The sequence below is a fragment of the Rhamphochromis sp. 'chilingali' genome, assembly GCF_963969265.1.
Source record: "Rhamphochromis sp. 'chilingali' genome assembly, chromosome: 4".
In the NCBI taxonomy this organism is placed as follows: domain Eukaryota; kingdom Metazoa; phylum Chordata; class Actinopteri; order Cichliformes; family Cichlidae; genus Rhamphochromis; species Rhamphochromis sp. 'chilingali'.
In genome coordinates this window covers 11,714,466-11,857,760 of record NC_137948.1, presented here as the reverse complement: position 1 = coordinate 11,857,760, position 143,295 = coordinate 11,714,466, and the positions used below count along the sequence as shown (strand labels likewise).

The window sequence follows — 143,295 nt, the reverse complement described above, 5'->3', positions numbered from 1 at the left end:
TCAGATGAAGAAATCGTGCCTATGCATGCACTCAGTAAATAATTTTCCTCATGAAATCACACATTTCTGATTTTATAAATAGGACCGGCAGCACTTTGATTCAGGAGTAATGAATCACACTGGCTCTGCAGTGACGCAGGAACTGCATGGGTTGTAACTTGTGCAACTCTCTGCTGCGTGCTGCCTCTTATCAGGCACTTCACCTCTGGCTTTGGAAACATCTGACAGCTCTGTGAGCTGCTTCTGGTGCTGTTACTCAACTTAACAGTGAAGCTGACATTTAACTCGTCACAGCACACTGTTGCTGCTGAATCCATTTTTTTCTCTTGGACTATCATAATTAAGAATCTTTAAGAGGTAAGCCTCATCTCATGAGATTTCAGTTGAGTGTATTTTCATGATTTTTGTGCCTGAAGTCATTGTTTGTATTCTCAGAGATAAGATCATGGAGCGAAAGATCGGTGTCATATTGAGCTTCATTGGTTTGGGCACTGTGTGGCTGCGCTCCTTCCCCTGGCTCTGCAGTCTGCTGGTGGGGCTAGGGCTGTGCTTGGTCCATATGGGATCTTGGAAGAACATTCATATAGCTTTGCATACTGTTAAAAGAGACCTCATGTAAGTAGGTAGTTTGCATGGGCTTGTCCCACATTTGCTTCTATGCTGGTCCGTTCCTGTTTGCAAATGCCCTTCACCGTTCTCCTTTCCTCTTCTTTGTGTCTAAAAGGTGTTTGGCTGTTATAATTAAAGTGAGAATTTCCATGTATCACCATCGTCGAAACCGAAGAACCATCCCTGCCCTGTTTGCCCAGGTAGTGACACAACACCCAGACAAGCCCGCCTTGATATATGAGGCCACAGGAGAGGTGAGGTCTCATCAAGAATAACAAATAGAAAGAAAACATAGCACCTTAATTAAAACAGCGGATAAACTGAATTAAGATGACTGATTTTGCATTTTCATTTCATTTCAGGTTTGGAGTTTTAGAGAGCTACAGGAGAGATGCCACGCTGTGGCCCACTGGGCCTTGGCTCAGGGCTGGACTGAGGGTGATGTGGTGGCTTTGTACATGGAAAGTCAGCCTTTAATGGCAGCTTTATGGCTGGGTTTTGCTATAATAGGTGTTGAGGCTGCTCTTATCAACTACAACCTTAGACAGCAGTCATTGCTACACTGTCTCAGTGTTTCTGGAGCTCGAGCGATGGTGTTTGGATCGGAGATGACTGGAGGTGGGAACTAAATATACTTTATTTATAAGATAAATACAGAGCTTATTTGGCCAGAGGTGGAATAAAACAGCTAATAAAACATGTGCTGGTTTGCCTGCTTTACATTTTTCACACTTTTGATTGTCTTCCAGCTGTAACAGAGGTGAGTAGCATGTTACAGCCCAGCATGGTTTTGTTCAGCACTGGTAAGCAGGAAGACAAGGATGAGCTTCAGGTTCAGAGTTTGGACTCTCTGCTGGCCCGTTCACCCACACACCCACCACCCTACAAGATAAGGAAAGAGTTTAATGGTGAGGCTCTGTAGAATTTGTGCACGTGGGTAGGGGTATGCTGCATTTGACATTTTACAAGATTTGATTGCAACACATTCTTGTCCTTAGCAAGTCTTTGCCTGCTAGAGTGCATGGCTGACTGCCAAAATTGGCTGTCTTGCGTATTTTTTCTTTTCTAATTTAGCTCACATGTGTGTCAAAAAAATGGAAAAAAAATGGAAAGAATCATCATCAAGTTACTACAAAGTTCAAGACTATGAACAATGTTTATCTTTTATTTTATATAATGCATGCAAATACAACTCTGGCCATGTTCAATTCAATCGTTTATATTGTTGTGCATTTGTTCTCTTATTTTTAACAAAGGTATTGTTTTTGTCTTTGTTATTGCTTAGCATTCCTCTGTTGACACGCTTCAAGTCTTTACTTGATTAGCCTGTATGGGACGGAGAGAAAACAGAGTAACAAAAAAATATGTAAAGAATGACGGGAGCGTCACGGTGCATGCCACCCATGTGAAACACCGTCAAAAGGTTTTGAGAATGCAATATGGAAATTTCTTCTTCTCTTTGTATTTGCAGACAGGCTTTTCTACATCTACACTTCTGGTACAACAGGAATGCCAAAGGCAGCTGTAGTGGTGCACAGTCGGTAAGTTTATCTGTGGAAACATCTGCAAAGGTGATGCAGTCCACTGAGGGACCTAAACAGTTTTATCAACAGTTAATAAAACTTTTTGAATTTTGTTGTAAGACATGTCTACGACATTTCAGTCATAAAATTGCACTTTTAAGAGAATCCTTTAAATAATGACATAAGTAATGATGATGACTTCTGTCACTTAGTTTGTTGTTCTTTTTTGTCAGGTATTACCGCATCGCAGCTTTTGGTTTTCATTCTTTTGGCTTACGTCCTGATGACATCATCTACAACTGCCTTCCTCTCTATCATTCTGCAGGTAGGCCTTGTTTCTTCTCATCCATGTTTTCAAAATACATTTAAAATCAATATAAAGTAAGATTTCCCACTCTTACACATCTGTACAAGCATGATGTCATTATAATAACAATCAGAATCATTCTTCATAGCTCTTATGTTATTATGTCTATTTTAACATAATATATTACCCCATTTTTAAAAAGTACTTATTTTTACTTCCATTGGCTTTGATAAATGGTAAAATCTATTTGAGGTTTACAAATCTTATCGTTATACTAAAAATACATTTTTTCCTGAAGTCAGACATTCATCTCACTGGACTTTTAGTGATGTTATTTTCTGGGCTAAATGCAGCATGTGGAGGAAGGCAAAAATAAACAAAAAGTTTATTTATTGGCCGATACAAAAATCCCCAAACATACCAAAATTCAAAAGAGAAAACAACATGAATCCATACCAAAAAGGGCAGAAGAAGAAGAACCCTAAAGTCACATTCAGGACAACAGTGTTTGGAGACTGGAGCGTGACTAAAGTTATTGCAACTGTGTGCAATGAACTTGCAATTTCACTGCCTCTGGAAAGGCTGCCTTGCAGTCAGGGACGAACTCTGGCAGCTTTGGAGCATCACATTGGCGACAAAGTCATGTGAACAACTTATTCAGAATCCAGCAGAACCTCAAAGATTTCAAACAGAAATTCAGAAATTCCTCGAGAAATAGTGATTCAGTTGCTACAGAACGATTAGCTGCAAAATGACATAGATGCTTGAAAACCTTGATCAAAAGCAGCCAGCAGTCAGTTGAATGAGATGTGCTGCAGACAAGCTCCGCTTATCAGCTGAGACTGACTCACTGTTAGCAATCTGTTTGTGTTTGTTAATGAGACTGATTATTGGCAACATTTCCCAATTTGTCTGCAAGTGACTGCAGATGGACGGCAGTTTTTCAGAGGCAGGTTGCCCCACCAATTGACCTGTGGAATTGTCTTGCAATCAGAAGTGGTTGTCCAAAGTTGAGGGTGTTGCATGCTCAATCTCTGGGCAACCAGTTGGCTCAACTATTTGCAATCAGTCTCCGACATCATAACAAAACCTCCAACAACAGCTGCCTCAACACGCTTTATATAGGATAAAAAAAAACATTGAACAAATAGACAATGTGACAATAAACTGACATAGGACAGACACGCACACCAAGAGAAGACAGGAAGCAGGCAGAGGTACAGGTGGTACAGGCTAGCAACAAAAAGCAGAAAGTGAAATAAGAAACACGAAAAAATTAATCTTCAGTGTGAAAAAGAAAGTAAACAAAATAGGCTACATATGACTGAAACATGAAGGTGAGCAGTAAACATGATGACAGGGGAGCATAGAATGCATCATGGGTTAAAAAAAAACTACAAACAAGAATAACTTTAAATTTAAATTCTTTAAACTTGGTTCAAAAGTAACAGTAAAAAAGGGCAAATGTTATCATCTTTAGGTTATTACAAAGTTTTTCACTTCAACATAATTCGAAATCAAGGACTTAGGTTTACCCACTGAGCAATTTTCTTTTAATGAGAGGTCTAAAAGAGGTCTACTGGTAACTGTCAAGGCAAAATCAAGCTATATTCATAAGTGAAATTTTAATAAATGTCTAAATGTCTTTTGAAAAGCTTTTCACCTTTCATGCTTTCAAGTGTTAACACTGTTCAAATGGCTGGCATGGTTGACTAGGAGGGATACTGTTTCTGCCAATATGTAAAAGAAAGAACAAGTTTACAAGTATATATTTGCTTCACAGAAATCCTTGTTGTATGTGCTCATGTGTTCATGTGGATATTTACAGGGAACATCATGGGTTTAGGCCAGTGTTTGCTCTTTGGTTTGACTGCTGTAATCAGGAGGAAATTCTCAGCCAGTCACTTTTGGGATGACTGTGTCAAACACAACTGCACTGTGAGTACACACTGGTGCAATAACTGTGCCTAGCCACAGGCCAAATGTCCTATTGATTTTCTTGAGCCAGTTCTATAAACAAGACTTGCGATTCGGTTTTAGTGTGTAATTGTACCTCTATGTCTGTGCGCACACATAGGTAATCCAATATATAGGAGAGATCTGCCGTTATCTGTTGGCCCAGCCTGTTGGAAAATCAGAGGCTCGTCACAGGGTCCGTGTTGCCATCGGTAATGGACTCCGTCCCTCGGTGTGGGAAGAGTTTGTCAAGAGATTTAGAATCCAAAGAATTGGGGAATTTTATGGCGCCACAGAGTGCAACTGCAGCCTGCTCAACATAGATGGAAAGGTATGCTTACCTGGATGTTGTTTTACTGATTTCTTAGGAAGCTAAAGAATTTAAAACACAACATCTTTTTTATGTACCTGCTATACTGTATGTTTGCACATCCAGGTCGGGGCGTGTGGCTTCAATAGTCGCATCCTACCAAATTTTTATCCCATCAGACTGGTCAGGGTGCAGCAGGATAGCAAGGAACTACTGAGGGATTCACAAGGCCTCTGTATACCCTGTGAGCCAGGTAACACCATGCACACACACACATACATGCAAAGCTACAATACAGAGAAACAAATGCAAAAATAATCTTTCATCTTTGCAGGAGAGCCAGGCATGTTAGTGGGACACATCAACCACACCGATCCGCTCAGAAGATTCGACGGTTACGCTGATCAGGATGCCACCAAAAAGAAAGTCGCTCGCAATGTGTTCAAGATGGGAGACTCTGCTTATATTTCAGGCATGTTTTATTTTGTCTCTTTAATGTTAGTTAGAATAATAATGATGGACTGTCTGTTTCTTGATTTCCAGTTTTATAATATCGAACATGCTTCATCTCACAGGTATCCAGAAAAAGAAAGCTGCAGATGCTAAATTGCCATATGAACTTTTACCTTTGTTTATAGTTTTTACATGCAGTACACATTTTAATTGGCTTCTGTTTTCATAAGAAAACTGAAAATAATTTATGATCATGACACGACTGGACTGCTTCCAGTACTGCCACTATTTTCAGCAGTGAAAGTCTCATTCGGAACACTTTCGCTGCTGCATCTGTAATTTCACCACAGACATCGTTTTTTTTCACAGAGCAAACATCAACTTTAGTGTCAAGGATCATTGATTGCAATGAAAGTTTGCTCCCTGGCTATGACAGTTTCCAAGCCAGATGATGGTGCATTGTGAGGAGCAAGCTTGTCATTTTTTTCATTCAAGCAGTTTGTGAATCGTGAATTCAACCCTCACTGAAAGTAGTCATTTTCTGGCTTTGTGAGTTGTCATTCTCTCACATTGTTCTGGATGAATTTTAACTCTTCTTTACAAAGTTGCTTCAGTTCATTGGTTTGTTTACAGCTCTCCTATCATCCACAATGGAATTTCAATCAGGTTGAGGTCTAGATTTTGACTGGGCCATTACAACACCTTGATTTCTTTTTTTGTGGATTTTTTCAGACTTAATAATGTGCTTGGAATGGTGGCCCTTTGGCCAAGCTTTAGTTGTCAGACAGATGGCCTTAAAGAGCAGTGATTTTGCTCGGTGATTGCAAAACAAACCCAAATCACCCCTCCACCATGGTACTTGACAGCTGATTGTAGTTAAAACTGGTGCTGTGCATTACGGCCAAACATCTCTACTTTGATCTCATCTATTTAAAGGACATTATTCCAGAAGTATTGAGGTTTGTTCAGATGCAGCTTTGCAAACCTAAGCTGTGTCATATTGTTTTTAGAGAGAAGAGGGGTTTTTTCTGTTTGGTAACCTTTACAAATTAGCCATACTTGCTCTTAATTGATCTAATTAACATGCTAACTAAAGCCTGTAGAGTCTTTGGCTTTTTCAAAATTAAAAAGCATCTGGCTGCTGCTTATTTCTTTATATGGAAGCAGTAAAGGTATACTTAGTATTTCCCAGTCCTGTGAATACGTTCTTTTTCACGACTATCATTCATTTTCAGCGATCAGAATGATGATTATTTTATTGCTCTGTCACTGTCTGTGCTTTAGGTGATATACTGGTGATGGATGATTATGGCTACATGTATTTCATGGACCGCAGCGGCGACACTTTTCGCTGGCGAGGGGAGAACGTTTCCACGACAGAGGTGGAGGGAGTCCTCAGCAAACTACTGGGACACACCGATGTTGCCGTCTATGGAGTGTCTGTTCCAGGTATGGATGAAATGAATTATTTCATCGGCACATTTCAGGCAAATAAACAGACTCAAAAGCTGATGAATACTCTGTGTTTTATTGTGTTCAGGTGTGGAAGGGAAGGCCGGTATGGCAGCAATAGCTCAGGAGGGAAACCAGTTGGACCTTGATGCATTCTTGATCGGTGTACAAAAAGCTTTGCCCTCCTACGCACGCCCTGTCTTCCTTCGGTTCATGCCGTCTGTTGACACTACAGGTGAACATCAGTGAAAAAAACATTCAAACGGCAATGCGATTTTATAAAATTACATAAAAACTATATATATATATTTTTTTATCTTGTTCACAGGTACTTTCAAAATTCAGAAGACACGGCTGCAGAAGGAAGGATACAAGCCACAAAACTCGAGTGAAAAGATTTATTTTCTGAACAGTCGTGCTGGACATTATCAGCCTGTCACTGATGAATTATATGATGCCATCAATGAAGGGAAAGTGTCTCTTTGAAAGAAGAAGGAGCTAACAAGGCTACTGCGTTAACACAACTTACTCTGACTGTGTTTTTGATATAGTTATTTTGTGTTTGTTGTTTTTTTAAGATGAACATTAAGCTCACCTACCTGAATAGATTTGATGCATCATATACATATATATATATATATATATATATATATATATATATATATATATATATATATATATATATATATATATATATATATATATATATATATATATGTATATGTATGTATATGTATATATATACATATATATATATATATATATATATATATATAATAAAATATGTTACTTCTTACAAGAAAAAGAATGACTGAAAACTCAGTAATTTATGGAAATTAAGTAATAGCTATTATTTGAAAATTCATTTTTTAACATGACCAATACTCCATAGCTGCCTAAAGACTTGTTTCAAACAGAGCAGCACAGAAAGACTCAGGACAGCACCGCACGGCAAACTTCAATTATCAGCTTGTGAACGCCTGTGCCAGCCAGTCCCGGTGCAAGTTACATTTTATCCTTTTAAGCATTTTTCTCAAGTGTCAAAAGTAGTAGCCTTGAATCATGGCACAAAATATGTGGGTTCTTTTTGTGAAAGCAAAGTGACTTTTAACTTTCATCACCTAATACCAGTCACGTTGAGTCCAAGCACCAGTGAGTTATATTACAGTACATGCTGGGCATTGATTGGCTTTTAAGGCAGACACTGACACTGAATTGTATTTTAAAGTTAAAAATGATGTCTGGGTTAATATCAATCATTCTCCCAAAAACTTGCGACACATGGTTGCTGTCTGCAACTGATGTGCTGAGAATTGGATGTGGATGAAGCAGATTCAACAACAGAAAAGCGTCTTTGTTAGGCTGCGAACAAGAGGAGCAAAGAGCAGGTTCCAAGGAAAACAGAGCACCAAGGTAGCACATGAGAAAAGTGACAACAAAGACTAAAGGAATGTATGAGCATATATTGACACTGAGAACTAACTGGGGTTACATGTATGAAGATAATCAAACAGGCAGAACGTTACAGACTTATATAAACAAAACTAAAGCTCAATAAATAAATATAGGCCAATCAGACGAAAGTGGACAGTTTTTTTCTCTCATCTGACTGAAACTATCAGGACAAACAAACAAGGCTGACACTGTATCCTAACAGCATATTCAAGTTTTAAAGACCCCTCCTGCAGCATGCATAAGACTAGGGATGGCTGTGGAAGTGGCAAACTTACCCATATTTTGTTCTGTTCCTGTCTGTGTGATGTAGAAACTGTTGACCCCAGGAGACTCCCTCAGATGCTGTCCATCTTTTATGAGTTCATGAAGCGACCAGAAAGTTGCATGCATGCATGCAAACTAACTCTAGAGGGCAATGTGTTTCATCTTATCAGACATACTAGCAGCTACCCTAGTGTTTTTCCACAGGTACTAATATAAAACGTATCATATCATCAGGCACAATCATGCTTGTCTGTTAAAATAAACAGCAAAGCCACAAACTAATTAATTCCAATCTTGCAGTTGTGTGAAAAAGAGTTTGTCATTTTAAATACCCGTTCTCATTCATTTACTAGTTGTGAAACATTTAATTGAATCAAGCTTCTCTTTATTCAGTGACAATTTTCTTTCTGTCAGGGATTTCACTGCATGACTGATTCACTTTTTCCATTCCAGTGTTCAGTGTTACTCTGGCTGTTTCACAAAAGTCTTTCACATAAATCCCTCTCCATGTGGTCTTCTGTGAGTTTCTTGTCAGCCTAAAACACAACGAAAACTGTTTGTAAAGTAAGAAGACGGTAAAATAAATAAAACATCAGCTCCAATCATTTGAATGCATGTTTACAGGTCTGTGGGACATTTTTGCAGTGAAGCATCTTTTCGCTCATCCCATTTGTGATGTTCAGAGCTCCCCTTAAAGGCAAAAAGACTTAAAAACTAATCATCTATCACACTTTCTGCAATAAGTGCCCTTCTGATTAGCTGCTAGTTATCTAGTATGTAACATATGTTAGTACTTTACCAAATCAAGTAGTGAAAAGCAAGTACATTTACTCAATTGCTCAAGTACTTGAGGAGTCTCCAAATATTTATTCACAGTTGCAGAAGTCCTTATTTATCTTATACTTGATTTTGGTGTAGCCCCACAGTTCATTCTTTGTCTGAAGCTCGTTTGGCTCCTCTACTATAACTAAGCCTTCTTCTGATTGGCTACCCCTTACACTCAGAAGGGTTGAACAGTCACAAATGTGTGTCCAAGATGCCCATATAAAGGACACTTCCTCATATAGACATCATACATAGGTTGAACACTCTAGCCTGAGCTTTTGTCAGATACCAAATCACCGTGAGTGGTATACACCAAATGTTTGTTATTTAAATTGCTTATTTATTCGTTTTTTTCATATTTGTTAGTCTCATATGTTTCGAATCATCAAAAAAATTAATATTAGACAAAAATAGCCAAAATAAAACTAAAATTAGTTTTTAAAAGATGTTTTCATTTACTAAGAGGAAAAAAGCAATCCAAACCTACTTGACCCAGTGTTAAAAAAGACACCGGTTTGTGATGTTAAACTGACCCCAGTGTGGCTGAATTAAAATAATTCAGAGAAGAAGAATCGGCCAAAATTTCTCCACGATGATGCCAAAGACTCATTGCCAGTTATTTAAAATATTTGATTGCAGTTTTTGCTGCCAAGTATAGCAGAACCAATTATTACTTTTCATGTAAGTCCAGGTAGGTTTGGATAGATTTTTTCCCTTAATATTTTTTCCCTATTAAGTCTGGTTATTTTCATTTATTTATTTATTAACATTAATTTGATATCAGAAACATTTTAGCGTGACAAAGATGCACAAAAAAAGGAAATCAGGAAAGGGCAAAGAGTTTTTCACAACACTATATAACAAAAACTAAGAGGAAGCACAACTGATGCTCTGATCAAGTGCCACAACAGGAGAGCAATGACGAGATCATTCTGCACAAAAAGTACTTTTACTTCATTTTTGGCATGTTTCTGTACATCTTTTTAAATAAGTAAAAAGCAGAAACACTACTACCACTACTTTTTCGTAAGTTATATTTTGAATATGAGAATACATCTTTTACCTAAAATAAAGTACGTCTTTTCTCGTATTTGTACAGACTTGACAGAAACACAACCCACCTCTCCAGGTCTTCAGTTTTTCTTGGCATTGTGGTCTGCATGTGTGCGTGTATGTGCAGCTCAAATTTCATGTCTTGACTCTTGTGAGACAGCACATATGTAAGACAATGATAGACACAGTTATTACCAGCTCAGTTTTCAGCTCGATGCTGCTTTGAAATTCACTCTAAATTCAGCTTGAATCAACTAATCTTGGATTAACACAAGGCGGCATCTGTTTGGGAAGGAAAATGAATATTTACAGGAGATTTTTTTAAAGCCCGACTGCTGCCTTGTTTAAATATCCGCTTGCTGCGGTTGCAGGAAGCATGCAAATGAAAAAGTATGAAACAGTCTTGAGAGGCCCCCCTTAGTCTTTGCAAAGAATAGGGTTCAGATCTTGTAAGGCTGCGAGCGCTCTGCTGTTATTTGATGTCTTCGTGCTAATGTTTGGTTTGGCTTCGTGACATCGGTGCAACTGCAACTAGAACACCAGCATTCAAGCACTCTTGCTGGCAATCATCTACCCCGCTGAAGTGTCCTTGAGGAAAAAAGTAAATTCCTGCCAGCTGCTCTGCATCTGATCCTTCAGGAAGTTGCTTTATTGCTTTCAGTGAAATAAACAGATCTCTTCTAGGTCTTTCACTTTTGTGATCCTGTCAAGAGAAATCTGAAATACATCCTTGAAAAGAAAAACATGTGAAATAACTTTTTTTTTTCCATAAAATACTAGCTAAGTTTAGTTGGTGGGGCCTCTGATCGTATTCACGTGAAGGAATCAGTTGGGAAAATAGTTTTGGTTAAGGTTAATCTTCTGTTCATAACTCACAAGGGATGCCAAATAAAGAGGTTTCTTTGCTTTGGTAAAACTTGGAAAACAACATTGTGAAATTTGAGGTTAAATTCCTGCATGCCAAAGTAAAAGGAGTGAAGAATTAAGAATACCTCAGTGAGTGGTAAATGTTTATACGAGCTCCCTCTTTTCATGTAACCTCAACTTATAAAGTCTGTAATAGGAAAACAGCATTGATTATTTTCTATTCTTTCTTTAAATGTAAAGTCTTATGCTCATTACCTAACACTTTTCAGCGTATAGCTGCCCATGTTAAAATGTAAACCATGTGCCGTGCATGGCTTCCAGCTGCAAATAGTTTACTTAAGGGGTCCTAGTCATCCAAACAGAACGCTGACAAGTGCTCTTCGCATTTCTCATAACACTCTGGAGAGTCAAGTAACAAGAGAGGAAAGATAAGGCTTTTTGCCTTAAATCCAGGAAGAGGTCTATGGAGAGGGACTTGGTGGTGACAGTTGAAGCCTTCAAACGTGATGCCAGCTTGGTTTCACGAATGCAGAAGCTGGATGTTTGTATGAAACAGATGACAAATAATGAAAACAGCTTAGTGGAAGTGCGCTACATGTGCCCATGTGTCTTGGTATTAGAGCTGCGTGTGCAACATGTCGAGAAGTGAGGCTTACTTTTTTCTGTGACCTGCATGAAACGATACCTCCACCTCAAACGTAAAGCTCAGGAAATGTGTGTCCACCAGATGTAGCCATATATCACCCTGCAGTGTCAACTTGACTTTATGACCCTGTAATTTATGGTATATATTTTCATATCCAAGGGCTAACTTCATTCCTTTCTTAGTTTTTTTTTTTACTACCTCAGTCGTCTCCCTCCCATTGAACTGTAGCAGTAATTAAGTTCTGGTAATGTTTGGTACTTGCGTGTGTTTGTCGGAACGTGCACAGTCACAGTTCAGGGGTTCTTTTAGTTTTCAAATTAACACATGCAGCATCAAGTTTTAAATTATTCAGTGTTTGCGCTACCAGGATTCAGGTTTTTATTAAAATAACAAGACATTTTTGCAAGTTGAATATGTGCTCGTGAAGCGCTTCACAGTTTAGTCTTTCCTTTATCCATTAGGAGTCATGCTTAAGTGAACCCTGAAGGCAAAATACATTTGTTAAAAATGGTTTTATTTTGGTGAGTGAGTAAATATAAATATTAATGTCATTAAATAACTTTTGCCGCTTTGCACACATAGATTGCTGTGAATGGGCAAACTTCAATCAGGCATGTTTTGGCCAAAACTCTGCGCAGCAAGTTCGGAGACAGTGGCAGGGACAAGATGAAACACATCAACCTAAAAAAGCTGCCTCTGCCTGCATCTCTTCATGTGTTTACCATACAGGTTTTATAGAGTTCATGTTTTTCCTCTGTCAGCTCTCTCTTATCATCTTCAGATTAGAGATGGCACGATACCACTTTTTTATGTCCGATACCGATACCGATATCATAAATTTGGATATCTGCCGATACCGATATGAATCCGATATAGTGTTTTTTAATCAACAAAACTGGGTTTTTTTTAAATATCTTGCTGCATTTTGTATAAGTTCATACTCAAGTTTAAAACAACAACTACACTAAAGCTATTCTGTTATACCTGTATGCAAAAAAAAGAAATTTCATAGTTCAGCAATACTGATCAATCTAATAAACTTAAACCTACACCATCCTCCCTATTCTGGTATTTTAAAGAGTACTTAGCGTAAATATTAAGCAACCTAACTAATAGGGTTCCAACTCCCAGCAACAACAAAAATAAATAAATAAAAAATAGGGAACCACCCCTCACGCTCCACCTCATGATGCTTAATCAACGTAATCAACCTTAATTTGATGCAGTGTGAAAAAAAATGCACAGAAATCAATTATTTTTCAAGAAATATTAAATAGATTCAACATCTTTCTTCAACAAAATTGCAGACTGCACAGATGGTACCTTCCCAAAGTAAAAAGTACTATAGCTTACTAGGGTATATTAGACTTAATAGTCACTATATACAGTAATTGACTTCTATTCATTTTACATCAGATTAAAACTTTGGGTGTAAGATTCGGATAATTATTTATTAAAAGCTAGACATTTTAAATGAGAATAAGAAAGAAAAGTCTGTCTTTGTGCCCCCTTTTCCCTGTTAATGCCCTATCGGCCCCCCTGGCTAAACTTTGCTAGATCCGCCCCTGCACAGTTACCAGCTGTCAGCTACGTAGAAAAAGATCCTCGAGTAGAAAGTAATATTAAATAAATTCTAACAACAGCTGATCAAGCTTAAACGTGCTGCTGTTGTTCAGCCGCTGGTTTCCTCTTTCTGGTGCAAAGTGGGCCAAAAACAAACCAGAGACACGGACTCTCGACAGAAAAGCCGATCAGCTGATCATTAAGCAGTTTCATGATTGAAGTAGCAGCAGGAGAGGCAGTCGCTCCATATATCGTTTGGTAAGCTTAACGCAGGAATGCTTTACAAACATTCAGAGATGGACTTACACACTTGCTTTACTTCTCTCGGGGATAACTTTGTCGGAGATGAAATGCCGGGTTGCTAGCGAAGCTCCACATGCTATCCAGACCACCGACAGGTCCCGCATGCCACAGCCGCTCTATCACGTGATGCATACTGCTCCGACGTGCTAACGTTCTGAGGTGAGTTAGGGCATGTTGCAAGTTTTGTGAGGTGCTTTCGTGATATTTAATGGATCGGATTACATTTTTTATTTTTCTCCGATATCCGATCCAGTAATTTAGGTCAGTATCGGACCGATACCGATACGTAATATCGGATCGGTCCATCTCTACTTCAGATGTCCTCCCACTCAGCCCCAGTAATCCTGACAGCTGACTGTTACCTCTCTCTCTCCAAACGTTATCAGTTTCAAGGACAGGGAAAATTGGGTCTCTGAAGTAAAATTGTTCAATGTCTTAGTCATTCTCTGTGTGCTGCACACAATTACCCCTCTCAGCTGTACAGCTCTATCATCAGTTTGCTCAATTACAACAGCTGATTCTGTGTTGTGCCACTTCACCTCCGTCGCACCATTTTCAGAGAATGGATTTTGTGGCTTGATTCCAAGTTGATGAGGGTGATGAACAAGAGGCAGGGCAGCATCTAGCTAGAACTTCCCTTTGTCATTCACCATACTCAGTTTCAGTCAGGTCAGTGACAGCTCATCCAGCCCTTATGTTCTGTTAATACTTCAGACGTGCCAATGTAATGGCAGCTGGGTGACAGCAGGAGATGAAAACTCCTTTGTTTAGTAAAAGCTTTAATGTCAGTTTGCATAACGTGTCATCAGATAAAGATAATAAATGAAGATAGCTTGATAAATGGGCCGAATATTAGTTTTTCCTTGCTGAATAATTTCAGCATAGCAACAAATAAGATTAAAAATAAGCATTTATCAGTGTCAGTGATTGTGTGACATGAATTTTGTGCTAGCTAAATGTTTAACATTCATACAGATCTGTGATTTTTTTTGTGAATAAAAATGGGGAAACAGTAAATCTGCCAAATTCTCATTTAGTAACACCTCAGAGTTTCACAATTGCTGCACCTGTAATAAAGAAAAAGGCAAAGGTGGAAGCGTGAAGGTGGAAATGACAAACATTATGAAAGCCAAAATGAAAGAGACAACTGATTTCTGAAGCTTGAAAATAGGAAAGCAAAGGTCTTTCTGAGGGTTTACCAACAAAAATACCACGACTGACCTTCAATAAATGGAGATCCATCCTTTACCAACAAACTGAGGGTTTTAAGGCTTCTTCACAACTGCCTATATTTATTCTACATCAGAAGCAGAAGATGTGACTATAATCACGATCCATTCTTTAAAACTGCTAAATAAACTGCCAAATGAATGGGAGTGCACAAGCACTGACATGCTTTTATTTGGCATCTTTGTCCAGAGTGTTGACTGCTAACATACGATTTATGGACTCTACCGCAGTGAAAAGTCTGATGAAGATAAGGTAAGGATAAACAGTGTGAACGGATTAGGACGAGAGCTAACGTAGATCCAAAGCGATGAACTAATGTCAAAATCTGTCATTATGATTTTTAAATGTCACTGGATTATGCTCACAAATCAAACCAGTGTAAAGAATTTTGCAGATTTTGTCTTACATTAACAAAGAAAACAACAAAAGCACGAATCTTATTTTCTTTAGGTGACGAAAGAGGTGATTCCTCAGTTTCTTTACCCGACTTCACAGCCATGCAAAGGTATAAACACAGTATGGAATGTGAAGTATCGTGCATGCCCTTAGATGCATAGAGTATTTTAATGGAAGTTGATGTATGCTTTTCTTTTTAAACCATGTTAATGCCATGTTTTATAAAGCCTATAGGTAGTTTTTATGCTATTTAAACCAACTGCATAGCTCTGATATGAGCTGATAGAATTGGTGGCTTACTCACAGTGCAGTTTGCTGAATTATTGAAGGGTAAAATTTAAGTGTTGTTATCTGAAATGCTGACACCTTTGACTTGGAGCAGATGGATCTTGCATGCGGCAGTGTAGGTTGGATTTGTCAGCAGAAGGCTAAGAGACACTACTGGACACACAGGAAGCCCACTCAGAATGCTCTCCCCAAAGCGAATTAATGAAACATTTTGTATACCCAGTAAAGTAATGCAAATAAAAGCATTTTTAAAATGCCATCACATTGGTTTTCCTATCCCGTCACTCTTCTTTCTTTCCACGGGGTTAATATGTGTGCTGCGATATTTTGGAGCTCGGTCTCTGATCACAGCAGTGCTGTGCAGGATCAAAGCCAGAGTGATTAAGGTGTGTAATAAGGTGAGATTAATTGTGAGTTTTATGCCCCAGAGTTTGTTCAGATTGTGCTGTCACAGAGTAAAATGCAAAGCTCTTGCACATTTCCCTGTATGTGTCTGTTTCTGTCTGGGCATGTTCATTTTACCCTGCACCTGGGAACAGAACTGTTGACTCTGTCATCTCAATTAATTCTGCAAATGATCCTGTAGATCTCGCTGCCAGTACTTGCACAAGGTGTGACTGAGCAGGCATTTCTTTACATTTTTATGTGTGTAAGCTGCTTAATTCCCTTCTCACATCAAAATTATTAATATTCTTGTAATAAATTAATATGGTTTTATTATCTGACCTGCTATGATTCCAGGTATCAGCTTGAAAAAGCTCTCTTTATCCCTGTACTATCTTTGAATTCATCCTAAGAGACATCCTGACTTCTCATATCCAAAAAAGGTATATGTAATTTTTAGTCTAAGTCAGACTTAAGGAGTTGTTTCTGGTTTAAGAATAAGTGTGCCGTGCTTATCTTGAACCGATTACTTGTTACGCTGTCAGTTACATGCTACATTTTGTTTTCATGCTGAGATGAGACAGTCCCACAGCAGTTTGTGCATCTCCATGTCAATCCCAACATCCCCCACAGCTCCAGCTCTGGTGTCTCTGAACCAGTACATGACAAGCTGCTCCGTCATTGTGACTGCCAGCAGAAGCCCAGCCAAACCTCTGAAGGCTCTTAATCAGAATCTGAAAAACTCATGCCAAGCATCATGTTTGACAGAGGAGACAAGGAGCCCGCTCTAAAAACTCAGAAAAACATATGCTCTCAGTCCTTGATGAAGGCAATGAGCCATGAAGGAACTACATGGCGGCACAGTAGAGGCTTTGACCTCTAAAATTATATCCTTTGCATGTTTCTATTCAATTTCCCTAGAAAAAGAAAAACATAAATATGTAAAGTCTTGTACATAAAGGTCATGTACATTTATTTAGGTTGTAAAATGCACATTAATTACACTACCAGAAGAAAAGAGACTATAATACACGCATCAGGCATAACATTATGACCACTGATGGGTGAATAACACTGATTATCTCTTCATCATGGCACCTGTTAATGGGTGGGTTATATTAGGGATCAAATCGACGTTTTTTTCTTCTTCTCAAAGCTGATGCATTAAAAGCAGGAAAAAATTGTCAAGTGTAAGGATTTGAATGAGTCTGAAAAGGGCCACTCAGTGTTAGACAGGTGGTCATAATCTTATGCCTGATCTGTGCATGTTCTTAGCACAATGGTGCAAACGTTGCCTCAGAGCTAGAAGGTTCCTGATTCAAATCCCAGTTGGGATTCTCCGAGCATGCTCTCCGTGTGCCTGAAGGTTGACTCCGGCTTCCTCCTAAAAACAGGCATATTAGGTTAACTGGTGATTCAAACTTAGGGTCGAATTAAAAATATGTGCTTTTGTTTTATATTATAATGCAATAAAATATATGGGTAAAAAGACTGGTTGTCTAAAGGGGTTTGAGTGATTGATAAGAAAGAAAATGCTACATAAATAAGCGCAGCAGTAGGCGTTAATAGTTTAAGATGCTATAATAAAGCAAAACCGTAGCTGTGAGAACACGTTTCATGTGGGGGTGTTGTGAGGATGATACAATATGTGTGACTTTAGGATGACACCATATGAAAAATATCAGAATAAATACGTTGAAAAATACAGTTCATATAAATTTAAAGCTCATATTTGTCTGTGAAGGGAAAACCATGTAAGAAAATATATTAAAGGTTGCACAGACATATTGCAGCTGGACACCATATAAAAGGCAGATTTCCACAAATGCTGATAAAACAGTTACCAAATAAGCTGTTATTTAATATGGATACTGATCATAAGACAACATATATAGGCAAAGTAAACAACAACGGTTATAACTTATGAAAGGCAGTTTCATTGTGTGTGTGTGTATAAATATATATATATATATATATATATATATATATATATATATATATATATATATATATATATATATATATATATATATATATTTTTTTTTTATACAATTATTATTTGTACAATTTTAAAGAGCTTGAAAGTCAGTATTTGTTATGACCGCCATTATTCTTCAGCACAGTCTGAACTCTCTTAGGCAAACTTGTAATTTTTTAAAGTAGTCTTCAGGAATTGTTCTACAGGCTTCTTGAATGGTATTTCAAAGTTCTTCTTGAATTTTGGCTTCCTTTGGTTCCATGCTCTCAAGATGATCCCACACTGCTTCTGTAACGTTGAGGTCCGGGCTCTGGGGAGACCAATCCATAAATAATGGTTTCACTGTGTGGTTTTATATTAATTTATGCTTTTTATGCATTGTGAATGCATTTGGAATTATTTTCAGGCTGAAACATGAATCTGTTGCCAAACAGCTGATATAATATGGTAGATTAAAATGTATCTATTCATAGTTCCAGAGTTCTTTTCACAAGATCCCCAACATCACTGGATGAAATGCAGCACCAAACCATTTCAGAGCCTCCGGTGTGTTTTACAGATGGCTGCAGACAGTCACTGTCCGTGATAGGCTGCTATTAACAAAGTGCCTAAAGACACAATTTAAAATTGCTCCTTTCCTAAGCTGTCTGTATGTGTAGACACAACACATCCATTTAGTTAGATGCCTTTTTATGTTTGAATGGGTCATAAGTGAGTTGCTTAACAAACAAAACAAAAACAAAACTTTGTAATGCTCAGGTACAAGGAGCAGACTGTGTGATGTATTCTTAAAAGGGAGGACAGCATATGTCAAAGGGAAAGTATAGATGGCTTTATTAAAAAGACAAGGTTGTTTGAATACATAAGGAGGATTTGTCTTATCATAACCTAACCTCTCAGTACCTCACTCACAGTTCAATGTTACTGTAGCTGTGGTGCATACAAGCTGGCATGCAATGGCCTTTTGACAACAATGAGTTCCCCTGAAACCAGTTCAGACCTGCCTTTTAATTCAGCCAGCGCCAATCCAATCTCATGTCAGTATAATACAACAGTGACACCCTTGTCTGCTGTGTCTTCTGGTCTAAAAATTAGTTAAAGCACAACCCATGTCCAAAAAAAACAACCTTTAAAAGACCTTCAGAAATCACGGAAGACTATAGCTCAAGACCACTTAAACAATAAAGTCCGTCTTTTTTAAAGCAAATTATAAATAAATGAGGAATGCTTCAAGACTTTTGCGAGTGCTGTGTGTTTATAAATGCATTTATCAGTGATTATTATTAACAGGTAGTTAATAATATGCTTAATAACAGAAATGGATTGCTGTATCAAACCATTAAAAAGTGGCCATACTGAATGCTTTCAAAAGCGCACTTCTACTTTGGATTCACAGTGATTAAAATCTTATTATGTATGTATGCATGTATATGGGGACAAGCCAGTGCACTGTATATTAAAGAGCACCAGAAAGGAGGGTCCCATTCCGCACTGGTCGGAGATTAACAATGATTGCCTCTGGTGCTGTTGGCCAACAAGGAGCCTGTGGAAACTACGGTACTGTTGGCCGAAGACAAAGGAAGAGGAGAGGGGGAGGCGACAAGAGAGAAGGGAAGTTAGAAGTGAAGAGCTGAGAGTAGGTGTAAGCTATAGCTGGCAAACAGAGAGTACTAGCTGATATGATGGCAAAGACAAAGGTAGTTATACTGATACTTCTTGTAGAAATGCCATGCAGGAGGAAAAGTGGAAGAGCACAGATAAATGGATGTAGTGAGGGAGGACATGCAGAGGATTGGTGTGACAGAGGAGGCTAAGAATAGGAGGAGATGGAGCCAGATGATCCACTATGGCAACCACTAAAGCAAGCAGCCAAGAAAAAAAATATAAGGAAAAATAAAAGTAGCTTATGGAGTCTGAGTTGTACTTTATGTTTTCATTTGTAATTGTAGACATGTAGGTCATCTCTATCCACTAGGGGGTACTGCAGTACCTTCAGCGCCACCACTTTCCAGCAAAAGGACTCAACACTGGCCAATTACACAATCTTATACCTGCGGATTTCTTCTCACGTTGAGATCCGGGAATCATTTCTCACTAATATCTTTCATTTTAATCATTCAAGTTTAGCGTTAATCACTAAAATGCCTGGTAGTGCTTAGGTTTGCTGTACACCATGATTTTAATTATTTGCTCTGTAATTAATATTTCTGTATACAAAAATCACCATTATTGTCATTATCATGATTATATTGTCACTTGGGTATAACAAGTGCATGATTATGGGACACGGCATGAGATGAAAGGTTTTACTCAAACAGTAGCTCCAAAGTAGAGCGTAAATCCCCTTAGTTTAGAGTTTCTGGACGATATTTTGCAGAGGTATGACAGGCCTGCAGTGTGCTCAACACATCCGACACGCCCAAATGGCTTTCCATCTGCTACAGCTGGATCTATTCTTAAAGGGGAGGGCAGCATATGGCAAAGTGTGAGTCCAGTCGGCCTTATAGGAAAGATAAGGTTGTTTTATTTATATATATATATATATATATATATATATATATATATATATATATATATATATATATAGGTAGGATTCATTCTAGCTTAACCTGTCAGTAGCTCACGGTTAATTTTCTCTGTAACGGTGGTGCATAGCGGCTGCGAAGCAACGGCCTTTGGACAGCAGAGAGTTCCCCTTAAAGCAGTCAAGACCTGCCCTTTAATTCAGCCAGCTCGTCTGCCATGTACACACTGTCGGCATAATACAACAGCGGGACCCTCGGCTACTACATCCCCCAGTCTCCTTCTCTGTCCGCCCTGGCTTCTAGGAGTTACTCGCCCCTGCCATGCACCGGGTCACCTCGCTACTGCTTACCTTGCTGTTCGTTCTCCTGCCGGGCCGGAGCTGGGGCTATTTCCCCGAGGAGCGCTGGAGCCCCGAGTCTCCGATCCTCGCTCCCCGGGTCGTTATCGCGCTGGTCTGTCGCAACTCGGCGCACTCTCTGCCGCTGTTCCTCGGAACCATCGAGCGCCTGAACTACCCGAAGGACCGCATTGCGCTGTGGTGAGTGTCATCAGTGTGTCGTGTCAACATATTAAAGGAACTAGCTGACTAAAGTACAACAAAATGGGATTCACTGTAAGATCTCAGTGGCGCACGAGAGACACGTCGAGCCCGGGTTTAAATTATAGAGGAAAACTCTGCGTGCGTTTGCGAGATTCGATCAGATGGGGGCGCTGTGTTCTAAAGCTGTGGGAACACATATGCAGCGTGGGCTTTATCTTTGTAAATGACACCAGTGATGAAATGAGTGCAACTGGGAGCAGCGTGGCTTCCCCTACTGTGTGGACCTGAGCTGGCAGAGCAGGGAGGGCGAACTCCGCCTGCAGAGTCAAGCCCAGGAAAAGTTCCATTCAGTCACGGAGCTTCTCTTACATAGTCCCGCTCTTTCTCCCCTATCCCTCCCCTTTCTTTCCCCTCCCTCTTCCCCTTCCTCATCGTCGTCTCCCAAAGTCGTCTGGAAACAAAACTAGTATTTAAAACAATTTTGAATACATCTTTTACAATGCGACCAGACACAATAGACTGTGAATGTGAGCCCGTGTATTAAAACGCCTCCGCAGGACTTATCTTCTTTTACCTTAAGGCTGTTTTTTTTTCTGTTGCTACCCAGCCCCCCTCCTTCTAGATTTTTCCTGTCTCCAGCTCTGCTAACTTCCTGTGATCCCCTGCTAGTATATCTGTTCTTGAAAATTGAGAGATTCTTTTAAATTTTTCATCAGCATTCACACCTGACAGGTTAGATTATATCCTAGTTGGCAATCCAGTGGTCTAATGAAGGAAAATGAGGGGCTAAACGCCTCTAGCAGAGTTGCGTTTAATGTGACAGCAGGAAGGGGAATTAAAACTAAACATCAGTCACTCCTGTGAAATGGCTGTTTGATCAGAGGATGCCGTGCTTCATTTAAATGCTGAATTGAAACTTTTTCCATCAGACCCAGAACGAGGGATTCAAGTGTCCGTGTGCCTCTTCAAACAAACCAACCTGGATGTTGAGCTTCTTTCCTTGTGTCTGAGCCAGATATTTGTGCCTGATTTTAACCATGCCCATGTGGCAGCCAGTTTTCAGCGGGCTCTCTTTGATATACAACATAGCTCATCTCTCCGTGGAAGAGCTGATATAAAAAGTTTTGAAATGCAGTGTGAAAGATATATTCTGAGCTGCTGGCTTGCCACCTGTCGATGTCTGCAGTTATCAACGTGACAGGTTAAGATGAAATACTTGGCAAACGGCCACACACACACACACACACACACACAACCACACACACACACACACTGGTGAGTGTGTGTGCTCTGCAGGGACATGCAGTGGGGATGTTATCATCAAGCCATAAATCATCTTCCTCCTCCTGCCTTTTTCCCCCTAGCTCTCTCATATCCGTTAGGCATGGCTGCAATCGCACATATTTATTTTTCACAAACCCTTTTTAATTCACTACCTCTGGCCATTCAGAACTTCACAGCTGTCAGAAATTTGTGTCCAACAGAGAGAAAAGAAGTAGACACATGCAGAGAGAGAGAGCGTGGGAGAAGAAGATAGATTGGTTAGCTGGTCACATGTAGGTGCTGAGATGACACTGCTGTGTTAAAAACGCCACAGACAGATGGGAAGGCTAACATCAGCAGCACGTTGACTGACGCTCATTACATGACAGGGTTGGAGTTAAATCCATTTCTGCCGTGTTACACATTTTTTCCTTCTTTCACGCTCCGTCTGTGTTTCTGTCTTTGTCTCTGCCCCTCCCTGACACACTTAGATTTGTTATGATAGCACAGAGAGCAGCTGAATGCCACCCTCCCCTTCTGTGGCTCTATTGTCTGCCTTTCTTTCCCCGTCCACACCTGATACTAGTGATGTGACGCTTTGAACCTCAAATGACAGCAAGGCCATAAAAAGGATTATGAGAGCATTCAAGAAGTTCAGCAACTGAGCGTATGAAAATCAAAAGCTGATTTACATTTGCTTGTTATCTTCTTCAAGGTCACATCCTTTTGTAGCCCTGCACTGCTTCCAGCAGCGCTGGGAGTCTCATTTTGAGCACTAGTAGGAGTGTAGCTGTTAATTCACTGTGGAGCTTGAACTTGGATATAGAGAAAATGTCAACTTTGATGTCAAAGATTTTATCAGTCAGCATCATCGCTGGTGATGAGAGTTCTGTCTCTTGCTAAGACCCAAAAGTGTTCAGCAGAGGATCCTGCTGTTTCCAATCCCCCAAAATGTCCATTAGACGAGCAGCACAGCCAGGAGCATGTTTGTTTTCTTTAGGGTTAGTTTTTTTTGCACTGTGAATTTGTCCTCCAGGTTCAGACTATCAATGTCCTAAAATGTCTTAGGTTGCCATTAAACTGCACTCTTTAAATATCAACATATTCATTGCCAAGTTTTTCTTTGAACATTTCACTCATGTTCAGCTTAGTCTTTGTGTCATTTTCATTTTGTTTATTGAGCCACTTAACACTGACCCATTAATAAAACAGACACCCAACTCAAGTGTTGAACCAGCGTCGTGTCTAAACATAACAGACAATTTAGCAACTATTTCATTTAAATTTAGACATTTTGTTACTAGTAGCCTGTCACAAAAAACACGTCATTTCTTTAGTTGAATGTATGAAAAATAACATTTTTTTTTATCAAGAAGGTCAAAACAGTGTCTTAAAGACATAACCTTAACAAATGTGAACAAATCCAGGAAAGACCTAACACAGGACCTGAGACACATCTGAAAATTAGTGGCAACAGGTGTTATTAACTGATGAATCCAAACTTGAAAAATTTAGTCAACAGACAGGTACAACAGTCCCTTTCAACATGTAAATTAATCAGAATGGTTTTTTGTATGTAATTTGTATAGTATTTTTTTCTCTCTCTTATTTCTTTTCTAAATGTACTTGTATATTGTTCACATGTTGAAATAAATTACCAACCAACCAACCAACAGTGACTGTCTACATCCATTTGTAAAACACGATTTAGTGCAGCATTTCACCCAGTGCTAGCGGACAGTTTCATTTTCAGTCTGACAGTGATCTTAAAAACACTGCCAGTGCAGTAAAAGCTTACTTAGATAAAAAAACACACACAATAAAAAACTTTGAGTCATGGATTGGCCTCCCCAGAGTCCAAACCTCAAAGTTATTAATGCGGTGTGGGATCACTTTGATAGAGAATGGAATAAAAGGCAGCACGTTCGGGGCATTCAAAGAAGATCAGAGTGTCCTTTAAGAAGCCTGAAGAAATATTTCTAAAGCCTACTTACAGAAATCACAAGGCAGTCACATAAAGGCAGTCAGGTACAGGACAGAATAAGCAGTAAGGGACCATTCTAATTATGCTAAAGACATGCAATCCAACCTTTTAACTTCGACTGTAACTGAAATCTGCATTGGTGAATACATGTCAGGGATGAGAATGTGTAGAGTATCCCCGTGTCATCAGCTGAAAGAATGCCAGGCTGCAGCACATGAAAAATGACCTTGCTTTATATTAACATGTATTACTAATATTTATTATATACATTACTTATACATTAATTTTAGGTTCCAGCCTCTGAAGGTTTGTGACCATGGATAAAAAACCTTCAGAGGCTTATGCAATGACTTTGAGCTCACCACCCAAATATTCTCATACATCTTAGCTCTGTGGGCTGTTTCAGCATTTTTCAGCTTGTTTCGTTTCCTTCAGAGTTCTAGTTGCTTTGTTTCGCAAGACAAAGTTTGTGATTAACCAGTACACAGCACAGACAGTACGAAACACGTGGCCATTGTATCAGCCCACTGGTTGTTGACTCTGTATTTTGAAGTCTCAGTGTTGGTGTTTCAGCCACTTACATGTTGTTATTGTTATCTTGAAACTGTCATATGTGAATAAAAAGGTTGAATCCCAATTTATCAGCTAAAGCTAGTTAGCAAGATGCATTAATAAACTGTAGGTGCAAAACACAGAAACAGGTATCAGCTAATTTAATGATGCTAAATCTTTCCTCACCAGGACTAGAACACCTAGTCCTTTATCTCTAGAATGAATGCTGAACTCGATCCAACTCTGTTGAATGTTTAACAAGGTTTAGTTTGCTAACACCATAATAGCATTATAAGGTTTGTTGGGGCTTTACCTTACAATAAAAAATTATTGTTGCCATATAAATAGATGGTGGATAATTAAATCTAAAATGACTTGAATTTTAAGGCTGAAATATTTTCTACAGTTGATTGATATTTGAAATTTTCACCTAGTTATTAAATGGCTTTATTCCAGTCAAGACATGTTGATCTACTGATGCTCATTTCTGTATGTTTTTGGAATATTAAAATGTTGAGTTTGTGCACCGGCAAGTGTTGCAAACTATTTGAACTTTATTACTTAATGCACAAAACATTTCCCACTTGATTTTTGGAAACAACTCACAATCCTGATTGGAAAACAACCGATAATCAATCTATAATCCTCTCTACCACCTCCATACTTCAGTGTATAAAACTGAACAGGATCATTCTTCTTCCAAAAGCAGAAGCTTTGTGTAACTATTTATGCAGAGACATTAGCTGACTGCAGTAAATGAGAAAGAACAGAAGAGAAAACAACAGGGCTCCTGCTGAGAAAATGCTGTTTGAGTGGCAGAATAATAAATGCTGGCGAATATTATTAAATAAAAGTACATCATGTACAGGGATTACTGTGGTTGTTTGAAATGTAGTCAGTGACCCAATAAAACAGAATTTTATAGCGACACCGACCAAAAATAGTTTTCCTAGGATTCACAGCCTTGTCTTATTAATGCTAGGACTGGGACCAATGCTATTCCAGCATGTCTCTAATATACTGTATATTGTAATAATAAATTTCACACATAATGATACATGTTCATCTCCCTTTAAGCCAAATTAAGTCTTAATACTTGTTGGTACCAGCAGAACTGTTCTTTACTCAGAGTTCGCTCTCTCCTGTCATCACTCCCACAGGGTGGCGACAGACCACAACATAGATAACACTACAGCCATCCTAAGAGAGTGGCTCATCAAGGTCCAGAGTTATTACCACTATGTGGAGTGGAGACCCGAAGATGAACCCAGGTACGTGCGTGCCCATGTGTGACAATGGGTCTCTGTGCGTGTTTGTGTGTGCGTGGTGTGCACATTACTTAATGCGTCTGTCTTTGCATGCCTCAGTGCCTTTGAAGATGAGGTGGGGCCCAAGCACTGGAATAATCTCCGTTATGAACATGTAATGAAGCTCCGTCAGGCAGCGCTGGACACTGCCCGTGAGATATGGGCAGACTATCTTCTGGTATGCTATCATCCACTCTGCAGCTCTACAACTATGTGCTCTCAGCTCGGTGAATAAGGCGATATCTGTGGAAATTACAATACGCTGATTCATGACACTCCACTCTCTTAACAGCCACTCATCCACATTATCTACAAATGCTTATATCTCTTCAGAGAACTGAGGTAAAAAATTCAAAATATGCAAATTTCAGGCTGACATTTTTACTAATGCTGTTGTGTCAAGTGTTAAATTCTTTATAGTTTTAAAACCCTAGTTCAGGGAAGAACAGTGCTTTTGCACTTGTAAACAACTACAGCTCCGTGTAGCTGGTAACTAAAGGCTGAATGGCACACTGCCAGAAATGAGCTTGTTTTGTTTTGTTTTTTTGCTGTTTTGTTAGAGCTGTTTCGATTCGACAATGCAAAAGGACACAAGAAGTTAGGTTTTCAGTGTATTATACAATTTTATTGTTTTAAACCATTATTATTTAGAACTCTTGCGTGCTAATACCTGTGTACAAGTAAACTTGTGGCCAGTTAGCCAGTACTTTGAGATAGGACTGTTTTACATCATTCCTTCATATATTAGGCAAACAGGTAGATATGCATTGATTTTTATTAATATTTGCGATGTAAGTAAGAAATAACAATTTAAAAGATTTTCCACTAATTCCTACCATGTAGTTTTACATACAGTCATGTGAAAAAGAGAGTTTTCATAGGACTCTGTGCAAAGTTGCATAAACCACAAGAGTTTTGGAACAATAAGTGGAGATGTTTGACCATAATGCATAGGTTGTCTAAAACCAAACACAGCATTAGCACAAACACCTCATACCAACTGCCAAGCACGGTGGTGGTGGGATGATTATTACGGCTTTTTTTGCACTGAGTTGAATGCTATGGTAAAAAGGGTAAATGGCCTGTATTTGTATAGCGCTTTACTAGTCCCTAAGGACTACCAGTAGGCAACGGGTGAAGTGTCTTGCCCAAGGACACAACGACGAGACTGTCCAAGCCGGGGCTCGAACCGGCAACCTTCCGATTACAAGGCGAACTCCCAACTCTTGAGCCACGATCACTATGCTAGAGGCTGTCTGACAGCTAAAGCTTGACCCAAATTGCATCTTGTTACATGACAGTAATGCAAAGCGCAGCAGCAAATCTATTACAAAACGAAAAGTGGCTGAAAAAGCCCAGACCTCAACCTAATTGAAATGCTGTGGCACGACCTTAAGCGAGGCGTGAATAAACAAATGTCCTCGAACCTGAAGCAACGTTGTAAAGAAGAGTGGGCCAGAATTTCTTTAAACAGAAAAACAATTACTCCAAGGCTGCTAAAGATGGTTCTGCAAGCTGTTGAATGAATCATGGGATGTACTGCATAGAGTCCTGAGAAAACTTTCTTTTTAAACTAACTACATTTATGCTACATTTCTAGCACAAGTTCCTGTGACTTATTGGGACAAACACTGGCCAAGGCCAAGGCACATATGGTTGGCAAATTATAGGAAAACGCTGAATGCTCTGTGGGGGTCTGGTGGTTCTGTTAAGCTGTGGTGTATATTCCTGCTTGCATGGATTGGGTCCAGCTGTCACAATAGAGGAAAGTGAAAATGGTCATCGGTACCATAGTAATCACCTTTATCTTGTTAATAAACACTTGGTCTCTCTCATAGCAAAAATACCCCCATTCACAAAGCACAAGGAGCCGTTGAATAGCTTGATGAGTATGAAAATGATGTGAACCATATGCACACAGTAATTAGAAGATTTTTAGACCCATATGTTCAACAGCACTCTTTGCTACCATCATCCGAAGACCAAACGAGGGAATATCCTTCAGAGGAATTACACTTTGTCCCTTCAGTAGAATTTTAGAGACTTGGAAAATCAATGCCTAATGTAAGTGTACTGAAGGTGCGTGTGCAAAAAGCCAATATCAGAGGATACATTTTATGCTGAAGACATACACACACACATAGTTGTCTGGGAGCACTTGTTGGAGCGCATCTGTTGTCGTTGTTGAGATGTAATGAGGCAAAGACTTTGCCACTGAACAAAAAACAGAAAACAACAAAAAATGTTCCCTGAAAATCAATTCAGAACAGAAACTCAGTAAAAATGAGCCTACAGCAAATACTAGTGCAGTCTGTTTGTAAGGGTTTTATAAAAATTACGTGCTTCGAGGTGAAAAGGTCTAAGAAGGAGCGGCCTATGCTTGCAGTGTCTAATGATCAAGCCATGTTGCCGTGGCTCAGTCAATTATTGTGAAGCAATGGCTGACATTTTGGGTGCTTACATGTGTACCTTTGTGTGCGATAGTCAATACTGTGCCCTTCTCGTCTGTCCGCAGGTGGCCGACTGTGACAATCTGCTCACCAATCAGGATGTGTTGTGGAAGCTGATGAGGGAAAACAAGACCATTGTAGCTCCCATGTTGGAGTCCAGAGCTGCATACTCCAGCTTCTGGTGCGGCATGACCTCACAGGTACTGCAGATTTCTTTTGAGCTGCTATCCATTTACACCCCATTTAAATTTTGGCTATGTGGTATCTCACATCCTATGCATTCTGTTAGCAGTTTGGATGTGTGAATAACGTATTAATTTGTGACAACCAGATGGCAAAGAACAGTCTAAAATGCAATAAGCACAATAGCACAATAAGAGTATTTAGAAAATGCTATTATCCACCGACTCGAAATGATAAACCGCAAGATGGTGCATCTCTTGGATGTTTTTTTTTTCCTTTTTCTGTGCATCGTTAAATTTATAACACTTAATTAAGTTTCTGCTAGCTTCAGGTTTTAATCACAGCGACACAAAGAAAAGAGACTGCAAAGATTATTCATCATCGGTTGTCTTCAGATCTTTAAAGCCTTAAATTGATGCAAAATTAAGATCTTAACTTTTTGAGAAATTGCTGCTACGTCTCTAAATCCATTTTTCAAATGTCTTCAGATGATGGATAAGATTTATGTGTCATTTTCCTATGCTTGGGAGGATGGAGAACCTAAGCCAGGGGGTCAGTTGCTTGAAAGGAAATAGTGTTTTATACTTTTCTTCTAATTTTCCGCTTAGTTTTTGTCCAACAAATTCTTTGCTTTTTAAAAAATGAATGCTGTACTTGCAGAATGTGTTTTTTAAGCCTTTTTGTAAATGCAAGAGCTTAAATTTAATCAAAGTGGCCTTAAAAAGCTATTAGATTTAGCGTCCTTCAATCGGAATATTCCTTGTTATCAAGGTTAGTCTCTTTATAACGTGTGTTAAAAACCTCTTTTTATATCCTGGATGAATAATGAAATCCACTATTTAGTTTGTTGGCTACTGATAGTCTGTAAAATTTTAATATTTCTGCTGTGGAAAAGAAAAACACATTTCCTGCCGTCCTCCAAACACTGAAAAATAATCTAGGAGAACATTTACAGAGTGTTTTTTTTCTTGTGCTTCAGGAAATTATATTTGTACAATACCTAACTTTAGAAACACTGTAAATTAACCAATTTGAAGGTGTGGTAGAGTCTTTATTATTACCAGCGTAGTGAATGGAGTGTGTTTGATGTGTAGGTGCTATATACTCTTTGTTAGGTACACCTGCAGCAGCTCGCTGGATAAAAATGCTTGTTGATGTCAAAGCTCAGAGGAGGATGGTCAGACTGCTTTAAGCTGATAGGAACGGACTCAAATAACAACCCGTTACAAAGAAACCAAAGTTTGCAGAAGAACATATTTGAACATACATCATGTTGAACTTTGAAGCTGTTGAAAGTGATGCTGCTGTCAGATAAGAACAGGAAACCGAGGCTACAATTTGCGCTGCGTCACCAAAAGTGGACAGTAGGTGACTGGAAAAGTGTTGGTCTGATGAGTCTTGATTCCTGCTGCAACGCTTGGATTGTGGGGTCAGAATTGGAAAAATACAACGTTAAAGCGTGGATCCATCTTGCCTTGTGTCGACTCTTCCGGGTGGTAACACTTTGGACCCATTTCCATGTTCATCCCTTTTTACCAGGGGTCTCAAACTCCAGTCCTCAAGGGCCGGTTTCCTGAAACTTTTCCATGTGTCCCTGTTGCAACACACCTGAATACAATTTATAGGTCATTAGTAAGACTATAGAACTTGATTGCATGCTGAGGTGGTATTTCAGCCATGAGTGAATGAACATCGTGCAATAAAATTACTTTTAGAAGTACATTTTTTCAAACACTTACATTTACTGAAATTTAAGGGTTAAGGGTTGCCACTTCAGCATGCAATCAAGTTCTATACTCTTGCTAATGACCTTCTAATTTTATTCAAGCGTGTTGCAACAGGGACAGTTTGAGGACACCGGCCCTCGAGGATTGGAGTTTGAGACCCCTGCTTTATATCCACAGTGGTCCATGAGCTCCAAATGAGCTCCACAGTCATCAGATCTCAATCATCTTTGGGAACAAGAGATTTGTACCAATGTGTGATGCTATTGTGTCAACATAGATCTGAGTCTTAGAGGAATGTTTCCCGCTCTGTGTTGAATTTATGCCATGGACAATTAAGGTGGCTGTGGAGGCAAAAGGGGGCCCAATCCTGCCCTAGCAAGGTGTACCTAACAAAGTGGCTGTCGACTGTATATGCCGTGGAATTCCTTTGGAAATTAAAAGTTTTGCTTTGTCTGGTGAAGTAATATTACCATATATAATATTTAACATAACATGCTGGTACACAGACAGCATAAACAGTCATTTTTTTAATTTGTTCTTTCGCCACTTGCTACCACTTGCTTCACCAGACGCCACTGCTGTCTCTGTTTATTCAAATGAGTAAATATATACCTCTATTTATTTATTTATTTATTTATTACCCAAAGTAAATTGTTCTGAATTGAATTGAAACATGTTTCCCTGAGTATGCAGACACTGCTGCCATGATTTTGACAGCATATCTGATTCATCACACAAGCTGTCAGTGATCTATTCCTGTCTTGGCAGGACGCCTTTCAGAACTCATCTTTGTTTCTTTTCAGATCAGAATAGACATGAGGACGCTGACTGTCCTCTAGACAAAATAAACCATCTTCAGCCAACAGTCTGATTCCTCTAAAGAACATTTCCTTCAGTACAGTTAATAGGCCTGTTGCCAGAAGGCAATCAGTCAATGTCTTTTCCATGTCAGCGCAACCCAGAATTTCAAGATTTGCTCTTAGAAAATGTATTTTGTCATAAATTAAAAAAATATGTCGATATTTCAACCTCCTACGAAGTGCTACAGGCATTCAGAAACTTCAAATCCCAGTCCTTCAGTTCAGGTTCTTGCTCACCTTATAAATTGGACACAGCTGAGAGCTGTTTGTAACTATAGCACACAGTGTTTCTGCACTTCCTGCAGGGTTACTACAGGCGCACACCAGCTTATATGCCCATCCGCAGGCAGGAGCGTCGTGGCTGTTTTCCTGTACCAATGGTCCACTCTACCTACTTGATGGACCTTAGAAAAGAGGCCTCCCGTCAGCTGGCCTTTTATCCACCACACCCAGAATACAGTTGGGCCCTGGATGATGTCATTGTCTTTGCCTATTCAGCGCGCATGGCAGGTGAGTTAAAGGCAATAGAGCTGGAGTTTTTATGTGGTAGGTCCATTAAAGTTCTCAAAAAAGAAAGTGTAAGCTTGTTTTTCATCTCTTGCCTACAGATGTGCAGATGTATATATGCAACAAAGAGACTTATGGGCATTTCCCGGTGCCAATGCGTTCTCATGCTACCTTGCAGGATGAGGCAGAGAGCTTTTTGCATACTCACCTTGAAGTCATGGGTGAGTCAAAAGATCAAAGCGCTCAGAAATGCAGAAGTGATTTGTTTGTGTTTACTCGTTGGGTGCAAGTTTTCTTGTGATTAAGGCAAATAAAGTTGTTTATGTCTCAGAAGTCTTTAAGCTAGTTATATTCAAACAGATTGAGCTGTTGGTACTCAAGACATCTTTCACTTGCCTCGTCTGGTCTGTAGCATTGAGTTGCATTTAAAATTTTTTCCATCAAAACCAAATCCTCACGCCAGCCAACTGTCGTCTTTTGCTGTTCCCTCAGTAACAAAATAAATGCACTGAGTTAGAGCGGTGTGACCTTCTACCAAAGCAGTGCCATATGCTGTATAACTCATGACAAATGAGCATGGTAGGCATGATGATATGGTCATCTCAGACACGCAGCTCAGAGTACAGTACCATCTGTTTGTGAGGGGTAGCCAAACAGGAAAGTTTAAAGGGAAGGATGGCTGTAAGGGAGAAGAGCTAAGAGGCATGTTTCAGAAAGAGAATGAAAGCACAGTATACGCTAGATATGAATTATTCTTAACTCATGAAAAGCTACTCCAGTGTGATCTCAGAGTAAAAATATAGAGTTGAGAATGAATAAAATATGTAAGTATCACTTTTTAGAAAAAGAAAGACAAACCACACAACAAATACTAATACAAGATAATAATAACCTGATTATAACACGGTTTTAATACTTACCAGTATCTTGCAAAATACTACATCAAAGGAAATCAAAGGAAAACATAAACTGTAGGTTTTTTCCAGCGTTCATAGGGGAATCCCTCACAACTATCTTGTGGACCCCTGCTGTTCCCTAAACCACATTATGGGAACTCCTGTTCTAACACATTACTCATTCTCTTTTTTCCCTCCCCTCCTTTTTTCTTTGACAGTAAAAAATCCACCATTGGAGCCCTCCAGCTTCCTGTCTCTTCCTCCCAAGCAGCCTAACAAGATAGGCTTTGATGAGGTATACATGCACACACTCATTCACTCTCTCACACACATAAATACGTGCACAGTAATCTAGACGTGTGTGTTTTGCATCTGCGTGCACCCAGGTGTTTATGATAAATCTGGTGCGGAGAGCTGACCGTCGTGAGCGAATGCTGAGAACTCTGTACGAGCAGGAGATCAGCTGTAAGGTTGTTGCTGCTGTGGATGGCAAGTACGTTTCTCATTTTCTTCCTCCCCCACCGATTGTGTCTTCCTGATTTGTGCCTCTGCAACATGCAGTGTAAATTGATGTAGTGAGCCCGGGCTGAGACAAACAACCAGGTGAAAAGCAGCTGGTCGCTTGCTCTTATTTCTAGATTCCCTGAGCCACATACTTTTTGCTTATTTATGTCTCTAACCTTCGCGTGGGCTGTCCAAAAGTTAGGCTGTTATTCAGTTATTCGTAATTGATTTGTTTCTGCAGTCAGTCCTGATACCTGTATGGCTTACGAATATATTTGTGTTGTACATGTTTATTCACTGTTTCATTTGAGTATCGATTCCATATTAAATCTCAATGTCCATCTCTTTCTCTCAGAGCTCTGAACAAGTCTGATATAGAGTCTATGGGGCTTAAGATGCTGCCAGGATACAAAGACCCTTATCACGGTCGACCTCTAACCAAGGGTGAACTGGGTTGTTTCTTGTCTCATTACAACATCTGGAAGGAGGTGAGACTCTTGAGCTGGCCTAAGGCAATTATGTCTACCTGCACATCTTAGATAAGGTTTATTGTTAAAAACACAATAATTGAGATTGCGTGAGGAAAGGTGGCTTGAGCGGCAAATAAACTTGTCTTCTATATGTTTCAATGAGAGCGCTGCTTTTTTTTGGACAAATTTGTACATCTTATTTGTACATTTGTACATCTTATTATTATTATTTTCATGATGAAAATATAAAAAGTGCAAGGAAAGAGAGAGGAATTACAAGCGAGGGTTAGGGTTAGGGGCAAAAACCCGGCATGCATCTACTCAAGGGCGTTGCAGTGCATGTAATCTCTATGAACTGCTATCTGCATGTGATTATGTAGGATGTATAAGCAAAGAAAAGGAGACTGGTAGCTTTCTCCAATTACAGTTCTCTTGTTGTCCAGCCTCTGTTTACCAATCATGTTTGAATAGACTTTGATTGCATGCATTTAAACAGTCCACATGAAGAGCAATTAAGGGACTGTATTCACCAAAATGCAGTTGCAAAACCAGTGACTTATTGCATTTTCATGAGCCTTTTTCATTGTATCTGTATTTGCAAACAATAACCGGGAAGTCAAAAAGCAGATATCCACTATCTGGATATCCTGGCTACACTGGAGGCCATCAAAAATAGTTAGGTTACAATTTGGGAACCAATGTCGTGTGTGCCCAGTCTACATGGTCAACTGGTAGTTTTCATAAAGAATCTTTATAAAAGACTTCATAGTTTAGCTGCACTGTTTGTCAGGAAAAAGCTCAGTCAGTATAGTAATTAAACCAGCTGTATTCAGCCTCTCCTGTTATTTTGGGAGAATGAACAAACACACAGGCTTTTATGTGTAATTATAGAAAATTAGCCATTTGTAATCATTTTGTACGAAGGACCCATAAAGGTCAAAAAGGATTTAACAAACGTTACACTAAATCCACCTAAGTACATGATGGATTTTATGCACAGGCTCACCAATATATTGGCAGCACTGTAATGCTCCATATCCATATGTCTTCGTTCAGATAGTAGACCGAGGTCTCCAGACTTCTCTGGTCATCGAGGACGACCTCCGCTTTGAAGTATTCTTCAAACGTCGCCTTCAGGCACTGCTGCAGGAAGTGACATCACACAAGCTGGACTGGGATCTCATGTGAGTGATGCTTCAGTGAACTGAGGAAATACACAGTGTAGTAAACAGAGAGGATTATCATCTCCATCATCCTCTTACAGTGAAATCCAACCATCTGTCACACGATATCTCAGACGCCACCAGTCAGATGCTGAGAACACTTGTGGGAATAATCCAGTGCAGCATCCCACTCCTGAGCACCATCCTACGGCATTTTCATTGAAACTATCCGAAATAAGAGCTGTTCGGGAGACTCATCTAGACATGACCTTCAAATATTGCAGCAAAGTCTGCTTGAGCTGAGCTGCAACTATATTTAGTATTTCTAAAAGCCCGATTGTATATTTTTATATTCGTATTTTTTTTCTTATGAATTCAACAGCTGAGGAGGAATTGATTGAATTTTCTTGATGCTGGGTTCTTTGTCATAGTGGCAGCAGAGACTCATTGATATCTCATTAAGAGTTTCCGCTATGCGAGTGTGAAAAAATGTTGTTAAAACACAAACATTTATTCCAATCACATTATTAAGTGGAAATTATCAATCGAACTCCAATATTGCTATGTGGAGTTATTTTTAAGCTATAATTGCACAAACGTTGTAATTGATGCATTTGCTACTGTCTGGCAAGAGAAAGGGATGTGGGTCCCATTCTGCCTACTTACTTGTGTCCATTTGCAATTTCACCGTGGATATCCAGTATCAGCTAACCAGTGCACATCTTCACTAGGTTTGGGCGACTGGACGAATATATCGACTATCGACGATAGGCTGAGCCCATCGGTGATCGTTTTTATAAGGGCGATTTATTTATTTATTTGCCCATAAGTAAGTTTGCTAATAATGATGGAGCTAATAGAAGCAGTCAACAGAAAAAAATAATAATAGCGCTGTTTTAACAGCATCCTCTTTCATCTGCGAGCAAATGCACCCTCCTCAGAATACGCCCAAATGCTTGTTGATGGAGCTGCAGAAGCTGGTGATAGCCTAGGATGGTGGACACGTACATGCTCATGCAAGTTAGTCGTGTTTGAGTACTTTGCTCGCACTATACGTCTGCACAAGCGGCACACCGCTTTGGTTAGATCCTTAGGTTTACCTCTTTCATCCCAAATGGGCAACTTTATATTTTATTTTAGTGTTGTCAGCATTAACGCACCGTCATCACAACTATCGCGATTAAGAATGAACCCATCTGGAGTCAAAATCCCTGAAATGTCTCTGTCAACGCATTTCGGGCAGTTTGTCCAAAGTCTGTTCATTCTGCGCTCTAGATGGGTTGAGCACATTAAAAATTTTGATCGTGATGACCGGGTTAACGCTGTCATCCCTTATTTTTTGGGCAAATTAGTTCGTCCATGTTTGGACTTCTTCTGTGTGGTAAACACGTGCATGACTACATTTCTCCGCCCATCAAAAAGTCTGCACATGCGCACATGTATCGCCCATCGCTGATTATTGGACTGACAATTGTCAGTTGGAAAATTTTTACATATTGCCCAACCCTAATCTTCACTGTTGATGAGAGTTTCCCAGCAAGTGTCCAAGCCCCAAGAAGGCGCATCAGGGCAGGAGTAGTTCTCAAGGTTTTGCGTTGTGTACTTTTCCTCCACAGTTAGACCATCACTGCAGAATTTTACATTAATGTTCTGAAGCATCACAGAGGGAAGTGTGCCTGCTCACAGTGGGTTTTAAAACAAATTGAAACAATATTCATCTGTGTGCTGATTCTTAGTTGCTAATTAAAATATAAGTTCACTTAGTTAATTCAAGAGGATAAAACTAAAAGGGTCATATTCAAATCTGATGCCTACCATCTCTTCCATCTGGATTCAGCATAGTTGTTAAGACAGTAGAGTAGATTTACTGTTATTAGCTGTCATTTCAAATCTGTGATCTGTGCCTCTTATATGTGAACAACTCTTGCAGTTATATTGGGCGGAAACGAATGCAGGTGGACCATCCAGAGAAGTCGTTACCAAACATCCACAATCTGGTGGAGGCCGACTATTCCTACTGGACTCTTGGCTACATGTTGTCGTTACAAGGAGCCAAGAAGCTCCTCGGTGCAGATCCTCTAAGGAAGATGCTGCCTGTTGACGAGTTCCTTCCTGTCATGTACAACAAACATCCAGTGTAAGTATAACCCATCTGCTCTCCACGTGTTCTCTTTGTTCCTGTTATCTGCCTCCTCTTTGTGATTCCTCTTCTGTGGCGCTCTTGTAAATCTAATCACATCCCCGCTTGTCTCGCTCATCAGATCAGAGTACATGGACCACTTTGAGCGTCGGGACCTGCGTGCATTTTCTGCTGAGCCGCTCCTGGTGTATCCGACCCATTACACAGGAGACCCGGGCTACATCAGTGACACGGAAACATCAGTAGTCTGGGACAACGAGTCAGTCAGGACCGACTGGGACCGAGCCAAGTCCAGGAAAACTCAGGAGCAAGAAGAGCTGAGTTTCGAAGCCCAAAACTCTGACGTATTGCAATCTGAACTGGAGAACTGGAGCGCACGGGACGAGCTGTGATGAAGGAGGGAAGATTTGAGGAGGAGTTAGAGAGAAAGAACTCTGGCATTCATTCAGAGATAAGACTGAGGGAAATAGAGCAAAGCTGTGATAGTGGGAGGAAATAGAAAATATGGAGGGAATCTAACAAAGTGGTGGAATAAAGGAGTCATAGTGGAACAGATGGACAATGGGCTGATGAGGAACAAATTATTTTTCTCTCTTCACTATTGAATCTTTCTCTTGAGAGAGGAGGTTAGATGTAGAGTTAACTCTTGAACAGTCAGCTGTCAGCTTTTGTTTTATTTATTACATCCCATAGACGTCCCTTGTCCACCGCTGGTCTCTTAATAGTTTTTAACATGAGAATTTCACATGCAGTTTTGCATGTCTCCAAAAGACACTCCAGTAATGTTTCAACTGTCCAGAGCAATTTCACCAATACTTTCCCTAAATCACACGTTAAAGCTGCAGTATGTTCTGAGTTAAAATGTGACCTCCTAAAGAATAACAAGGTTATATTACGTTTCTTCTTCTACTGTCTAAAATTCTCTCTCTGGAGAAAACAATCACCAAAACATTTCCCAACATGGTTCCCAGCATGTTTGGCCACTTATTAGGGCTGCACGATTAATCGTTAGAAAATCGCGATCTCAATCCATACTTATGTGCGATCTCATTTCCAAATGACAACGATTAAAAAACAAAAAAACAAAACAAAACACGACGACAATTGTACCGCATTTTGATCCGGGACGTAATCTGCATGAAAACAAGCGCTCACTCTTCCTGCTCAACAAATGACAAGGGCGGAGCCTTATACCACGTGATACAGAAGCTGTGCCGTGTGATGCTAAAATTAGCAGGGAAAAAACAACGGAGAGCACGTCAGGGATGACGAAAAAGTGACAGGAGAAAATCCGTCCCGGTCAACCACCCAAACATCAATAACGGGAACCTTATACAGCGCTTCCCTATACACGTCGAACTCCCGCAGGAACAAAGAATTTACGGAGGCTATTACTTAGCACCTGACGAAAGATATGGCTCCCATCAATACTGTGCAAAACGAGGGATTTAGGAAAATGATCAACACCCTAGACAAACGCTACACAGTGCCGTCCCGCAACTATTTTTCTATTGTTGCACTACCTGCTCTATACATGCAGTGTCGAGCAACGACCGAGACGGAATTTCAAGCAGTATAACATTTTGCGGCAACCACAAAACGTGAGACATTTGTTGTTTTTATGTTTATTTATTGGCTTTATGTTCAGTCTCAACTGTTACGAAGTTGATGTGCAGTTAATAAGTGCAATAAATATTTATATTGGAAAAGAGAATCGTGAGAGAATCGTGATCTCAATTCTAAGCAAAAAAATCGTGATTCTCATTTTATGCAAAATCGTGCAGCCCTACCACTTATCCCTCTTCACTGGATGGATCCGTTCCACCAAGACACTTTTGGTCATTCATTAGTTTCAGTTTAACAGCTTTAACAGTTTAGAAGGACTAAAATAAACCAGCAAATCTAAAAAATAAGAAAAACCATATTAACATATTGATAAATATCGATGATATCGATATATATAAATTTCCTGTAAATTCATGTCGTGAAACTTCATATTTCTATTGTGATCACATCCAGGTTGGGAACATAGACTGTACAGGGAAGATGGTGTGGGCCACTGTGACATCAGAAGAGCATTTTGAATGCTTGGATTTTTTACGGTTTTCATCCTTTATTGTCTGAATTACTCTAAAATTAACAATAATTACATAATGAAAATCATAAGAAATCAAACTGATTGAAACCAGTGAGAAGTAGAAGAACGAGTAGCTCTCTGCTGGCCATTGGGTGGAAAAAATGTCAGTTTAAGATCATTCTCACTGGTTTCCCTTTTCAAACCATGAGGCTACGTTCATCTTTCATATTCAGTCTGTTGCTGGGAATCACCTCTGTTCGCCTTTTCTGACTCTTAATACCTTGATCTTTAATTTAGGCCCAAGCAGCCATTGTTATTTACTACATGTTATGTTTTGGGAGATTAATTTTAGGCTTACTTATTTGTAACTGATGAATGTATCTGTTTTACCTGTTACCAAAGGATTTGTTCACACTTGAATAACAGCAGGATTGATTTTTGTATTTCCTTAGTTCGCAGCTCATATTGCAGTTTTAACCCAGACTTGCAGCTTTGGTTGTATTTTTGTTTGTTAAAACAAATGAATATAGATTTTTTTGTAATACCTCTAAAGTCTTGTCTGTTCTCTGTGTTTTCAAAGTGTGTCTTTTTTGCTTTGTTTTTACCAAAGGATGACTAACGCCTTTGATATGAAAGGATTGGTTGGTTGACATTTTTTCTCCACTGGATTTAAGTTAGGCTGAAACAGGGAAACGCTAGAGCATCAGCACCTCAAAGCTCAGTTAAATGTACATGGAAGCACTGACACGCTGCCGGCTGTGGTTAAAGCTGCAGTGGCTAAAATATCAAAGTATCTGCTTTGCCTCCTTTATTGGCACACTACAGTTTTATTTAAGCACAGACATGAATGTTATTTAATTAGTGCCCACTGGTGTTTGCCTGCCCTGTAACTACATAATGCTAAGCTCTGGTTACAGCAAGCCACCATTACCTCTCCCCATTCATTGTGTTTATACTCATTATGGCTTACTCATTGCTGACCAGTGAAGCGTGCTCGTTCTACACCGACTGCCCTACAGTTTCATGATATTTGCATCTGAGATCAAGAGTTTGTTGTTGGATTAGAACAAAAACATTTAATTAGTTAAAGAAATTATACTCAAGGGAGACATTTTTAGTCTTGACCTCTGCGAGAGTAGCTTTGCATGATTAACAGTTCACAATAATCCATGTTTATGTTACAGTAGGATTTGGTGTAGCACATCAGTTCATCCATTATTTCTTTTAAGAAAATATTTGTTTGATTGGCAGCCTCTTGCAATCAAAAGACTTGAACAGGTGGTGGGAGCTGTAGCTGCTGTGACCATATTAGGGTTATCCCCCCTTATTTACATCAAATGGAGCCAATTTTAGGAACGATTTGTTGTAATATGAGTGCTTGGAGCATTCTGAAGTCTGAGCTTTTGACTCACATAGATTACCTCAACATATCCTCACCTCTTTACTTGAATGTTTGGCTAAAAATCAGCATCCACCACTGTAACAGTGTACATCCACTTTGATATCACTTGCAATCACACTCAAACACACTGCCAGAGGGCCATTTCCACCAACTGCCAGACCGACTTCATGGATAACCTCAGGTATACTAATTTCTTAGATGATGCTTTCACCACATGTCTGAGATCGGTCTGAGATCTCTTGCACTCAAACATTACAGTTCATGATAAGAGAAGCATAACTGACTTACATCGACACCTGTACAGTACAGCCATGCTTCTAGGCTCACCTAAAAAAAAAAAAAAAAGCTTCAGCATGTGTTGTGTGCATTTGGTCACATATCCAAAGCATGTATTATTCAAAGGAGCGTATGCATGTGTGCGTGTTTTTGTGCATTCATGTGCAGTGACGCATGTCTGTGTGACTCAGACTAATCCTATTAGGGCTCTCTCCCTCTCTCTCTATATTTACCTCAACCCTCTCCCTGAGATTAACCCGGGTACTTTCTGCAAGTGCCTCTGCAGCTCGCTAAGCACTTTCCTACAGCACAGCTTGGAGTTCACCGGAACCAGGCTCAAAACTATTCACTCTCTCAGTTAATTCTGCACCCTGCCTGTTAAATCAGCCTTAAAAACAGGATACAAAAGAATCAGTATTATGCTTTGATGGCTTAATGGGTGATATCAGACTCGAGCCAGAAAATTAAGCTGCGAAGGGAAGATTGAAACAAGCCCATCCTACCTTTGCAATCCAATTTGTCTTCTTTTTCCATCCCTCCTTTACTCGCTCCCTTCTTGTCTTTAAGTAATAAGATTTCTAGTGTTTAGCTGGTGTTTTAGGGCACACTCACATACACACACATCCTCTGCCCCTCAATTACAGCACTGCCACACCTCCAGCTATCTGTAATCTCCCTTCGAGGACCACAGAGTGCAGGGTGAACAAATTACAGAGAAAGGGGTGAAGACACAGTGAAAGGTGCCACTAAAATAACAAGCTTCACAGGATTTAAGGGAAGAGGGGGGAAAAGGCATATGAAACAATATAATGTCTTGAAAGACAGGAGAAAATCTGGATTCCCTCTGTTTTTTTTTTTGTGAGAGCCGAGGAGTTTCAAGGTGAGGTAAATTACTTGTGTATATTTAGCTGCCACTGCACGTACAAAGATTGATGGCCTATTAAATTAGCTTCTAACAAGACACGGCAGTCTTGCTAGTGTATATCAGGAGCTATTGATCAGCTTCGAAAAGTGAAGCAGATTATTGTGAAATAACTTTTCCAAATGTAAGATTTAAGTTTTGACCTTTCTAAGCCTTACAGTAAATCCTCTTTTTTTTCCAGGTAAGGTCCAGTGCTGCTCAATTTCAGATGTATTTCTCCTACATTAGCCTCGGACGTTTCAGTGCAGAATGGTAGTCTCAAATAGATCTGGCACAGCTCAAAGCCACAGAGCCAAATCTAATTTGTGAGGTTATCGCTGTCAATTCACAGCCAGCAGCAACTTCTGCAACAGAAATACAGGCTGGGCAAGACAGATAAAGCATATTTCTTAGCTTTTTGGCCTGAACTGTATTTCTATATCTGAAATTTATCTCTTATGGGTCTTTTTTTTGTTTGTTCTGAACCATAAGTTGTCTCTTGGAAAACACCATTTCATAAAAGCTTTATTCATACTGACTAACTCGTTCTAGCTGGGCTGTTGTATTGTCAGTTTGTCAAATTACAGGAAGTTTCCTTTTTTAAATTTTTTTTATAAATCGTAAAATTTGCTCCTTTAAAAGGAACCAGCATTTATCAAACAATTACTCCCAATTTAGGGACCTGGCCTGCTGGTTCGTAATGGTGGCATCCTAATAACTGGCCAAACTGAAATAATTTTTGACAAAATAATTGGAACTGCTGCTTTCCTTCCGCTAAATCGTCACGATTAAGACATTTTGAAAAATGGTTCTAGCATTTTTTAAGCTTTAAAGGCCCTGAAGCAGATGTTCCTAATTATTCTTTGATGCTGATGGAATCCAACATGAGCACAAATAATCTGTCAAACTTGTTTTGACTGTTTTTTGTTTTGCGTGGGCAGTAGCAATGCTCCGGATTCACCTGTAAGTGCACCCAAAATGTCACAGACACTCCAAACTTGATTCTTGCTTATTTTGTCGTGCATATTTGTTGAAATTCACAAGACACTAAAATATTTCAGATTTAACATCCTGAGACCTCAGCTCTTGTTTTGGATGGATTTTCTATTTCTCGTAGCTATTTGGGATCAGTCGGACCTGACAGGTCTAAAAACAAAACATTACCTATGAAAAGTGTGTCCTCAAGTGTGGACAATGGGTTCATTTTACTGCACAAAACAGTGACGTCTACAAAGTATAAAACACTTTATTGAGCAGAGTGAAGTACTGAAAACCTGAAATTCAATGCCCTGTGACTACACAGGGTCTCAGGGGTTTCACACTAATGTCAGCCTCAATCACAGTTTGCAAAATGAAACATTTATGGATGCAACAGATAGGAAAAAAAAAAGTCATTATTTCAGGACTGTGCTGTACAAGCCACCACACATGCATATTGTTGAACGTATGTACATAAAACTTCATCTAACCCTCCTTGTTTCCACAGAGGGCCTTTATCCTTTTACATTCCTGTCTTTCATCATGGTTGACCTTTTCCTAAACCGAGTTCTCATCGAGAACAACTGGGACCAAGACGAACTCAACACTGAGCGTGAGATCATGGGGATTCTCGAAAATCGCATCGTCATGCTGTTCTTTGCATCTGCTGAATGTGAAAAGTGCCTGGAGTTTGTGCCTGTTCTGAACGACTTCTTTAAGAGACTGAAAGATCCAGCATACATCGAATACCCGAAACTGCTCGCACTCATCTACATCAGGTTCCCACATCTTTTTTAATCTATATATCTGTCTTATACATATGCAGTTACATAAATATATCTATTTGATCAGTTTTGAGATTTCCAGATTTCTCTCTCTAGTTTGGACCAATCAGAGGAGAAACAGGGAAAATTCCTCAAAGAGCTGCACAAAAAGGTTCTGTTTCTGGCCTTTGAGGACCCATACAGGAAGTGAGTGTTTAAATATATGTGCATATATTTAAGCTGTTTGTCAGTGCACCTAGTCTGGAGGACCACATCACTCTTTGTACAAAATTAGAGTATATTTTCATGCCAGTCTATTTCTGTTTTTCAGGGAACTGCAGACCATGTTTAAAGTGAAGGATGTACCAACAATAGTGGTCCTGCGTCCCGACGGCTCTGTCCTCTCTCCAAACGCTGTGCGGGACATCTGTCGTTTCGGCTGTGACTGTTTCCAAAACTGGCAGGAATCGGCCGAGCTTGTTGAAAGGAGCTTCATGCTCAACGAGGAGTTTGACAACCTTAACTTGCGCAGTGCCACTGACCCTGTGAGGAGGCTCAAGTACAAGACAGAGGACGACAAACGCAAAAAGAGATGGTGGAAGTTATGGGGGAAGGGAAAAGATGGAAATGAAGAGGAGAAAGATGGAGCATGGGATACCAAGAGAAATGAGGGAGATAACAATACCTGGAGGATAAGATGAGGAAAACATATATCATATAATATATTCTGTATGTTATCACTCAGACATTTAGGAGAAATATTTTTGTTTTAGAAAGAAATTTTTATCTGCTGTTCCAGAAAATTGATCAGAAATGTTATCAAGATTAACTGCTTTAATTCATAATCAGGAATTTATGAATATGAATTTATGTAGAGCTTGCATGCTCTCTCTGTGTTTGGGTGGTCTGGCTTTCTCCAACACTCCAAAGACATGAGTGGGTTTAGGTTAATTTGTGAATCTAAATTCCCTGTGAGTGTGGATGGTTGCCTGTCTCTATGCGTTAGCTGTGCAATAAATTGCTGACCTGTCCAGGGTGTACCCTGTTATAGCTGGGACTGGCTACAGCCCCCTCATGACCCTGAATTTGGATACCAGTGAGAAGATGGATGGATGGATGAATAATAACCGGGAACTGTTTTTTCAACAACCATCAGTCTTTGTTTTTGAGTTTAAGTTTATTTTACCAGTTTTTCTTGGTGTGCCATATATAGATAGATAGATAGATAGATAGATAGATAGATAGATAGATAGATAGATAGATAGATAGATAGATAGATAGATAGATAGATAGATAGATAGATAGATAGATAGATAGATAGATAGATAGATAGATAGATAGATAGATAGATAGATAGATAGATAGATAGATTTTCATACTGTGTGCACTAATCGTTTTACAAACCAGCACAATCTGGCTCTGTGAGGTGTTTTTTCTCAAGTCAAAGACTCTGATGCAGTTGTTGTCTTGCACAGTTTTGCACTCTGGCTTCCAGCTTCTCTTTCTAATCAAGTTAGAACCAGCTTGGGATCTTCTTTGTAGGGTTAGGTTGGTGCACGCCATTGTAGGGAACAATACAGTTTTGTTTTGTTTTTTTGTTAATTTCCTGAGTGGAATAGCCTTCATTTCCTAGAACAAGAATAATCTGTTGCGCTTCTTTTTATTAACCATTTTGAGACTCACTTTAATGTTGCATAAGATGAAAACAAATTTCCTTTTCTTAAAAACCCCCAAAACAAGCAGAGAGCAGATGTACGCTATAAAGCAGACTGTTTGAAACTAACATCTACTATTACTGCTCATCTGTTGTTGTGGATACCTACTGTATATGTTGATGGTGTTTTTTCTTTTCTTTATATTTTGTTGCTACTATTCAGTTGGTGATATTCACTACCACAAGAGATGCCACTGTTTTTATTCAGAAAACACAAACATGTACAAACCAATCCTGACTAAATGTGTGAGTATCGATCCCCAGGATTCCAATCTAAAGCTCTACAAATCAATACCTTCTTATTGACTTAGGATCAAATTACTGTGTATAGCAAGAGAGGACTCACGTGTATACTGGCTACTCCAGCTGTGCAACTCTACAGACTTTCTTCCCTCTTCTTTACCCTTTCTACTGACAATATAATTCTTCTGGCAAAGTAATTCAAGATATATCAGCTCCATTTCCAGTAGCATCAGGCAGCTGTTTTCTGAGCTAATAATCAGTGGAATGTACGTGTGCTGCTCAGCATGATAAAGAAACAAGACGAGAAATTAGCTGGTGAAAAAAGTCCAGCTTTCTGCAGCTAACAGTCAAGATATAATATTTTCTCACTGGGGAGGGGAGACAAAAGTGAATGCTAAAAACAGGTAACAGGCTTAAATTAATCAGATACAGAGACTGATATCTGCTGGATATGTAAACAGGCAACTATTTTCAACCACACTGTTTTTTTGAATAATATTTGGGCAAAAAAACCCTAAAAATATACATGTAATTGCATTTTTTGGCTACATTTAGGTGCTGGCGCCTGCTTGTTTTGTAACTGAAATTAATGTCTTGTCAGTGTGTTATTTACTTTCATAACACTGTTATTTGTCTTTACTATTCTTTATTAACTACGTCTCCTCAGAGTTTGCACTTTGTTATTGCATAGTTAAATGTGAATTGTATGCTCTCCAAAATCATTAAATTCTCTATTCTTTTAATATAAACAGTGCCTGTATCACTGCTGTGCTTTCATGGCCATATTGTAGTGTTCCCAGTAGAGCAAATCAAACTATCACTATGCACATATTCCCTGCGGCTCTGCTATTCCATTAATTACTGAATATTAAAGGTCTCACAGTGGCTCACTTCATTAAGGTTCTTTTTCTTCTTTTAAGCATGTCTCTCATTCTGTAATTTCTTCGCTCTTTATTCAGACAGACTTGATTGTTCAGTCACTGCTTTCACATACACACACCATCAGTGCGAGCACTTCATGTTCCTTGTCCCTCTGTCACCTTGTCTTTCAATCCCTCCCTCCCAGACATATGAGGGGAGGTGGAGAGCAGGGACACAAAAGAAGAGGTAGTGAGCAGCTACTGCCACCAAGGTGAAGGCGAATGAGGGAATGCGATACGAACTGGCAGACTGGGAAGTGATTCTAGTGTGATAAAGGAAGAGGTGAAAAGAAATATAAGGCTAGATTTTGAAGGCTATTTTCTTTTTGGATTTGCTGCCTCAAGGAGAGATAATATTTGTTAGAGGTAAGCAACTGTGAGGATTATCCGATTTAACAGCAAGCGAGATTATATATGATTACTGTAATCGATTTGGGAGAGTAGAAACATACAGTGAAACACAAGGCAAAACCATTAAAATCGCCCAGATAAATATTTCCAAATGTCAAGACTTTTTACTGCTATTGTGAAGCCTTTAATATTCTAATGTGTGTTATGCTACATGGTTTGAGCTATCATGATTAGCGGTGATGTGCCTACTCTTTCTTGATTAATCCAAAGCATATTAGTAGCTTTGCTTCTCCCTTTGTAGCACCCCTTCATCATGGTGGACTTATTCATTGACCGGGTCCTGTTAAAGAACAACAAGGACCAAGATGAGCTGGACACAGAGCGTGAGATCATCATGCGCCTGCAGAACCGAATCCTGATGCTCTTCTTTGCTTCTGCTACGTGTGAGACCTGCAGGCAGTTTGCGCCCACGCTCTCTGACTTCTACAAACAGTTGACAGATGAGTTCTACGTGGATCGTGCTGCTCAGCTGGTTCTCCTGTACATTAGGTAAAACACACAGAGGCACACATATAGGTGTTTATTAGAACTGTAGCGTCTAACACTGGAATAGATTTTCTCCTCTGTTACTTTATTAAACTAACCTTGTCTCTAGCTCGAATGTAAAATTAAAATGCATGCACGTATGTGCACTTGCGTAATGCATGTATGAATTTCCTTTAAGAAATAAGAACCGCAAGAAAAATGACATTGGGAGTAATTTTTACTGGAGTATATCCCTTTCACTCTCTAGTTTGGACCAGTCAGAGGAAGAGCAAGAAGGTTTCCTCAAAGAGCTCCCCAAAAGGTGCCTGTTCCTGGCCTATGAGGACCCCTACAGGAGGTGTGTGAGATTAGCCAGTTAGAAGTGTATATAACCTGCTAGTGGGTGATGGTAATGTAAATCCATTAGCTCTATGCTAGTGTGTGTGTGTGTTTCCGCAGGGAGCTGGAGGCTATGTTTAACGTGGAGGAGGTGCCCACAGTGTTGGTGCTGCGTCCCGACTGCTCCATCCTCATCCCTAACGCCGTGGATGAGATACTCCGCCTTGGAACAGACTGCTACCACAACTGGCAGGAGGCAGCAGAACTCATTGACAGGAACTTCATGAACAAAGAGGACTTTGAGGAGAAGTCCATGCGCAGCTTCAGCGACCCTGTGAGAAGACTGAAGTATAAGGTGGAAGATGAAAAGAAGAAAAAGAAGAAGAAAAAGCGAAAGGGGTGGGGTGGAGGTGGAGATGAAGGTGTGGAGGCGGATGGAGGAGCGGGCGACAAGGAAGGAGGGGGATCACCATGGTGATTGAGAGCAAGAACGGGAGAAAAACACTGCTGATTTGCCTAAAACTTGCTGCTGTCCTTCACAGCAAAAAATATCGCAGATATTTCAGTAGAAATGTGAAGCTGACCTTATTGTGACTGGCTTTGCTTCAGTGGTACAAAGATCGTGGTCCTACAACAGCTCCAGTGTACAGTATGTGGGCAGCAAACAACAAAAAGAAATATAACACTATCTGCAGGAACACTGACAGCTGCTTTGATTTGGCTGTATTTGATGTCTCTGAATGCTGCCAAGTATACAGTCGAGACAAGGTTTGGTCTGAGCCAAGTCTTGCCATTACGGCTTGTTTTATTACACACTGGAGATGATTATAACCATTTCTCCATTCTCAACAACACGGCTCTGTAATGCACTTTTTTTAAAATGATAATTTGTGTGTCCAATCAAAACACACCATGCATAATCTGAAATCAATGAATTATTCAGCGCCATTAAAATAATTTTGTTAGTGACTGTTTTGCTTTGAGTGTTTGTGAAGTCTAGCTGCACTTTACAGACTACACAAGCAGCAATCAGAGCTATTCAACAGGAGTCAAGTGAAATCATGGAGAAACTGGCTTTACTACACTATCATTGAGCTACTTTGACTGTAAATCATCTTCTCACATAATGAAGACCACATCCAGGCTTTGCACACTTCCTCGCGCATGCAGGCTAATCTGATGAAGCTTTCGATTGATCAGGCAAGATCTTCCTTTGCAACAGTTCCTTCTCTTTGTGACATTTTCTTCCTTCCTCTATATCCTCTAAGTGACCCATGCCTTAACTACATGCTGCCAGTACTTCTAAAATACAAGTACAAAAAGCTAAGGCAGAATGACAGTAATCACAGTAATCACAGCAGCAGCACTGGGGTTGAAATGCATCTCAGAGACAGAGAAGGAAGCCAGAGTATCATCAGGTGTCATCAGGTTTGATTGCTATGGATTGATGTGCTTTAGAAAAGGCAGAGACATGATGATTTATAACAAAGCTCTAACATTACAGCCAGATTGACAAATAGGTCATATTTTCTAGCAGTGCTGCACAAATGTCTGTGCACTGTGCAGCACAGGGTAGCTAACAAACAGCTCATCTCCCCTTTCACCATGATGTGGTCACAGAACTGTAAATGCTAAACTTACATCGGAGCTGGTCGGACCTGTAAAAGGAGACAGATGCCTGAATAAACACAAGCCGCTGTGTGTTTCATATTCCGTTGCTTTTGCCTACACAGCAGCTTTGCTCACTCAGACAAACCTTGACAATATAGCCGAAGCCCCCCCAACCCCGCCACTCTCTCTGCACAAGTACACACGCGCACGCATAAACAAACGTGCACACACGCAGAAGCGCAGACGCGTTGCGCGCTCTCGATTGCAGAACGCGCAACAAGCGGACCAGCGGATGGAGAGAGAGAAGAAGAGAGACGGACGGATGCAAGGCGAGGCCAGGAACGGGAAACTGTATCTTTCCTGACCGTCCAGCTGTTGTCTTTTCTTTCCCCCCTTAAACCCCAGTATTATTTTATAACGCGATTCTTGCTCCCCCCCCCCCCCCCTTTTTTTTTTAAGCCTGACATTTCTCCATATCCGTCCTGATGTGCCGCTGCACCCCATCACGATTCTTCAAGGATATGCAAAGCGGCTGTTTTCACGTCGACGTTATTTTCCATTAAATGCAAGGATGTACCTAATGAACGGCATCGGAGGCGTACGATCAACAATGACAAACGACAGCTGAGCTCGGCGAGCCGTAGAAATCGACGGAGGGGCTCAGAGCGGTCGAGGTTTGTGCGTTAATTTGCGCCTAATTATTGTTTTCGTGTGTGCCCGTTTATTTCCCTCCCTTCATCCATCGGGGCTATAAGGCCTATAGCCCGCATCATTTCTGGGCATGAAACCCGTGGGAATTATGATACCAACGTGACGCACAGTCACACAGCACAGCGGGAAGACATCGAGCCTCTACAGGACGGAGGGAGGGTGTGAGGTCCAGCAGAGCAAAACCCTGCCTCTCGCACTGATCACAGGCGGAGGACGCCCAGTTGTTGCTGGACAAATCACGCTAATGACTGTCGTATAGCCCAGCAGGTCTCGCCCTCCACTAATTCCCCATTGAGTATTAAAATTTTTTTAATGCATCGGGCGCAGCGGAGCGGGAGAAAGGGAGGAGAGTACTGTGGGTGAGGGCGCGGAGAGACGGGATGCGGGAGACGCAGTGAGCGAGGAGGAGGAGGAGGACGAGGGAAACTGGAGGATTGACGGTAAGATATGGATATAGGCTATGAGGATGCACTCCGCCCCTCCTCTCTCTCTCTCTCTCTCGTTCACACGCACAATCGCACATATATGATCAATGCCCCAGAGGACAGCACAGGTGCCCCGCTTCTTTCATTGGTATTGCTTCTGCTTCTGCTGCTGCCAAGGGCCATTTGATCACTGAGTGGACATGGATCCCATGCGCTGCTGTGCTGGGGTTTTTAACGCTGGCTGCCATTAAAGCTTGGTCAGTAGTAGCCATGAGTGTTGTGAAATATTCACAGGCACGTGATTACCCGTCTTTGGAGATCAGAGAGGGGAAAAAGTGTTGTGATAGGGTGTCCCAGACTGGAACGCCAGAGGGGTCTGTCATGGGTGGTGTGATTTGTGTTCATTAACACACACCTTTGGTTGCAGCGTCATGTGTGCTGCAGTGAGCAGTGATGTAAAACACACACGCACACACACAAAAGGGGTTTTAATGCGGGTTTGGTTTGCTGATTCACCACAGATGGGAACATGAGGAGAAAAGAGAAAGAGATGAAGAGAGGTAGCAGAGCGAGTGAGTGAGAGTCCACTATCAATATTTCAGAGAGAGAAAGAGAGGACTGGGTCAGTGGAGGAGGCCAGGCGGAGAGACTGGAGTGACTGTGAGAAAGAGAGACGGAGCGATAGAGAGATGCAGAGGACAAAGGAGGTGAATGAAAGGGGAGAAAGGCTAAGGGAATAGATGGAGGAAGAGCTCAGTGGGTGACAGGACTCCTGCTCTACTGTCAGACTCAATCCCTGATTCATTTGTAGCCAAGGGTGTGCAAAGACATCGTTTGTGTCCTATTAATTATAGATACAAAAACATTGAAAAAGAGCTCATTAATATAGAGAACTATCTGTGAACCCAGATTTTAGAGCGGTGACTCCTTTCTGTTTGTGTGTGTGTGTGTGTGCGTCCGCACTGTGTGTTGGATGAGAAAGAGAAAACAAAGGTAATGAGGTTTGTTTCCATGTAGGGATCATTTACATCAACTACTGTGGAGTAAAAAGAAAGGACACAGTGATTTGCTTAAACCACTCAGACACACACATACATGCGCACACACAAGTTGGATGGGTTTTCTGTCATTTGACTTGTAAAATGCACCATATTTGTCTCTTTCTGTTCGGACCACCTCGAACAGGTTCCTCTCACGTCTCCTTGAATCAGTCAGACACACTGAGTCAGTCTCCCCGTTTGTGCTGTGAGCATTTTATGCAAGCCTGTGCAGAGCTGTGGGCGGATATATCAGTGTAATATCAATATCATGATATGAGAACAGACATCTGCTTGGATTTTTATATGACAAAGATAAGGGGCAGACACTTTGGCGTGTAAAAATCATTTAAATTTACCAATGTCAAAAGAGCAGCTAATTAATATTCTGTTACAGTTCCAAGTCAGACTGTGGAACAAATAATGAGACGTATTTAACTATGCTAATTTTGTCCAGGGGTTATGTTTAAACACGAAAAATAAATCGTACATAATCTGTAAAGCTGACATGCAGATATGTGCGTATGCTTTTGCTTAGTCAAGTGATTTTAATGTACACGGTCTGACAAAATCTCTGCGAGGAGACAAATTTTTGCCATATCACTGTACCTAATATTGCTATTTTGCTAAAATATTTTATTAATAAACCCTTTTTTCCTCCCTTCTGTCCAGACTGCTCTGTTCTCTCGTACTTCAGTTGATGATCTAGTGGCGTAAAGGCCTTTTCCAAGCCATGTGACATTTTAAAATCCAAACCGCAATCCTGTATTTTACTCTGCGAGTTTGTTCTGATGACATTTTCCAGCAGCTCACATTATCGGAGCAGGTTATGCTGACATACAGGCGAACATTATTCTGAGCCAGTTGTGTCTGGCTGGAACTCCCTGCTTTCCTAGAAACTATTGGCCATGAAACATTAACAGATCATCTAATATCAGGCCTCTGCAAACTGTCAAGAGATCTGATGTGCCAAGACTTTGCAACATCAGCACAACTGTTTTCCAAACAAATATTAACATGTGCTGAACATGAGCCTGTAGGTCTTCCGAAAACACAACATTTTCACAGGTTTAAAACAAAGGAAAGCATCAGAAAGATAAAACCTACTTATTATTTAGATATTTTTTTGGAAAAAAAAAATGTTATTTTTCTGATGATCGACTTATCATTGCGGTTCAAGCCGATATCTAAATTGTTATTACAAAAATCACATGCTGCTATAAACTATGTTCGTCGGTACTTTAAGTTGTCAGCGTTGACGGAACCCTGACTGAAGCTGAAGCAAACAACAGCCGGTGAACTATACATAAAATACGAGGGGAATGAACGTGGCTCCAGGGGTTCACGGGGCAGGAAGGGAAAACACTCTACACACGCTCGTAGGTCCACACTCCGTTCGCTCGTGCGCCCACTCGCTCCAATCTTCAACACGCTCCAACACGCGCCACTGCGCTCATCCAAACACTCGCGCTCTGAAATCCAAAGAGGTTCAAGGGACGGGTCCAGGAATCTACATACACAAGACGAGAGATAACCACCGCAAGGGAGTCACTATGAAGACACGAGATATTAGTCAGCCGGGGCTACACCAACATGTGTCGCAAAACGGTCCAGCGACGAGAAACACTGAGCCGCCATCTTAACTAGCAGTCAGGAAAGCAGGATGATGGGCCGCAGGTGTGTGATTGCTCCCAGGTGCGTGGGCCAAAGGGGGGGAGCCCGCAATGAGCTCCGCCCAGGCAGAGCGAACACAGGAGAGAGAGAGAGAGCAAAAACAAAAACAAAAAACACATGTGGCCTTACTGGGTTGACTGGGCAGACACATGGACCGTGACAAAAGTAAAAGTGCCTGTAAAAACGAACACGGACTCCTCAAAGCAGCCAAAATCTGCCATCCACCCGTATTTAATGCACAGAATTGTACACTGTCAATGCAATTTTATACATAGTTTTAAAAAAAACATGATCCACTCATACAGCTGTCATGAAAGCTTGCAACTCATTGGCATAAGAATCTTTCCACCTCCACCGTGCAACCCACTTGACATGAATGCTGCACAAGCCTCCTATTGTACGCCTTGTTGGTCTGAGATTGGTTTCCGCCCACCTCTTACTGGCGTGGACAGTGGATTTGTTTGTTTTTTTACAGGGAGGCTATATATAAACTTCGACTAATTTTAAAATCAACCAATCAGGCAATTCCTTTGGATTTTGTCATATTAAGAAGTTTTTTATTTTATTTTTACGTCCACTTATGGAAAGCAGATACAGTTGTAATGCCTTTTAAAAAAAAAAAAAGTATTATTTGAAGACAGACTTAAGTAAATTATGTGCTTTAAGAAAGATTCAGATTGGGCAATAATCTTAAATGTGACAGTAACAGATTTCAGCTATTATGCTTCGCACTGATCAGGTAGCAAACCCGTACAATTCTGGAGAGTTTCTGATACGGAGAAAATGCTTAACGAGCACAAATGCATGGTGTGCTTTTAGCTCAGGGAGTGTGTGCTGAAGGCAGGATTACAGTTGTGATAAATATGTGAGGAAACCTATCAATGTTTAATCAGTCTTCCTGCAGTCTTTAGCAAAGACTCAATTCTTTAAGTGAGAGAAAACCCAATTACTTTTTGTGCAAAAACTTTCTTTTGTAAGAGATCCCGGCCTGCACCTCTTAAAAAATGTGGCACAGAACGAGACACCAGGGAGTCTTTCTGGCCTTCTGTGGGATTAATTAATACCTGCTAGTATTCCAGATATGTATAAAGTAGGGGTTAAAATCATAAAAATAACAAATACGACAGAAAATAAAAGAAAATTTGGCTTGATATGCTAGTTACTACCATATTTTCTGTGTACCCTCATACATGTAGGGGAATGCGACACCTCTAGTCCCAGGAGTCAGACATCGACCAGACAAACATACAGGCTCTAAAACCCCATAAGTGGCTTTGACTGCAGCATGTAGGCCTCAGCCCTCTGGGAAATGTAGAGGTCAATGGTCCGAAACTGGCAGTTGCACAAGGCACTGTAGTGTGTTTTGATTCTTAAATATTATCCATAGCGACAAGAAAATTCTCCCACTCTTGTTATTAAAAAATCTTTCAGCCAATAAACCTTTCAGGGTTTCTGTTGGAAGACTAATCTATGTCTCTCCCCCACACCTCTTAATTAGTCTCTCCTCTCCATCACACACATACAAACACACATTCATTCATCCATTAAGAGCATAGTGCTACAAGGCTGCTTTGTCACTTTGTGCTTCATAGTGATCTACCCTCAGGCACTGATTGCTCTGTGACCAAAGAGAGGGAGGTTAGTCTCTCTTTCTAGCTCGCCCTCTGTTGATTGTATGGCCTCTAATGCACGTGAGTGTACGTAACTTGATTTTTACATTATTTCTACAACAGGCTACTCGCATTCTTAAGGATCTGTGTGATGCAGAATTGTGTGATTACCGTCTAAACTACAAGAATTTAGATGTCACGCCTAAATTCTTGTAACAGCTATCATTGTAAAGCTACACTGCCGTGTAGCTGTGTGTAAAATGATGAACTGAGAATATTTTTATTTCATGAAATCGTCCAGCAAAACATGCAAACGAATTTTCTCTGTGTATATTCTTTGTAAATGGTTGGGTGTATTCACAGCATGCACGTTAATGTGTGCGCCTGTGTAATTTTTTTCACTCTAAGCATTATGTTCATACACTCACTTAGAGATAGCTGCCACTTCAAGTAGGCCGGCCGCTTCCCCGGGGCAGGATTTTGGTTGTAGGCAGTAAGCATGGTGGTGCAAACAGGGGGAACCGGGTGTGTGGCTTTGTCAAGGGCCATCAGTGTCCTTGCTCTACTTACTCTGCATCTATGTGTGTGTGTGTGTGTGTGTGTGTGTGTGTGTGTGGGGGGGGGGGGGGGGGGGGGTCTGAGATAGCAAGAGAGAAAGAGAGAGATTTAGGGTAGCAAGCATAAGAAAATGCTGCCATAAGGGGTTTGCAGGAGACTAGACATATTGTGTGTATGTATTTGCGTGGTTGTGCGTGCATCTGATAAAAAATGGAAATGTTCTCATTCTGTTCAGTCTTTTATATTTACTGTGTGTGCGTGTGCATAGCTCACTGGTCCTGGGGCCTTTATTACAGCCTTGTTGGTTGAGTGGATTTAAAGAAGGCAGAGGTTTCTCTTCTCTTTCTTAGTTTATGCGCATGTGCCCGAATGCGTGCGAGGTTGTCTGTGTGTGCGTGCGTGCGAGCGCAAGTCTTTGAATGCGTGTTGGACATTTGTTGAGGAGTGACCTAAATCTGTCGGCCATCATTACCTAACAAGAAGACGGAGCGAAAACCGAGTCACAAATAAACACACATGCACACATATGTTTATGTACACACACACACAACCTCCCAAGACCGTAATTCTGGTTACGCAGTCCACACTACAGCTGTAGCTGAAATCCTAAAAGGAAAAAGAAATGTTATGGCGTACATGAGGCCCCTCCTCTCTCCCTTCTGTCCAGGGCCAAGAGTTCAGTTTATAGTAAGGAGTCATATTACTGTTGTTCTCTTGTAGCTCATCTTCCTGCGCCCCGTATGTTCCCTCATAAAAATCCACAGTGCACCATTGCCCTCTGATCACCTGTGTCTTCAGTCAGCTGCTTTACCTAGTTACGCCTGCGGGGGAAGAGATCGTCTCTACGACATGATTTATTTAGGATTACTGAAAAGTGGCCTAAGCTGAGCCCAGCCCTCTGCCTCTGTGAGTGTGTGTGTCTAAGGATAGAAAGATTAAGACTCTTTTATGGGTCAGTTGCCAGTATTGCTTCTGGCTAATTACAGACTTAAAACACAAATTCTCACGTGTGCGCTTTCAGTAACAGATACGCACATCCACTGTATACCTCCTCACTCTCCATCCCTCTCTCTCTCTCTCACTTCCTGAGACTGCACTGTGCTATCACCATGGTAACAGCAGATTGAGGGGCTTTTCGCTGCACCGATTGTTCAATTGTTATCTTTATTTTGCTCCCGCTCTGTGTCCGTCCGTCTGTCTGTCTGTCTCTATTATTCTGTCCTCTTTCCACCCTGCTGTGGTGTCTCATGTGCACTCTTTCATAGTCAGTGCGGGTTTCTGACCATCCAACACACACACGTGCGCGCACACACATCTCCACAAAGACGAGAGGGTGCAGTTTTTCACTCACAGTCTCACACTTCCACTGCTTCTTCCCCAGGCTCTCCTAGCACTGTGGTGGTGTGACGTCCTAACTCTTCCTGCCCAGCATGGCTGTGTCACTGTGGTTCGTGGGCGTGCTCACTCTGGCTCAAGTTGCGCCCTCTGGCCAAGGTAAGCGTCACGTCGAGGTGTTGATTCTGACAGCATTAAGTAGGAGGAATCCTATAAACTGAAACGCCATAGATAATGTCAGTGCAACACAAATTTGAGTGACTCACATCTAATCGAGTGAAGCCCAGTGCCACTAAAAAAAGGCATCTAGACAAGCTGTATGACATGCTTTGACCTACGCAAACACAAGATCTGAATACAAGTGTATGAGTGGAGTGTATGAGGAGCTGCCTGTAGCTCAAAGTCGATTAACAATCAGCTATTCAGCACGGCAGACAGTTACAGTACATCAGCAGCATACTAGTCACACCAAAGTGTTGCTTTAATGTTTTAATCCTGATGCTGCAAACACCTTGTCATGCGTACACGATACTCAAACTCGTGTGAGAAAGCGGATTAAGGTAATGGTAATGGGATTTTCTCCAATAACCATGGTTTACACAGCTTTAAAAGGTTGTCAGGTGAGTGTTTTCGCTGAGCCTGTATTTAACATATTCACACGTAGTGCTCAAAGAAAATGAAATCCTATACTTGTCTGATTGTGTTTACCGAGCACCTGAGTGTCAGTAGTGGTTTCAAAGCTGCGCGTCACATGTAGCTGTTACAAAGGAGGTGTGACGAGATTATGTCAACAGTCACATCTGGGATTCCTTCCAGTGTTAGCTTTCACACTTGCGCATTTTAAAGATTAAATTAGCGGTTTTCAACGTTTTCACAATTTCAAAGCATGTGTAATGTGTGTTAAATGTGCTAACAAATACAGGTATGGGAATGATTTGAATGAGGCAGTCAAAGTAAGGTCTCTATCCTAGGGAATCATTAATGGGATCAATGTCCTATAGTTCGTGGTATTGGATAGCTGATCCCATCTGTAGACCAGGAGTATTTATCTTCCCAAAGCCTGACAATGTAGCCCAGATGATGTAATCAGCCTGGCCATGTTAATATTGTTAGTATCACATTCTGTACAGTCTCCAGTCCTACAGAAATTGCTCATTCCCTGCCTTTTCTCCGTGCTCACCATTAGGCAGATATTTAATTCAATATGGAATTTCCCTGAAATCCAGTGCATCCATAGCATACGAAGGATACCATAGATACGGTATCCATGGTGTCAGATGTTAACATCTCGTAACTTTGGGATTCGATTTTGCATGTTAGCATCCATCACAGAGCACCACTCATAACTAAGTGCAAAAAAAAGGCTTAAAACAAATGTGAGACTGTGCCAGCATCCATGATTATGAATTATTGCTTCAAACCATAATACTAATAGGTGGTTTATGCAGTACTGAGCAAACGTTTTGAGCCACCACCATTTTTTATATTTTGCAAGGAGCCAGCAATAGTACTATTACAGATATACAAAGCAAAACAAAAAGCTTTTTGTGTAGAAAGAAACATCTTCTGAATGTATTTTAAGCGTTTTCTTTGCTTTTCACACATTTTCAGTTCAGTCCTTGTACTTTTCACAAAAACAGATAATTTGTTTCAATTTCTTAAGACGAATCTCTGAAAAATGCCAGCTTGACGGGCATAAAATAGTATTTCTGCACCAGATGAGATGTTAGCCTAAAACTTGATGGCATGATGTGCGGTATGCTATTAAAAAAATTGACAAAGCTGGACAAGTGGTGGACAAAAGAAGAAGTGGCAGGTCTAAAAAACTACTTATACAGCAGATGAACAGTGTTTGAAAGTCATGTCCTTAAGAAAGAGGAAAAAAATCCACAAAATAGCTGACACAGGAGAGATGCAGCATTTTCAGCTTTTCATTTTCAGTGATCCCAAACACACTGGCAGTGCAGTAAAATCATACCTGGATAGAAAAGCATGCAATATGCTCTCTCAGTTACGACTGGCCAGTCCAGAACCCGGACCTCAAAATTATTGAAGTGTTTTGGAATCATCTTGACAAAGAACGGTAGCCAACATTCACAGAAGAACTTTGAATGTCCTTCAAGAAGCCTGAAGACTACTACAAGAAAATTGTTAGGAAGGGGTTAAATTAGCTTTAGAAGGTAAAACTATTTTCATTTCAGCTGTAAAGTTGGACATTAAAACATGGGAGTCAGTAATTGGTTTATAGCTCTAAGAAGCCGTTTGACTCCCTTCTGAGGTTTAAAATTGCTGTCATCGAGGACACTACAAAATCAGACACTACAAAAATAAATCAAATGCCAATTTTTAGAAATGTATTAACTTAACTATGAAGCTCCTTTTGCCTGTAGTAAATTTTGAAAACTTGGCTTTTCTTTCTTCTTGTGTTTCCGCCTTTCCCTTTCATCCGCTGCTGCCTCACCCCACTTCTCCCCCGCCTACTGTGCAGCCATGTCCCGGGCCGCTATGCCATTTGGCCTGCTACGCAGGGAGCTGGCATGTGAGGGTTACCCCATAGAGCTGCGCTGCCCAGGGAGCGATGTGGTTATGGTGGAGACTGCCAATTACGGACGCACCGATGATAAGATCTGTGATGCAGACCCCTTCCAGATGGAGAACACACAGTGTTACCTCCCTGACGCACTAAAGATCATGTCACAGAGGTGAGTATGTGTTGGGCTGCACATCCTGCTGTGTGTACACTATATTTGCACAAGCAGTTAAAAATTGCGCAGTAAAGATGCAAACTGTAATATCGTACTCGAGTTATTTGAATACGTCTTTTAGAAGTGGCTACGGCAATCAATGAGTGCATGAACTGTTTGTATGTGTGCACTGCTGCACAACATACACGCTGATTAGTAGGTTGTCTTGTGTGTCATGTATACATGCAGGTGAAGCAACCTCTCCAGCTAAGTATGAGTGCCTGGCTGTACCATTAGCTGTGTACTCAGCAGTGTTTTCCTCGAAGAACTGATCAATATTCAGTGAGAGGGAGAGTAGACAAATGGAGTGTCCTTTGCTTCCCCTTTCCTGTCTGGTAATCACTCCCCTTCCTTCCTTTGCTTTCTCTCTCCATCATCCGTATGACTCATCCATCCATCCATCCATCCATCCATCCATCCATCCATCCATCCATCCATCCGTCCTCCAGGTGTAACAACAGGACTCAGTGTGTGGTGGTTGCAGGGGTTGATGTCTTCCCAGACCCCTGTCCTGGAACATACAAGTACTTGGAGATCCAGTATGAGTGTGTCCCTTACAGTGAGTATGCATATATATTTATTTCAACAGACATAAACACACATATACTGTATGTACACACACACACACAAACACACTCACACACATACATAAACACAAACACAAGTGCACACAGATTTAACCTATGTTTTTGTTTTTTTTTCGCCAAGATGCATTTTAGGTTTTTGGTGTTTATTATTATTTGTACGTATGATTTCTGATGTTTACTAGTTCCCTGAGAAACTGATGGATAGAAAAAGACTGGGAGTTTTCGTTTTTGTTTTTGTTTCTCAGGGAACGTGTGTGCATGCTTGTGTTTCTGAAATGTAAAAAGAAAGTTGTACGGAGAAAGTACAGAGAGAAAAACTGTTTGCCAAAATGTCTTCTGCGTGTATGTGTGTTTGGGAGTATGCACTTGCGCGTGCATGCGTGTGTGTTTTCTTTTCCAGATTCACGCCACGGGAGTTGCTCTCTTTTCTCCACAGGAGCCTGATTGAGGGAAGGAGAGATCGGGGGAGGTGGGGGAGGGAAGGGGGAGAGGATAGGGTGGGAGGGGAGGAGAAGAGGGAAGAAGAATATGTTGGGTCTCTTTCGTGCTCCTTCCTTTTACGTGAACAATAATGTATGTGGTGAGAATGAGTTCCAAAGTCTTTATCTGTGCAAATCTTTCTTTCTCTCTTTCTTTCTTTCTTTTTCCCTTTCTTTATTTCTTTCTTCCTTCCTTCCTTCCTTCCTTCCTTTCTTTCTCTCCTGCTTTTCTTGCTTGCTTTCTTGCTTCTCTTTACTTCCCTTCTTTCACCCTCTGACTTTTCTTTCTTTCTCTCCCTCTTTTTTTTCCTATGCTTGAGTAGAAGTGGACCAAAAAGGTAAAGACAATACATTGTAGCATCTTGATCTCTCCTTACCCCCGAACCCCCTCTTTTCTCTCCTTCTCTTCCTCTCTCCTACCATTTCTCTCTTCCTCCTACCCTAGGACGTTGTTTCGTAATCATGCTGGATGTTGCCCCCTCCCTTTTTTCATTTCCTACTCAGTTCTTTTCCCCCCATTTGATCCATCTCTCGTTGTATAGAAAGCCGTCCTTTTATCCAATTTTATCCAGGTTCTGCACCTAGTCTCTCTTCATCTTTTCTCTCTTGCTTTCTTGCTTTAGTTTCTTCACCTCTTCTTTCCCTCTTGCTCCTGGTTGATCTCTCTGTTCTCTGTCTCTCCTTCAGTCTCTGTGCACACCAACACAAACACAGCCACTCACACGTACATAAACACAATCTTCCTTTGAAGCTTTCCCTCCTCTATGTTCTTTCTTTCTTTTCTTTCGATCTTTCTTTTGTTCTTTCTTTCACTTTTTACTCTCCCTTCCTTCCTTCCTTCCTTCCTTCCTTCCTTCCTTCCTTCCTTTCTTCCTTCTTGTCTAGTCATCCTCTTCATGCTTATTTTCCCTTTTCTTCCCTTATAGGAAGAGCCCCTTATTTATCTTCATAGGAAAAATAAGACGAAATCTGTGTGATTGTATATCCGTCTGGATGTGTGCTTACCAAGCACTGCTTATGTGTGGGTGTGTGTGCATGCCTATTTGCATGCCAGTGTGAGACTGTACAGTATACATATGTGTCCATACAGTTATTGACATGTGGGTGGACCAATCGTTGTGCTCGGCGTAAACTAACCTGCCCTCTCATTCACTTCAAGGCAAAATTTAGCCCCGCCTTCTGCGTCCCTGACTCTACCTCACACTCTTTTTCACTCTTTTTGCACTAACCCACACACACACAGACACACACACACATACACACAAAAAAGCACATAAATACACTCACACCTTTCATTGCAGTGTCCCTGTTGTATTACTCACCACACACACACTAACAGTGTGTGATTTCTCAACACTTATACGTCTCTTCTGTTGCTTGCCTCTCGAGATCAGCACAGGTGTTTTAAATCCCTTTCTCTTTTTCTCTTCATTCTTTTTCCTTAATCTCGCTGCATTGACTGCATTTAATTCAATCCATTTTTCATGCATTGATCCATTTTCTCCCCACACCTGCTTCCACTTTCTTTCTCTTCACTCTTTTTCGCACTTCCCTTCCTGCGCTTTTGCTCCCTCTCTCTTTCTCTTCTCTCTCACATCCTGCCTCTACCCCACCTAATTCCCATCTTCCAGTTTTCGTGTGTCCTGGCTCACTGCTCAGCATCCAGCCAGCCTCCTCGCTCCTGGAGGTGGAGCATCAATCAGGGGCCTGGTGTAAAGACCCCCTGCAAGCTGGTGACAGGCTGTATGTCATGCCGTGGACACCCTATAGAACAGAGGTGCTGTATGAGTACGCCTCTTGGGATGACTATCGGCAAAACAGAGTCACCACAACCTATAAGTGAGTGCTTTGTGTACTGCGTATATTGTTCAGATAGTTGATGAATATTCAGTTACTCTAGGGTCTGCTTTGTTTATTGTTTTTTAAGAAACTGTAAAGTAACAGATTAATCACAGCTGGAAAAAAAAATCAATGAAGTAGTCTGTAATAAAAATAATGGCAGTTTGCAGGCCTTGGGGGCTTATTTCACATTTAGCCAAATCAATTTATTATGGAAAAAGAAAAACATTTATTTTATCCGTATAAAAAGTTGGTTTCATATATTCTATATCTATAACGTATGGTTAAATAAGAAGAGTTATAGTTAAAAGCATCATTGCCATTTATAGATGATAAGATTTCTGCTACACTCATTAAATGTGTTACCACTCATTTGTTAGCTCTTTGTGTAGTAGTTTGCATAGTTAGTGGTAAAATCTATGCATGCAGCTTCTGAGAGGCTTGCTCTCAGTGATGAATAAAAAGGTCTGGGATTATTAAAAGGTATTATATAAATGCTCTTAAGGCTACCACAATATCTGCAATTGTCACCAAAATAATATCCTAATTAGGCCACTAAAGAATCAGAATTCAAGATAATTTAATTTTCCTTATGCAACACAAGATTGTACACAGCAAAATCTCCAGTGTTAAATTAACACTGGAGAGTGTCTATATGGGTCCACTCCTCTGAGTGTTAAATACAACACTGTTGAGTGTTAAACACTGGAAAATAACTCAAAATGTTAGAAATATTCCAGTGTTAGAAAATCAGCACTGCTCAGTGTTAGCCATTGTTAATCTTCAAAACTGACTAGGTTACTTTTAAACATATAACACTGTCAAAAGTGTTAATTTAACATTCAACAGTGTTGTATTTAACACTCAGAGGTGTGGACCCATATAGACACTCTCTAGTGTTAATTTAACACTGGAGATTTTGCTGTGTATAACAAAATGTATCCCTTTATGCTGCTTACAAAATACAAATAAATGAAGCTAGCCTAAGTGTAGCTGGGGTTGATGTTTAATTTTAGTATCTTTTGGACTCTGTGGAGATATCTTGCTAATATCACTGATGTTTAGTTGGTGCTGTTGATGTTCTGGGTGGTTTTAATCTGAGCTGAGCTTTCCGGTCAACACACAACACGCCAATTTTTGATGTTTTGACTCCGTATCGTTTCTATTGTTCTTCTGTAAAAGTAAAAAGTCACAAACTATATATTTTCACACATTTCATGACGTATTTCATAATAATCTCCTAGGTTGCCCAGCCGTGTGGATGGTACAGGCTTTGTGGTGTATGACGGTGCCGTATTTTACAACAAGGAGCGAACACGCAACCTTGTGAAATATGACCTACGCACCCGTATCAAGAGCGGGGAGGCAGTGGTGGTCAATGCTAACTACCACGATACCTCGCCTTACCGCTGGGGAGGGAAGTCGGACATCGATCTGGCAGTGGATGAGAACGGCCTTTGGGTTATTTACTCTACTGAAGCCAATAATGGACGCATCGTGGTCAGCCAGGTAGGAGGAAGGAAAAACAGATCAATGATTGTATTTTGGAAAGGATGAAGAAAGAAAATAGGAGGTTTTGATTTTTTCATCATTTCTTTCCTGTTTGCAGGTGAACCCCTACACTCTCCGCTTTGAGGGTACCTGGGCAACTGGCTTTGACAAACGTGGAGCTAGCAACGCCTTCATGGCCTGCGGTGTGCTCTACGCCGTGCGCTCTGTTTTCCAGGATGATGAGGGGCAGGCAGATGGCCGAGCCAGCAGCAACATGGTGGTTTATGCCTACGATACCAGTCGTGGGCAGGAGCTTCCTGTTCAGATACCATTCCCAAACCCCTACCAGTACATCTCCTCCATAGATTACAACCCTAGAGACAACCAGCTGTATGTGTGGAATAACTACTATGTACTGAGATACCCTCTACAGTTCACACCACCACCACCTACTAAAGGTTAGTTGAATGATAGTAGTTGTGTAACTGGACATAGGTGACTAATGTAATAAATGTGGAGAATTAACAGTGCTTTTTGACCCTCCAGGGCCCTTGTCCTCTCTGATGACCACTGTCCGGTCATACACAGCCACAGTGGCTCTGACTCCAGTACGGCCGTCAGCCTCCCATCCAATTGGTGTCATCAACAGAGGGCCTTTTGACCAGCGGCCGATCACAGCCATGGTCCCTCTGACCCCACGCCCTCCTCTGCGTGTCCCCTTGGCCCCTGGGGGACTGGGTCAGGTGGGAGGATGTGAGAGTCGGGTGGCACGAGGGGTGCAGTGGCCCCCTACCCTAAAGGGGGAGACCGTGGAAAGGCCCTGCCCTAAGGGGTCTTTGGGTAGGTGTGGGAGATGTGGGCATGCCAGTGTGTGTGTTTCATATGCATGTTTGTGTGTGTGTGTGTGTGTGCGCAGATGTGAGCATGCCAACATGTTTGTTTCATGTGTGTGTAGTATCATTTGTGTGTGTGTGTGTGTGTATCCTGTTTCCCTTTGAAATGTAGTCGGATGTCCTCTCTTTGAACTTGATGAGTCTGAGAGGTTACAGTGTGTAGAGAAGCTGGGTTCAGCGACTCTTCCTCTCGCTGTGCAGCTGTCTTCCTCAGCCCTGCCTCCCTCTGAGGAGCAACTCTTATGGAGATTATGTAGAGATGCCTGGAGTGCGTTTTGCCTCTTCATAATCATGTTGAATGGCTTGGACATGGGTTTGGCACGGCAGTGATGATTGAGTCTTATCTTAAACGATGGTTATAACTGGAAACAGGCGTGGCTGTTGTTACATACTTAAACCTAATTTGCAGAACAAGTGTCCAGTCTTGGTTTTCATTAAATGTCTTGTAAACAAAATGTGTGCAGCAATTAAGCAGATCAGTTAAAGGCTTCAAACTCAATTCATGGTAAATAATCACCTGGCTTCTGCTGTGGAGAGCCTTGCAACTTCTTTTAGCTCATACAGCAGTTCTGTTATTATGTTATTAACTGCAGGGTTCATTATCATTGGCCTCGTTTCCAGCAGTAGCTGTTTTCAGCAAAAATTAACCCTATTGTGCAATACTTGCTCGGAACCAAAAGCACAAGCAAAGTTAGTGACGAGCTGAGAAGGAAAAACTAAATGTGTACGGTGTAACAAGAAGGCAGTGATTTCCTAAAGTTTTAAACATACCTTTATAAATTGTGCTTTTATCAAAATAAACCATAAAATTGGAATTATCTGCATAGAAAAGTGAAAAATACACACATAGTGAAGTAAAAGATGATGTGTCAGACATTTTGGCCACTGGTTCACTGACTCTTGTTTGAAGACTCGAGTCAAGCATTTTTGGCTGTCCCGATCTAGGTATTTTGAAAGGGACAAGGGAGGGGTGACTCTTACTGAGAAATTGAGGATGCTGGATGCTTCTCCAGGCATTTTCCTGAAATTTGATCATTCATAAATTATAATTTTGCTTATCAATTGACCTGAAATAACAGAAAGATGCACAGACTTACAAGCAAACATGTCCGTGTGGAGCCACAGTGGGGCCCAGTACCAGCATGACGTGTGGGGTACAGATGACTGTGACTTGCTGACACTAAGCAGAGAGGGTGTCCAAGTGGGGTTCACTGTAGGCTTGCAGCATGCCCTATGAAGCATGTGCCACCACCAGCTGCTATGAAGTTTTGAGCAAAATGTCTCTAAAAATAAAAGTCAGCTGCTCTGACATTCGATAGGGGCTGCCACAGCAGGTAGTGCCACTTATTTGATTCAGCCATTTTTCCAGCTGATACTATACCTAACAAAACACCCCTTGTTTTTTCAAGGGGAACTGGGGATCTTCTACTTGTTAGGCAAATGTGTAAACCACTTGACTATGGAGCCACTCGCTTAAACAAGCCTGCAAACAAGAAAACAAACGTAAAGAAAAACCTAAACCCTATCAAAACAAGTTAGCCTGTTTTAGGAAATTAAATATGGCTTTATAACGTTAACTTCTAGAGTTCTATATATCACTATATACATATTACTGAGGTTTTACATCAGTCACCTTTACTAAGCCTCATTTTTCTATTTCTATGGTTTAATCTTTCAAAGTTACACATCCCTGCAGTGCTTCTTTATTATGAATAATATCCAAGCTCACAGTTAGCAGGTGTGGGTGAACTGTGGAAGTGTATGGGTAAGAAACACCAATATTTCTCCCATACAGGCTCCAAGTGGGTGTCCCACAGCTACCCTAAAAACACTATATGGGAGGCCAAAGAGGATTTTCTGTGGGCATGCCCACTTTTGTTTGCTCACAGCAAACTCTCATGGGTACCCACTAAAAAAGCAAAACTACCATGGGATATCATGGGGCCGTATAGGGGATCTCAAAAGACAAAACTGTGTAAGTGCTCCCACTTGGGGCATGCATGGGACAGGCTATTCTCACATAGCTGCATGTTCTCCCACAGCTACCCCAGTGTAGACATATTTGCTGGATTATTGCCATAGCGCTATGTGGACCAACTGTACTTACTTGCATAATCACTCTTTAATGGCCTATTTTGAAGCAGGAAAAAACTTGTTGTAGCAATCTTAAAGCATACCCTTGACAATTTTTTTACTCTAAATTGGACGACCGTTTGTAAAATGAGTACTGTGTGGTCTAACATAACATATGAAATTAGACACTAAAACCATAAACTCATCCAGAATGTCTTTTCTCAGACGATAAATCAAGTGAGAAGTAGATTTTTCTCTTAGACTCTTATAGAATCAACTAAAGGCCCCCTTCTGTCAATACGAAAGAATGCCAAGTTTAACGGACTTCCCCAATGGCTTTACTTCAGACACAGAGGCTACATCTGTCTCATATCTGGTCTATGCTCTGGTGTTATAAAATACAAACTGTCGGTTTCCTTTCTGACTTTCTGCGTCACCTTTTCCTTCTCTGCAGGTATAGCCTCCTATCAATGCATGTCGTCTCCAGTGGGCTGGAACTCCAGAGGCCCTGACCTTTCCAACTGCACCTCTCCCTGGGTCAGCCAAATTGCACAGAAGGTTAGTCACACACGCACACACACAACCACAAATGCACACGCATGCTGTGCAAATGCCCTAAAGCTAGTCAGCAAGCAGCTCTCTCTTAAATGTCAAAATATTTGACATTCTAAACACCCCCGCCTCACTCCAGATTAAGAGTGGAGAGAATGCAGCCAACATCGCCGGGGAGTTGGTCAACCTGACCCGGGGGCGGATCTATGCCGGTGATGTCAGCATGTCCGTCAAGCTAATTGAACAGCTGCTCGAGATACTGGACGCTCAGCTCCAGGCCTTGAGACCAGCCAATAAAGAGTCAGCAGCACGCAATTACAACAAGGTAAATTGTTGCTGTTGTCAGTGTGGATGTGTGCTTGACCTTTCCTGGAAATGAACAGAAATGTCAACGATGACGATTCTAAAAGATATCTAACAGATGTTTTTCTGCTTTTTTTTTAGCTGCAGAAGAGAGAACGCACATGCAAAGCTTATGTTCAGGTAAGATAGATGGATAGACAGCTAGCTAGCTAGCTAGCTAGACTGATAGATGTAACTGTCTCTCCCCTCTTGTTTTTCAGGCCGTTGTTCAGACAGTTGACAACTTGCTTGGTCCTGAAGCTCTTGTGTCCTGGGCTGATATGAGCAATGCTGACCAGTCACGCTCTGCGTCACTGCTATTAGATGCAGTAGAAAAAGGAGCGTTTCTCTTGGCTAATAACCTTTATGAAGCACGTTTCAGTGACAGGGCACCAAATGTTGGTACGCTGACTTTTTCGTCCGTTTTCTTGACATATTCTCCTCAAACTAGCAGCTCATCCAGACTTGTGTGTACCTCTGGTCCTCTTATGCACAGATCTGGAGGTGTACGTGTTAAATACAGAGGCGGACATACAGGACCTGAAGTTCCCTAACACTTACGACAGCGACAGCATCCTACAGATATCAGCACTGGCCCTGCAACAGTACAGCAACAACGGTATGTGGCACATAGGAGAAACTGATCAGTGTTAGTTCAGGCAGGGCACATCCTCAAGCTCTGCTGCAATCAGGCAGATCAGCTGATCTCAGTGCCAAGCCACATGAGCTAATGGCTAAGCTGATACTTGTTTACTGAATCTTTAGGCTGCCTATAGCTTCTGCACACATATAAACCTCTTTGCTGTGTTAGCAGTGCCTGCCCTGTCCTATACACGGGGACCTGGTGCTGCACTCCCATAACAGAGCCATAGCACCAAATATAAGAGCACTGCAGAAGGAAATATTAATCTTATTTTCACAGCAGTAGTTGTGACAAAGATATTTATTACAAACAGATTTCTTCTTAAATTATAGTTATTAAACCATGGCTAAGACTGATTGTTTGGAGAATTAATACTAGCTTTTCTCAGATAGTAAGATTTCAGACATATCATTATTCCAGATCAATTATTTCATGCTATTTTATATTGTTTTTTCTCCAGGCCAGGTGAAATTAGTCCTTTCCCTCTACAAGAACCTGGGCTCCTTCCTGACAACTCAGAACTCGACCCTGCGGCTTGGACTGGGGCTGGGCCAGAGCTCAGAGGTCAGGCACAAGAGCCTGGTGGTGAACTCTCATGTCATCTCTGCATCTGTGCACAGAGGATCCAGCAGAGTGTATCTCACCGAGCCAGTGATCTTCACTCTTAGGCACCTGCAGGTCTCTTAACTCTGTTCAGCGTAAAAGTCACATTGAAATGAACAAATTTGTAACACTTTGCATAATTGCTGTGTCGAACATACCGTTTATTGATGCCTTTGTTTCCTCAGCTGGAGAACCACTTTGGTCCCAATTGCTCTTTTTGGAACGCATCAGGGGTTTCTGGGAATGGCAGGTGGTCTACACAGGGCTGCCGCCTGTTACACACAAACAACACACACACTACTTGCGCCTGCAACCATCTGTCCAGCTATGCTGTCCTCATGACATACCAGCAACCTGCTGTAAGTAACACACGCTGACACATAGCAGCATTTAATTCGTGGAAGCTACTGTTCGCCATATTGCCATTGTGCATTTGCACCGTTTGAGCACAGAATGTATTTTCAATATGTTTAATTTGGCAACTATTATGCCAGTATGGACGTACCACTGAAAACAGTCACGTTTTTTCTTGTAATTTTACATGCATTTGCTTGTGTGGTCAGACTAAGATCTTAAAAGTCAGATTTTGAGATGAACAGCTGACAGACTTTAAAGTTGAATAAAAAAAAAACTTGTTCCATCCTCACCCACCAGGAACTTGTCGATTCCCCCCGCCCGCCACGGCGCCCATTTGTGGTTGCACAGTTGGAGTTCACCCCTGCTGTTCTCTCTGAAATGTTGTTTAAAAATCAAGTGCAAAGTGGGTGATAATTTGGATTTGTGGCTGTAAAAGAGAGAGTGATACATGTAGCAGAATATTTTTTTCTGCCATGAAATTAAATTTTGTGTTCTCAGTAAGATGCTCACTCTGTTTGGTATGATTGCATTCCTTTAAATAAATGTTATGTGGAACAAGGATAGAAACACAGCAGTTTTCAGCATGTGATATGCCCACAAACAAATGGGCATCAAGATAAATATCTATGAATGTCTTACACTTTCTTTCATGTCTGCTTTTCTTTGTCAGTTCGGAGCTGGTGTGGAAGAGCTTTTTGTCTATGTGGTTTCCTGGGTTGGCATCTCGGTAGCATTGGTGTGCTTGGCGACCTGCCTTACCACACTGTGCTGCCAGGGGGCGCCCTGGCATACAGACCACAGCACCATTCACTGTAACCTGTGGGCTAACCTGCTCATCACTGAAGTTCTTTTCCTTGTTGGTGCCAACAAGACTCAGTACACTGTTAGTGTTTTATTTCTTTTTATGATGATATTGGACTAGAAAACAATAGCATTTTAAAGAAGTGCGTCTTGATCTAGATAATAATTTTAAAAGCTTGACATAATAACTCAATAGTAATAAATCACTTTTTGGCTGCCTCCTGATTTTTCAGGTTCTCTGCTCCATCACCGCCGGCCTGTTGCACTTTTCGCTGCTCTCTGTGTTTTGTTGGTTGTGTCTGGAAGGAGTGGAACTGTACCTGCTCCAGCGGGAGGTGTTCGAGGGGCGGAACTCCAGGAGGAAGTATTTCTACCTGTGTGGATACTCTGTTCCTGGGCTGGTGGTGGCCGTGTCCGCAGCCATCGACTTTAGAGGCTACGGCTCGAAAACTGCGTAAGATGACTGGTCTGTGGGTGTGTTTGCTGTGTGTGGCTTTGACTCCACATTCTTGGAAGCTTGCATGGGGACAGTTACTCCGTTGTTTTGTCATCTCCTGCTTATTAATTTGTTTTTCTTAAGATTCCTATTTTCCTGTAATTCGTTGTTTTGTTTGTATATATTTGCAGATGCTGGCTACGCACAGACAATTACTTCATCTGGAGTTTCCTCGGACCTGTTGCTGTCATCATTACGGTGAGATTTCATCTCGTGTTAGAAATGCCAACCGTTTCCTGTTTGACTGTGTCATAGCGTCATGATCAGTAATTTTGTTTTAACGAGCATATATTTGACTGTGTTTGATCTTCCTCTTTTGCCATCAGTTAAACCTCATTGTGTTGGTGATGACCTTACATAAGATGCACAGCACCGCTGCTTTGAAGCCAGACTCCAGTCGCCATGACAACCTGAGGTTAGTAAGAGTCTCTCGTGCCGAATTATTATGTGTCATTGTGCAAAGCATGAATTGATAACTGCCGAATGAGGCAAGACAGATAAAAATAAATTGTGAGTCCGTTTTATTAAACATCTTTCGAGTGCATTTGTTATTATTAATGTTGAATGAAATTTCATTAATATAATTTAATAAAGGTAAGAGAACTGAAAGAAGAAGTGCAGCAACTGTAGCCTTTAAAAACCCGAATTAAATGCACTGCAGCAGTCTTGAATAGCAGCATGACCTATGTAGACTCTGCGTCCTTTTGAGTGAGTAAAGGTCAGACCTTAGCATTGCTGCAAAAATGACAAATAGAGGGAAGAAAAAGCATTCATTCAACAAAAGAGAAAAAGTCAGCGAGTGTGTATGTGAGTAATGTCGAGCATGTTCAAGGTAGTGCAGCCCACATCTGTCACAGCTTTCTTTCACAGTTCCTGTTGCTGATGGGGGCTGTCAGGTACATTTGGCTTTACAAACCTCAGTGCTGTTACATGCTCCTTCCTCCTCTTTGTGTTAATAATTTAGCTGCCCTGTGAAATAGAGGCACAGTTGAATTTTATTCATTTTCAACGTGAGGCAAGTGAAAACCTATGTTTTAAATTGCTCATCAGAAAAGTAAAATATGTCTTTGCTTTGGTGTCTGCAGGGCATGGGCAGTTGGCTCCCTGACACTGCTCTTCCTGCAGAGCGTCACTTGGTCTTCAGGCCTCATGTTCCTATCTGCTCCATCTCTCCTCCTGGCTTACCTCTTCTCGTCTCTCAACACTGCCCAGGCTCTTCTTATCAGCATACTGCACTGCAGCCTCGCCAGGAAGGTCAGTGTCAGTGAGCATGAATCATTAAATAACTGCAGGTGTCTGTCAGTGGCATAATTTATTTGAAGAAAGCCGTCTTCTACATGACCAAATAATGTTTTAGGGTCAGAAGGATTATGGCCGTTGCCTGCGTCTTTCGCAGTGCTGCGCAACTTCCTCGTCCAGCTCTCCAGACTCGGTAAAGGGTGCCGCCCTTAGATCCAACAGCCGCTACACCAGCAGCCAGAGTCGCAGGGCCACGGCTAACAGACAGGTATGCTGAAGCACTCTGTGCCTCTTAGTCTCCTTCTTTGTGTCTGAGCCAGGTTTGAACTTCTGTAATATGTCTGTTTCAGAGTCGTATCAGAAGGATGTGGAATGACACCGTTCGCAGGCAGACTGAGTCGTCTTTCATTGCAGCGGATGTTAATAATACACCTACTCTTAACCGAGGTACAAGAGTTTATAGCTCAGATATGCTGGCTCTGCAGACAAAGAATGTGCCATTTATTTTCTCCCTCTTTATCATCAGCTGCTTTGGGGAACCATTTTCTTACTAACCAAGTGCTGCAGACTCATGCTGGAGCCTCTCCATATGACACAGTGCTGGCCCAGGGATATAATCAACCCTTTACCTCCACAGGTACATCCTAATACAGTTCTCTATACTCCCTGCTTCTCTGGCTATTCTTTTCTTCTCTTATTATTATCTTTTACCATTCTCTTATTTATGTATATGCACAAAACCCTGCAAAGCTCTAGGCTATGCTGAATACTGAGTGACTGTTAGACCACTATTATATACAGTAGCCATTTATACAAGCAAAAATTTTGTTTGTTTAGCTTTTAATAGCCTAAAGCTTTTGCACAGTACAGTGTTGTCTGTTTTTTGTACAGTATGGATGCTTGGATTTGTTTGAGTTTGTTTAATTCTGCTTTAGTTGTTCGACTTGAAATAATTGTTTCTTTTTTGATACTTTTCCTCTCTGTCTTTCTGTCTTAACATGGACCAGTAGGAACCTTCAGAAACAAGCAGAGTATGAGCTCTTCCCTCTTGTGCTCACTTGAATCATTGAGCGCCACTCCCTTGTGCACTGTGCTTCAATTCATAGACTATCTGTGAAATGTTTGCACACAGTCACAATGCACAGACCATAAAGACATAAAGCACATTTCTCCATGTGGCTACATAACCAAACATTTCATTCAGAAATATTAATATCCAAAACACTCTCAGCAGGAACACCAAACGCTGCCCATTCATTCATTTGGTCATTCATATATATTTAATGCTAAAGTTCTTATGGGTTCCTTGGCTTTTTGTGACTGGCATTTTCTTTTTTCTCCTAACAGAGGGTGGCGTTTCACAAAGCCAGGAGTCTTGTGGGTTGGACAGTGTGTGTCTCAATGGAGGCTACACCCCCAACACCTTCACCCTGCACGGTTTAGGGACGACTCCTGGGTCCCGAGCTGGAGTAGTGGGCAGCACTGACCTTCTGAGGGACGGAGGAGTTGGAATGGGAGGGGACGACATCTCCCCGGGGCTCCTGACACCGCACGGGGGAGCAGATCTGAGCGGTGGTGCTGGGATGCGTCGTAATCTGTCCGATGCAGCAGCACTAGAGAAGATGATTATTTCAGAGCTGGTACAGAGCAACCTGAGGCCTTCAGTTCCCATGCCTGTTCCTCCTGAGCGCTACGGCAGCTTGGCGAGGCCGCACCACCACGACAGGCCGGCTCTCACTCACACTGCCACGTTAACGCGACACGCACAGCCGCCACAAGAGGGATGGGCTACCTCCTTGCAGCCAAGCACACGGCATAACGCACAAGAGGGCTGGTCACAAACAAGGCACCTCACACAAGACACTGAGACACATTCCACGACACGTGGACAAGATCATACCACAACGCCTCGCTTACAAGACGGCTGGTCACACGCGCGCATTTCTGGGGATTCTGAGTCCCGTGAGCTGCTTAAAGATGGGGACCACTCACAGCTGCAAGGTACTCTGGGACGCCGTGGGCTTCAGGAAAGACAGCAAGCGCGTCCCCCCGATGTACAAGCACGACCTTATTCCACTCTCAGCCGCACGCCTGGTACTCTGTCCCGCCACCGCAGCACTGCAGAGTCAAGTGGAGGGACGGACAGAGACAGGGAGAAAGAAAGAGAGCGAGACCGGGATCGTTATCGCGACAGGCCCCTCCCACCTCCTCCTCCACCTCCACCACAGGACTCAGAGCCCCTGTACAAGGCCCTGGAGGAGCCACTGCTGATGAAACAGAGGGAGGCAGGTGTAGAGACATGGAGAGGCGGCCAGGACAGAGAGAAGGATGAGACGTTTCTATTAAAAAGAGATGGAATGATGGATGATTGGAGGAGTGGAGGAGAGATGGGGAGAGATGAATCTTTTACCTCTCAGAAGAGAGATGGAGAGATGGACAAATGGAGAGGCGGGATTGACAGAGGGAGGGAGGAGTCTCATATGCTGGAGAGGAGAGATGGAAGGATGGAGGTGTGGCGAGGAGCGGAGACAGAGCGGGAAGAGACTTTTATAACTCAAAAGAAAGATTTTGGGATGGATGGATGGAGAGGTGGAATAGAGAGAGAGAAAGACGAATCCCTATTTTTAAAGGACAGAGATGGTTGGAGAGCAGGGATCGAACGAGAAAGCGAGAAACAGAAGGACAGAGTGCTTGACGTGTGGAGAGGAGGGATGGATGTAGACAGGGAGGAATCCTTCCTGTTTGAGAGCAAAGATGGAGGTCCAGATGGGAGGAAAAGAGGGAAAGACAGAGGGTCTCTTCGGTATGGTGAGCGAGAAGATTCTGACAGCTTCTCTCTGCCCTTGACCCCAGATCTCGACCTTGATGCTGACTCTTCACCTATCTACGCCCGAGATTCAAACCCCTCCCCTCTCTACCCTGGAGACCGCCGCTCACCGCCGCTTAGTATCTTCCCCCGAAGCTCTCCGCCGACAAATATATTCGCTCCACGAGAAAGTAACTCCCCTCCCAACAACCTCTATTCCCGCCATTCCCCGCAGGTGTACAGCCGGAGCAGCTCCCCTCCTCGCTTCTACACCCGCAACTCCCCCCCGACCCTCTCGTACCCAGACAGCAGCCCCGAAGGTCCAGAAGAAGTCAGCCCCACAGGTCAGCCTCAGCGGCCATCTCTGGAGCTGCCGTACAGCCTCGGGCGACCCCCGCTGGGCCCTCGGCCTAACCACCTCCAGACCTTCTACCAGCCACCACCGATGGCATCCAATGGAGAGGCAGGGTACACGCCAGAGCCCTCCTCTGAAGGAGATGATGGACAGATGCAGCGGGTGACGAGCCTGTGACTAGGGCGGTGGTGATTGGGGCATAGAAATCAGGGAGGAGGAGGAAGATGGTGATAATAACAACACATAATGACGATCAAACTGATGGAAACGATTATGATTATGTTAATGAAAAGGTTAATGATGATGGATGATTAACAGTGATGCCTATGAAAGTGATGGCTCCTCCCTGCTTCTATCTCCCGATCACCACGAGACTTCCCCCCTTTCCATGTTTTGTTACTTTTGTATGACTGTGATCCATTGATAACTCTTCCTCCTATTCCCCTCTCTCTTCTCTCTTTCCCTAAACCCTGCTGTGTCTTCCCATCTCATCGGTGCTTATCCTTATTGGCCTGTCGTCTAAGTTTCTATTGCTTCATCGGCTGGGTGTTGCCCCTCCCTGTAGCAAGCAAGCAGTGTGTCAAAGAAGCACTTGTGTGTTGCCAAAAAATCTTTTCAAAGAACATGTGCATGACTTTATAGTGGCTTTACAAGGCTACATACTGTAGGAGGAAGTGCTGAAGTGTGCGTGACGTACGAGTGTGCGCGTAGCTTGATGAGCACGGGTGTGCGCAAGGGAGTGTTTGTGTGTATGCGTGTCTGAGAGAGGAAGCGGGAGAAAGGGTGTGTGTATATACATCATTCTTGTATAATTAATGTATCACAGTGAAGCATTTTATCTATACCAACTGGAGGGCCTCTTAAACACATCCCCTCCTACTGATTTTGAACTCTTGACCAATCCTATTTCACATCAAGACCAAAACCTCTGCGCCCCGACCTGCCACTGACTGTAGGTGATGGAACTTTTGACTGCAGAGCCAGAGATCATGTAAAACCTCAGAACTTTTCTGCAACTCCCCCCGAGATCCTTGTACATATCGCCTCAAGTGTTCTGATTGTCTTGTATTGCTATTGAAGTTCAAGTAAACGTGAAAAAAAAGGTTCCTGTTTGTGTTTCTGTTCGTGCATGTGTAAATGTAAATGTGTCAACTTGCAGATGAGTTAGAGCTGTCTACTACTGCAGCCAGAATGATTTAAAAAAAAATTACAGTTCAATCAGACCACTGGCTTATTACACCAACAGAACATTGTTAGAGTTTGTAGTCTAGACTCTGAGCTCATCTAACCCAGCAGATATGGTACATATAGGAATTGGGGAATGATGAGTAAACATGCCCCCTGGAGTCTACAGGTGAATGCTGAGGCAGTGGAGAGGTCGACACAGCAGGAAGCAATTCAGTGCAGCCACCTCATTGACAGATCAGAGGGAGAGATGGAAAATTCTGCAGCTTTAATAGACCAACAAGTTGGGAGGGTGTGCTTGGTATGTGATGTGAGGAGAGTGAGAAATGTTCGTGTCTAAGAAGCAATGTAGTCTAAGGTGACTGCCATTGGTGTTTTAAATTAATATGTTATTTTATAGGGAAATATTGAACCTTAATGCATCGATCTTACATCTAATTAAGATATTACATGCAAAGCAACAAATTCGAATGATAAGAGAGATTTCCCCAAAATAGACAGTAATGAGAATGAGCTCAAAGTCAATCCCGTTGCAAAATTTAAATGCTTTGGACACATCCATGCATTAATAATAGTGCAATGTCATTCTGTCAGGAACTATTTAGCGGCACAGTGATTGCTTTTAATTTTGATATTTTAAAGAAAAGTTGATAACACTTTTACATTTCCCTAAATAAGGTTTTGGATTCTCCCAAAGATGACGAATATAAGAAGAGAAGTGTGATGAAATGAATTCAATACTAAATGAACTGCAGTTGCATGGGTTCATCACAAAAACATATAGACAAAAAAAGCAGTCCATATAATAAATGTGAATGATGCTGTTTGCTTTCTTGTGCTATCTGCTTAAAGCTCCACTAATCAATATTTCTGGATTAGCCCCGAAACAGATCAAATGACAGTGTAATGTAAAGTGTTGCTTGTTATGACAAAACAGCAGAGAATTATCGCCCACTTTCCAGCTCATTTGCACAGTGCTAATTGAACATCTTTGGCTCATTGTTTTGATTTTTACAGCTAATAACTCTACTGTTTTGATCCGGGTTCTCTTTAATCTTGTTTCAGTCGCAGCAGGCTGCTGTTTTAGGCAAGCTTTGATAAATCTACCCCGTGCCACCTGGCCAGCACCAAACAGCAAGAAGACAAAGTTAGTGACTTTCTGAAAAATTAGAAACTTACCCGTGGAGTCTGGGGAGACCAAATCAAAGCGAAAAGAGAAAAAATGTTGGAATTCTCAGGTGGACAGAGACGCTTTAGTCCAAATGAGAGATGACATGTTCTCTGTCTGCTTATGTAAACATGTGAAAGCTGTTTTACACGCTTGCAGTAGTGCCCCCAAGTGGTCAAACCCTTTAATTACATACATTACAATGAAATTTAAACAACTAAAAAAAAACTTTTATTTTTAATGATCTGTTATCTACAAGCATGCATAACTTCATAATGTCTGAGAACTAGTGGCATCCATCCTCTTCCATAAACAAAGATCCTGTTAGGAGTCCTCTCACTTACATAACACAGAGATGGACGGATGCATCCAATGAAAACACCCGATGCAAACCTTTTAAATGAATTGCTTTTTTGCTATTTGTGCTTTCCTTCAACAACATTCAGTGGGTGGATAAATAAACTACACAAAATAATTAACTTTTGTATGAAATATTTTACATGCTACATACTAAGTCATTGTAGAGTGCTAATTATTAACACTATCATGGACATAAAAAAGTGCTTTTACAGTTTTTGAATTGTAAAAAAAAACTATATATTTACAAGTGATATGTGGAGTGATAGTGATTCTGCGTTCAGTCTTGTTTGTAGTCTCATCTCACAGGTAAGTGTTACATGTGAAGCTAATGTCAGTTTCAAGGACAAAATGTTGACTGCTTGCTTTGACAGTATTTCATAAGGTCTGCTTTCCTTTTCTCCCCTCACTCTGTCAAAATACTGAGGTTTGTAGTTTGATTTCACAGGAAATGGTCTTGCATTCTTCAGATCTCTTGTCTGTCCAAATCAGTCTTCAGGCAGCAGGTGGATGCAGGTGGATGCAGGCAGATGCAGCAGTAAGTGGGAATGAGGTTTAGCAAACAGTATGGTGGGGTGACAGGGGGCTGTCAGGGGTCTCGGTCGGAGAGAGATCTGAACTGGAGCTTTTAAACATAGCCGAGATGTGGAAGGCCTGGGAGAAATATAAACACATGCCCAACTTGAGGATTAAGCAGACTTTGACATGTGGACACGCATTGATGCACAAAGACAAGCAGGCAAGTTATACTGACCACCCAGTAGGCAGTGAGAGCTCCCTGTATGTAGCCTGTTAATACATCAGACGGGTGGTGCCTGTAGTCTGAGATACGGGTCAGGCCTGTGTAGATTGCCAGCATAATCAAGAAAAACTGCAGCATGGGTCTCAGCAGCCGAGCTCCACGCCACGTCAGCCGTGCCTGCAGGTAAAACTATATTACAGAAACAAAAACAATATTAAATGCGCTGAGCAATACATTACAGATACAAGACGTTTACAAGTGAAGAGATAATTGTGGCTAAAGCTACGGATTACAGTGGGGAGGGGGAACAAAAGTTCTCTCTTTGTGTTGACGGTCAGGGAATTACAGCTTCCACCAGAAGGTAAGGGCTATGGTGGATGGTGATTGGATAAGTGGTTTCTGAGATGGGTTAAGATATGTTTTTGTTTTTTTGTGAGAGAGGTTTCATAAATGTGAGTGGTGTGGTAATGACAAATATATTTAATTTTGATACTACAAATGATTAAACATTGCATATGAAGGTTATAGGCGGTTATAGAATCTGAAGCATCTTTGAGAGTACTCAACACCTGTTTCTGGACTTATCAGTTATGGATAGTTAATTCAATTCAATTCAGTTTTATTTATATAGCTCCAGTCCACAATACCTCAAAGTGCTTTATATCGTACATAAAGGGTAAAGACCCTGCAATATTAGAAAGAAATCCCGAAATGGCAGAAACATGGCAAAAGACTATTCATAGATATTCATAAATATATATATTTATAATGTAAGCATTCATCAACTACTACCTTTGTATGCATTACTTTCTTGAGTCTTGGTGACCAAGTTCAACATTTTATCTATAATATTTTGCTAGCATTTGTGTTTGAACTCTTGATGAACAATTTAACTGTTAGCCATATTTTAGCTAAATAATGAGTAATAATTTTATTCATAAGATTAACTAGCTATTTAAAGTGTTTATCCGTTATGCTTAGGCAGCATTTGGTTTACTATTAGTTAACAGTGTCAACGAGCTAATGATGTACTTCTGTGTAGGTTTCCTCACCAGCTTTAATCATTTATGCATTCATCTTTTTCTCTACTGCTTAGTCTTACTTAAGTTTACTGTTCAGACTTGTATGGGTGCAGTTCTTTAATTTAATGGTTATTTCATTTTTTTGATTTAGTTGAGCTCTGTTAGCTGAAAACTTAGATACTAAAGAAATACCACCGGTGATACTTGTGCCCCTTCTTGGGAACATGGCTGGGAATTACTCTCTTAAGGCACTTTATAACCATTTTAACTTGACTTTTTATCCATCTCCCCTCTTTTTCACCAGTGCACTGTTAAAGCTTTCACGATAACTTTCAATACAACAGGAGGCAAATAATCTTGTTATTGTTTAATGGTAAATTAACAGTTAAGTGTTGTTTTATGGACACACGAGCAGCAAAAATTATTCTGAAATTATTCCTGATCTACTGTCACAGGTGTGTCACAGCCAACGCGCCACTCACATCATAAAACACCCGATATTGTGAGTCGGCTCTCATTGTCATCTAACAAAGTGGCTTCCACTTTTGGCACCCTAGTGTTCATTTGCTCAGAGAGATGCATGAAAATCACATTAAATTATCAACCCCCCACTCCCACCAAAAAAGGTACCATAGAAAGTCAAAAGAAGACAAAGTCAGGACAAAGAAAAGACTGAAAGTGCACAACTGTGCCTTCAGTTCCACTTATGAATTAGGCAGTGAGTTCCTAAGTTTAAAAAAGATTTTTTTTAAAAAAAATTATGAATAATAATTTCCCTCTTAAAATAAAGTGGTGCTAGTGACACTGTGAGAGAACAAAGTCGGGTAGCTAAAGATCCAGATGTGTGCTCCTGAAATAATAGATGTCGCAATGACCCCTCTGTGCTTTAGTCACTGAAAGCTGTGAAACACTGTTTTATATAACAGCAGCAACAGCAGTAAAAGTGATTCCTGTGCATCTGTTTCACTTTAAAGCGGGTAAACCCTCCTTAAAATGCTGTTGTAAGCTGAAAACTTTACAGTTTGTTGACTCAGACTTTGTCTAAGCCAGGTCCAAATCTTCCCACCAAAGGTTAATAGTGAAATACGCTCTCTTTGCATGTAATATAAATATGTAAAGTTCTATAGGACACTATAGAACATTTAAGATCAATCATGAACAATCATGTTATATTTTCTTTACGCTGAGCTTGTTAGCTGTAAAAATACTTGAATTTCTGCTGATGCACCATTTACGTCTGCATAAAAATGAGTACACATATTCACACACACACACACACACACACACACACACACACACACACACACACACACACACACACACACACACACACACACACACACACACACACACACACACTCTTGTACAATAGAGCAGCACAGTGAGACGAGGTCACACTCCTCCCAAAGCAGAACAAAGCAGTCTCTGTTTGTGCCGTATCTCCCTCCATTCCCTCATCTCTTATTCTCTCGCTCTTTGATGCTAACTGGACTGGGGATGAGTCCCTGTTTCATTCATTCTCTCTCAGCATTTTACAGAGTGATGGTAATTGGAAATTGGAGAGACAGTCAATTTTCTTTGCCAGTATGAATGTGTGGTGTGTGGGAGAGAAAAAGAGAGAGAGATAGAGGAAGAGAAACATTTTTGAAAAAGTGACTAATAAATAGAGATACTCACAGCTAAGTAGAGCATTGTGAACATTGCAAAAGAAGCATGGCCCGAGAAAAAGGACTTCCTGAAAAAGTGGAGAAGTATTTAGAATTGCAAATTTCAATACGACATTAAAAGCACAAATTCATGAATGCAGACACACACCTGGCTTCCTCCTCTAACTGATGGTCAGGCTGGCGACAAGTCACTATTTCAATGTAGGTCCCAGGTGTGCAGTTGAGTGATGCATAGGTAATGCCGCACACTGACAGGAAGTGCGGTCGCAGCCGTCCCACGCTGAGCTTGGCCATGTTGGTCAGTGATTGGCCAACACAACATCCAAACAGGAAGCACCCCAGCTCCTTGTACAGGCACGAAACGTATACGTTCCTCACAAAGGCCTTCGAGCTGACACCGTGGAAACGCACCCGATAACACTCGCCGAGGGCGATCTAGATTCAGATGCAACGTGAGAATCGCAAGATTACATGTTGTTGTACAATAAATGACAATGGGGTGACTGATACGACAGGAATGATGAAGATGATGAATACTCACAGTGAGGCCGGTGATGATGATGCCACCTGTGATGAGTAATTCATCTGGTATGGCTTCTCTGTGCAGGTAAGGATACGTGATGCTGGGATCCCCACAAATGAAGCCTCTTCTGTAAGGACTCAGTGCCTTTAGCTCACATGCAAATAAAGGGATGGAAGCTGAGTGGGAGGAAGAAAAGGGAGAAAAATAGAATTAGACCAAAATTAAGTATTTTAAATCCCCAGTTTCCCTCTGGGTGAAAGTATTCTTTGAAAGTGATACATGGGAGGAGAAAAGAGGAGTAAGTTCTCATCTCAGGTTAACCAAGAAGAGACATTGTTAATGATAGACAAAAATAATATAATCAAAACATAAATTTAAAGCTACATAGAAGACAGATGAATAGGGATTTTGAGAAAGGAAAAAAGTTTGGGAAAGTAAGACGGTTACAGAAAAAAGGAAATCCAACTTTTTCTTTGGAGAACAACCATTAGGAATGTCGGGGTCGTAACACTCCTCCACTGGGACCAAAGAAACTCAGAGAACAGCCGAAAGCTCCAGTTTCCTTACTGAATAAAAGCTGAATCCACTGAGAGTGGAAGAGCGGAGCAAGGCAGCGCTCAGTAAAAGACCCAGTTTGGCTGCGCATGTGTGTATTTGTGTCTAAGTGTATGCATTTCTGTTGATGAGGAGAGAAAGGGGGGGTTGTTTGTGACTCCAGTTGAGCTCTTCCCAACAAAACAAAGCGTAAAAGCGCCAATAGACCCGAGCCAGAACCAGCCTCACACTGTCTCTGTTTGTCTCTCATGTCCTCTCTCCTTCTCTGCCTCCTGTTTGCATGCCTGCACGCACACACAGAAAAGACAAGGGTGGGGAACAGACATCAAAACAGACAAAGAAAGAGAGAAACAGAGACTTCTCGCAGGGCCTCCACCCTTCTGCACAGATCCAATCTGTTTACAGGCTACTTCTCTGTCCAGCTTGCTCCAGTCAGCCAGCATTACATAACCCCTCTCCCACCACCAATACCACTATGAGCTAGGGTCAACAAGTAGAGTCGTGATCATGTATGTGTACACACACATGTGATAGTCATGGATCGTACATTATTTATTGAATTCCCCCTGGCCTGACTCTACCCTGAGAACTGTATGTTGTCATGGAAACTGCACAATTCCCTGGGCAATGCACAAACCAGCTGGCACAAAGAGCTGAAGAGCAGCAGAAAAAGAGGGGTGGCATGTAGATGAAAGGGGCGAAAACGAACTTTCTGTCTCTTTTACTTTTCTGGTTTCCTCCTTTTTTCACCTTTTTATATTTGCTGCTTTTTTTTGAAGACTCTAAGATCATCACGTTTATAAGTACCCAAATACCCACTGATTTCTTGATGAAGGGATGAAAACAAAGTGGAACAGCACTTAATATGGGCGACGTGATCTTATTGAAAGCAATAACAAGTGCACGGGATTTTGTCGCTGATGAACAAATTCCTCAATGACTCGAGACTGTAGGAGAACATATGGATTTAAACAAACAACAAATGACTCGCTTTGATAATACCCATATTTCTTGAATTATTTGGAAGAATTTAACAGAATTGTGCAAAAACATCCACAAACCCTTTTCGAGACAACAGAATGTTATTAGCTGATTGAAGTCTATCAACTCACTGCTGAATCGACTGCAGATTTCAGCTATAAAAACATTCACGAGAAAACAAGTTTCTTACGTTGTAGCCTACAGTTAAAAAAATACAGAGACCCATTCAGCATATCGGTTAGTGTAGTTTGTACTAATGCACACTGGCACCAGTGTAGTTGTAATTAATGAAAAAAAAAAAAACTGCACGGAAGTCCAGTAACACAATGAACACAGGGCTGTATCAGCTTATAACACAGGGTTAAATGTTGAAGTATGTTATGCTGCGGAATACATGGCCTTGTACAAGGCAATGCAGACCCCTCAATAAGCAATATAGTGTTATGTTAAACACTGACAAATCCAATTAGCTAGGCCTTCTTACCAAGAAAGAGGCAGAGCAGGTCTAAGCCGACCAGAAGTTTTCTTTTGGATAAAGCCGGTCCAGTTATCTCTATGAGTTTCTTCCCAGTGCCGTTCTCCATCCCCAGGCCGCTCTTGTTTTCCGTCAGTTTAAGCTGGAGGTCCGCGCTGGAGACGGGCACACCGGCGCTCTGCGGGGCAAACGTATCCAACATGACGATTAGCTGCGAATTGTAGGTCGGTTGTAGATCTTACTGGCATCAGAAACTTGGGAGCGCCCTTTGGCTACTCATGTGCAGATCTCCAGGGAAAGTGAAAGTTAATCCAAAAGTTCCCGGAGTATTTAATATGCTACCTGGAGCGCGTGGTGACGTGTTTCTTCGCTGTCAAAGTGGAGAAATGTTTTACTCATGTTGGTGTCAGTCTGCAGGGCTCGTTCAGACTCGCTGAAGTGCCTCCGTCAGCTTAAAGATATGCGTGGTTTGCGAAACTAGTTGATAAAATCTCTCACTCTCTCCCTCTCTCTTCCTGTCAGCTCATCGAACATTAGGGAAAACAGGGAGGGAAAAATCCGCAAGTCCTAATTAGAGGCAGCACATCAGATATGTGTCACGGTGTGACGGTGGTTATTGCATGGATGCAGTCTGGAAGATATTTCTCCATCACTACTACTGTATGACTTATCGCCTACAAAAATGCAGGTGATGGGGGATTGGGAAGAAATCACAAGTAGACTAAATAAAACTTCTTATCACTTTAAAAAAAACACTGAGATTCGAAGTATTTTAAGTAATTTAGCCCACATTTAAAAAAAAATACAAATATTTGCCATTGATCTGGACATATTTTACTTTTTGAGTCTGATTACTTTAGTACTTTTTAAATGTAATTTTTACATAGTTGTTTGAAAAACACATCGTGTTTTTTTTTATCGTGGTTTATTGACCCCTTCAAATATATCATAAGTAAGAATAATCCTCAACTGAAATCTATAGGCGAATTCTACAAGATGGTGGTAGAAGTAACAAGTGGAGAAAAAGATGTTAACAGTATTTTGAGTTCATACAATCTTAACAAGACTGAATTTTCTTTTCTTTTCTTTTCTTTTCTTTTCTTTTCTTTTCTTTTCTTTTCTTTTCTTTTCTTTTCTTTTCTTTTCTTTTCTTTTCTTTTCAATACAGTTTAAACTCTCAGGCAAGCCTTCTTGAGCTCTTCTTTTGGATGCTGGTATACTCTTTTCTCTGTCAAGATGATCCCACTGCTTCAAGGATGTTGAGTTCCAGGTTATGAGGAGAGCAGTCCACGACTAACAGTGAGTCATCATATGTTTTTCTTTCCAGCTATGCTTTTCTAGAATTGGCATTATCTTTCTTCTATTGAGGGACACGAGTGCCCAAAAGAAATAAATTAACACATTATTAAATAAATGTGCAATTAATTATTTTGCATTTGTAATAAACAAACAGTTTATTAAATATTTAAATTAAATTTACTGATATTTAATTAATTGCTTGTTACAGATTTTTATTCATTAACAACACACTTAGTTAATTATTTCATGATGCATATATTTAATTAATTTTGGCCCTCCACGTTTTCCAGATCTCTTCCATACATATTGTGGATGATTTCAGCCATAAATTTCAAATTTGGATTAATAGCTCTATTTGACTCATTCACTGTGGTTTTTGTGAAATTTGGCATACCCTATTCTTTTCTTCCTGTTTCCTTTCCTTGAACGTAGCTTCTTGACATTCACCCTTCCACTGAGGTCAAATTTTTGAGGCTTCTAGTGAACAGAATGGCTCAACTGAAGGGCCAGATGGAACTTTCAGTTCCCGTGTCAGGTCTTTGCTATGCTAATAATTTCCTTGTAACTAAAACCAATTCTGAAGTATGATCTCACTATCTCATCTACACATGGCATTTTGTAGAGGCTACAGCAGCCGTGACAGTTTGCCTTGAAACAGCTGTAATCTCCATATTTGGCCTTTTTTCCCCTCAAAATAGTATTTTGACTTTTTGCACTTATCCTCAAAAATGATCAATAATATATATTTTGTTCTTCTACAGTTGACAGGCTAACAAACCCTCCTGTGTCAGTGGCAGCTGAACTTCATTCGACCATGGCCTGCAATGACTCTGCCAAATTCTTCACTGAAAAAATCCAAAAAATTAGACAAGCAATTGGTACATCAACAGCAGATCCAGGATATGTACTGTGTCCACCAAAAAACTGTTTAAACACCATGAAACAGTTTCAACCTATTAACAGCAAAGACCTGGAGGACATCTTAGGTAAACTGAACTCCTCCTCCTGCTGTTTAGATGTCCTGCCAACAAGTTTTTTCAAAAAGGTCTCAAAGACTTTAGAGTCAGACCTGTTACAGATCGTCAACTTTTCTTTATTATCAGGTGTGTTTCCAGAATCACTAAAAACTGCTGTAATCAAACCTATACTGAAAAAGGACAATCTTGACAAGACACAAATGAACAACTACAGGCCGATCTCAAATCTCCCGTTTTTAAGTAAGATCATTGAAAAAGCAGTTTCTCAACAGCTCAGTTACTTCTTAAAACAGAATAATTGCTACGATGCCTTCCAGTCAGGTTTTAGACAGAACCACAGCACTGAAACCGCTCTGACCAAAGTGTTTAATGACATATGTCTGAATACAGACAGTGGAAAAATGTCAGTCCTAGTTTTACTGGATCTCAGTGCAGCATTTGATACAGTTGACCACAAAATATTACTCAAACGACTGGAGAACTGGACAGGTCTTTCAGGAACTGTACTAAACTGGTTCAAAACATACGTAGAAAACAGGAAATACTTTGTATCAATAGGTAACTTCACATCTGAGCAGACAAGTATCACATGTGGAGTTCCCCAAGGTTCCATCTTGGGACCCCTTCTGTTTAACATCTACATGCTCCCACTGGCACAGATTATAAACAACAACAAAATAAACTATCACAGCTATGCAGATGACACACAAATATATATCACAATGTCACCAGGAGACCGAGGCCCTGTACAGGCTCTTGGTAAATGCATTGAGGAAATCAATGACTGGTTGTGCCACAATTTTCTCCAGCTAAACAAAAACAAAACTGAGGTAATAGTCTTTGGCGCCAAAGAAAAACGATTACAGGTCACCAGAGAACTTCAATCTATACATCTAAAAACCACAAACCAGGCGAGAAATTTGGGTGTAGTGATGGATGCAGACCTAAACTTAGAAAAACACATTAAGACAATAACAAAGTCAGCTTACTATCACCTCAAGAATATATCAAGGATAAAAGATCTGATGTCTCAACAGGACCTGGAAAAACTAGTCCATGCATTCATCTTTAGTAGGCTTGATTACTGTAACAGCATCTTTACAGGTCTACCTAAAAAATCAGTCAGACAACTACAGCTCATTCAGAACTCTGCTGCTCGAGTCCTCACTAAGACCAAAAAAGTGGACCACATCAGTCCAGCTCTGAGGTCCTTACACTGGCTGCCTGTCCGTCAGAGGATAGACTTTAAAGTTCTGATGCTGGCCTATAAAGCTCTGAATGGTTTAGGACCAAAATACATCAATGACCTCCTGACCCAGTATGAACCATCCAGATCCCTCAGGTCATCTGGATCCGGTCTTTTATCAGTTCCTAGAGTCAGAACCAGACACGGAGAAGCTGCATTCAGCTTTTATGCTCCTTATATCTGGAACAAACTCCCAGAAAGCCTCAGATCAGCTGAAACACTCAGTTTATTTAAATCCAGGTTGAAGACTCACCTGTTCTCAGCTGCATTTGAATAAAGCACCAAATCCACACTTTAAGCTTAAATTTCAAAACTTACATTTAACTACTGATTTTATCTACTGTTCTGATTTTATCTGTTTTGATTTTATATACTGTTTTGTTTGTTTGTTTGTTTGTTTGTTTGTTTGTTAATTAGTTAGTTAGGTTATTTGCTTGTTTTAATCAATTTTAAATCATGCTTTTTATTTGTTCTTGTTTCTAATGTCTCTGTAAAGCACTTTGAATCACCTTGTTGTTGAATTGTGCTATACAAATAAACTTGCCTTGCCTTGCCTTGCCTTCTTAATATGTCCCTAATACTATCCTAATAACTACCCTAATAACACCCTAATTCAATACCCTGTTGTACACAACAATATTAAGTTTATATTTTATACTGTGGGCCTGTGTTAAGCGGCTAAAGAAACAAAACAAAAAGCATTCCTTTAAAAATGGTCAGGTTTGTGCCTGAACTATAAATGAGTGAAAAAGTAACCAATGTCCAAAGAAAAACTTAGAAAGACCTTCAGAAAGTTTGGAGAACGATGACTGAAAACCAATTTAAAACATTACAAGTAAGTACTTTATAAAGATGTGGTTCTTGTGTCAGTGACAAATAATAGTAAAGTTCAGCTTTTGGAAAATACCCACAGTGGTTTGATGCCAATGTGTGAAAGAACTGTGGTAACTGGAACATGCAGTTCCATGCAACGTGAAACTACAGAGCCAGCAACCAGTTATTTTAGCTTAAAAGCTAGGCATGAAGACTGGAAACAGCTGATAACGTCTATACTGGATACAGTCTATATGACAAAAGGGAGCACAGTCTATCTACCAGCAATGCTATATACTGGGAGAAATTGACCCAAGCTGGTGTGCTGTCACACTCACGGGAAGAACCACAAACAATGTAAGTGACCCAAACACAGTGATTGGAACATGGGCAAGAAGTGGGTTATATTATTATTGTGGGCAGAAAACCCTTTTGGTCCATGTTCCTCTGGGAAGTGAAGGGACATGTGCTATGGTGCGGCTGGGAGCTCCACTCATACTCATTGGAAACCAGGTAAAAGCCATTCCACAACGCACCACACGTACTTTAACAGCCAAACGTAAAAGACACATTTTGGCAAAAAAGAGGGACCCAGGGTACCCATGCGTACGACCCCAGACTGAACTCTCCTACCTGGATTGACTCCATAGGGGTGCCCAGGGGAGTTCTAAAACCATGCATGAGGACTCAGGTATCGACAACCCGCTGGAGAGCTGGATGTCATCCGTGTTTGGCCAATGGAAGGGTTTGGCTATGTCGGTTATGCTTTTAATTGCTACATTTTTAGGGATACTGGTCACCTGTGGTTTTTGTCTCATTCCGTGTGCCAGAGCATTGTTGGTAAAGGTAATAACAAGGGCTGTGGACCCCGGAGCGGTTGTTCCGATGTCCATAATGCCACTGATTTCTTTCAAAATGTCAAAAGAGGGAATGTGGAGATACAGAAATTATTTTACTGCTAGAATATAACCTGCATTATTAACATTGGATTAATAATATATCCTACAGCCTTGATATTGCATTAAAGATGTTTATTAAAGCTATAGCCATCACCTTAACCTTTTTATTACAGGTGCAGCTATGATTATTTTACACACATTGCATGTTTGTGCTCATTTAGTGTTGATGCTCAGTCTATTAAAGAAGGTTTTAAGCTTTGTGGAGCGTTATGTCTTCACAATCTATTGTGTAGGTGACTTGGAGCATAGAAGGATAGACAGCAAACACGCTTACAACACACATATAATCCAGAAGCCTGCCAGGCCAAAGGCCCGAAATTCATTTAGCTTCTAACTGCATTTCAGTTTACTTAGTAACAGATGACAGAAGACCAGTTAAGAAAAGGACAAGTACTCAGAGACCATCTAGACTTGAAATGTATTGCCATGTATGAAAGATGTTATAGAAAAAAGAACTTCTGTGTCTGTTTTTAGCCATCTAAGATGTACCTTTTACTGTAATCGATGTATTTGATCTGTAATCGACGCAAGAAGGGGCGTTAACCCTGATGTTATATAACTATTGCCAAATGTATTTTTAGCAGGAGATGGTGTGCTGATGTGATGCTGTATACTTCTCCTCCTGCATGTGTTTTAATAAACTCATTGTTTGATTGCACTCTCCTGGGCCTCCGTTGGTTTGTTTCATTTCTCAACATTTTCGAACTCGTGACATTTTGTTCATTTATGCCTTTGTTTTTGTGTAGCAAAATCAGTAGCACCACTTTCCTAAAAGTAAGCAAACCAACGTGTACACTGAAAAATATCAGCACAACAAAAAGTGACCCTATTTACAATGACAGAAACAAAAAGTCCCAGTTGTATGTTTTCTTTTAGAAACTTTGTGGTGGTTGACTCCTGAACGAACCAAGGAGGGGAATAACCAAAAAGGCACCAAAGATATGTTTTAAAAAAAAAAAAAATTTTTGCCTCGTCTTACAAGAGACGAGTACAATTAAAGACTTTACATTTTGTTGTACCCTTTTCCAGTTTTCATACACTTTAAATGTACTTATAAATTTACATTTTTTAGATGACCTGGTGCGATAAGCTTGATTTTTTAATATGTTGCATTTATTTTCATTACGTGGGACATGGAAAACAAAAGCTTGCTCACAAGGAAATAAAACACAACAACTTTACGAGTCGTTTTATCCTCACAAGTAGTGTTACAATGTATAAAAAATATTCTTTTCTTTTTTAAATTAAGAGTAAATTAAGAAATTGGTGATTAACTTATTTTGTTAAGTGAAACTGCAGCACAACATTCAAGATAAACAGTTGTCAGCAGTAGGTGGCAGCAAAACCCCTATCAGTGGATGCTCTACTCTAGCAATTATCCTGGGGTTTAGCCATTTTTGTTTTTGTTTTCATACATGGAGGAAGATAGAAAGATAGCATGATCCTGACTGTGAAGTGAAAACACAGAGAGCTACTTCCCTGTGAGAAAACCCAGCACATCATAACGTTTGTTTGTTTTTTGGTCAATTAGGTGAAGTGGGGCCACATGTAATCCTGACCACAGAAAATCCAGGACGAAATGTGCGTGGGTGTGTATTTGTGCAAGGTTGTACGTTTAGCAGTTGTTTACTTTATCTGAGGCATTTAACAGTGACATAGTTCCTCTTTTACCTTCCTCCGACATTTCATCACTTTCCGTAAGGAAGCTCGAGCGTCATTTTGTAAAATGATTTTATTCTCATACATTACAAGGCCTCTATGCAACTTCCTCTTAACAAAGGTCTCTGAAATCTTTTAAAACAACACGCAAGGTGAACAGATGTAGATCATAAATTCAGATAAACTAAATACCACACACACACACACACACACACACACACACACACACACACAGATGCTGTTCGTTTTTAACAAGCTCAATCTTTTTCAAAACAGCTGGGAAACTCTTGAGGAATTTGTCTGTGCTGCCTTATTTTTAATAGTTTGCTTATTTGTATATTTGTGGTTAGTTTCATTGAGGAACAGAAGACATGGGTTTGCCCTGGTGGAGCATATGACCTTCTACAAATGCTCGTAATGCTAAATTTCTTATTTTCTCTGTTTCAGACTGACTTCCTCATCTCAGTCACCCACACAGCAAGAATCCCCACATTTTTCCCATTACCGTGTCATGCTTCTCAGTTGTCATTCCTCATGATATTTTAATTAAGTACTTTTTTGTTTTTGTCTTCCCCAAAGTTTAAGGTTAGATAGCGTCACAAAGGCCATGACATTATCTAATGTTACTAAACAAAAAGCAATGGAAGATGTAAAACTTACCTGTGTATTATAATGTAAAAAACATTGTTATTGGGCTTTGCATGAATGCAGCAATAAAGGTTTTTGGACATCACTTAAACTTTCGAAAAAATCCCCCAAAAACTCAACAGAGAAGAAACTAAGAAAAACTTTGAGACAGTTCAGCTGAAAATCTAATTTGAGAGAAACTGAGCTGAAAGTTTTGGCAGAACTAACCTGTAGTCAGTCAATGTAAATAGTGACAGTGGCCCTCCTGTCAGGTCTGTACTGGAATGGTTCAACCCTGTGAGGTGAAAGTGCCTACTCTAACCCTGAGCCTACATTTTGGAGAATTAATAGCCCGCAGATACAGTTTATCTACAAAATATAGCAGATAAACTGTGGCTTTCAGAACATCCTTACTTCTATCTGGCATACATTTAACAAGATGATTGACACAATAGCATCACACAGCTGCTTCAGATTTGTCCGCCGCACATCCATCACGCAAATCTTTTAATCTAGTGTGGAAGCAATTACAGTGAACTTACTATCATATTGGAATATTCACTTTGAGATGACCTGAGCTTTGAGACATGGCCCTTCACCCTGCTGGAAGGAGCAATCACAAGATGGGTAAAGTGTGATCATGAGGGAAGACATATGGTCAGCAACAATACTCAGGTGGAATTTAAGCAATTCTTAGTAGTTATTAAAGAGCCCAAAGTGTGCCAGTAAGCAATCCCCTGCACAACCAACAACACCACCAGCCCAAATTTGTGATGCAAAGGAAGCTCGATCCAAGTTTTTATGGTGCTTTCAGCAAATTTTGACCATACCACCCAAATGTTGCAACTGACATCGTGGGTCATCAGACCTAGCAATAGTTTTCCAGTCTTCAGTCGCCCCACTTTTTTGAGCGTTTACAAACTGATTAATAATAAGTGGATGTTTGAGCTGCTATCATATGTATACATATATGGAATGAACAGCTCAACTGTAGGTATGCAAATTTATTGAGCAAATCACAGTGAGTTTTGTACAGTGCATACAAAATATGTAAAAGAAAAATTGGGAGTTGAAAATTTGTAATCACTATAGACTCAATATAAACTATTGAGTTCCATGCTCTGTTTTAAACTTGTCTGTAGCCAACAAAATATCTTGTAAATCAGGGCCCTATTAGGAGACATAAAAGTAGAAGTATTGGAACTTAAAAATCATTCAAATAAATAAAAAGTGGCAATATTTCTCTACCACAAGTTGTTCACTAGTTTTCTACTTAACAGCACTAAAAGGCTAAGCAATGATGTCAGAGATGAAGAAACAAACACAGGAACTAAACATGACGCACAGGCACGTAAATGTGTTTTATTGTATTCAAAATAAGTTTGTAAGTACACGACAGCAGAGCAATAATGTTTTTAAATGTTATTCTTACTAACCCATAACCTCTTTTGAATTCACGTGATCTAAAAAGTACAAAATACAGCACAAACATTACCCTCTGTGTGAACAATACACCATCTTTTTGGTTTCTATGATAAAGCTATATATATATTTAAATATTTTTTTGTATACATTAGTGCCAGAATTTGCACTGTGTTTGTTATCTAAGTGGTAGCCACTTCCTTTTACCCATGACTTCTTGTTCAGGAACAGCCACAAACATTCCCTTAACATGATCCAAAAATAGTATTAGAGTGCCATTACCATAAATCCCAATATACACTATGCTGACTCTACAGATCATCACCTGATGCTAGAGGAAGAGTCTTCACTAGTTATTCACCATCAATTACACAATAGACTGTAATGCCTGTGATCAGTCCAGTTAGTTCTTTTACAGTAACCCCCCCCCCCGCATGTATTCATATCTGCATTTAATTATTACTAGTTTTTTTTACAAGTTTTTTTAAAATGTGTAAGTCACTTTTACACCGGTGATAATAAATAAATAGAAACATAAACAAATGGCTGTCCATGTGTTTTTATTACTGGTTTATTGCTACCTTGACTTCCCTGTCTTGCAGCTTTTTTTATGCTGCACTATCCAGCAGAAAATTTCACTGTAAACTATCAAATAGTTGTTGATATATTTTAGTCTGGACCAACATCTAACTTCAGCATGACTATTTATATGAATGCGAATAAAGTGTTTATGTAGTATAGAGATAGCAAAAAGCCCTTTCTCAAATGTGTGTGGATAGCGATGTCGGCGTAGACTCTATTGCAAGAGGATCAGTGAAATGAGCACTCGTGAGGTAAGGAAAGGACAAAAAAGTAATTAATTGATAAGTTTATATTTAACATCTCATTGTAAATGTCACGTCTGTGCAGAAAGCAGCACAAGCATGTTCTGTTTGTTTCAACTTGAAATGTCAGTCACAAGTTATTAGCTGCTTCTATAGCTAATAACTGCCTTTTGTGTTAATGGTTAGTTTTTATAACAACTGCATAAACTGGAAGACAGACATGTCAAACATGTTGAAAAACTGAAGCATCCTGTAAGTAAGTTAATGCATATGTAAACATCACATTTTGAATTCAGAAAGCCAGATAGCCATGCCACTCTGATAGAATTCATGGTTTTGCGGCATGTACCTCGTTTGGGTTTCTAAACGTTCTTTGATGGTGAAGCAAGTGGTGACTGTGATGGTGAAACTGATATGCTAATGAATAGAAGACCAAGCTATTACATGGCATGTAAAATATTTAGAAAGACAATGAAATAAAATAATAATAATAGAATAAAGATAATAATATTGGCCAGTTATATTTTGACTTTGTGTAAGACAGAAGTTCCTTTCTTAAATAAAAGCATTACTTTTTTTTTTTTTTTTTTGAGAAAATCACTCTCACTATGTAATCCTTTTAGTGTCACTCTTCAACTCTTCGTGCCTTTCCCCTCTCTTATACAGATATGGTGGGGAATTCCCATACTTCTATTATCAAAGCATTGAACTGTACCTGTTAAGACTAAAGTTTGACTAGCTGAAAAGGGAAAATAGTTTTTGCAGTATTAATAGATTCCACCATCCAGCTCCTCTTAATAGCTGAACCTCTTGCGGTCTTTCTCTTTCTTGGGCTCCCTCTCTCTCCCTCTCTCTCTCACTCACACACACACACACACACACACACACACACACACACACACACACACACACACACACACACACACACACACACACACACACACACAAAACAAAGGGATATCCCTAGCTTTTTTTTTTGTTTTTCAAGCTAAAGTCAGTCTCATTTCACATGCCTCTGGTGAAACTGCTTGTAGTTGCTCCTAGCAGATAAAACTCTCTCGCTCTCTCGCTTTCTCAAACGCAAGGAGGGATATTCCTGGTTATTTTTTGTGCAACCAGTCACACTGTCATTTGACATGCTCCTGGTAAAACTGCTCCTAGTACTCTCTTCCCCCCTCTCTCGTGCTCTCTCTTTCGCTCTCGCTCTCTCTCTCTCTCTCTCTCTCTCTTTATTATTATACATACAAATGCCCTACACTGTCCAATCACCCACAAACCCCAAACACACACCGACATAAAAAAAAAATGAAAGAAAAAAAAACTCCCATAAGGCCTAAGACAGCCGCGTCCATATTCGCTTTTTTCATGCGATCATTATCTCCATTGTGCCACTTTTGCCAGTCCTGCTTTGTTCAAAGTGAAAAGGTTAGCTATGTTTGACTGTTTCGGAATGTAGTGCAGTTGAAGGTATCGTCTCTTCTGTCCCTTTCGTTTTCCACCGCACTTCTCTAGGGTGCACTTGCGCAATAGCGAAGAGCGCTGCGGAAAATCTGCGCGTCTATTTTCTCACCTCCTGTAAGACCAGGGAAGGAGGGGGTGTGAATGTGTGGGGACGGTAGGGAAACCCATGACTTCCGCGTTTTTCCTCCCTGTCTGAAAGTGACTTCACGTACATAAATAGCTATGGGTGCTTACAGTTGAAACATTTAAACCAAGACACGCAGTGGACTCGGCGGACGAGCGGACTATCTTTTGGTCGTCAACCAACCAAAGCCGGACCTATAAAACTTTAAAGCTCGCTCAAACCTTTTATTCTGAGAAGATAAAAGCTGCTCAGTGTGAACTTTTTGACCGAAGCTCAAGCGACCCTACTGCGGATTGATGGGACAGCAAGCCAAAGACGTGGACGTTGAAGCGCTTCAGGAAAGAAGCCCTCAGCGTGGAAGGTGCCTGGACAATTTTTTAGTCATGTCCATCAGCTTTCTTTTTGTGGCAACCACAGCTCTTGCAGTCGGAGGAGCGATGGTTGTGATGGAACTGCGGTCGGACATGAAGTCCTTGAGTTCGCCCTCATCAGTTGGGACGCCGCAGAAGCAGACGGGAGACGCATCTTCCCCAGCATATAAGGTAATTAATTATTATCATTTTGTTCAGAAAGTTTGTATAACCTTTTACTTTATATCGTTTCTTTTCTTACATTTATCCATTTTGATTCACAAATTCTTTACTGTTTTGCCAACAGATGGAGAAATTTTCCTATTTACAAGCCGCCAACTCAAGTAAGTCTTTTACTGATTTTCCAAATATATAAAGCCATGTAACATAAAGTCTTTTGAATCTACAGAAAAAACGGAAGTTATAACATTTTTTTTGCAAAAGATTTAGAGTAGGCAGAAAATAATGACCTCGTGGTTTAACGTTATTGTTAGTCTTTTACTGTTTGCTGTTTATATGAAAAGTGTACATTTAAGTTTTTGAGAAAAATAAAAACCCTATTTTGCATTACAACAAATGGGGTTACAAGTCTTAGCAAATCTATAAGTGTAACCGCCAAATCTGATTATCTTGTGTAAACAAAAACTAAAATAAATGTAATTGTCTCCTCTTGCAGAGTTGGAAAACTCCACCATGCAATGGAAATCCATCTCATATGGTAAACGGACAACTGTAGGAAGCAACTTTGTCTTCGACCCAGAGCGGCATTCACTGACGCCAGTACAAGATGGAGCCTACTTCATGTATGTTGAGCTAAATTTCACCTGCACTTCCATATGCAACGCGGGTGTTCTCACGGTGAAAGTAGGTGATGAACTTACCTGCAAAGTGGAGCTTCCAGCAGGTATACTACCTGTGAGCAGGAAATGCTGGACTGTTGCTCAACTAAAAAACCAGGGAATGCTCACTCAGATGACAGTACAGAAAGGCCTAGAAGACTGGAAACTGGAGCTGCAAAGCTCAGGATTTGGAATTTTCCTCATAGACCCATAGATGCACATGCTGGAGTGCTACTGCTGTTATCTAGAAGTAAATGGACCCGAGACACGTGGGTTGTAACGAGTAAGAACAGAAGTCTGTTTTTTCATAAACCCACATAGTTGAAAACGGACAGGCTTGGGTGCTGTTTTTCACAGCTATGACGAGCTTCCTTGCAAAGGTTCTAGGAGAAAGAACCTTATGAGACTCAAGAAAAGCTGCATTTGTGATAATGCAAAGAGAATATGGAGAGACTAGAAACTTGCCTCATTGTATGTAATTATGTAAAAATGTTTCTCTGTATATTTATTTGGTGATATGGAATTATTTATGTACTTATGTTGCTTTTATTTATAACTTTTATTTATAGAAATGTTTATATTTTGTATAGGATTTTTTTTAAATGTACAGTAGATGTCACTACACTGATATTGATGTGCAATATACAGATTTCAAGTTGTCATTAGGCCTCTGCAACCACAATAAAAAAAAACCCTTTCAGGGTTAATCTGTTCTTGGAAGCAATGAGTAACCAAGTGATGAGTGAGATTGTGCACTTATGCAGAAAAAAAGTCAGAGTTAATCAAAACATATCCAGAATTTCTAAAACATTCAGTTTATTTGTTTATTAATTACAATTAAGTGTAAAGACTCAACCTAAGAAATTGTTTTGCTTTTAAAAGATGTCTAAGTCCTGTGGACGAACCCATTGTTGAATGTATTTCTCTGTAATCCATATTAAAAACATGGATGTGGTGACATGAAGTAATTTTTGGTGTTAAATAAGAAAATGTGAAAGCGACTGTGACAAATTTTACCTCAATGTTACACACCTCATTCCGGGAACTGGATGCACATCACATCCTGTTTATTTACCATGATGTGTGGTGAAGAAAAAAAAACCTATAAGCCACCAAACAAACACCTCCCGTATATACGTGAGATGGAGATGTCAAGTGAAACAAAATTTCATCTGGTGCTGTCATAATGAATGAGGATTTTCATGGTTCCAACAAATGCTCAAAGCAAAAAGCAGGCTTTAGTACATGTACATATAAAAAGATGGTTTTGGTCTAAAAGTAAGTACTGAATGTAACGAACTAAAACAAAGTAAGTTTAATCATATCCTTACTTTTAAAGATGAATGTACACTTTCTGCATATGACAAAAACACATGCACTATCAGTGCATGTGTTTTTGTGCATATGCAGGTACAGTGTTTTTCTTTTTTTTTTCTTTTTTTGCTTATATGGACTCACTTTTCTAAACTAGTGATTTTCAAAACTGAAAGAAACATAAAAATAAAGAAATTTCAAGTTCAATCAGTTGTTTATTTTTACAGGTACACATTTGGTGTGATGCATTGTTTTTGGGACCAGTGGTTACGAGTGAACCTACAGCTCCCGTTATCTTTATTGAAGTTGTTTACAGCTGGTTTAGCCCGCAAGTTTGTTGTTTTTGTTCATTCCTCTAAACGATTCAGTGGCGCACACAGCTGTACATAGCTGTACCTTAAAAATTAGGCAGATACATTTATAACTTTATTGACTTTTTATTTAACATTTAGCAATTTTCTGCCAGCCTTCCAAACATGGACAAGACTTGTTTGGTGCTGTTACACTGCTGTAATGTGTATAGCTAAGTTAAAAAAATCTTGGTTCACTTATGGCACATCTGCAGTAGTGTCTTTGGACACGAGAAGTCACCACCTACCAGCATTGCACCCTTAATAGGTGACTAGGTAGTGGCAGGTGTTCCACCTTTGGTACAGCTTCCTGCAACCAGTCAAAAACCCTGGTGAACCTGATTGGCCAACTCTTTGACTCCTGCTTTGTCTTTCATGGACTACAAGCGGGCAAATGCGGCGTTGCAAACTTTCTGTTAAGAAACCTCCTCGTAATGTGTTTCTACAAACTGTAAAGCTTAGGGCAAAAGGCCATAAAGTTGTTTAATCTCTCTTTCTTGTATAACAATTACTGTTTTTTGGGAGTTTCCATCTTTGGTGAGTTCTGCTATATGCACCCACATATACTTAGTGTGCTAGCAGCTGAGAAATCTTTGGTATGATAAACTTGGTTTGTAATACATGTCCCAGGTTGTTGTGGTAGTTTTATAGTTTTCTTCTCTTATTTTTACTCTAGAACAAATGTCTTTACTTCTAATAAATTTTTATTTGTTTATCTTTGAGCAAAATCTGAAAACAAAAGGGAAAAAGTTGCTGCGTAGTTTACCTTTTTTGACTTCATGTTGTTTCCTCAGTGATTTTCCTTATTTCATAGTGCAGTCAAATAGTCAATAGTCTGTCAAATAAACTTCAGTTCTATCTAAATTCAGATCAAGTTAGATAGGACAGTAGCATTGTAAATAAAAGACAGATTTTGAAAAGTAAACCACTTCTCTGCAGCTTTCTTAGCCAACTATAACCGTCACCGCACATAGAAACTCGTGAAAAGTTTGCACGCTGAATAGTTTATAGCAGCTCTGTTGCAGCACATCAAATTGCCCTTATACCTTTATGATTAAGTGCTGGTTTCCCCACACATATGCAACAGTGCAATTTCATATGCTTTGTCAGTCAGTCCTTGTGCCACAACACCCACACACATCTCAAAGCATGGCAGCTCCTGCCAAAGAAAACACATACCAACATGTACCTGCAAGCTGAAAGAGAAAGTGACCTTTTTTCACCTTAAAAATTAACAAAAAAACCCCAAATTTACAGTAAATTCCAAACAACGGAACTGACAATATTTTTGGCAACAAACATGGATAATAAATCTGATTTTGCTGACTTAAAAGTACTCTATCAAAATTATTTTCAAACATTTGACCTGTTAACATATGCATTAAACAAGATTAGCTGTAAGATTACATACAGTTGATGCATGATGGCAACGTACCCTTGACTTGCTTACAAGAGACAAGTCTGAAATGGAGCTGTAAAAGTGCTTTCGCTGAGGTGAAGATTCACAAAACACTAGTCAAGCTTCTTTCTTTCTTCATTTTAAACCTTGCATTGTGTATGGCTGCAGCTGCTTTTCAGGACTCATGTGTGTCAGTGTCCCTGTTTGCACATCTCTGGCTCTTACCACCAGATCTGTGAATGTGCAGCCCTTGAAACGTATTGCATTGTGAATGTGCATGTGAATTTGCATGTGCATGAAACACAAGACTTTTACTATATGTGGAATTACTTATTCCCTTTTCAGTGGACATTTATCACGTCAAACAGATCGTTACTACTGAAGCATTAAGGTGCAAGCAGCCTTTTATCGATGCATCCTGTTACTGTTGAGGAGGAATGCATCAGATTTTATGACCTGAATACATGCTGTGTTTGAAAGCTCATGATGTTCACAAGAAAATTTGTCAGGTTAGTAGAATGAAGCAAAATGTGCCACGCTTGCTTCTGAAATGTAGTTGAAGTTGAAGAAATGTAGTGAAAACAGAGACTTGAAATAGTATGTAAAACATGGGTGTAAAACCCAAGAAAACTATGTAAAATAAAGCACTAACATAAATAGACAATGGACACATTGCACCGCTGCAAGTAATAAACCTCAGCAACATGATATGTTTGTACAACCATTGCTTTCGAGCTCAAGTTTGCAAAGACTATCTTGGTTTGAGCCTGTTCCTCTCTGCACAGATGCTTATCTGTGTATTGTGGCAGGAAATGACCCAAATATTTCAAAGGTATCTGAGGTCAGTCTTTCCACTTACTTATGTCTCTGTCTTAGTGGTGATTTAGTTACCTGTCTCTGCACCTGTCTTTACTAGTCCATGTGCTTTAGTTTTATTCTCACTCCACATCACACACTTTCATTTTTCTGTCTTTCCACTCTACTGCCATGGAAGAAGCCATTTTTGGCTAATGAACCCTCATTGACTATCTATATGGTTTACTTCTTTCCACTTGAAACTGCTTCAGTGATGTGAAACTTTCCCCTAAAGTGTGAAAGTAGCTGAGTCAGGAACACTAGACCCAGCATCTCGATACCCCCCCCCCCCCCCCCACTCCACTCCCTCCCCCATTTTCTCCTCACTGCATCCTTACTCAACCACATCCTGCACTTCACACACACATATAGTGCCTTGCAGACATTGGTGTTTGTTGCATCTCTCAATATGCAGCTATGTAATGTGGGTTGTCTGTGGTTCATCACAGTGTGTTTAAGGTATCCAAGCTGTTTCCAAATGATTTTATGAGTGTTCACACAGTTTTATATGTGAACAAGAAAAAAATCTGCCGCATCTCATTCTTTCACTTATGAGATACCTTCTTATTCGTTGTTCTTGTTGTGTGTCATAATCAGGATATGATACTGCTTTGCAATTTGTTTGATGAAAAAAACATTATTTATTTTAAACAAGAAACCACATTGCAAAAATAGCATTATATAACCTGAATATCAGATACTTTTTTATAAAACAACAAAATGTTATTTCTTCATTGGTGATCCAAATACATACACCGGGTACAACATATATTATCTATTTTGTGCATATATTATACATAGAAATCATCCAAACAGATGGTGTAAAATTAACATTGAGTAAATAGAATAAGATAAACTGGCACACACGTGTCTCTAGGGATATACCATAAAGGCCCCCATAAAGTTAAGAGTAGACCCTCCATGAATCTTCATTATATTCTTCAGTGTCACATAAATTTCATCTCCAACTTGCAGCTGGAAAATCCCAGCCAGGTAACTGTTCCACAAATCTTCTGAAGCCTCTGGAAGCTTCAAATGAGGTTTTGAGGTTGAGCAATGAATACTAGAAGAAAAATATGATAGGTGTCACATTTAAATCAACTCAGCACAAACATAAAAATTACAGACAGGCAACTCACAAATAAGCACACCAGTAACGACAGGAGAGAGGAAAGAAAGGAAAGAAAGAGTACCTTTTTGATTGCATAAGTTCTATAGGCTTATCATAGGCTTTGGTCTCCTTCATGACTTTGTGCTGGCTAAGTGAACACTCTTCTGCTGCATTCATAATCACTTTGGAGTAGATATAGTAGTAGCCCTCCTTTTCTACTGTCAGTCGGCCTTCTTTATACGTCATGTTTTGGGTGACTGCGTCACCCTCTTTTGTCCATTGCACTACATCGTTTGTCCCCATAGGATTATTGGAGCCTTGGATAAAGAGAGAGAAAGCAGTTGCTTGGAGCATAATTTATCTGAAGAGCTCATATGCAGTGTTCATGTTTGAGTGATGAGGGGAGCCTCTTACCCAGCAGGTGAGCAAAGGGTCTCCTCTCATCTCTGCTCATCTTCCTACCTGTTCAAGAAAGCAAGGGCAGATCAACTAATTGATCAACCAGTGTAAAAAAACATTTTTAAATATACACATAAAATTCTTAAGATGAAGTTGTGGGGAAAAACAATACAAAATTTCAACGTGTTAGCAGTCTAATGGTCTAAATTATATGATGATTTAATTGTTCTGGCTTCCCTTCACAGACAGTCTTCTATGCAGATCATGAATTATCAATGAATCTCAATCTCAATACCTCCCACCAGACTTTCTGGCTTGGGGTTTGTCCGGTTCTTAAGGTCAGGCTCATGGTTAGAAGAAGAAGCCTACAGGGAAGGAAAGATAAATACAACACAACAAATACTGAGTGAAAATCTTTGTGTGTTTGTCAAAATGTAGGAACCTCATGCAATAAGGGAAGGTGTCCTTTAGAGATGTATGGAAAAACACATGCACACTAAATGTAAATTCTGCAAATACATTATATATATATATATATGTATATATACAAGTAATGTTTTACACATTAGATTATTTTTGTATGAAACCACATACTCCAATATTTTTTTCAATAGTAACCTAAATGTAACAATAATATTTTCAATAAAACCTGAGATCTTAGGTTTGATTTTTAAGTGCAGTTCATATTATATACAAACAGAGGGCATAACACGTGAGAGGCAGGTGAATAATAAACAGCATTATGAAACTGTCTTTAAAAAAAGTGAAGTTAATGTTGCAGCTTTGTGCTTGAGATACAAATAAAGGGAAGTACAACTAGAGAAAGAGTCCAGTTGAAAAACGTGTCACTATCGACCTATAGCTTAAAGAGCAAACGAGGACCCACACCGAAACGCATTTAGCCCTGCAATGACATGTCTCAATATGACGTAGGGGCAAGCAGGGAAATTCTAAAGAGAAGGAATTTCCAGTCAGTCCAAGCACTGACACTTCTCTCTTCTCTCTTACAGCACACATGTACGCAATCACACACAGACCTCATGCTCACCTCTGTCCTTTGGTAAAGTTTGTAGATTAAAAATCCCTCGACGATTATTCCCAACATGGCCAGTCCCACCAGCAAGAGAAGAAACTTTTGGAGCTGACTCCCCCACCTTGGTTTCCTTTCAGGGGGCATTTTAATGTAGCTGGCCTGACTGTCCACCACAAACACCTGGGGGCAGGCACCTGCGCCGCCCTCTGACATCCCACCAGATCAGAGACAACCTAAGATGTTAAGGGTAAAGGTCAAAGGAGATACTGAAGGAAAAAAAGTTGTACAGTAGAGTGTAAAGAAATGGGGGGAAAAGGAAGATCGGACAGGAAATATTTAAAAAAAGAATGTGTGACAAAGCAACAATCTACACATAAACAAATCAGTTATTTTACGGTCTATTTAGGTTAAGTAGCCATGATGCAAGCAGTTTCTGAAAACAATGTGATTTCTTCATATCCCGACTACTTGAACAGCACAGTGAAAGACAGCTTGTCAATCAAATGAAAGAATAATAAAAACAAAACTCTTGTAAGGGAAAGGGAAATTACCTTGGATTTAAATGTTCCTCCACCGCTCAGCCAACCATCCAGTGTAGTCTCTACACAGTCCTCTGAAGCTCGTTTGGGATATTTAATAGCAAATGTATTCTTAACGCATTTCAAAAATATAGACCTAACAACATTCTCTGAACTATGCTACTGACTCATTTATTAAATTTTTTTCCCTCTCTAGATATTTTCTCTCGGAGCAGATATTGGCACTCAGTCCAACCTCTAGTGTCCGCTTGCCTGCTGTCAACTATCGCAAATATTGCTTTTCAGCTCATATAAGGAGGAAATGAAGATGACACGGGGAAGGAGCAAAGACACAGAGACAAAGAGTGAGAGAGTGAGTAGTGTGCGTGTGTGTGGGGCACTCCCTACAACTGCTGAATATAGTTATCATCACAGCTGACACTTCCTTTTCTTACTCTTTAGTTTCTGCCTCACTGTTCTTGATGTTTTATTGAACAGTCGATGTTGGTTTTAAGTTGTTTAGATTTTTTTTTATCAGTTTCTAAGAAAGTCGCTTCATCTAGCTATGCACATTTATAGCATTTCTAATACTAAGCAAGTACGCAGTGTGATGTTAAACTAAGTACAGCAAAACCAGATGAGCTGGGGTGGCAAGTTGTAACACACATCCGCACTCTTGACCACTACCCAGCCCTCCCACCACAGTGTTGCACTATCACCCACATTGTAAGTGATAATCTTGCATTAAACCCCCCCTTTCACACATAAAATTTCTTTCTGTATTCTAGGTGTCTCAGGTGGATTAAGCAACTTGCTTTTATTTTCATTTTGAGGAACTTGCGGTGTTTCTTTCTCTTTTCTTTTTTTTTTCAACAAGCAACAGCTTGCAGTGATTGAGCTTGATGGTTTGCAGCAGTTTGGAAAAAGTGAGACAACGAGACATTTTTTCCTCACTTTTGTAAGTAGTATTGATGTAGTTCTCACTTTTTTCCTTTGAAAAAATGTTTTAGTGACATGTCATTTTTTAAATGTATTTACTTTTATTATCTAACATCCTGAAAGTGTGATTCATCTTCATGTAAATGTGGACAGCTAAGTAGGAGTACAGAAATGCAGGCAGTCTGTGTTGGTTATGGTTCTTTTTTTTTTTGTTCTTTCGCATTTCCTGTTTCATAATGCAATCCTCGTTTTGAATTGTGGTACTGAATGCTTTCTTTTTCTCCCTGCTGCTTAAACACTGTCTCTAATGTTATGAAGAAACAGTCTTTTTGGTATCCTCTTTATCATAACCTGAAACCAGTATTTTTACAATCTGTTTTCTGCTGTAGGAGGGGAAAGTTTGACGTGACATACTCCATATGGTGAAACTACACACACACACTTACTGACTTGCAATATAAATTACTACTTCAGACACATACATTTAGACACACAAACAGAGATATGCAGTGTGTGCACAGGGCACTTGCAAGTTGCAAGGAGGGCAGAGACAAGTCTGCTGCCAAGGAAGGCCTGACTGTAGTTGTTGTGGTCGTTGCATGCTCAGTCCAACATGAATGACAAAATGAACAGACTCTGACAGACCCAGTGGTGAGTTACAGTAAAAGTGCTAAGACAAACAAAAAAGCAAGACTAAAGGAACTTCTTTTATTTCAGAGAGTATAAAGTTGACTAGTTTTAGACACATTAAGAGAAATAAAACCTACTGTAGGAAACCTACTGATACATTCAGAAAGTGGGAGAGAAAGTGAAGGCAGAACTTTGTGATTTACACAAACCCAGCATGTACAATCCCCCTGTAAGCAGGGAATTCCTGGTCAAGAATACACACAATCCAAATAACTTTCATTGAAATAAATTTCAACAAATCTGTATTACTAAGAAATTAAAGGACAAATTAGCACTCACACTAACAAGCAAATTATAACTTAATACTGTAACAATACATAAAAATGGTAGTCATTGAATAATGTATTGAATTGAATCATCGCTGTAACTTAATGGCTCTTAAGATGAGATGCAAGGAAATTATCAAGAGCAGCACAGTGCAATGAAAGAAAATGGGTCAGGAAACAAAATGTCAGGGAGTGCAGACACTGAAGAGGAAGCATTTAGTTTGAGGAAAATGTAAGTTCGGTAATACTCTGAGTGTAACTGCAATATTTGCATTTACTTTTAAGTAAATGAGATTTGAAAATGAAATTAAAAACTCTGCAGTATCGGTGAAAATCTACAATGTTACAGAATCCCTTAAACAATAGAATTGGAGTCTCAATCATCTGGGGGGGGGGGGGGGGGGGGGGAATCTAGAGCTTTAGTCAGCTTACAGTGTTTAGTCAGCTTCAAACTGTGCTACTGTAGATGTACTTAAGAGATTAGGCAACATATTGCATAATTCATCTTTTTTACTTTTCTGCTCAAAATAACAAATTGGAAAACATTGAAATTTAGTGCTTTGGTTGGATAGCTATATTCTGAGAACGCCACACCTCTAATCCCCTCACCTAAACTGTTGAACCTTGAGTGCTTCATTTTTTAATAAATACTCTTAATAACATTAGCGACTTTATATCGGTATTATCTGAACGTATAACAACATCTAGTTCTCTATTCATATTTACAATAATAATTGGCAGCTTATTTCACAACAACCTTACTTTTATGCAACCTTTTGTTTTTACTTTAATGTGGTTCAGCTTTAATTAATATTAGCTACTCAGCTAAAGTTAGCTGCTAAGCTACTTTTAGCTACTCTATCAGCTGTGCAAGCTAATAGTATGTGGTTTGAGTTAATAACTACATGAGACACAGCTCTAAATATACCTTAAGGAAAAATATAAAGGTTTTACTTACCATGCAGTTCTACAGCAGTAGTTAGAATGTGGATTTAATTCAGTGGACTGCTTTGTATTTATCCATAGATAAAGACAAAGAAGAAGTGGGGTGCCACCTGCTAACTTTAGCCACTTTTTGCCTCCTTTTTGCCTTCCCTAATAGATCCATGCTTGCTTAAACCAGTTGATTTTAAATACATATTTGAAATCTAATATTTGAGTGCCCACTGCGGGTTAGGGACAAGACCCTGCCCCAAGTGGAGGAGTTTAAGTATCTCGGGGTCTTGTTCACGAGTGATGGGAGAAGGGAGCGGGCGATCGACAGATGGATTGGTGCAGCGGCTGCAGTGATGCGGGCGCTGTTGTGGTAAAGAGAGAGCTGAGCTTAAAAGTGAAGCTCTCAATTTACCGGTCAATCTACACCCCTACCCTCATCTATGGTCACGAGCTGTGGGTAGTGACCGAAAGAACGAGATCACGAATACAAGCGGCGAAAATGGGTTTCCTCCGAAGGGTGGCTGGCTTCTCCCTTAGAGATAGGGTGAGAAGTTCGGCCATTTGGGAGGGGCTCCTGGGCGCCTCCTGGGCGAGGTTCTCCGGGTCAGACCCAGGACACGCTGGAGAGATTATATCTCCCAGCTGGGCTGGGAACGCCTTGGTGTTCCCCCGGATAAGCTGGGGGAGGTGGCTGGGGAGAGGGAGGTCTGGGCTTCTCTGCTTGGGCTGCTGCCCCTGCGACCCGGCCCTGGATAAGCGGAAGAAAATGGATGGATATTTGAAATCAAATCCATGGGCCCTTATTATTCATAAATTAAATAAATTGACATATGACATATTGACATGTGTAATATTACCCATCTGTAACCACTGTTGCTACCATGGTATTACTTGGATATTAACTGGTTATAACTTTGCTAATTGAGTGGTAATAACTTAATAATGTAATAATAATAATGTAAAAATGTGGAAATTACCACTTTATGAAATTCTTGTTTCTGCCTTGTTACCCTAATATTACTTATTATTTTATTTATTACTGAGCTTTAATATAACGTGCTGCCATACTTGTTAAGGCAGTAACTAATTATGCTGAACATATTAAAATAAAACAAAATAATGAAATTAACATCAACGGGTGATATAAGTTTAACAAATGAGGAGTCGATATTTTGAACAAGAATACATGAATGCGTTTATTTCAACATGAGCCATTTCTTTTTTGTAATTTCCATTCGTAATGGTTCATTATGTGCATTGCCTACTTCAATCATCTTTGATGCTTATTTGCGTAAAAATAATTTATATCTATATCTAGGGAAAACATTTGTTTGGGCTGTGGTTGGTACTAAAAGAGCACAAAGTAGGGCAACAGACAGAGATGGATGTGTCAAGGAGTGTCACAGTTTGTGTCCTATTTCAGAAGTTCCGAGACCCAGAAAATTACCCATTTTCCTTGAAACCAAATGTGCTGATTATACAGACTGTAAAGTGGTAAACCATGTCTGCAAATGTAACAGCACTGTTTCACACAATCACTCTATTTAGTAAACATAAAAAACTGTCTGCCTTGGTGCAGGACAGACATTGTAAACGTATTATAAATCTGCAGACTTTCCCTTCCAGGTTATGTAAATATTAAGGACAGAACTCTTAGATACATTTTAAATCAAACATCATAACGTGGCCTCCTCCATGTTTGACAGATCACATGGGATTCTTTGGATCAGGAGTTGTTCCTTTCCTTCTCTAGCCTTTTCTTCACATATTTATGGTACATGTTAAACTTGGTTTCATCTGTCAATTTTTTTTCCAGAACGGTCTAGGCTCTTTTATATGTTAACTGGTCATTTCTAATCTAAGAAATCTCTTTTTAACCACTGTAACTAGTGGTTTGTATGTTGTTGCAAACCCTCCATATTTTCATGAAGGAGTCTCTTCATTATAGACTTTCACAAGTGTCTAAGTAGATTATAGACTGCTTATAGAGTTGTACGTTACTGATCATGGACCTCCGGAGACCTTCAGAGCTACAGCCACCCTCAATGTTTGACTATAAATCCACTGTGGTGGTGTACATGGGAAAAATAACCAAAGTGTGTCGATATCCAATACTTTTTAATCGAAAAGTGAATTGTCAGAGAAGGACAGACACTGCTGCATATGACACCAATAATAATGATCATTAGGTTTTATTTAGACTTTGGAAGAAATGTTGAATACTGGCTTTGCTTGCTGATTGGCCAGTTTACTAAAAAAAAAAAAAACCCTTCTTGTTCTTCAAATGTGAGAAGGCTTTCTGTGAAAAATAAAAGTTGGTTTTCAGTTTTGTTTTTCAGTTTATAGTGTTCACTGATTCGTTTATTAAAAAAACAAAAAAAGAACAACTGAAACCATGAAATGGAAAAAGCACTGAGGTGGCACCAAAGTACTAGAACACTGTACCGTTAACATGTCACTAGATGAAATAATGAGAATTACTGGTGAGCTGTAATTAGGTGCAGTTACTCAAAAGCATCGCTAAAGTACAGTTTTTAATGTATTCGTAGCTTACAAGGCATTTCTGTGATATAGGAGGCTACAGTGCTGGAAAGAAAGAAAGATAGATAGATAGATAGATAGATAGATAGATAGATAGATAGATAGATAGATAGATAGATAGATAGATAGATAGATAGATAGATAGATAGATAGATAGATAGATGTTAGTTAATCAGTAAAAAAGTATTTAGTCAGCCACCGATTGTGCAAGTTCCCCCACTTAAAATGATGACAGAGGTCAGTAATTTGCACCAGAGGTACACTTCAACTGTGAGAGACAGAATGTGAAAAAAAAATCCATGAATCCACATGGTAGGATTTGTAAAGAATTTATTCGTAAATTAGGGTGGAAAATAAGTATTTGGTCACCTCAAACAAGGAAAATCTCTGGCCCTCACAGACCTGTAACGTCTTCTGTAAGAAGCTTTTCTGTCCCCCACTCGTTACCTGTATGAATGGCACTTGTTTGAACTCATCATCTGTATAAAAGACACCTGTCCACAGCCTCAAACAGTCAGACTCCAAACTCCGCAATGGCCAAGACCAAAGAGCTTTCGAAGGACACCAGGAAAAGTATTGTAGACCTGCACCAGACTGGGAAGAGTGAATCTACAATAGGCAAGCAGCTTGGTGTGAAAAAATCAACTGTGGGAGCAATCATCAGAAAATGGAAGACATACAAGACCACTGATAATCTCCCTCGATCTGGGGCTCCACGCAAGATCTCATCCCGTGGGGTCAAAATGATCATGAGAACGGTGAGCAAAGATCCCAGAACCACACGGGGGGACCTGGTGAATGACCTGCAGAGAGCTGGGACCAAAGTAACAAAGGTCACCATCAGTAACACACTACAACGGCAGGGAATCAAATCCCGCAGTGCCAGACGTGTTCCGCTGCTGAAGCCAGTGCATGTCCAGGCCCGTCTGAAGTTTGCCAGAGAGCACATGGATGATACAGCAGAGGATTGGGAGAATGTCATGTGGTCAGATGAAGCCAAAGTAGAACTTTTTGGTATAAACTCAACTCGTCGTGTTTGGAGGAAGAAGAATACTGAGTTGCATCCCAAGAACACCATACCTACTGTGAAGCATGGGGGTGGAAACATCATGCTATGGGGCTGTTTTTCTGCCAAGGGGACAGGACGACTGATCCGTGTTAAGGACAGAATGAATGGGGCCATGTATCGTGAGATTTTGAGCCAAAACCTCCTTCCATCAGTGAGAACTTTGAAGATGAAACGAGGCTGGGTCTTCCAACATGACAATGATCCAAAACACACCGCCCGGGCAACAAAGGAGTGGCTCCGTAAGAAGCATTTGAAAGTCCCGGAGTGGCCTAGCCAGTCTCCAGACCTCAACCCCATAGAAAATCTGTGGCGGGAGTTGAAAGTCCGTGTTGCTCGGCGACAGCCCCAAAACATCACTGCTCTCGAGAAGATCTGCATGGAGGAATGGGCCAAAATACCAGCTACTGTGTGTGCAAACCTGGTAAAGACCTATAGTAAACGTTTGACCTCTGTTATTGCCAACAAAGGTTATGTTACAAAGTATTGAGTTGTATTTTTGTTATTGACCAAATACTTATTTTCCACCCTGATTTACGAATAAATTCTTTACAAATCCTACCATGTGGATTCATGGATTTTTTTTTTCACATTCTGTCTCTCACAGTTGAAGTGTACCTCTGGTGCAAATTACTGACCTCTGTCATCATTTTAAGTGGGGGAACTTGCACAATCGGTGGCTGACTAAATACTTTTTTGCCCCACTGTATTGCATGAAACTCTGAAAAGGACCATTCTGTATAATGAGTACTTTTACTTTATCCATCGTAAGTATATTTTGATAAAACATTTGTCATCTTATTTAGGCATTAGAACTACTACTGTCAAAGTCTTATTAATTTAGGGACCACACATAGCCCAAATAAATGTTCAGTGGCCCAAATAAGTAAACCAATAGCATAATAACCTATTTAAAAAAAAACCCACAAAAGCAAAAATCCCTCCTTTTTTGTGTGATCGTAAAAGTACATGCGAAAGTGTTTGCATTTAATAAACCATCCAAAACAGGCGGTGAACAGCTTGAGAGTTCTTAAGAAAAATAAATGCAATTTCAGCAATATTTCTCAGTGTTGATATCTCACTTTTTATGAGAAACACTGGGAATTACGTCAGCAAAGATCAGGCGCTTTACCATCTTAGCTCAGTGTGGTTTGGAAAACCGGGGGTGATGTCTTTCCAGTAAGAAGGAAGTTACACTGATCCTGATTTAGCTCCCTGGGTGTGTGTACAGTGTTGATGTTATGTACAGGCCCGTGGAGTCTAGGCCTGTCAAAAACAAACACCATTGTGCCCGCTCGGCTGAATTCTACTGAGAACACTTTTACATCTATGAGTAAAACTAAGTCACACAGTTTGGTAGTGAAAACTTCATCACTGACACCTCATTGTGGGAATACCCAAGATCATCTTTATTATTCGATTAATAATAGCTTAGTGCATTCACAACAACCGTGGAAACTAGCATGATGAAGAGGACATTAACTCTGGACTGTCATATGCTGTGGGAGTGTCTGGTTGGGCGTGGTCCAGGTTCCTGTCATTTGTCCCTGGGAGTGGAGTTGGCCAGCTCATCACCTGTTGTCAATCTCCGGGGCTCCACCTAGAGGGTTTTTAAGCCAGCACGGCCTGCCACTCCTCGCCAGTTCGTCCTGCTACCATCTGTGGTAAACTCGGCCTCCTCTGAGCTCTGACTCTGTATATCTGGACCTTGGGTTAATATGTTTTTGTTTCCTGTATTCTTCAGATTCTCCACCCATCGCACTCACCAGTAGTGCTGTTTTTGGTCTCCATCCTGTCCTCCCATCTGCTCGGAACCCGAGGATTATATACTCCACTTCTCCTCAGCCTGCCCTTCAGTCTGTATTCTCCATCTCTTCGAAATCTGGACCGGACTCTCCACTCTTGACCCTCTTTGGAATACACCCCTGGCAGCCTTTTCCCCGTTAAATGACTAGGGTCGCCAAGTAAGCCCAAGACTATTCACTGGCACTCCGTACCTTTGTCCCTTACTCGTTTGTTTCCCATTCAGTAACATTTCTCCCCTGTGTTTACAGAAGTTCCCGTTAGAAGTCTCCCCGTGCTCTACGCCGGTTTCTCCGCCCACGGATTTCCTTTAGTTTTCTGCGTATGGTTTTTGTTAAACCCAGTTCCGTTCACGTTTTGTTCTTTTCAATAAATTATACACAGTTCTAAGCAAATTGAGTCTGCTCTTGAGTCCACCGCATTCTCGTCCGTGACATGGACTGCATTGACCTTTGCAAGACAGACTTTGAAAAGTATCTTTCAGTTGTCTCTTTGGATACATTCACCAGCTTCTGAGTCCAGCTATGAAACATGATCTCACTCAGAAATTACAAAACAAACGAAAATGTGTTGAGGATGTTCTACACTCACAGTCGGCGACTCCAACTTCATTAATCCATGTCGGCACCTTGAGAAAATATTTCTCTTCTTTTGCACAGTATACTATATGAGGGATATTTTTGTACCTTAAATAATATTTCTCCATAAGCACAGTATGGTTGTGATTACCCATACAGGATGTATATTCGGTTTATTTCATACATTGGTTGTACAGCCTGTAAAAGTGGGTCAGTATATGGGCTATCATGAGGATTAAAGGTTGTCCCTTGCAGCACTTTATTTATATATTTATTTTACTGTAGATATAGGCTTATAACTTTTGTTTTGTATGGTAGCATGTGTCAGTACAAATGTCTACTCAACTGAGCTGAGCTAAATGTCTCCTTGTCAAAGTTGGTTGGTTGGTTGTCCCACTTCACATGCTCTGGTGCCGACTGCATGAGCCCTAAAATCATACACAGTGTTTTTTATGGCAATGTTTAGAGTTCATTTATCTGGATTTAACATAGACTCCCATACTGCGTTGTTCTCCCCCATCTCCGGGAGCGCGCCTACTGACTAGGTCGCATTTGTCACTGCATCCGGAGTCCTGTGAGTAGAGCATGTACAAGCTGACTCAGCGAAGACCTCAGCCCTCACTGATTGGAGGAAGACTGCTACTCTTCTTTCTCTGATTGGCCCGTAGCAGTACCATCTATTGCGGGCCTCCACCCAATCCCGGCATCGTAAAGTTCTGCTGCGGAAGAGGGGATGCTAAGGAGATGGCTCAACTTAGATAGCCCTGTGTTTTTCCAATAATATTTTCGCCATGGATGCACTTTGGAGGAAATCTAGAAACAGAGGACGGCTGCTTGTGTTTGCAGCAGTCTTTGTGTGGTATGCAGGGTCTGTGAGCTGTTTCGGTCAGAGCCAAGACAGCGAGTTTACGTTTCTGTTGCCAGCAGGAAGATTCGAGTGTTTCTTTCAAAACGCAGTAAAGAACGGTACGATGGAGGTCGAATATCAGGTAACTGTGTATGGGGGGTCCGAAGAAATAACCACTCAATGTCTACACAGTTTATTTCATAATAGCAGCGATAGCGGAACATGTTGTAGATGCCTTGCGTCACTCCTTTCAGCTAACGTTAGCTGGCATGCATGCATGCATTGTGCAGGTATTTTAATAAGCCACCATTAACGTCACATTGAAGAATAATAAGTTATTACCAATGCATCTTTTGTTCCACATTTTCCTGAAACGGTAAGCAAGTCAAACCAAACCAACACGTCAAATCAAATCTAATTTATCTGCCACCGTTTTATAAATAAGGTGCTTCCCGAAAGTCAGATGCTTTCCCTGTACAGATCAATGATAAAAAAAATAGCGTACCGGAAATAACATAAAAGATTTTAATCAGTCACGTGTCTGATGGTTTCAGATCCTGCTGTTCGAGGTAAACCCGTGATGCCAACTCGCTGTAGTTCTTGACCCAGCTGGTACTAGGACTAATACTAGAACTAGTAAAACCATGGTCTAACAACCCCCATGGGAAATGTCTATGCCAGTAAGAAGTGTGTAAAACTGACAGTGACTCAGATCTCAGTTCAGACAGTCTCTTCATACTGATTCATTGTGATTCTGTGTGATGCAAAAAGAAAGAAAGAAGAAACAGTGAAGTTTTCCTTTTTTAAAAAAAAAAAAGTTTGTGAGTTAAAGTGTTTAAGAATCATGACCAAAATAATTATGAATATGCAGTAGTCTTTGCTCTAAATGAGCAGCTCTATTTTCTTAGGATTCATTGTTTGCTGTGTAAAATCAGACTGCAAAGAATCAGCAACATCACCAATCTCATTAAACGGCAGAAATATTAAACAGTATCTCAACAATAATGCAAACAATAATGTAAAAAAAAAGATTATGTAAATATAACAACAGAGACCAGTTGGAAAATCAGCTGAACACAGAAGTAGAAAAGTAACTGTTGGGCATGGTATTAAAAGTTGTATGCTGCAGAAAAATTACAAATTGCGCAATATACAAAAAACAATGTGGGACCCAATGTTGTGAAATTATATTGTTCTAATTAGATGATTTAGTCACTGATCTAACTTGTTGCTGATTCATGGAGGAAGGCATTATATTACCTTTATGACTGTCCAAACAAGGCAGCACCTTGTAAGTATCAGTTTAAACAGGCTTTAAGACAGGAAGTAATACAAGTCAACCTGTTGTTTGTTTAGTGGGAGAGTCCCTCTTGAAAGTGTTAGTATTAGTTTGGCTAGAGACTTTTCTTTTACTGCAAAATGTTTGACATTTGAATTTGAAGGTGCACAATGTGCTTATGTGAATGTCTATTTTTCCAGGTAATAGCAGGTGCTGGTATGGATGTAGACTTCACAGTAGTCTCCCCTCAGGGCATCCGGCTCATATATGAGTCACGACGCTCTGATGGAGTCCACGTGTAAGTGGCCTGAATCTGTGATCATTCTTCATATATACCCTGTGGGTTATTACAACTTAGTTTATATTTGATATTTGCATTCTCTGTTCTTTCAGGGTGGAGCCCACAGAGGAGGGAGACTATGAAATCTGTTTTGACAACAGCTTCAGTCGCTTCTCAGAAAAGATGGTGTTCTTTGAGATCATTATTGAGGGCCAAGGAGGAGATGTGGGAGGAGATGATGAGTGGGTGGGCTTAGAGGAGCCTGAGGGAAGCCTTCTTGAATACAAACTGGAAGACATCAGGGTGAGTTTTAGCTTTTTGAATTCAAGCAGAAAAAGGGCAAGTTACATCATTTGTTCCACTGATAAAAATCCTTTTACTGTCATTGATACCTTATTGCGTAATTAACGTCACCACTAGGAATTTAAAAACGCCGCAGCTTTTTTTGTCATCAGTTCCACACACCTCGTCTGGTTTTACAGAAACTTTCTTCAGAGTGTGTCGTTTGTTGTTATAAAAATAGTTCGCAAGCGAGGAAGTTTGGACATCCTCACTCAGTCCACTTGAAAATGAGTCATCATTAAAAAAATAAATTCAAGTGAATCATAAAACACACAGTGAATACTCAAAACTGTCATCATGATATTTACAGTGTGTTTACTGATTCACGGCGTAAACTCATGCATGCTGGAAAGCTGCTTTTCATTGACTCAAAAGGATACGGTTTTTGATTCGTTCACATAAATACTGTAATTTTTAAAGTAATTTACTGTTATTTAATTTCTTTTTTACCTTAACTGTTTGTATCCTCTTCCCTTTACTTTAATAAGTTATTAGTAAAATTAGTAATTTAGTCCCAGTTTGTGGGTAATGTAGACACTGTGATGTCATCCATCGCAGTGTCTGGGTTTAAAGCTTCAAAGCATTTTGGACACCTGCAAATGTTGTCTGTTTGTTTTTGAGGCTTAAATTCACCATATTGGGGCAGGAGATTGTTAGTGCTCTGTTATAGGCTACCACCAGCAAGCTTGGTTAGCAACTGTGTTAATACGGAGTACGCGTGTGGCACACCAACACACATATGCCTACCAATTATAGCTAATTGCAAGCCAAGTGAAATACTTGAAATTCACTCATAAAAACTGGAGAACCAACTTCTTGGATGGTCTCACAGGCAGACATAGTATTTGCCATACAGTCTATTAAAAATTTGCCAAAAATGGCGAAAAAAGCACAAACACAGCGTAGCGGACCAAGTGAAGCACTGGAGCTACAGATTAGCCTGTGTCGGCGTGCCTCTTAGTTCACATGGACACAATCATGAAAGAATATTAAAAAAAAAAAAAAATCCATGTTAGTTTAGTTGTGACAAATGGGGCAAACTGTTCATAGAGACCAAAGTCACTGTAAACATGCTTTTTAATGGTGTAAACTTGGACATTTTAACATGCGAGTTTTTGTGTTGACTCTCTTTTGGAGCTTCAAGTGGCTTAAAGAGGAATTTGACTATTTTTGGCACTATTTTGCCTTGGCTTCGTTACTTAGCCCTGGTGTTTGCCACTTGGTGTTAGTGTTCTTTGACTGGCGTCCTCTTTTAAAATTACATTACACTGTTTAGGAAAAAAATCATTTCATTAGAAATACTACACTTTGCTTTTAGTGTGTAACATCTGCTTCACACTAAGCATGTTGTAAGAAACTCAAAATGGTATAAATTACATAAATATTTCACAGGCTCCAAAATTATATATGCAAGGGAAATGCACACTATGACAAATGGTTATTTATTTACGTTATTTTACCTCACCGGATATTAAGGGAGGAGAAAATAAAAAGCAACCATCATACAGAGAAACAGTGGGTGAGAAGAGGACGGGAAGATGCGACACTGAGAGATGAATGACTTGATCACATCTTAATAAAGCCTTTCTAACATGTGATCATGTGGTCATTTACAGTTGATTTACAGTTGACTTACGACGCAACTTTCCATGGTGGTTATACAGACTTAGAAATTAGCCACAACTTAACCATGTGTCTGAAGCAGTGTATACTCTGACACTCATCTGTGAAGTGATCAGATCATTAAAGTATTTGAGTAAAAGGGAACTGAATTTCGTTTGGGTTTTGAACACATTTCAAACTATTTTATTTAACCCCACTAGAGATGATGGAGAGTCCCATATATGCAAGTACAGCTTATGAAACTGAAAAGGCCTTTTAGTTGAAAGGTGATTTTTCAAAAACCTGAAAGATGTCCAGCTGCTTTCGACCAACACTTACTACACATACTAGTATGCTTCTGCTACTAGCCTCTACTTGGATAGTGTTTTTAGAAAAGGAAATCATATGTCTTTTACCTGTCATTCTTTGATATTCAGTTCGAACAAATTATGCTTGAGCTGTGAGACACAGACAGGCAGGGGAAGTGGGAAAGTTTTAAAAGACAAACTAATACACTCTTGGTTTTGTTTTGTTTTTGTGGGATTTTGCCGACGATATAGAAAATGTCAAATAACATCTGCTTCAATCTTTACACAGTGTTTGCCAGTTTTGAAGACTTAAATACTGATGCACCTGCTGGAAAATCATTGCCTACTTGGCAAGTCGAACTAGTTAAACTAAACCACACGATTGCTGCATGACGTATTATGGGTTTTCTAGCTGACAAACTTACATTTGACATGAACTGAAACGGCACAGAAAACGCATCTCTAAGTTCTGTTTTGACACCAAAATGGAAGTTTAGAAAAGTCATTAAGCCATTTGCAACTTCTATTTCTTCCACTTTACCAACTACACAATTGAAAGCTCGGTACTTTTGAGACCAAGCATAGCCTGTCATTTTTTCCCCTCTCGTTTCTTTTTCAAATCCCTTAAATCTTTGCTCCCTGTTGCTATCCATGTTTTCATGCCGGGCTTCATTCCCCTCAGGAATCCATGGAATCTCTTTACAAACGCTTGGAGCGCAGCCGACAGATGCAGACGGTGCTGCGCGCTTTCGAGGCACGGGACCGAAACCTTTTGGAAGATAACCTGTGGAGAGTCTCGTTCTGGTCGTGTGCCAGCGTGGTGGTGATGTTGTGCGTGGCTCTTACACAGGTAAATAAACATCTCAGCTTCACAACCTCAATAAGGGAAAATGATTTGTTTTGTACTTTAGGCAGACACTTTTCAAACCTGATATCCTGCCATCTTTGTTCACAGGTCTACACAGTCCGCAAACTGTTTGATGATAAGCGGAGGGTCCGCACATAGAGGGATTGTTTTGAAGTAATACATGACAGACCGGGAAGAAAATCAGCTGAGAACAAGGCATTTGGTTACCCATTCAAATTATTACTATTGTGTATTATTGCTCTTATAATCCACATGGACACAAACAGTCACAATAAATTCTGCTGGAGTTGTATTTAATTTCTGAGACCTTGTTCCACATTTCTTTGTGAGCAATAAGTAACATTGTTACACCCTTAAGGGTAACCAGATGAGTAAAGGGTTTAGGAAGTTTAGGTTAGTTAGTCATTTCTGTCATTTAGTGCCTTTAACGTCAGATCTTACCACAAGCCATCGAGGAAATGTTGTCCTGTTGTACTGTCCCATACTTCTGAAACTGTGTAAAGGTTTTGGGAAATTTTCACCAAAGGTGTCATTACCTTTGAAGGTCAATAGTGTGACAACACTTAACAATTGATCTGTGTAACTTCTTTGACTGCTGGTTTACAGGGGATAACATTGTGCAATAGTGTTGCTGGCTTATTTGTCCTCAACAGATCCTGCCATCGTAACAGCGATTTTAATTGTCATCACTCCAAGTGTTTCCTCGGTTATAGCCTTAGGGATGTTTTTCTTTTTCTTTGAGAGGTTACTGATTTATTGTTATGTGCCATTAAAGGACAGCTGACATACTTACAAATAAAAATGCAGAACAAGAATGAGGGATTATTTTTAGTGATTAATGATGACAAACGCGTGTCAGTTCTCTTTTAGACTTGTATACATGCAGGATGTATGTGAATGTAAGTTCATGTGTATATATCAGGATTGTTACATGCATGTTTGGTTTCTGACATTTTGGCTTCTGGGGAATCAGATCGGCCTTTTTTTTTCTTCTTCTGATGTTTGTGTGTGAAAAGAATGTAATTTTGATTCTACTCAGCTTTTTATTTTTTACCAGATGCATTGTGTGTGAGATACTTAAAAATCAAGTTTTCATGGGAGTCACTGATCAGAATAAATGCATTTTTACACAGAAATACTTTGATGTGAGGATTTTTTTTCGGGATAAAAAGCAGCTGCAAACAGAACTGATTAAAGAATTGTCTTTATAAATAAGTCACATGATGAATTCCACATCAGTCTTGAATGAATAACATGCAGTAGATCAGCATGCCAAGGTAAACACACCTAGTAGGACAGTTAAGCTAAATGTTATCACAAAGCTTTGCCTTCAATTTACTTTTATTTCCTCAGGTTTGATAAACATTTCTGATAAAGAACAAAACAAATAATTTTTTCATGATTGCTACACAGTAAATTAAATAATAGAAATACTAAGTAAACTTAATAGTCTACTTGAATATACAGAGGATGCCAGCATTTCTCATTCTAGAAGCCAACGCATACAGAGTGTCAACTTTTGTCCAGCCACGACTTCTCTTGTAATGTATAACCATTATTTCTGCATGCACTTGTTATTTAAGTGTCTAGCTTAACAATTATACGTAGGACAATCTTCCTCCTGCTGTAGAGTCTGAGTTTCCCTCACCAGTGGTTGGGACGAGCAGGGACTTGCGGTGGCCGCCTGTATTAAAAGGTCACGAGAAGAAAAAAAGATTTTGGGTAACGGTATCAGTAAAACACAGCGGACAGAAGAAAAGGTGAGGAAGAACAGGATTGCATACCTTTAGTAATTCCTTCCCAGCTACATGAACGGCAAAACACCAAAAGCAACTAGCTTTCATCATGCTTTGCAGAAGATCTTATCATGCCGCATACAGAAAGTGAAATTTTTCTCTTGGTCTCCTAATCTTACAAATCAAAAGTTCTTAACCTCAATTCTGTGTAAATGCTGTCACAAGAAGCATGTTCTGCATGTTTCACTCTTTGTGCAAAAAAAAAAAAAAAAAACTTGAGAAAAGTGAAGAAGAAGAAGCTGCAGCCACCAAACACTTGTCTTTTTCTATTCATTTATTCACTCCATCACTTCATGAAGAAGAAGAACGTCTTCCTTACATTTTTTTCCATTATGGCTTAGATTTTTTTTTAAGTAATTATAATTTCTTTCTTTACTGTAGGCACTAATGAGGATGAACAGTTGTGGGAGGTAATTGTCAGACTGGGTGTTTGACTGGGTAAGTTCACTCTTACCTCAACTACTGTATATTTATTGTTGTTAAACCAGAAAAAACCCCACTGCTCCAGCAGCAGTGGGTTTTTCCCCTCTTCTGTCTCTTGTTTACTTGGTCTTTAAAACAGAAATGGTAAAACCTTACCCATAAAAACTTAATTAGTCAAAATTATCAAGCATATAAAATACTGGTCACTCTAATTTGTATAAGCCTGTTTGAAGCTGAGAAAAATTGAGAGAAAAGTGCGGTTTTACTTATTGAGGTGAATAGTGTGTAAAATTGCTGACAAAATATTAGCAAGTACACATAATACAAAAAGTTATAAATTGTATTGTTGTAAGACACATTTCAATTTAAATGCACAATGAAAAATTCAGCCTGACTTGCTGGTTCCACACTTTTGAGCCATTAAAGTCATCAAATTTATCCCCTTTCATAATACTAAATGCAGGAAATGTCATTATGTACTTGTTAAAAAAAATCTCACAATTACATACAATATGCTTCTGAAATGCACAGACTGAAACAGCATCAGATTACTACTTAACAGTAGTCTAAAGTTACAGGAAAAAAATTAGTGACTATTTCTGCTTAAAAGAAATATATAAGTGTAAACAAAGTCTTTAAGACCAGATAAAAAAAAAAGGTTTCTAATCAAGAAGCGAGGGCTCTGAAGGACGTATGATAGTAGGTCGGTTGGGAGCAGCCGGTGGTCTTCTGCTGCAGGAAAAGAGAGGAGAAGAGGTATTGGGGGAAGGGAAGGGGAGGGAACATGCAAGGAAAAATATTATCAGAAGGTCATGCATCAGTTTTTCCCAAACCACCAACAAAAGCCTGAGTAACACATAGTGCAGCCCTTCACCAAATGTTTCAGTGCAACTTTCCCCAATACCAAAGCCACACAAAAAAAGCTTCAAGGTCTGTATGTGTGTGTGTGTGTAGTTTTACCTAGGAACGCCCGGTGGCAGCGCTGGAGGCACACGGGCCGGCCTTGATGGGACTAGAGGAACAGAGTTGGGATCGCCTGGAGGCCGGGAAGGCACGGGAGGTCCAAATGCTGGTGATGGGTTGACAGCAGATGGAGGACCTGGAGTGGCCCCCCTCACCCCTGGGGGTCGGCTGGGAGGGGCCCCTGATGCGGTGCCAGGACGGGATGCTGGAGGACTGAAAGAAAGATGCGGAAAGATATTTAATATCATGTCAAAAACAAATGTCATATATTTAATTTTAGCATAGCATATATTTAAATAGGGTAAACGATACTGTCTTTTTTGATGTTCCAGCCGACAGAACTCATATTATGTGACTTTTATACTTCAATCTGTTTCATTACTGCAAAAAACATGAACATAGTTGGATGCTGGTATAACTGAAAATGCTCTTTTGCATTGGTGGAAAAAACAGTCTTTAGCTGACCTCTGCTGGACATCTGGAGTAATAAAATGAGTCAAGCCTAGTTTGTCTGTTTTGCAGAGAACTAACATTACTTTGGGATATTCAGTGGTTTGGAAACATTGAAACAAATCAACAGTGACTATATGTCTATTAATAGTAACACTGGGTCTCTACCTGGTGACCACAGATGTCAGTAAATTTAGAGTGAACTTGTCTTTGTGTTGCCCAAAACACAGATGTTGTGGGTACTTCCCAAATCACATGAGTTCATTGTTAATACAAGTGTGAAAAGGGTTTTAATTATTATTAATATTGTTTTTTTTATTTCCCTTTATTATTTCCATAGTCTCAGCAGCTTTGTTTTATCTTGTATTTAAGTTTTAATGTAATATTTTATGTAAGTGTTGTGTGAATTTGTCCAAAATTATGTTGTACCTTGGCTCTTTGGCAATCCAGGTATCGTCGACGGGTGGCGGGACTGGAGTAGAAATCGTGGTGGTGCTGATATCTCCGATGATGACCAGAGCTTCTTTCAGAGCGTGGTACATCCTCAGCATCTCATCTCTCCTCTGAGCCTGCTCTGCTGACTCCTCCATCAAGCTGCCCTGGTCCCCTGCAGAGTACAGGTAGGCAAGCAGCTCTGAGTGGATGAAGTCCTTGGCCTGGAAGTGCGAGTGGGAAAAGGGCAGCAGTTTAGAAAACGAATTCTAATAAGATTTGGTATTCCACATTTGAAAAGCTATAAATAATTTTGAGCAGGACTCTATAAAGTTGCTTTTTAGATAAAGTGCAATGTTTAAATTATTATATAATTATTCCCAGCCCCACTTTTTAACACTGTTTTAGTCTTTGCCAACTCCTGAGGGGAAATGTATGACTCTTTTATCTGTACCACTACACTCAGCAGCTGTCTACTTCCTGCCTGCTTTGAGTAAAGTCTCCGACTAATGTTGAGTCACAGCAATAAAGCAGTAGACATACGCTGTTGATCATGAGATGCATGATGGTCTTGGGCATGAGATCTCTGATGGACTTGTTGACAATGCTGATGTATGAGTCCACAAGGTTGCGGATAGTCTCCACCTGTCGCTCCAGCTGCGGGTCCATGGACACGGTGTCGCTAGAATTAATCGCATCTTCATTCTCAGTCTGCAGGACACCAGACAGATGGACAGAGACAGACGAAGCAAAAATGACCATGAATAGCAGGTGTCTTTAGATAAAAAGTTAACACATTTAGAAACACCAATTCTGGACTGTACCAGCAGAAGGGTACGATGCAAAGGTATTTCAACACAGCCAGGCTTTCTTTTGTGAGCTAGCTTTAAATAAATATATGAATAAAACCTCCGTCAGAGATAAACGATAATACAATTCCTTTGTGAATCGAGAGTTTCTTCTTCAGCCTCTGTGTGTGCTCACATAAAATGAGACTTGGTGAAAAAGGCACAATAGTGCTAGGAATAAGTGAAGTCCTTGCAGATGGTGGTTAATTATCATGAATTTATAACATTATATTAATTTTAACGCTGCTGCTTTTCACTTCTAATGTGACAGCTGCACATTAAAGGTGTGAAACTTTATACTTATACGTAAAAGATTAAAAGATGTAGGTCTGACACTTCCCCATAGTCCAATTAAGGAGACATGTAAATGACTTTTGGGCAGATCAAAGCAAAACTGATTTTGCTGCTCAAATATTCCATTTTTAAAATCTGTCTTCTATAGTTGAAGCTGTGTTAAATGGAATTAGCAGCAATTTGTCAAAGATAAAGATATTTGCATGTTGTTCCTGTGACAATGCAACAGTTTGCAATGCACTGTTGTGATTGTTATTGCAGTTTCCTTCAGTGTACTCTGAACATAATGCTTTGTAATACTCACCTCTGAAAGCACTAGAATAAACGGTTCCCCAGTTTTCTAGATTGTAAGTGTAACAATGAAATACCTGGTCCTTTTCTGGGTAAACACCAGCTCTCAGGAAGGAAGCCTTCCAGCTGTCAACATCCTCCTGAGTGTCACATGCCAGTTCAATCTGACGCAGGTCTTTGTACACATTCCTGTAAAAAAGACATGCACAAACTTTGACCAAAGATCATATCTAAAAAAAACAATCCCAGCATCACTGTAATGATTATAGTCGATTAAAGCATCCACACCTCTGTTCAGTATTGAAGATGGCAAAGACGTGCTTGCTGGACATGAAGCCCTTTTCCACATCTCTCAGCTTCAGGTTGTCAAGAGGCAGCATATACTTCTTTTCCTTTTCCTGATAAAAGAAACAGTTATGTATTGACAAGTTGAAAAGTAGACAGACTGAAATGCATAAAGTTATTTCAAAACAAACTCATTCACTGCTCGGAATAACTTTAAGACATTTCTTTAAACGCACACGTAAGATATTGCCATTGTTGGTATGCTGTAACTTCCGCTTTACTCCAGTAAATTATTACTTAACCTTTTGTCTTTGAAAGCAGGCTTACCTCTTCGTCTTTGTACCAGGACAGAGACTCGGCAGTCAGGACAAACCAGTATTCCTTGGATCCCCCTTTCATAATGCTGATGTTGATGGTGAGCCAACCTCTGCGGATGACCTGTACACAGTTAAGTCCAACAGTTGATTAAGCTGTACAGACAGGTGATCAACAGCAAGCGACCAGAATGGTAAAAACAAATGAAACCTAAACATACTCCGAATATATGCCCCAAAAAATGCCACAGCAACATTAAAAACAGCAACATAGCAGCCATGCTGGTGTAACAATGTTCTTAATAAAAAAAAAGGAGATCACTAAGCAATCAGATCAGTCCGTACAGCATCAATAAATGCACCACAAAGAGTACAAACAAGTGATAATAGGTTCAAATGGAAAGTCACCTTCTTTGCATCCTTTTTACTGCCAGACTGATGAACAGGAAGACAAATGAACACACAGGGATAATGAGCAGACGTATGCAATACTTGAAATCTGGTTGGCGTAACCATAGATGGATTGCACAGTTGGTGCGTCAGCCTTGCAGACAATTTGTTACAGTGGATAGCTGTGACAAATTGGTTCAAAATGTAACTTTTATAGACCACTAGTGCACGAATTTCCCAGTATAATTAGTCATAATTGCAGATATGTGTCACTGTTAATTACTTAAAGTCTTAATACTGCAATTAAAATGTGATTTTTAAAAGAGCCTGTAGTTCAGCTTGGAAGGGATTACTGATGGCTAAATTTCATTAATCAAATGTGCTGGAGTGGAGCTACAAATTTCTTGTTTGTTTCTGTGGAATGGTCACTGACACAGCAAAAGAACTGAGCATCTGAGCTGTGAGCTACAAAATAACAAAGCCACAGCTGTTTATGCTATGGCAGCAGTTTGTATCAGTCTATTCTGTTAAAACACATCCACACGGGCATCCTTTATGATTTGGCCAGTGGTTTTCAATTTCTTTGTGCCTGACACACACGGAGGGAGCTTAGGTACATTTGAGGCACATTAGTGGACCCTGGACCTAGCAGGAAACCTACAATCTCACTCCGTTGGCATTTTCTTCTGGTTTCAATCTTTCTAAGATTTTTAAGATGTCATGATTGATTTCCAAGCGCCTCTTAAGCTAATTTGGCACCATATCAGTAATCAGCTTCTCCTGACAAATGATGCACTGTTGGGCTTCTAACGCCGGTAAATCCTGCTGAAACTGCAAGTTTACAGACAGTTTTTCTACTTTCTTTAGGTAGTGGGTTGTCTTTACTGGTTTGCTGCAATTTACTCCAAACAACAAAGTTTTTCCAGAATTTTTTTTTTAGTACATGTGACTGTGAACTTATCGTAAGTTTAATAAAAATTGTCCCAAATTCCCACACATCAACTTGCCTTGTGTATACAGAACATTACAGTGAATTTTAAAAAAGGAAGCTGTAAGTTTTTTTGTTTGTTTGCTTTTTTTTAATGACAGCTACTCCAGTTCTCATAACACATCCTTGTTAGTGTAACTCTCACTTCCCAATTCCTCTCATCACGGAGTACAAATCTTGCTTCTCGGCATGGTCCGAATGACCATTCACTCTGCACCCAGTGAAGAAGGAAGTGACAAATGGAGACGTGGGGGCTTCATACTTACAAGAATCTCTCCCTGGGCTATTTAAAGGAGAACCACAAGAAGAGGCAGAGGAAAGGGAAATTAAGGGAGAGTACTAGAGGGCCACAGACAAGAGTATGAACGTGTGACGAAACAAGGTAGTAATGGCAGGAGAGATAGGCTGAGACAACATCAAGAAATGAAAACAGAATAACAGCAGATGGAAGCAGGGTCTATGATGACATCACAGAGGCATGTGCACTTTAGATGAGGTGTAGACTGTATCTTTGATCACCTGATTGGGCATGGCTCGCTTCTTGGTGGCATTAGCTGCAGTCCTTTGCTGGGCGCTGTAGGAGGCAGATTTCATAACATCAGATACAGAACTGTTTTCAAACGGGGAACAGATGACGGAGAAAGTCAATAACTGTCACTACTCTTGGAATCTTTCATGCAACATAAAAGAATCTAAGACATCAGTTTCCTTTTGATCAGTTTGCTTTTGATATATTTTTTTTATCTTTAACCTCCTAAGACCCGAACTCTTCCACGGCATGCATTTTTAATTTCTCTTTGATATTTGGGCTGATTGGGGCCGGATGAATGTAAAAACAAAGAATTACCAGATTTTTTTTTACCTTATTTTTGTTTTTATGAAAAATAAGAGCCACATATGAGGATATTAGTTTAAAATTTGGATAGAACAGTAGCAGTATAATGTCCTCGTAAGTGGATATCAGGCCCTTGTAGAGCAGAATTGAGTATTTTGGTCTAAATAACCCAAAATGTGATGTCCACATATGTGGACACCAGGTCCTAGGAGGTTAAGGCAGAGCAGGATGAACTGTTGAGTAGCCTTTAAATGCATTTGGGTTTAGTAGAATTTCATTTTAAACTAAAAGGCAGAAAGATTAAACGTTAACCAAACCAAAATATATTTACACAAAATGCCCACTTTATTAGCCGTTCAACTGCCCATTAATGCAAATATTTAATCAGTCAGTCACTTTGCAGACAGTCAGTGCATTTAGGCATGTTCGAGCTGACCTGCTAAAGTTCAAACTGAGCATCAAAATTGAGAACAAGGTGGTTTAAGTGGCTTTGAATGTGGCACTATTACAGGTGTGAGGCGAGCTTGTCTGAGTGTTTCAGAAAGTGCTGATCTACACAACCATCTCTAGGGTTTACAACAGATGGTCCTGAAAAAAGATAATATGCAGCTGACGACAGTTCTCTGTGAGAAAATGACTTGTAGATGTCAGAGGTCAGAGTAGAATAGCCAGACTGCTTAAAGCTGATAAAAATAACCACTCGTCACAACCAAGCTATGAAGAAGAGCATCACTGAGCACACAACAGGCAGAAGAACAGAAAACTGAGGCTACACAAAAGGACAGTAAAAGACTGGAGAAATGTTGCCTGGTCCAGTGAGAGTCCGATTTCCACTGCTGCATTTGCATCAGAATTTTGCATAAACAACTTTCTGATGCAAATGCAGCAGTGGAAATCGGACTCTCACTGGACCAGGATGAGTAGGATGAATCCCTCCTTTTATTTTGCATAAACAACTTAAAAGGAGGGATTCATCCTACCATGTGTCAAACATTTAGGCTGGTGATGGTGTAATGGTGTGAGACAGGTTTTCTTGGCACACTTTAGGCCCCTTAATACCAAGTGAGCATACACAGTGAGCATACAGAGGCTCCCTGAGTACCTTTTTATGATTTTATGATTACAATGTACCTGCTTTCTGTTGGCTGTTCAACAGGATAGAGTGTCATGTCACAAAGCTCAGATTATCTCGAGCTGGTTTCTTGAAAATGAAAATGAGTTGAATGTTCTTAAAAGGCCTCCACATTTACTATATCTGAATCCAGTGGAGGACCTTTGGGGAGGTGGTGAATAGATGGACGTGCAACTGACAAATCCAACTGTGGTGCTATCACTTCAATATGGACCAAAATCTTTGAAAAATATATTTTCCAGTGCTTTGTTGATTCTCTGCTATGAAAAAAGGCATAAGGTGGAGCTCCCAAGGCAAAAGGAGCTCCACCCTAGGTACTAGGTGTACCTAATACAGTGCCCAGTGACTAATCACCTACAGTCATGGCTAATGATTATGTTTGTTCATTGTTAGAACTGAAATTGATGATTAAACATGTGGTTTACAACAGTGTGACGAAATATCTATCACTAAAACAGCACAAAAAGAAAAACAACTGCAAATTCTCACTTCTACAAATTCTGACACGTTAACTGACAAGTTACAAGAAACTGCTCTAGGGTAATTCCACTGACAGGTGTGAGGTAATCGGTGCCGCCCTTAGGTTGTATTTTAACTGTAAAGGTAAAATAATCCCAATAAATTTAAGTGAATGCTTTTTGTGTTGAGAAAGAATCTTAGCCTGTGTATGCATCATTTCAAATTTAGGCTTACTTTTTCCTGATACTACAGAACAGTTTGAAAGTTCCACACGATAAAGCTCAAGATTTGATTGATAAACTCTACACACTGAATTGATCTTAAAGAGAATAAAGCTGTTTACGCAGATGCCCTTTCTCACATGTGGCATATGAGTCTGCTTCAGATGAGTTTTCAGTTATGGGTTCGTGTTTGGAGCACACAGGAGGCAGGTCACATGACAGCCACTTGCTTGCTAAATGATTTAAGACTTAGATGTTTTCTGGCAGCAACTAGTGGTGGAAAAAGGCAGATAATGTTTTAGTCACTACGATTTATCATGGAAATGGAAAGATTTTACTATCATGTATATAATTAAAAAGTGAATATGAACCCCCACATTTACTTATCCTAATTAAACTGAATAATCTATATTTTAAGTTGGTCTTACTTGGCAAATCCAATAAAGTCCTCATGGTTAGTGTTTATGTAGGACAGCTCAATGTCAATCAACAGCAGCACCTGCCAAAGAGGGCAAAACATGACGTGTTGTGTACACAAACAAGGCAAGCTTTATAATTGTTCAGGCAAGCTCCATCTCTAGCACGCACCTGGTCTTTGGTTTTGCTGTCTCTCTCTCTGATATAAGTGGTGACAATCCGCTCGGTCTCCTCTCTCAGTCGGGGGTACGAGGTCAGCTGTAGAAAGCACACATACAGAGACACATGCACTGCTGCAGATTGATGCAGATTACACACGGATACACTGTTACTGCATGCAGGCTCAACACTGTAAAACAATCTGTGTCTCCTTGTCAGCAGCTACACTCAACCAGTGACAGTTAAGTTACACCATGAACACATGTTTGAGGTCAGACAACTAACACACAACACCTTAGGAGGCATGCGTTAACAAGTCCTCTATCAGCTTGAGATTTTTTCTTATCTATGAAAATGTAACCATATTATAAAACAGCACCGGGTTAATTAACCCCTTCCACTGTACTATAATCTCAAGCTCATAGAGAAACCAGGAAATCAGTGAGGTTAAAAGATAGGAAAGAGGGAAAAAACAGTCTGGAAGAGCATTGTGAGTGTCTCATTGTGGATGTGAATAGTGTAGAAAAGGTACACCACTTGAAATATACACAACACCAGCCACAGCTGTGCCGTTTTAAGCAGCCACATGTCTTGTGAGAGGGGAATGGATTTGATATTGGTGAGGTAGTGTTAAATCACTAATCCCAGTGATGATGGGCTGAGTGGATTTCAGGATCAGAGTGGGAAGGGGCTCTTGGATTTGTCATTGGGGGTCCAGGGGAGCAGCAGGATGGATGTTCAGCAAAGCCTTCAAGCAGCGGGACACTGACAGGACGAGTTAGTTTATTGAATTTATCTGCTCTTTATCACTATTTAGTCTTAGCCTGTCTGTTTTTTCTCCTTCACTCTTTTGTCCTTTAGCTCTCTCTCCATAACCTCAACATGCCTCTCTGCTATTCATGTTTACCTTTTCAGTGCACTTCCTGATCAGGGTGACAAGCTCGACGACGACCAGGTCAACACATTTCAGACAGGGATCTTTCAGCTTAATGATCTGCTTTTTCACTATAGCTTCAAACGCCAAGTCTGGGGTGAACAGGCCTGTCCTGTAGTGATGCATCGTGGGAGTTGGAGGTTTAATATCAGGAGAAAGAGGAGGAAGTGTTGTATGTGCCATGGTGGGAGAAAAAAGGGAATGGTGATAAAAAAACCCAAAAAGCCCATGTTGGATGGAATAGTTTGGGAAAACAAAGCATTTAAAGAGGGGATGTAAAGATGAAGGTTGAGGAATATGACAAAAGGGAAAAACAGGTGGTTAGTTAGTTCTACTTCATGTTCAGAACAGAAACAAGCTGCAGGTTGATGGAGGTTTCAGCTTCCTGTACATGTGCAAGTTAGCTGGTCGGCTTATATCTTCTTTGTCGCTGTAGAAACACGACATCAAACTGTGTACAGGCAATCACAATAAAGCCTAACAACTTTGGTTAGTCCCACCTTCATAACACAATTTCAACTTGCCCAAAAAGAGTTCCCCCCAGTGTCAGCTATATGTTGGAGTTTCGCGATTGAACAGAAACAATAGCATGCTGAAATTTAGTTCAAAGCAGGGCTTTGATTAAGTATAATCTCAGGAAGCAGCTGTGGCTGTAGACGCTGTCTCGAGCTATTTCTTCAAACCAGGCCTGCAGCTTGTTTTTTGCAAAGAACCTGTACAGGAATGTGTCACAGCCCGTCTATCTCTTACTACAAACTCCAATGCACTGCAGTACAGCCAGAACACGTAGCTTTATATTGTTTTCTTCATATCAGAAAACCTCAAAGCAGGATTATAAAATAGTTCTTTAAATTCCTGTTTCAGTTGTGCAATCCAAGAAAAAAATGTCCAGATGCACACAAAAATGGCTACTGTTGGGTGAAAAATTACATCTGGCAGTACAAGCTATGCATGAGTAGCAGTCGGGCAGGCGACCATGCAGTGATACCTTATTGGTGCACTGTCTGACTGTGTTGATGAGCTCCTGGATGACCAGGTCGATGCATTTCAGACAGGGCTCTTTCAGCTTAATGATCTGCTTTTTCACTATGGCCTCAAACGCCAAGTCTGGGGTGAACAGGCCTGTCCTGAAGGACATACAGACAAGACAAACATGGAGACATGGAGTAGGAGACACATGGGAACAGTGTGAAACAGGTACATACACACAGGGAAGGCATGAACGGAGAGTGGAGAAAAACAAACGAGGAAGAGCAGAGGAAAGAAAATATACATAAGGCTGACAAGCAGCCGAGAGATTACAGAAAATGGTTACAGAAAAAAAAACACATTATAGCCAGGACACAAAAGAGGGACACATAAAGCGCGGACAGAAAAGAGGTAAGACAGGTGAGCAGACAAATGTGTGGGGTTTTTTCACAGCCTGGCTCAACTTGCCTGACTCCATGGATGTTCTTGATGGCATAGCTGATCTCTTTCCTCAGCTCCTTCTCATCAAACTCCATCTAAGACACAGTGGATTTGATTCATTATGTGTATCATCGGTGATACTTGCAGCCAAATTAACAGTAGCAACAGTCTAAGAGGCACTTGTGTTCTTTGGGTAATTCAGGGGCAAATAAAAAATATATGACCTAAAAGAACTCAAAAAAACAAAGAAAAATAATTGTTTTTGAGAAAAGGGATGATAACACTTGTCACCTTCACTAGTTCAAAGGGAAACCGCTCATGAAAGATACGGTTAATCTTCGCTCCACCAGACAAGTTGGAAGTATCCACTTGATCTCCAGACCCTTCTATACACTTCTCAAAGTCCACACCAAACTGCTGCACCATCCTGCAGGTTTTACAAAATGAATATTAAATGTAATATCCTGTAGAGTTTTCATGCATCTGTGGATCTGGGTCTGTGGAAGTGGGTACTGACTGAAGTAACGCCTTTGTCTTGCGTGCCGGGTCGTCAGGACGGAAGTTTTTGTATTCCTCCACCTCCTTCTCCAGTGATAGCAGCTGGCTTTGGAGTTTACTGCGTAACCCTGGCAACGTGTCGCGGATGTGGTTGGTGAGTTGCTGTAAAGAAGTTACAAAAAAATTGTACGTTTTTATGAACACTTCTGTGCTATAAGTGACTGTCGTTGCCTGATATATGTGTTTGTATAATCAGGTGTGTGTCTCACTTGATTGAGGGACTTCTGGAGGTGTGGTGTACCCATGCGTTCTGCAATGTGCCTGTATGCAGGATGAGACAGGAAGAACTTCCTTTCAGCGGCTAAAGCGGCACGGATGTCTTTCTTCCCATCAATGTCCTTTTGACTGCGGTTCACCACACCAATATAGCCTAAAGAAAAGTACAAACAAGGCACCCAGGGAGTTTAGAAGACCAGAACCACATCATTTTTTGATTTGTAGTCACACAAGAAATTTAATGGATTTACTAAAGACCAGACAGAATTCACAAAGTGGAACATCCCCCCACACTTTACTAAAACAACAGCACATGTGACTAAAAAGTTCTTTTGGTTGCTAGGCCAAATATGTTAAAAATTACAAAACTAAATATTATACAAAAAGCTACATGCAGTTCCTACAAAGTTAATTTCTTAAACTCTGATTAAAACAGTGTTTGTTTTACATCAATTTAAAAAAGAAAACTCATAAAAATACTCTCAAAGGCTCAACACACACCCAGTAAACCTCTGTTTGAGCTCTTGCCCTTGGGGAGGAAATTCAGAGCTATTAAATCAAGGACAAACCGATTAAAGATCAGTTTCTTTCCTAAAGTAATTATTCCACCTAATGCTGAATAAATGCCCTTTGACTGCTGTTTTCGAAAGCAGTGGGAAGGCAATGTGTAATATGTGAAAAAACAAGAACACGTGACTGTGTTTTATTATGTTGTTTTTCCTTAGTTATTATGAATTTGCTTTCTTTTTATTGCTCTATTCTTCTACTGGATGCATTTCATTTTGTTGCTGTGGAAATGATAATGACAATAAAGTGTCAGAATCTGAAATAACAGGTAAAAATTGAAGCAAACCTTAAGTCAAAAGAGCCTCTTTGAAACATGAGCTGCAATTCCACCAATCCCCACTAGAGGCTATGCAGTAGCTTTTTTTACCCCTGTATTAAAATGTTCAACTTCTTGTTTATCCTCCTGACAACCAGGCTATTCATTTATGACCTCTGTAATGGACATTTGCTTTTTTGACTCATTTGAGCTACCCTACTAAGTCCTGATGTACTAAATAGAGGACATCCTGGACTTTCCATTGATATCTCATGTGTTTGGGTGGCCTCTTTTAGCTCCAAAGAGGCAGGAAATCACAAAAAAGTTCAGTGGGAAGATTCTTTTGTCCTTGGGTCTCAGGAGGTTGGAGTCAGGAACAAAATTGATTTGGTCTTTACAGTTAATCCCCCTGTTTTTATGGCAACCACATTATGCTTTATTATGTTTGTGGCTGTCTGAGTAATAGGTAGGTGTCGTGTTGTCTAGCATTTTACCCGAATGCACTCTAAAGAGCTGATGTTCAGTTATTCCAGTAAGTAAGTATTAAATAGGATGCTAACTAAAATGATGCTAACTGTGGCTGTTAATTGGCAACACAAAACTGTGTAAAACAACATCCTTTTACAAAGGAAAGTAATCAGCCATCTTTAAATGCACACTTAATCGGGCAATTATTTTGTATCATTATTAATATTAACTTCTATTTCATTGGTTAATGCAGCATAAAAACTGTGTATGGAATCATCAGTCAAATCTGACAAATAAAATAAGATAAAATAAAATTTTAAAAAAGCTTAAACATGTGGCTGACTTGCATGCTGCTACCGTGCATCTTATGCACAGGCTAATCCATATTCCAAAGGCCACTGCAGCAACCTAGGTTCAAGTTTATCACAGATTTTTTGCTCCATGTTTGCTAATTTTGCCTAATTCTTTCCCTCCTGGTAGTTCTTTTTCCGCCTCATTCAATTCATCAATTAATTTGGGATTATTTGAGAGACATGCCTCTATCTTAAAATATCTCTGGCTGTTGTCCCAATATAGTCATGCGAGGTTTAAAGAAAACAACAATATAGCAAAACCTGTTGTCCACAAAACAACAGGTGATACTGCTGTGGGTATGGCGTGGGAGTTTTAATGCTTTGGTTTTGTGTCCGTACCTCTGCGGAGCGGCAGAAGTTTGTTTTCCAGGATGTCTCGTGCATCTGTCCCCTCGTCCATCAAGTCCAACTTTGTGATCACACCAATGGTCCGTAGCCCTGAAGAAAAGTCATAATTATGTTTTAGCATTCAGATAGATAATCTCAGAATGATTTCAAATAAAAACTTATTGTCATCAGCATTAATAACTGTTGAGTAACAAATAATTTGCAGTTGCTGTACAATCCCTGAAGTTGCTGCAAAAATTATACCGAAAAAGTTACAAAAAGAAATATGTAGATGTGTGTAGGTCCACATATTCTGAACATTGGCTTACCCTGAGGGTCCACCTCCTTTGCTATCTTGAGGGCATCTGAGTTGGCCAGGTCTGTGTTTGCAGGGGTAACAGCCAGGATCAGACAACTCTCCTTAGTGATGAACTGTAGCAACATGTCTCTGATCTGATGCTCAATGTCCTGGGGTTGGTCACCGACAGGCACTTTAGTCATCCCCGGTAGGTCAATCAGGGTCAGGTTCAGCACTGACAGAGAAAAGAGGGAACGGTGAAAGTGATCAGACGGATGTTGAGCACTGGCACTAAGAAGGCTGAGTTTGTAAACGTGTGTGTGGTACCATTAGGGGAGTAGACACGGAGGTTGATGGGGATAGGGGAGATGCCTTTGTTGGATCCAGTGAGACGGTCTGTTTCCGCTTCGATCTCCTGGCGGACCTCATCAAAGTCCACAAACTTCCTTCCTTTACAGTGCAAGAACTCTGCATACTCTACATGGAGATAAACAAGTTTTAGACGGCAAGGAGAAAACCGAATGGACTGGAAAGAAACGGCACAAAGTAACACAGCTGTAAGATGTAGTGAGTGAAGCTCAATTAGTGGCATAAATGATGCAATTATTAAACCTGTATTGATATGGATTTAGAGTGCAGGATTGTAAACGCAAAACAATCCTGTGTGGTACATTTCTCCAGCTTTCTTCAAGAAAGACCAGATTTTCAAGAACTACTTCCTAACAACTGAGAAACAACTTGCCTGCTTTACTGTTAACCAGCTGGAGGATGAGAGGGCGACGGGTGACGATGCCAGATCCTCTGGGCAAAAAGTCCCTGAAGGAGAGAAGCAGGTAAAGTTTAACACAACAAGTAATGTTTAATGGACAGGCTTTTCTTTTTTCTTTTTTCTTTTTTAGTTTCATACAGCGTTTACAGCACTTATGTTTTTTGCATTTCTTATTCTATTATACTTTATAATTCCTTGTGTTTAGTAATATATTTTACATAGCACTAAATCTACTTTTTTATTTGTTTTGTAACATTTTTCTGTCTTATTATCAGCTTGTACGGCATCTGTGAAGTGATCTTAAAACCGGCAAATAAAAGGTGCTTTACAAAAAGGGCTTGACTTATAAGTAAATACAACAACAAAAAACATCAATTTCATTTTTAAACTATATCAAAATCCTACATATTTAGCATCCCCTACCAAAATAAGAGTTCATGGTGTAAAACAGCTTTCATATACCATTAACTGGAAATGCAGGCCTCCATCTGAGGTTTTGCATTATTAATGCAAACCCAAGATTGACTTGCATCCCTGTTCAATATAAATAGATCAAAGACAAATAGATGTCTCCCACTGTTTGCCCTTCTCATTACATAGACATTCATCACAATGGAAACTCCTGTCCGATAGAATCGTGATCATTTCCAGGTCACCGACTACACATCTCTCTGGGCCATGAAAATATGTCCTTATCTGTTTTTCTGTTTGCATGCCCAGCCAGCAGCAAGGTCCAAGTTTTATTGTAAGGTAAATAAGCCCCACGCACTAACATATAATGATTTGAAGCTATACACATGTATACAGCCTCTGCTTGTAGTCATTGCTGACAGCGCAGGGAGGAAATTGCACAACTGTGGACCCATCCTGTTTTTTTCTCTCTCTTCCTGTCACTTATGAAACCACAACATGAATCGGTTGAAGCAGCGGGTCATCTAAACTGGAATTGCAAAGGACACTGCTAACTGTTTTTTGTCCTCTAAACCAAGTACAATTTAAAAAAACAACAACTGATGATTTAGTCCACCAACACAAAATTAATCATGAACATTTTGCATTATGATAATCTTTTCTTTCTTTCTTTTTAAACAAACAAAAATTTAATTTTGGGGGATAATTTTACATTATAGCAAAATGTAAAAGGAACTTTTTTTCCCATTTAGTGGAGAACTAAAATAAGGGAAACTTGTCAACATTTTATAAACAATAAAATAAAACAATAAAATAGAAAAAAAAAACCTACATCAATAATCGAAACTGTTAGCCGGATGTGTCTGACAAAAACTAACTTCCACCTTCGTAAAACAAGTAAACCCCCCAATCTCAAAACGCAGTGCTTCATCTCTGAATGTCAGTGGAGCAACTAACAAACATGAAAACAGCTCTGTGCTCTTCTGTGGGTATCTGGTGGTACCCAGTGTGTCATATACACATGACAGTGCAGCTGGTGACATCACTGATGACCCCAGCACAAACACATCAATGCCTCTACTGTCTCCCTCGGCCACTGCTTGGGACTTGGAGACAAAAGGAAACGGGGAAAAAGGAGACATGGCAGCCTAATCCACATTCCCGATCTCTTGAACAACAAATGAAATCATTTGGACATGTAGTCGATTAAAGTGGTCCTGTTACTTTGTTACTAAACTCAAACTGTGGATTAGGCCCCTATAACTGCATTACGGCCATGTCACATTCCCCTTCCGGATTTTGTTTCAAGCTATGTCAATGTGTTTTTAATGTAAAATACTGATTATTTTACACAACGTAATAAAGTGAGCAGAGTGCCTCAAACATATGGCAATAATGTAACAGCTGTTTTACTGCTATTTATCATCAAGAAGAATCATACACTGCTTACTGGAATTCCTTCTAGCTCATTCATCAGCCTCACAAAGAAATTCAACAGTGCTTAGCATGCTGAGAGGGCAGAGTCAAGGCATTTTCATATATATACGATGGGTGTAACTGTCTCATAATAAATGATCAATCCACGATGACTTCATCATAACTGCTAACAACCTTTACATACCTCACCCTTGAAAGTAAAACATTTACCTGACCTGTGTAATTTGAGGACTATGAAGCTATCTTTCTTTTCAGAATGAGCAGTCTCAAGGAAAACAGCCTTTGTAAATGTTTGACAGAATGGGCCTAATAGGAAGCAATGACTGGAAAGAACAGTGGACACAGATCTAATGAGAAAGTCACATTCTTGCCTGTATAGTTCAAGAACATGGACGCTAAGACGAAAGCTTTTATTTTTTTTATTGCACTTTACTTTAACACTCGTTTTGTACCAGTTCTGCCAGTCACTAAACAAACAGCTGTGTTCTTGCGTAAAATGCGTAATTATCGATCGTGAATAGCACAGCTCCATAATGGAAATAATCTGTTGGAAAACTGGGAGGCTCCGACACACAGACGCGTAACCAAGTGTTTAGCTGGCGACTTTTACGCAAAAGCTCTGTGTTGTTTTTATTAAAAGAACAACGAGAGACTCCTGCCAAAAAAAGAAAGTTAAGCTTCACAGTGTCAGTTTTAGCCAATTCTACATATTAATGGTACAACCTCCCAACGAAATTCTCCAACACGGAGCTCTTCCCTGCACTCTGACCGCCGACGACCGCTATCTGAGGCAGGTCCAAGTTGCAGGTCTGGCCGATAGAGCTGAAGGCGTCTTGGAGCTTGTTGATGAGGGGAATCAAGTCTTCCATTCCCCGGTTTCCCATAGCTGCAGCTCGGTCAGCTCAGTGGGCTTTATTCTGCTCTCCTCCACGGTCAAACAGGAGCCAAGGGGGTCTCTTGTCCAGCAAACCAAAAGTTCCCGAATGGCAGTGCAGTCTGTCACAGGCTCGGGGAGTTTATTTCAGTACGACACGAGAGAGCTAAGAGTCAGAAGTCCCACCAGCCTTTAGTAAACTCGCAAGAGTCTTAAATGTGTGATCGCATGATAAAAGTCGCCACATTAGACTGAAAACTTCTGTCATCATCCGGTCAGGCGACACCCAGCCTCCGCCGGAGATTGTAGCTCCGCCTGGAGCGTCATTTTGGTCAGTTATTGGTCGTTTGGGATGTCTGTCAGTGTACACATACATATGTCATCATTTTTATGACAGAGCACAGTAGTTTTTGAACTTTGACAAATTAGAAAAGAGACTTATCTTATTCATAAAAACACTCGTTTCACCACTGGTACTAAGAAACAACGATTTTGAATTTCAAGTTTAATTCCTAAACAGTATTTTTCTTTGTTTTGTCTGTAATGTTTTTGCTTTATTTAATTTTTTTTTTACAAGGTTGACTGTACTTTTTGTCTCTTTAATGAAATTATTTTAGGAGCATCTGCAGTGAGGCTCATAACTTTCTTATGTAAACAATAAATTTACTTACATCCCCAGAAGGAATAAACATTTTATTAACAACAACCCTTTTCTTTATATTTCGTTATTTCAAAGAATCTTACACAAACTGCTTTGTTTTATGAAGCACTTTCTCTACTGTATTACCACATTAATTTCCTTTGTCTTTACTTTTCAGCGAATACATAAGAATAAAACAAAACACTTACTATGACAGACTGTTACAGAGAGGTATTTACAGGCAATGTGATAGTGAATTATGATATGGTTCATACAATGAAGCACACGATAACAAATACAGTTATCTACTTATAAGCAGCTGATCACCAAAGAGTCCACAAGAGGGAGTTGCAGAGCAAAATAAGATACAAACACAAAATGCTCGGTGGTCAAACGTAAAACAGGAAATCATAACTGCATGCTTGAATTATAAAAACAAATAGGATAAAAATCATAACAAGACACAAGGAAAAGCTCATAGTAGTTTAAATATTAATTTATCTTAAAGAAATGGAAACTAAACATGTTTTACTCCATGTCAAATTGTGTGTGGTTTATTCATCAGCTGCACCTTCAGGTACTGCCAACCTCTGAACTGTATTAAACTGTTTCATTAACTACGACTGAAAAAGAAACAAACCGGGAACTATTTCTTAGGAATATTCATTTTCTTAATCAGTGATCAGATATTTAAGTGACGATACACTTTCTAAATATTGTAAACTACTTTTTGACCAATTACTTGTTTAAAAAACCCAATAATTTATGTTCTCATTTTTGTGACACTGAAGCGTCGACCATAGCAAATCAAATTTTTACTAAAAACCACTAACTGAAATCAGACGTGTATGCGACCTAAATATTTGTAATTGTAATAACTGTAATATTTAAACCACATTTCTATAGTTACACCTGAAGTGCTTCAACCTTTTTCCTATTATTTTAAGATTACAGATAGTATCTATGCATAGAGAATATTCAGCTCCTTCACAGCATCACTATATTATTGCTCCCCTTGTCTTATAACAGTTGAATAGAGAGTTGTCTCAGGTGCTTGATTACTGGTAGCACTATGTCCCCTGCCAGCGGAGCTATTTTTCTTAGTGTCAGGAAGTGTTTTTCCACCAGTGTGGAAACCCACAGTGGTATACTGAAGCATGTCTGCAGAAGGACTGATGACGTCTTGTCCCATGGGGGTAGAGCCATTTTCACTAGTGACAGGAAGCATTCTTTCATCTTTTTGGAAATCCACAGTGGCATAGTGGACTATGTCTGCAGGAAGATTGACATTGGTATCCTTCTGAAAGTCAACATTAGCATGGTAGACCAGGTCTGGAGGAGGGCTGGTAACAGCACAAACAGAGGGCAGTGAGCTCTCTTGCTGCCTCCGTATGTTAATCTCTTCATATTGATGATCTCCAGTATTTCCCTGGGGGAGCAATGAAGAGCAATGGTGGGACAGATGCAAAACTGTGCCCTCAATCAAACTAAACAGCCCCCCCCCCCCCACACACACACACACACACATTGTGAGCCTCAAAAATGCCTTCAAACTCGTGGGGGCCAGCATTTTATACCCAGATGTGACTGTTATTCCCCACATGCTAATTTTCTGTCCTCACAAAGATGTCTAAACATGTACAAATGCACACACACACACACACACACACACACACACACACACACACACACACACACACACACACACACACACACACACACACACACACACACACACACACACACACACACACACACACACCTCTGTGTTATGTCCAGACTTTGTCCTCAGCTCTGATGACCCCTCAGCAGCAGTTTCTAAGATGAGAAGAATTTGAACATAAACAACAAGAGTTTTTTTTGTGTGTTTGTTCTCACTGATGTCTTATCTATCTATCTATCTATCTATCTATCTATCTATCTATCTATCTATCTATCTATCTATCTATCTATCTATCTATCTATCTATCTATCTATCTATCTATCTATCTATCTATCTATCTATCTATCTATCTATCTATCTATCTATCTATCTATATTTAAATGAATTAAATATTTTTGCTTTTGTAGTTAAGGTCAGAAAAACCTTTCATTGAATGTTTTACACCAATCTTGATCTGATAAATTAAACAATTATATGTATTTGTTTATTGTATTTATGTATTTTCCTACCTGACATCCTGAGGACTTTACATCTGTATAGTATTAGCACAACCACAGCAATCACCACTAATGATCCCACACCCACACCCACTCCAATACCAATACGCAGGCCTGCAAAAAGGAGACAGCCATAGAGATATGGCTTAAAAGTTTATAGAATAGAGACTGTGGCTTAGTGTGTTTCTGCAGTAGACATTTGTGTGTATTCGTATACTGAGATATTAACTGCAACTGCTTGGCAGAGACACATACCTTCGATGTTGTCATCTCTCTTCAAACGTAAACTGACTGATTTTTTGGTTTGAGTGTGTCTTTCAGCTGTGTGAGAAAAAAAAGAAAGAAGGTTACACAATTTTTGTTGATGTTGTTAATACTCAGAAAATAATCATTATACAGTACCAAAGGGTGTTTTTTTTCTATTAATTAATTAATTTGATGTAGTATGAATGTAGGAAAAGCTTTAAAATGTATGAAAATACATTTAACAGTCTGAAGTTTATTCCCTTTTCCAAAGCCATCCAGTAGGCTGGAGTCAGCTTAGCCAATTCGAACCCCTGAGCCTTATCTTTGACACCCCTGCTATACATTTTTTTTGTATTTCCTATAAAGTAACTCAATTTATGGCTTCAGTGGTAAAATATGTTTATTGATTGTCAACAAATAAACCAGGACTAAAGTCAGAATAATTATAACCATGTGTCGAACAATAAAATGATACCTTCTACCTCAACCAATTTTATTGCAGATGGTTTTTCTTCTAATAAAAAGGTGTTGTTGTGAAACACCACAGCTATGTATATATATATATATATATATATATATACAAATTGGGTACTTACTGATAGAAAGGTATATTTTGGTGTATTCAGCATTTGTCATTGTTTTACCAGATCCGCACCAATACGTTCCAGAGTCGGTTCTCCTCAGGTCACTGATGTAGACATAGAAGTAGTTCCTTCTTTTATTATCCCTCATGTAAAATCTGTCTTTAACTACAACTCTGTCTTCTTCTGTTGTCCGTATTAACTCATCACAGCTCAAGGGATTCTTTCCTTTGCAAAGGTATTTTTCAGTGTCCTCTTCACTCTTAGAATAGTTACATGTAATTGTTGCAGTCTCTGAAGTAACACCAATTATTTCATGTGGTTTAACCTCGTCCCAGTCTTAAAAAAGGAAATGCATGTCAGTGCAGCTATTTTCTTTACAAACTGCAACTTATAAATGTGTTTTCATTTACTAAAATTATTATTACGTTAAATCAAAAATCAGATCAATACTCACTCAAAATATAGAGGTGGATCTCAGTTAAACAAGAAGTGGATGTACCAGATTTTATACTACACTGGTATTTTCCAGCATCTTGTTGGGTCAGTGCAGAAATGATCACAGTGTAGACTCTTTGCTGTTTATCATCTCTGAGAGAAAATCTGTCTAGTCTGGTGTAATTTGAGTCATAAGATGATATCAGATTATTGCAATAAGAGCTTGCATCTTCTCTACAAAAGGATTTGATTCCACTTTCTTTTACTCTTGTATAGTTGCAGTTGATGGTAGCCGAGGCGCCAAGAAATGTGGTCTGGTTCACTGGTTTGTTGTAGCCTGTCAGAGAGTTGAAGCGTATGAAGCAAAGATTAATTTCTCACTCAAAGTCAGCAGATGTGTGTATAGTGCAATCAGTGCAACACTTAAAATTACTAATCTGTTTATTAGTAGAGTGTAGATGCTGTTTGACATTTTTTTTAGGCAGCAAGAAGACAACCTGTATTATTAATACATTAATATACAATAAAAAGCATCACTCATGCTGTTCATTCATAAGTTCATTTTAGCACCTATGCAGGTGTATTAGGGCTGCCACGGTTAGTTCACCAGTCACGATTATGTCACCTATCAAAATCGTCGATGACTAATTTAATAGTCAACGCTCATTTGAAGCTTTGTAAGATCCTGAAAGACGCAGGAATGAGCTGTAGGATTTAATAGTGTAATAACGGACTGAAACAGAAGATGGTAGCAATGCTGCTGTTAAACGCCAACGAAGAAAAAGTAGTATGAGTTATTTGTGCCTGAGCGCCCTTAGAAAAATTTTTGCAAGCGAAATGTTGCATTTTGAGGAGAAAATAATTTTGAGTGAAGAAAATTTTAATTTGAGCAAACATTGCTGTGTGCAAGAAATGTATTTCAGTGTTTGCTCTTATCCATATACACACACAATAACAGCCCCTCTCGCTCAGCTGTTGGCATTTGCTCTTGCTCAGTTCTCTGCTCTGTGTGCTGACATCTGCGGATCTGCTCTCTATGGCAAGCCATCAGGGCCAAAAATTACCACTTTTCTAACCCGTCTCTCAGTGTGTCGTTAGCACTCACAACATCTCTGCTCCGTGCACACTTAACTCTTTACAGCATTATAAGTGTGCCATAAAACCAGCCAATCACAGACTTGAATGTAAAAATTCTGATTGGCTGTTTCGGTCTCCAAGCAGCTCGCTAGCTACTGCATTCCGGAAACAGGGTCCAAAATGTAGCTAAATCCATTTTCGGTTAGTATGTTTAATTAATTATTTTAAAATATCTATATATTTTTAAGGTCATTGTTAGTTTAAATCTAGTTTAAACCAAACCACTCCACTGGATTTACTTGTGACTATAGATGTCTGTTAAATCTATGTACAACATTTTCATCAGAACGGAAGACTAAAGGTATAAAAACAGCAATAAAATAAAAAAGAAAGTACTCAAAGAAACTCAGATGCACAGTAATGAGTATCACTCGCGCTGTTTGTTAAAATAAGCTAATTTTAGCTGCTATACAGCGTTATGATTTAACCAATGGCTATCTTTCATGTTTTAAAACTTAATCACAGCAACGTTTGTAACTATAGCTGTCTGATAAATGTCGTAAAAACATTTTTCTCACAACTGAACAGTAGAGGTATAAAAACAATCATAAAATCCAAACACCTGTAACTACCTAATTACCTGAAATTTGTATTCAAGTATAGCAGTAAATAACTCAAATTACTAGCATGCCTCTGTGCAGAAGTATTTTGCTGGTTGGTTTACATCTTTGTTGTACTTACAGTTAATGTTGACACGTCTGTCCTTGTTTCCCATTACAGACAAAAAGCTCACAGCAGCTGTTATAGAAAATTAAATGAATAAAACTATAATTTAATCATAACACTTAAAATGAGTTTCAGCCCCAAGAAAATCAAATAGAAGAATAATCTTACCTGTTATTAAGTGGATGATTTGTAATGATGCTGCCATTGTTTTGGTCAGAAACGTTTTATAGTTTTCCACAGTTTTAAGCTAAAATTATAATATTATGATCCAAAATTTTAAAAAAAGCTAAATAAGCTGCATGCCCCTATGATCAGTCATGACACCTGTACTCTGCTCTCATCAAATTGTTATATTCTCACTTGCTTGTGATGTCTCTGCACAAAAGAGAGAGTGCCAGCTTTGTTTTTCCACCACAGAAGTTCAAATATTTGCATGATGAAGAAACAGGATTTGAATCTCTTTATGCAGAGTGATAGAAACAGAGATAGAAAAGGAGAAGAGAAAGAAACAGATGGCGAGCGAGAGTGTTGACTCATAGTAGCTAATCATCAGCTGCATGTTATGAC

The 143,295-nt window shown here is 40.1% G+C and overlaps 10 protein-coding genes across 11 annotated transcripts; 7 read left to right on the top strand and 3 right to left on the bottom strand.

The window, feature by feature from the left end:
• Positions 1-445: 445 nt before the first annotated feature.
• On the top strand, positions 446-7,213 carry LOC308395552 (long-chain fatty acid transport protein 1-like; the record flags this gene model as incomplete). The annotated part of the gene is made up of 13 exons (XM_080880441.1): positions 446-615; positions 725-863; positions 972-1,227; positions 1,359-1,517; positions 2,081-2,150; positions 2,366-2,457; positions 4,268-4,377; positions 4,517-4,726; positions 4,832-4,958; positions 5,040-5,177; positions 6,443-6,607; positions 6,699-6,845; positions 6,939-7,213. 13 exons carry the CDS (start codon positions 446-448, stop codon positions 7,094-7,096), a joined length of 1,941 nt encoding a protein of 646 aa, XP_080736567.1. The 3' UTR covers positions 7,097-7,213.
• Positions 7,214-20,585: 13,372 nt separating this feature from the next.
• Positions 20,586-39,564, top strand: colgalt1b (collagen beta(1-O)galactosyltransferase 1b). Its single transcript, XM_080880440.1, has 12 exons — positions 20,586-20,926; positions 25,889-25,999; positions 26,096-26,213; positions 28,551-28,685; positions 31,561-31,765; positions 31,864-31,983; positions 32,877-32,953; positions 33,045-33,151; positions 33,518-33,650; positions 34,689-34,816; positions 36,726-36,932; positions 37,057-39,564. The coding sequence occupies exons 1-12, from the start codon at positions 20,709-20,711 to the stop codon at positions 37,325-37,327; spliced, it is 1,830 nt and encodes a 609-aa protein (XP_080736566.1). The 5' UTR covers positions 20,586-20,708; the 3' UTR covers positions 37,328-39,564.
• Positions 39,565-42,953: 3,389 nt separating this feature from the next.
• LOC308394991 (nucleoredoxin-like protein 1) lies at positions 42,954-44,034 on the top strand (the record flags this gene model as incomplete). Its single annotated transcript, XM_080879643.1, has 3 exons — positions 42,954-43,348; positions 43,451-43,540; positions 43,665-44,034. The coding sequence occupies 3 exons, from the start codon at positions 42,954-42,956 to the stop codon at positions 44,032-44,034; spliced, it is 855 nt and encodes a 284-aa protein (XP_080735769.1).
• A 2,840-nt stretch (positions 44,035-46,874) lies between these two features.
• LOC308396337 (nucleoredoxin-like protein 1) lies at positions 46,875-47,903 on the top strand (the record flags this gene model as incomplete). Its single annotated transcript, XM_080881550.1, has 3 exons — positions 46,875-47,110; positions 47,355-47,444; positions 47,546-47,903. 3 exons carry the CDS (start codon positions 46,875-46,877, stop codon positions 47,901-47,903), a joined length of 684 nt encoding a protein of 227 aa, XP_080737676.1.
• Positions 47,904-49,349: 1,446 nt separating this feature from the next.
• On the top strand, positions 49,350-75,775 carry LOC308395152 (adhesion G protein-coupled receptor L1-like). The gene is made up of 24 exons (XM_080879852.1): positions 49,350-50,187; positions 56,433-56,545; positions 58,875-59,088; positions 59,580-59,689; positions 61,828-62,035; positions 63,280-63,544; positions 63,645-63,984; positions 64,073-64,366; positions 66,947-67,050; positions 67,184-67,369; positions 67,489-67,527; positions 67,608-67,788; positions 67,883-68,005; positions 68,490-68,707; positions 68,818-68,991; positions 69,660-69,872; positions 70,024-70,244; positions 70,418-70,484; positions 70,613-70,701; positions 71,372-71,540; positions 71,644-71,793; positions 71,876-71,972; positions 72,052-72,162; positions 72,873-75,775. The coding sequence occupies exons 2-24, from the start codon at positions 56,482-56,484 to the stop codon at positions 74,861-74,863; spliced, it is 5,628 nt and encodes a 1,875-aa protein (XP_080735978.1). The 5' UTR covers positions 49,350-50,187; positions 56,433-56,481; the 3' UTR covers positions 74,864-75,775.
• A 1,483-nt stretch (positions 75,776-77,258) lies between these two features.
• LOC308395264 (phospholipid phosphatase 3-like) lies at positions 77,259-83,781 on the bottom strand. Its single transcript, XM_080880055.1, has 7 exons — positions 83,704-83,781; positions 83,371-83,539; positions 81,369-81,526; positions 80,976-81,262; positions 80,838-80,895; positions 78,151-78,327; positions 77,259-78,050 (listed from the first exon to the last, which is right to left on the bottom strand). The coding sequence occupies exons 1-7, from the start codon at positions 83,758-83,760 to the stop codon at positions 77,952-77,954; spliced, it is 1,005 nt and encodes a 334-aa protein (XP_080736181.1). The 5' UTR covers positions 83,761-83,781; the 3' UTR covers positions 77,259-77,951.
• Positions 83,782-94,844: 11,063 nt separating this feature from the next.
• On the top strand, positions 94,845-96,663 carry LOC308395620 (uncharacterized protein). Its single transcript, XM_080880537.1, has 3 exons — positions 94,845-95,314; positions 95,430-95,466; positions 95,799-96,663. Exons 1-3 carry the CDS (start codon positions 95,069-95,071, stop codon positions 96,173-96,175), a joined length of 660 nt encoding a protein of 219 aa, XP_080736663.1. The 5' UTR covers positions 94,845-95,068; the 3' UTR covers positions 96,176-96,663.
• Positions 96,664-100,693: 4,030 nt separating this feature from the next.
• On the bottom strand, positions 100,694-103,414 carry LOC308396069 (tumor necrosis factor ligand superfamily member 14-like). Its single transcript, XM_080881125.1, has 6 exons — positions 102,974-103,414; positions 102,438-102,655; positions 101,685-101,754; positions 101,405-101,452; positions 101,073-101,307; positions 100,694-100,942 (listed from the first exon to the last, which is right to left on the bottom strand). Exons 2-6 carry the CDS (start codon positions 102,633-102,635, stop codon positions 100,753-100,755), a joined length of 741 nt encoding a protein of 246 aa, XP_080737251.1. The 5' UTR covers positions 102,636-102,655; positions 102,974-103,414; the 3' UTR covers positions 100,694-100,752.
• Positions 103,415-112,462: 9,048 nt separating this feature from the next.
• tmed1b (transmembrane p24 trafficking protein 1b) lies at positions 112,463-118,421 on the top strand. Its single transcript, XM_080880610.1, has 5 exons — positions 112,463-112,748; positions 114,086-114,183; positions 114,279-114,468; positions 117,100-117,267; positions 117,373-118,421. The coding sequence occupies exons 1-5, from the start codon at positions 112,551-112,553 to the stop codon at positions 117,421-117,423; spliced, it is 705 nt and encodes a 234-aa protein (XP_080736736.1). The 5' UTR covers positions 112,463-112,550; the 3' UTR covers positions 117,424-118,421.
• Positions 118,422-119,337: 916 nt separating this feature from the next.
• On the bottom strand, positions 119,338-137,145 carry dnm2b (dynamin 2b). Of its 2 annotated transcripts, none has more exons than XM_080880608.1 (20): positions 136,710-137,145; positions 134,112-134,185; positions 133,697-133,846; positions 133,401-133,604; positions 133,084-133,182; positions 131,094-131,254; positions 130,844-130,986; positions 130,618-130,753; positions 130,354-130,421; positions 129,905-130,043; positions 127,995-128,081; positions 127,835-127,905; positions 125,279-125,333; positions 123,395-123,505; positions 123,071-123,180; positions 122,860-122,971; positions 121,893-122,060; positions 121,347-121,573; positions 120,465-120,680; positions 119,338-120,236 (listed from the first exon to the last, which is right to left on the bottom strand). In XM_080880608.1, the coding sequence occupies exons 1-20, from the start codon at positions 136,868-136,870 to the stop codon at positions 120,167-120,169; spliced, it is 2,562 nt and encodes an 853-aa protein (XP_080736734.1). In that variant the 5' UTR covers positions 136,871-137,145; the 3' UTR covers positions 119,338-120,166. The 2 variants fall into 2 exon arrangements, with proteins under 2 accessions (XP_080736734.1, XP_080736735.1); XM_080880609.1 differs by having other exon boundaries at positions 119,338-120,233.
• Positions 137,146-143,295: the final 6,150 nt, after the last annotated feature.

Bases quoted from the DNA above. Each gene is read 5' to 3' on its own strand.
- colgalt1b (XM_080880440.1), top strand. From the start codon at position 20,709: ATGCACCGGGTCACCTCGCTACTGCTTACCTTGCTGTTCGTTCTCCTG. The intron at 26,000-26,095 runs GTACGTGCGTGC...TGCATGCCTCAG, and splicing joins AGACCCGAAGATGAACCCAG to TGCCTTTGAAGATGAGGTGG. The intron at 33,651-34,688 runs GTGAGACTCTTG...GTCTTCGTTCAG, and splicing joins ATTACAACATCTGGAAGGAG to ATAGTAGACCGAGGTCTCCA.
- LOC308395152 (XM_080879852.1), top strand. From the start codon at position 56,482: ATGGCTGTGTCACTGTGGTTCGTGGGCGTGCTCACTCTGGCTCAAGTT. The intron at 71,794-71,875 runs GTATGCTGAAGC...TGTCTGTTTCAG, and splicing joins GGGCCACGGCTAACAGACAG to AGTCGTATCAGAAGGATGTG. The intron at 71,973-72,051 runs GTACAAGAGTTT...CTTTATCATCAG, and splicing joins TACACCTACTCTTAACCGAG to CTGCTTTGGGGAACCATTTT.
- LOC308395264 (XM_080880055.1), bottom strand. From the start codon at position 83,760: ATGAGTAAAACATTTCTCCACTTTGACAGCGAAGAAACACGTCACCAC. The intron at 83,540-83,703 runs GTAGCATATTAA...TTTGCCCCGCAG, and splicing joins CACGTCACCACGCGCTCCAG to AGCGCCGGTGTGCCCGTCTC. The intron at 80,896-80,975 runs GTGTGTGTCTGC...CCACTTTTTCAG, and splicing joins CAGTTAGAGGAGGAAGCCAG to GAAGTCCTTTTTCTCGGGCC.
- LOC308395620 (XM_080880537.1), top strand. From the start codon at position 95,069: ATGGGACAGCAAGCCAAAGACGTGGACGTTGAAGCGCTTCAGGAAAGA. The intron at 95,315-95,429 runs GTAATTAATTAT...TTTTGCCAACAG, and splicing joins CATCTTCCCCAGCATATAAG to ATGGAGAAATTTTCCTATTT. The intron at 95,467-95,798 runs GTAAGTCTTTTA...CTCCTCTTGCAG, and splicing joins TTTACAAGCCGCCAACTCAA to AGTTGGAAAACTCCACCATG.
- LOC308396069 (XM_080881125.1), bottom strand. From the start codon at position 102,635: ATGTCAGAGGGCGGCGCAGGTGCCTGCCCCCAGGTGTTTGTGGTGGAC. The intron at 101,755-102,437 runs GTGAGCATGAGG...CCTTCCCTGTAG, and splicing joins AACTTTACCAAAGGACAGAG to GCTTCTTCTTCTAACCATGA. The intron at 100,943-101,072 runs GTACTCTTTCTT...TTTTTCTTCTAG, and splicing joins GAACTTATGCAATCAAAAAG to TATTCATTGCTCAACCTCAA.
- tmed1b (XM_080880610.1), top strand. From the start codon at position 112,551: ATGGATGCACTTTGGAGGAAATCTAGAAACAGAGGACGGCTGCTTGTG. The intron at 112,749-114,085 runs GTAACTGTGTAT...CTATTTTTCCAG, and splicing joins CGATGGAGGTCGAATATCAG to GTAATAGCAGGTGCTGGTAT. The intron at 114,469-117,099 runs GTGAGTTTTAGC...CATTCCCCTCAG, and splicing joins ACAAACTGGAAGACATCAGG to GAATCCATGGAATCTCTTTA.
- dnm2b (XM_080880608.1), bottom strand. From the start codon at position 136,870: ATGGGAAACCGGGGAATGGAAGACTTGATTCCCCTCATCAACAAGCTC. The intron at 130,987-131,093 runs GTGAGACACACA...ACTTCTTTACAG, and splicing joins TCCAGAAGTCCCTCAATCAA to CAACTCACCAACCACATCCG. The intron at 122,061-122,859 runs GTATTTCATTGT...GGTGTCCTGCAG, and splicing joins TTTACCCAGAAAAGGACCAG to ACTGAGAATGAAGATGCGAT.